Here is a 140631-nt window from a genome sequence, read left to right as displayed (position 1 = left end):
GTCAGTTTGCTTTCGGTTCCTGGTTAACCCCTGCCGTCATCTAATAAAGGATCACTTTTCTGTTTAAACTTACAACTCCTCGTCTTCATCTGCTTTTGGGTCCTGTTTCCATACACATCGGCGCACCCCGCCGTGACAGTGGGGGTGCACAAAGACAACTAAGCAAATTCTTCTGGCTTATACCAAGCAATACAGATTCTCAAAAAGAGTTCCCCATAAATAACACATGTTAACATCAAAAACACTGATCCACACTGAAGTCCGTGAGTTTTATCTGAATGTCCATGAGAGATGTCCAAGCGCTGTTGTCCATAAACGGGGGGAATGGTGTGTATGATTGTGGAAATCAGTGCATTTGGTGTATTCCTACCCAACCAGTGCCGATCCTATCAGCTGTTGGCAACACTTCCTAGGTTGGAATAGACGTCAGCGTGAACTATCGTATGTCCGCTATTACCTGGCCGAAACCGGAAGTGATGTCATTTTCGCAGAAAAAATGGACAGACTCGAGCCGTGGAGACCTGGCTTGTATGTTCTCACTCTGCTAGCAACAAGTAAAGGTCTGTTCTGTTTAACTGACTGGGCTCTGAGTTGTCCGGCTAACCTCCACACCACATGCCTGCTAGACATGCTAGCTGCTCCTTCCTCGCCAGACCGCCGTTACAAGTTGTTAATCTGCTGTCATCTAAAGTGGAGCAGTGTTTGCTGCAGAACTCTGAAAACACACAAGTACACACGAACTTATTATAAACAGTAAGTAAACCAAATTTTGATTGAAGTTTATAACTCTTTTAAAGGCCCACTGCCATATAGGAAACCTGTCACGACACATCTTTGTCCTGCAGGTCCTTTCAGGTTTCCTCTGACTCAGGCAGCCAATCAGGAGTTCTCATAATGAGATCAGTCTGCTGCTGTGACGTCTGCTGAGCTGAATGGTTTAAAAGAAGCAGGGCTTCAGTCTGAGGGTGTGTGTATGAGTGTGTATGATTTACATGCTGTTAGCCTGAGTTTCACACAGGAAGGATTTTATATGTTGAATATAATGTTTTTGATGTCAGTGACTGAATATGATTCATCTGCATTTAATGTGTTGTCTTGATGCTTGTGAATTGTGTTAATTAACATTCATATATGTAACAAAATTAGTGTTAAGACTGTTTGATGAACAATTAGAGCATCATGATAAACTTCACAGAGGGCTCATACTTCATCCTTGGTGCCTACTTTGATGCCGGGCCTACAAAATACTTGTTTTTCTTGCTTCTCTTGTCTTTATATTCTTTAATCATTTGTGCGAACCTCCTGCTGATTGTGGTTATCTGTGTGAACAGAAGCTTACATGAACCTATGTACATGTTTCTGTGCAGCCTGTTTGTGAATGAGCTGTATGGTAGCACAGGGCTGTTTCCGCTCCTCCTGCTTCAGATCCTCTCTGATGTTCACACTGTTTCTGCTCCTCTCTGCTTCCTGCAGATCTTCTCTTTGTACTCGTATGTCGTTGTGGAATTTTTGACCTTAGCCGTCATGTCTTATGACAGATATCTTGCCATCTGCTGTCCTCTGCAGTATAACATGCGAATGACATCCAGCACGGTTTCTGTGCTCATCGCTGTGTCGTGGATCTATGCTTTGTTGCTGGTTGCTGTGACAGTTTCTCTGAGCTCACCTCTGCAGCTGTGTGGGAACATCATCAACAAAGTGTACTGTGATAACTATGCCATTGTTAAACTGGCCTGTTCTGACACCACACTCAATAACATCTATGGACTGATCAGCACAGCATTCACAGCGTTCGTTCCTGTCACGTTAATCTTTTTCACCTACATGAGGATCCTGAAAGTCTGTTTTTCTGGATCCAAACAGACCCGACAGAAAGCCGTCAGCACCTGCACGCCTCACCTCGCTTCTCTGCTCAACTTCTCTTGCAGCGGCTGCTTTGAAATAGTACAGAGCAGATTTAATATGAACACTGTACCAAATGTACTGCGTATTTTGATATCACTGTACTGGCTTATGTGTCAGCCGCTCTTTAATCCTGTGCTGTACGGGCTGAAAATGTCCAAAATTCGTGACATTTGTAAAAGTTTGCTTTATTCAAAAGTTAACACAATATTGAGTTAGATTGAAAAAGAATGAAAACAATAAATGTGTCTGGCTTTATTTATTTTATTTCTTTGTGTACTTCATTACTGCCATAAATAGGGCTCGTTCATTTTTCTGTAAAGTCTGAAGTCTATATCATATAATGTTATTTCTAACTACTACATCGTTTCTCTTAGACAGCAACAAGACCTGCAAAACACTGAAAATGCTCTGCTTTTTGGACTGAGGTTGAAGCGTCTAATCGGGAGAGGGAGATAAGGTGGCAGACAGTCAGTTGTGGGTTCTGTGCTCCTTCCTCACAGAACTGAAAGCATCCTCAGCTAAAACAAAGCACAGACACTCATAGAGGCTTTAACGCCTGGCCCATCATGGCAGCACATGCTCAGGATCAGCTGCAAACTGCAGCAGCGCCACAACTCCCCTCACAACATTTCAATACCATTACAAATTCTTAGCATTATTGCGGTTCACCTTTTTTTCTTTTGTTTGTTTGTTTGATAATTTTTTATTTCAACATTTGTTGCCTCTTTGTCTCAGGGCAAAATTAAGAATGCAAAGGTATGAAAGGTAAATTAAACAACCCATAAAACTAAACAACAAAAAAAACAACAGTCTGCTCAGGTTGTGAATGCACATACTTCATATCATGAAAGAGGAGGTGGGCGGAGCTTATAAGTGCTGACGGACATCACAGAGTCAGAGGCTCAGACACAGCTGGCTGTCACAGCTGATCTAAGGTCAGATGTAAGACATCTTTATAGGTGAAATGCACAAATTGTTGCAGCCAGCACACCTCACTTTAGAGAACAACCTTTGTGGTTCAATGACCTTTGACCCTTATTTCACTGAGTGTAGAAATGTCTTATCTTCTGCAAAATGACAGTCAAATTGTAAATTTCAAAAACAATCTTAAAAACAATTTCTCCAGAGGAACCGGTTTACCTTCATCCAGGAGAAAGAGATGAAATGTTCAGGAATCAAACACCAGGATGATTTCATGGCTGAAAAAAACAACTTTCTCCTCAGAGCTTCTTTTGCATAAACACCCAGCAGGCCTACTGATCATTTCTATTAATATGTTTTAGCAATAACTACATTTAACTAATATACAGCTCTTCAATGCTTATTCAAGGTTTTACTTTTACTGCTGTTCATGTTATCTTAAGAGTTCAGACTGTCAGGAGCTTTTACCTGGCGTTGGCTCTCTCTGCGGAAGAGCATCACTTCCTGTTCCAACACAGTGGGGTTTTTGTGTAGTTTATCTGCGGAGCAATTTAATAAAAAAAACTTCTTATTTCATAGTAGAATCTTCACGTGCTTCATCCGAAGCACTCTCTGTGTACTCACTCGCTAATTTGTATTCGCTCTCTGTGTCTTTAGATTTTGCTAGCTTAGCTTAGCTCATAACCGACTCACTAGCAGCATGGCCTCTAAAAATTCCCCGAAAAGCCTTCAGTTAATCCAAAATGCTGCAGCAAGAGTCCTGAGGGCTCCAGTATTCCTTGGAATGCTGCTGAAGATCTGCCAGAGGTGGAAGATTTTGCGGACCGGGCCCTGTGCTAGGTGTTCCCAGCTGATTCTCACTATACATGTGGGTGCTCCAAGTCTGTCCAGCGTCCTCCCTGACCACCTGATCCAATTCATCACCAGGTGGCGATCACCTCAGCCTCTCTCTTCACCCGAGTGACCAGAACATCTGACCACAGATCTGATGATATGATCATAACATCAATCATCAACCTTTGGCCTAGGATTTCCTGGTGCCACATGCACTTATCGATGCCCTTAAGTTTAAACATGGTGTTCATTATGGACTAAAACTTTGAGTTTTTGATGCCACTGAGGATGGAAAGGTAGCTGACAGAATAGAAATGCATAAGTGATGTCAGACACCAGAGACTTGGTGGAAAAACCCCCAAAACCAAACTAAACTAAATGTTAGCTTAGAACGAACCTTTTTAAGCTTCAAATCATACCAATCAATTGATGAATAACTAAATAAATAGGCTTAATCATTTCCAACACCCTGGAGGACAGCAGGGAGAATTGAGACGCTGAATGGTGCTTTGATGCGATCGTCATGAAGCATTTAAATCACCACCAATATCAATTAAACTGCTGATCAAAAGTTTAGGACCACACCTCCAAAAAAAACTGTAAACCCCCAAAAACAGAAATCAAAGATCCAAACATGAGCTCAGTGATGAGCTCCATCGTTATAGAAACCACCTCAGGTGGGATCTGCTTGTCATGCCAGTAGCGTTGGAAACCATCAGGACCATCAAGGTTACATTTGTTCTCATCAGAGAATAAAACTCTCTTCCACCTTTCAACGTCCCATGTTTGGTCCAAACGGTCAGTTCTGTGGCGTTCAGGGAGACGAGGCCTTTGAAGAAGTTCTTTGTTTTTGAAGCCCTACAGCCTCAGATGCCATCTGATGGTTATGGGGCTGCAGTCTGCAGCTGTAACGGCCTAAATTTGGGTCGACATATAGGGCCTTGGGGGTTGGCTCACTTACCGGTATCCAGAGAACAGTCTGTTTATTCAACCTCACTTCTGGCCCCGGTGCCCACCTCTTAATTTTAAATACATGTAGACATTGAGGGTTCCCGGGAGGGGCCATGCTGCTACCAGATGCTATTTGGCAGAGGATTGTTAGCACCACCATTTAAATGCATTTTAGAAAAGCATGCATCAACACCACATATGAGCGGGTGGAGTGAGGTATGGGGTCTTCTCACATCCCCGTTCCCTGTTCCCTGTTGGGGGCGGGGAGCCGGGGGAAGGAGTTGGCCATCTGGTTGGGGTCTGGGATGGTGGGCCTCCTTGCTGCTGCAGGACCAGGGGGCGGTCTCAACCCCAGATTAAAGAGAAACATCTCCTGGGTCTCGGGGGTGATGGTACCTGTTATAGAGTATGTACTGGGAGTGTGAGTGCGTGTACAGTGTTCATTTCTGTGTGTCTCCATGTTGGGTGAGAGCTGAGTATTTGTAGATGTGTGCATGAGAGTGGGTGTGGTGGAGGTGTGGTCCCGGGCGCGGCTGCAGGGGAGGAGTGGTGCAGTGAGCTCAACGGGGCGGTGCTGGAGACGCAGGTGAGAACAGCTGATGGCGTTTGGACTGATGATGGTTTCCTTCCCCTTTTATAGTGAGACGGGAGAGGAGCGGAGGGGAAATCAGCTGAGACTGGAGCTGTCAGACTGTGGACTATCTTAATAAATGAAAACTAGAAATAAACGTGGCATCTGGCGACAAACAAACGTGCATGTGTGTGCGTGTGTGAAGTGCATTTCACAGTGGGAATGCATGTTTATGTTTGTGTGTGTCTGTGTCAGGGTTCCTGGGTCATTGACTCAGCATTTTAGTTCATGTTCCGTTTATTTTCCACATTCATGTTTCCCGCTTCACCGTGCCAGCCCTCTGTCTCAGAGTCAGTAATTCTGGTTCTACTTCCTATGTGTCAGCTTATGTTCAGCTGTGTACTCACCGGTCATCATCCTCATCAGTCAGAGTATTTAAGTCCTTCACCGTCTTGTCATTGATGTGATGTTGTCACTGCCATCGTTCCCGTGTGTGTTTCCAATTCAGCCAGCCATTCAATCATCCAGCCAGTCAGCGTTTGTTCATGTTCTGTTCATCCGCTCACTATAATAAACTTCTGTATCCTGCGCCGTGAGTCCTGCTTTTGGGTCATCTCCTCCTTGCATCCACACACGACCCCTGACAGCCTGTTAGTCTGTGTCTATATGTCAGGTTGGGTCTCAGACTCCACCTCTCTTAGAACATCTCAAACTAGATTTCATTAAATGTAACATTTAAACGTTCCATCTTACTTTAGTAAATAACTTTGATGTAAAAAGTTAAACCCAGCATTCTTGGCAGACTTTTTCTTTCAGTGTTGGAGAATCTAATTTTAAAAAATTGCTGAAATCTGCTTTTTTGAGTGTCTCAAAGAATTCAGTGACAAAAGGTCCACCATGTTGGTGTCGCTTTTACCAATTTTATCTGGACATCCTACATCAGGGGTGTCAAACTCCAGGCCTCAAGGGCCGGTGTCCTGCAGGTTTTAGATGTGTCCTTGATCCAACACGGCTGATTTAAATGGATAAATGACCTCCTCAACATGTCCTGAAGTTCTCCAGAGGCCTGGTAATGAACTAATCATTTGATTCAGGTGTGTTGACCCAAGGTGAGATCTAAAACCTGCAGGACCCCGGCCCTCGAGGCCTGGAGTTCGACACCTGTGTCCTACATGAACACATGTGGAAGGTACCGTGTGGCTGCTTATGTGTTGCTGAATGATTAAAGGCTTTGCTGTCTCTTACAGTGTTTAAGTGGCTGAAGACTGAATGCAGCCTAACGGGAAACAACAGCCAGTGAAGAAATGTCTTTAAATATTCTCATTTGTTTAATTACATCTGCTACATGATCCAAACTTTCCAGTAGAGCAAACTTTTACAAATGTCATAAATTTTGGACATTTTCAGCCCGTACAGCACAGGATTAAAGAGCGGCTGACATATAAGCCAGTACAGTGATATCAAAATACGTAAAATGTTTGGTACATTGTTCATATTAAATCTGCTCTGTACTATTTCAAAGCAAGCCCCAAAAGAGAAGTTGAGCAGAGAAGCGAGGTGAGGCGTGCAGGTGCTGACGGCTTTCTGTCGGGTCTGTTTGGATCCAGAAAAACAGACTTTCAGGATCCTCATGTAGGTGAAAAAGATTAACGTGAGAGGCAGAAAAATGGTGAATGCTGTGCTGATCAGTCCATAGATGTTATTGAGTGTGGTGTCAGAACAGGCCAGTTTAACAATGGCATAGTTATCACAGTACACTTTGTTGATGATGTTCCCACACAGCTGCAGAGGTGAGCTCAGAGAAACTGTCACAGCAACCAGCAACAAAGCAGAGATCCACGACACAGCGATGAGCACAGAAACTGTGCTGGATGTCATTCGCATGTTATACTGCAGAGGACAGCAGATGGCAAGATATCTGTCATAAGACATGACGGCTAAGTTATAAAACTCCACACTTCCATAAGTGTACAGACAGAAGATCTGCAGGAAGCAGAGAGGAGCAGAAACAGTGTGAACATCAGAGAGGATCTGAACCAGGAGGAGCGGAAACAGCCCTGTGCTACCATACAGCTCATTCACAAACAGGCTGCACAGAAACATGTACATAGGTTCATGTAAGCTTCTGTTCACACAGATAACCACAATCAGCAGGAGGTTGGCAGTAATGATTAAAAAATATAAAGACAAGAGAAGCAAGAAAAACAAGTATTTTGTAGGCCCGGCATCAAAGTAGGCACCAAGGATGAAGTATGAGCCCTCTGTGAAGTTTATCATGATGCAAAGGTCCGTCACAATCAGCTTAATGAACAATACTTACACCAAATATTTTCATATAAAAACACACATGAACTGATGAGAAATGTGTAACTGCATAACAATATTTCACAGAGCAAATTAAAGGAACCTGTCAGAGTTTTTAACTGAAAACCTTCCGAAAAGTCAAAAAGCAGTGAGTGCATCAGACCAGCTTCTTTTAAAGCCTTCAGCTCAGCAGACGCCCCCAGCAGCAGAATGACATCATCCTCTGAACCTTCCACTGGCTGCTGACTGCTATGAAATGTTAACATCAGCTTTCAAACTGGCAACATAACACGGTGTGTTTCCAATGGCATTTACAATGATCCACAGGGATGGGTGCTGTTTGTGTGTGAAGTTTTCCTATTTTAGTTAGAAGACCCAAATGCCATGCTGCAATACTACACTGCTGTGGTAGCCAACATTTCAAATGCAGGTTGTGTGGTTTGTTACTGTTACTGAAGGATACTCGCTGTAAGTGTCACAGAAATGGCTTATGTATAAAGAAGTTTAATAGATGGTTCCAGCAGTTAAAATGTTCTTGCTTGTACATTTCTGTGGACAATATTGTAAAGGTGTGTTTATCTTGTACAAGAGACATGTTTATCTTGTCACAAAGAACCAGTTTTGTTACACCGCTATTATCGCGAGGTTTGGGCGTGATAATATAGGCTGTGAGCCCACTTTTAATAATCACGCTAAGGAGTTCAGCGAGCTATCTGCAAAAGCCTGGTTAGTCTACCAGCTGTTCAAGAATGCACAGGACTGTAAAGTTATTGTTCTAGGACCTCCGAAGTGGCAGGTGGCCACGAGCCTTTGTGTTTTATGTTTGTAGTTTTCACGGCGTTCAATAAATGCAGCAAAGCGCCCGTCTTGAAGAAGCCGTGCCTGTGTTGTCATTTCGGAGTTATACTCGCCACACCAACACCAACCAGATGTTTAAATCTTCATATAAATGAGTAACAGTAGGTGGACATTAGGTAAGGCTGCACTTTTTGCAGCGATCTCGTATAGAAAACTATTCCTCGCGTATATAAAACAGGTCCGCGGCTCCGAACCGTAGTAAAGGGACCTCTGGCTGATACGTCAGGTTTGTGTCGGGCTCGTAGCTGAAAACTAGCTTTACTTTGTTGTGTGGGTCAACTTTGCTAGAGACAGAGAGGCGTTGAAAGGCTGCTTATTGTTTCAGAGGAAACACGAACACAGTGTACAGTCGAGTCTTAATAGCTTACTTACAGCTGGGCTCGTCAGGCACTCTTCTTGGCTGCAGTGGTTATTATTATATTTACATGCTTCCAGCTCCCGTTTCTGCTCGATAACAGCTCGTACACAGACACTCGCTCACAGACACTTAACGGGTATGGCAGTCCATTCTCCCTGCAGCACGGACTACACTGCCCATGAGGCTACATGCTTTCGGGCTATGCCTGTAACACTCTGCTATTACCTTCATATTAAATAACATTAACTAGTAATGACTTCATCAGCTACTCTTAGTACCATTGATGTTAAGTTAGACTCTTTTTCTCTAATTGATCTTTCTGAGTTAACTTCAATAATTACTTCCTCCAAACCATCAACGTGTCTTTTAGACCCCATTCCTACAAAACTGCTCAAAGAAGTCCTGCCATTAATTAATGCTTCGATCTTAAATATGATCAACCTATCTCTAATAATCAGCTATGTACCACAGGCCTTCAAGCTGGCTGTAGTTAAACCTTTACTCAAAAAGCATCTCTAGACCCAGCAGTCTTAGCTAATTATAGGCCAACCTCCAACCTTCCTTTCATATCAAACATCCTTGAAAGAGTAGTTGTCAAACAGCTAACAGATCATCTGCAGAGGTTTATTTGAAGAGTTTCAGTCAGGTTTCAGAGCTCATCACAGCACAGAAACAGCTTTAGTGAAGGTTACAAATGATCTTCTTATGGCCTCTGACAGTGGACTCATCTCTGTGCTTGTCCTGCTAGACCTCAGTGCAGCGTTCGATACTGTCGACCATAATATCCTATTAGAGCGATTAGAACATGCTGTAGGTATTACAGGTACTGTGCTGCAGTGGTTTGTATCATATCTATCTAATAGACTCCAGTTTGTGCATGTAAATGGAGAGTCCTCTTCACACACTGAGGTTAATTATGGAGTTCCACAGGGTTCAGTGCTAGGACCAATTCTGTTTACATTATACATGCTTCCCTTAGGCAGCATCATTAGAAGACATAGCATACATTTACACTGCTATGCAGATGACACCCAGCTCTATCTATCCATGAAGCCAGATAACACACACCAATGAGTTAAACTGCAGGAATGTCTTAAAGACATAAAGACCTGGATGGCCGCTAACTTTCTGCTTCTTAATTCAGATAAAACTGAGGTTATTGTACTCGGCCCTGAAAATCTTAGAAATATGGTATCTAACCAGATTCTTACTCTGGATGGCATTACCTTGGCCTCCAGTAACACTGTGAGGAACCTTGGAGTCATGTTTGACCAGGACATGTCCTTCAACGCACATATTAAACAAATATGTAAGACTGCTTTCTTCCATTTGTGCAACATCTCTAAAGTTAGAAATATCCTGTCTCAGAGTGACGCTGAAAAACTAGTTCATGCATTTATTACTTCCAGGCTGGACGACTGTAATTCATTATTATCAGGAAGTCCTAAAAACTCACTGAAAAGCCTTCAGCTGATCCAAAATGCTGCAGCAAGAGTCCTGACAGGGACTAGAAAGAGAGAGCAGATTTCTCCTGTTTTGGCTTCCTGTTAAATCCAGAATTCAAAATCCTGCTCCTCACATACAAGGTCTTAAATAATCAGGCCCCATCTTATCTTAATGACCTTGTAGTAACATATCACCCTATTAGAGCGCTTCGCTCTCGCTCTGCAGGCCTACTTGTGTTAGGATGCCTGGGTTGTTGACCCAGGGTTTTGAGTTTATTATATTATTTGTCATTTCTAGTCTTCGGTTTCTTTGTTAGAGTTCTGTCTTATGGTTCACGTCTCTGTTCCCTCTGTTGCAGTGCCTGTGAGTCTGTGTCTTTAAGTTCAGTCTGTGTTATGTTTCCTGTTTTACTTTGGAGGTGCATGTCTTATATTAATGTATCTTCCCCTGTTTCGTTAGGCCTGATTTGCCCCAGCTGTGTTTCCCTCCTGTTGCCCGTTCCCTGATTGCTCCTCTGTGTATTTAAGCCCTGTGTTTCAGTTTGTCTATGTTGTGATCTACCCTTATCTTGCTGTGTGTTTTGTTTGCGTAGGTTTACCTTGGAGTCTTAGTCTTGCTGCCCTCATGCTGTGTGGATCTCACTGTGAGTTTAGTTTAGTTTAGTTTGCTTTTGTATAACTTTCCCCTGCCAGTAAATAAAGCTGAGTTCTTTGTGTTTAAACGTGCCTAATTTTGGGTTCAACTCCTGTCTGCCACACAGCGATTCATGACAGAACGATGCGACCAGAACATGGACCCTGCAGACTCTTCAGCCTTTGAGTTTAACGCTGAGATGGATCAGATGATTAAGCTTCTTGACCGCATTGCCCAGGCCAAGGATTTGAGAACAATGGCGGTTGGGCTAAGCGCAGTAGACGCTGTCATTCGGAGCAACCCTCGGCTAAATCTGTTTTCTACGGCCACTGTGCTGGGCAGCTCCATAGCTGCCTGGAGGGAGCAAGTCAGGGCTGGCGAGCTTGCTCTCTCTATTTCCACCTCCACTTCTTTACCGCTGCCCCAGGACAACACACACTCTCCACCTGCCTCAACGCTGTCACAGACTTCGTCTCCTTCCTCCCGTCAGTCGGGACCTTGTTCGCCTGTCCGTTCACCTGCCTTTTTCCTGGCGGCTATGTGGTCGGAGGAGGAGGTGGTCTCCATTTCTCCACCGGTTCCCTCTTCCAGAAGGAAATGTCGCCCTTGCCATCGCCACTCCTCTCCCCAGTCCTCTGTTCTGCAACCTGGTCCTGCTGGAGGGTCCGAGGGGCCCGTCCGGCCTTCATCTGTTGTTCCCGCTGGGGGTTCTGGAGAACCGCACCAGCCTTTGTTTGCCTTCCGAGGGGCCCGTCCAGCAACCTGCCTCCGCTGCAGAATCCGGGTTCCTTCCATATCCATCATTCGTAGATAAGGACTAGCATTATCTAGTATCCACCCTCGACACAATTATTCGAGACCACTCTCTAAGTCGACTCACGGTTCTGACTGCTTCTAAATGGCTTATCATCTCCGATGAAGTTCAGTGGCCTCGCACTCTGCTCTCGGACGATTTGTGGGGTTATTATTATAGAAGATTATTTTCCCCTAATCAGTCTTTTAATTCATCAACTCCCCCCAAGCTGCTGCTGTCACTTCTGTTCATTCAGAAATCAGCTCAGTTTTTATCGGTACCTTATCTGAAGTAATTAATAAGCTAAGCACCCCCTCTCCATCTTCTACTCAAAGACAAGCTCACGCAAGCTTTACGAGCCGTCAAGCGTTACCTGAAATCCAGTGTAGAATGGGAATATGTTTCAGTAAACAGGTAAATAAACAAAACTTCTGTCAGTGTCCAAATACATATGGACCTAACTGTATATGTCAAATCACAGCAGTATTCAAAGTGGCCTAAATGTGTATTGAAAGTGTTTTTCCATTCACTTTCTCTAAACTTTGCTAAGTGAAGCAGAGAGGAGCGGAAACAGCCCTGTACTACCATACAGCTCATTCACAAACAGGCTGCACAGAAACATGTACATAGGTTCATGTAAGCTTCTGTTCTGATCGACTTGTATAAAGATCGAAGTATCTGATAGGGCTGTTTCTGAGTGAGCACCGAGTGTGAGATATAAAACCTGGGAAAAGTTTGTTTTGGTTCTCACATAACATAACTCTGGATAAACGAACAGGCAGAAAATGTTCACCTCTGACAGAACTGTAGCATGTAAGGGTCACGGCAGGGTGGACCGGTGTGTTTGCGGAGCAGACCCAAAAGCAGACACGGTAAACAGAGAAAGCTTAGGTACAACAAAAGCAGGCTGTTTATTTGGCTGACAGGAAAAAACAAAGGCAAGACAAACTGGGACAAAACTAAACTGTGAACACTAAGACTAACTATGAAAACTATGACAGGAAAAACCCAGAGACATGCCATGACACAAAGGAAAACAGACGACCCGACCCTGAACAGAGGGAGACAGAGGACTTAAATACACAGGATGGTAATGAGGGAAGTGGAAACACCTGGGGAAAAACAGCTGACACAAATAATCATAATGCCACAGGGGAAGCAAAACTAAACACAATGAACATGGAAACAAGACTTTCAAAGTAAAACAGGAAAAATGGAGAGACATGAACTGGGAAACGCAAGCTTGACACAAGAGACAGCGAGAGGGAGTGAGAGATTCATTCATTTTTCACAATAAAACAACAAACCAAAGGAACAATAAACAAGTAGTGGGTAGGAGTGTGTTTGCCATCAAATACCCAGAACAATTCAAAACAGTTACTTGATAATACGACAGAGTGCAAGCACATAAAAATGATACCAATAGATTCAAGATGAATTTTAAAACAGATGAAGAGAAGTATTTCTTACAGATTCTTAACAAGTTGATTCTTACACTCATGCGCCTTAACGGTAATATTATTAATATAATTACAGTTCCATACTTAGATTGCCATAGATTAGATATAACAGACACACAAACAAATGTGAATATTGCATCATCATTATCATCACAGTCATGGAGTTGTTTGCTGGTAAAATCCTCAGGTCTTCATTACACCTCGTATTAAAGTATACAATAGGTACATGTGTTTTAGTATCAGTTTTCAGGCCCCTCTTCTGTGGAACCAGCTTCCAGTTTGGATTCAGGAGACAGACACTATCTCTACTTTCAAGATTAGGCTTCAAACTTTCCTTTTTGCTAAAGCATATAGTTAGGGCTGGACCAGGTGACCCTGAATCCTCCCTTAGTTATGCTGCAATAGACGTAGGCTGCTGGGGGATTCCCATGATGCACTGGGTGTTTCTTCTTCACTCACTATGTGTTAACAGACCTCTCTGCATTGAATCATATCTGTTATTAACCTCTGTCTCTCTTCCACAGCATGTCTTTATCCCGTCTTCCTTCTCTCACCCCAACCAATCACAGCAGATGGCCCCGCCCCTCCCTGAGCCTGGTTCTGCCGGAGGTTTCTTCCTGTTAAAAGGGAGTTTTTCCTTCCCACTGTCGCATACACACACACAGACAAACAAATTGAGTTCATGCCTCAATGTGTATATTATTTTCTGTTTCTTAGCATGTGGCTAAAGTGCAACACTAAATGGATCAGCAGTGAGCTGGTGGATGTTCAGAGTTGGTGTCCACATAAATATGGACAACACATTCTACAACATCAGGAAAAAGCTGGAGCAGTGTTTCAGAAAGTCTGTATGAAGTTTGCAGGGTGTGTCTTCATGGGTGGGTCCTCTGAGGGGGGTCATTACCGTCCTCAGCCCTCTGAGACCAGAGCTGAGGTCCGCTCCGGCTGATTGGTCTCTCTGGTCAAAAGCACTCACAGATAGTTGCATCAGAGGGAGTTGGAGGAAACTGTGGCTAATGAGGAGACACCTCAGGGACAGAAATGTTTACATGCACAGGTGACCTTTAATCTACCTGTTACAGTGATGATGTAACTCTTACAGCATCAGCAGGTTTACTTCAACAGAAAAGTTCTCTCACTTTGTTCAAAGTCTTAAATTCATCTTTTGTGGAAATAACTAAAAGTCAACTCTCGGTCCAAGACGGCACTGATCCCAGCGCCACGTTAGCTTCCTGTAACATGTTTCACGTTAGTGTCAGAGAAGTGTTAGCCAGAAAAACCTAAAGCTGACGCAGCAGGCAGTGTTTGTGTTCATATATCAGATGTTTTATTCATGTGGAATCAGAGTGACTCTTCAAAGTTCTTGTAGCCATGGAGACCGTGGTTTCTGCTGGTCACTGAGTAATTCGGTGTGACAGCAGCTTGCTGCACAATGCTTTCAGGCCACACCACCATCGCTTCCTTTCTTCTGGCTGTGGTCACGGTGCGTCAGCTGATGCTGCAGCGAGCATTAATGCAGTAACTTTACTGAAAGTTCAGCTTTTCACTGATAGGTGGAAGAAGATGTAAGAAAGAGTGGAGGTTAAGGTTTTCTGAGGTTAAGGCTATTAAAATGTAATATTCTGATTCATTTTAAAGATTTTCTTTTTTGGATCCAAACTTTATCCACGTTCTGTTTGACGCTGGTGCGTTTAACATTTTTTTCTTATTATGCCTTCCCTGTCCAGCACTGTAGCAATCAAAACTGTTGTCTGAAGGCCAAGAAAAATGCCCAACAGGTTTACTTTCCCAAGTGGACCTTTTCCTATACTTGATTGTCATAGTTGATTCACTCTTTATTATTTATTTTTATTTTATTATTACAATCAGAAAGAATAAACTAGAGGAGAAGAGGGACAAAGAGAAAAGACACTGAAAATCTTATTCACCACCTGCTGAGAAAAAAACACAAGCAAAAAGCAGAGTAGGGAAACTACAACAACTAGCATAAGCACAGGTAACAGCAAATAATAAATACTGAATCGTACTGAGCAGCACACAAGACTGACAATGCATGATATGTTTGGAGGCAGCAGCCAGCCAAGAGAGTGTGTGTCTGTGAATACCTTTTTGTCCACCTGTGTGTGTGAGAGCGCTTGTATCCATAAGGTTTCTCCATGTAAATGTCTAATAGTAGATCGGTAGGTGTGGGGAGTCATAGCCCTGCCCCCAGGGACATGAAGCAGGCATGGAAGAGATCCAGGCCCCAGACATCTAGAGGCCGTCCAGAGTGCGGGAGCCCACGGAGGACCACCAGAGCGCCAGCAAAGCCACCCTCCTTGAAAGAGCTGTGAACAGTTCCAGATGAGGGGTCACCCAGCAGCCACGGTGCAGAAGCCACGGGGGGCTGCTGGGTGAAATGCCCGCAGGCTCTGCCTGCAGCCAGCTGTGCCAGAGAGGACTGAGCCCCAGGCCCTGAAGGGGCCCGACCGAGTCACAGGCGCCAGGCCCCTCCAAGCAGCCACCAGGAATGAGCTGTTACATACCTGAGGGCCCAGCACCGGACACCAAAAACCACCAACGCACCGATGCCTGAGGACATCAGCCACTGGCAGGGAGTGTGATGGGGGGAGATAGGCTTCCACACTTTGGAGGGCCGGAGATGTTCACAGAGAGGTGGAGTCTAAGAGAAAAACATAACATATAAACACAGACAAACAGGCACACACAGACACAAACGCGCATTCCCACCCTCATGCACACATATACAAGCAAAGAAGCCAGCATCCCGGATCCAGACCAGATGGCCAACTACTCCTCCCAGCCCCCTGCCCCCGATGGCGAACAGAGAACGGAGTTATGAAGACCCCATACCTCTCTCTGCCTGTTCATATGTGGTCTTGCTGCGTGCTGCATTTAAAACAGGTGGCCTCTCCTGCACCTCAGTGACATGCCTGCACTCCAAGGTCCTGCATGCCTGGGGGGTTTGATGGAGTGGGAAGAGGGAGGCAGTTGGGGGCAGTTTAATAACACACTTTAATAAATGACAGTTTTAACCTAATTAAAAAACAAATACGTTGATTTATTGAAATAAGTAAACCAGTTAAAGAAAACCAGGAAAATGTAAGATAATAACAAAAAAAATCACATGTAGTGAATAAATCTACAGGCTAACACGTGATAAATCAAGTTTGTTTATAAATAATCTGTATTTACAACAACAACGTGGATTTTTAAAATAAAAAATGTTTTAATCATGTAAATTTCCTGCACCTGTCACAGACGTCCACATGACGATCCAGTCAAAGCTGCCCAAGATGTTGAACTTCATGTTGTGTCACGGTTGGACATCTAAAATTTGGATGGATAGTGTTTGGTGGGGGGAGGAACTTCTCTGTGGACGGCGCCGTCTTCAGTTCTTCTTTCTCTGCTTTTCTGCTTCTTGGACTACCTGCCTCCTTCAGGGTTTCACTCATTGCTCCACAATTCGTGGCAGCAGTTCCTAAAGTTGCTCTAGCTGATTATACCTCTGATACCTGAAAACTAAAACTTCTAACAGTCATGTTTCTGTATTGTATAATGTGCCTTTCATGGCATCAAGGAGGTTTGTAACGTATAGATCTTGTATGTTGTTATCTCCTTCGTATAAAACGTCTTATTGCCCATAAAAGAGGAAGTTCACTCAGGCCCTAAAACTTCTCCTTTTTCTGAGGTCATATTATAATGATTGACAGTGTTATGTTATAAGGCCTGTGCCAGTAAAACAGCAGGAAGCACAGATACAGGCCTTTGCCATCGGGAGGGATCGATTTCCACCCATGTAGCCTTTTTTTCTTTGTCCTTGCATGTGAAGCTGGGAGTTTTGGGGAGTCCAGTCCTGAAACTGAGCCATCACGTCGTGGGTGTATCACCCGCTCTGCTGTATAGTTGACCCACATCCTGATTCCCAGGGTGCGGCTTTAATGAGGTCCCACCTATGGAGCGTTTGTTTGTGCGGGATCCGATGACGACCTTCAGTCAACCTGCTGGATCGTACATCAGAGGATTATAGTTACACCTGGGCCTATCAGGGCCTCCTCCACTCACCTGAGCAGCTTTCTTTTTTGGCTTTAACTGACTTATTCTGATTTTGTTCTCATGTTGTGTTTTATTTAAATGATATTTCTCCTTCGTGTTGTTGGTTTGATGTTTCAGTAACAACCTGTAAAAACTGTACTTGTAACCGCACACGCTGCGGAGACCGTCGTGCACCACTGAGGAAGAGGAGGAGGAGGAGATGAGGGTCTGACATCATTCTGCTGATCACAAACAGCTGCAAACTGTAAGTGTGTGTGTGTGTGTGTGTGTGTGTGTCTGCCCTGTCATCTGACACCTGTGAGGCTGCAATGAGGTCACATTTTCAGTACAGTCAAAAACATGAAATGCAGACTAACACACACACACACGTGGGTGGGGCACCGGGTGGGCGTGGTCCAGGTGTTTTATTAGCTGCTGTGAGAGGTGAACTCAGAGAAAAGGCAGAAGGCGAGAAACACGACAAGGTGAGTTTCTTTAAAACCTTTAAACCAGGAAAAAACGAGTGACTATTTTTACTAATTTGTATAAAATGCATTTTCAAACACTAGACGACAAACACAGGACACCAAAGCATGTTTGTAACATTTCAAAACGAATTAATGACACAAAACCAGACTTAACTAAATAATATTTAACACAAAAACAGTTTACTGTACTTAAATATAGACATAATATAATTTGATAACACGGACAGATTTTAGGCAGATCGTACTGAATAAAACCCTCTTTGAACAGATTTGAAAAGACAGAAAGTTTCCGGAAGATAAAATCTTATTTTAAAAGTGACCCGAGGACTCCAGGGCACTGTTTTTTCAAATAAAAATGAAGATGTATTCTTTATTTTCGTGGCAAATGTACAAGCCCTCATCGGTGAGTTAACCAGAGTTCATGGAAGCTCCTGACCTCCGTCGCTGGCTGACCGTCCTTTAACTCCCCGATGAAATGCTCACATCCTTCCAGGAAACTCTAACACAGCTTCAGAGCCCTGCACAAACTGACATCAGCAGCAGGAGGAAGTTCAAGCATCTCCTTTTTCTCTGCAGACCATGGTGACCTTTCTTCTTCATGCCCTGCTGGCGGTGATGTTCCTTCCGGTTGTCATGTTAACAAATGGGACCCAGTCCCCTGTCCTCACCTTTGACCCAGCAGCTGTCAGTGACCAGGATGCTTATTGCCAGATGCTCCTTCAGTCCAGCGTCCCCGAGCAGCAGATCCCCTGGTTTTGTGTCTGCACTCGGTGCCAGAACACCAGAGGGCCCAAAGGAAACCGCGGAGACGAAGGGCTGCCAGGTAACCTGGATCTATATCATGACATTACAGACCACACAGAACATTTTTACATTATTTTATTTCCATCAGACCGAAAATAAATAAAGAAAAACATGATGAATATGAGAAGCTTACAGATTGTGTATCAGTCTGCACACATGCTTAAATTAACATGATTTACCTCGGCCTCTGTTGGACAGTGAATGAACTGCAGCTATTGTTGCTTTGTCGGTTAATCAGTCTGTTGCTCTCCCCGTCAGGTATTCCTGGTAGTGCTGGGGAAAGAGGCATGTCTGGTTTCAGAGGTCCTCCAGGTTTCGTGGGCAGCCAAGGAGCCAAAGGTTACTGATGGGGAATGCTGTGAAGCAGGCTCAGTAGTCCCAATATTTCCATTTTTCCTTCTTTAAGAGTCTCTGTCAGGTAGAAAAAAACTAATTTTGCAAGATGTGGCTCACTGATTGGACACTGATTCTTTTCACCAAAGCAATCTTTGTACCTGGCCAAGCATCTCATTCCTATGATTGGAAATCTAAATAGGATTTAAAAAAACATTTTATGTGAAGGAATGTCAAACTACTTTACACTGTGAGCCACAAACAGGACGATTTGAATTTCAGAGTCAGAATCCCTCACGAAATTATGTTTCAGTGCTCCCGAGAAGAGAAGCTTTCCTTTGTCTCAGTTTAGAGAAGTTTAACTCCACATTTAATCTGTAATTTATGTTAATTTTCTTAATATGGGAACAATAAGTTTAATTTAAACTGTATGTGTCCGTTTTTCTACAGGACAAAGACGTGGCCATAGTAAATGACTGTTAGCACGACTGCTTGGGCTTAAACTATAATAAATAAATGTTCCAGAAAGAGTTCTGATAGCTCATTCTCCACACTGTCCTGTTATTTTATAAATAATAATTTCTCTAGTAGATCATGAAAAATCAGGAACTCTTCTGTCATTTAATTGTTTATCTATTACGTTGTATCACCTGAACAGCCATTATTATTATTATTATTTACTTTATTTTAATCTATTTGAACAGTTTTTCCCAAAATACCTACAGCCAATCAAAAACACCACTTCAAATTTGAATCTTTTATAGCATTTACCACGAGAGCAAAAAGAAACACAAATTCCTGGTTTAGCTCTTAAATATTCCTGCATGCTGACTGTGTTAGTCGCCCCGAAAGCTGCTGTGAGAGGCTGAAGTTAAATTATTGGATGATAGATGATCAGTTCCTGTTACGAGCAGTGGAAACTATAAAAGGTTTGAAGCTGCTCCTGTTTCTGCATCATTGACTGTCTTCTCTTTATGAACTTGTCTGAAAAATACTTCATTTAACCACTAGGGGCCGCTGTAGTAAAAAGAAACGTGTGTTATCTTCTTAGTGCCCTAAACTGCTTGGACTCTACTTGTGATTTTCTGTTTTGCTATAACTAAATGTTTACCATGGTGTGAGTCACCTGACTTCATCTGTTTTGTGTTCAAACTTTAGGACAAAAAGGCCATGATGGGGATAAGGGCGACTGGGGACCTCAGGGGCCTGCAGGACTCAGAGGACTGCAGGGCTTCAAAGGTGAGTGATGAGGCAGTCATCGGGTGCTTCACCCATCGAGCCTCAGAACACCTCCTTATCCTATTTTTCTTGGTCTGCAGGTGAAAAAGGGGAGCAAGGTTTTGTGGGTCTTCAGGGGGATCCGGGTCCTAGAGGAGATGATGGTGTCTGTCCTGATAATTGCAAGTCCATCCCTGGAACTCAGGGACCAACTGGTTTGATAGGCCCTGCAGGATCCAGAGGTCTACCTGGCACCCCGGGGATGCCGGGTCCCAAAGGTGTCATGGGTGAGATGGGAGAGTTTGGGCCCCCTGGTGTTCCTGGCTCTGTGGGTGAGAAAGGAGAGCTGGGGCCACAGGGGGAGTGCAGATGTATAGATGGAGCCAATGGACATAAAGGCGAAAAAGGAGATACAGGAGTCAAAGGTGATGTGGGACCAATGGGCACCGTGGGCCAAAGAGGGCCCCAGGGGATAAAGGGAGACATGGGGCACATAGGGATGATGGGTCCTCCAGGTCCCTGCATGCCCGCCATCCAGTCGGCCTTTGCTGCAGGCCTGACGACCAGCTTTCCCTCACCTAACACCCCCGTGGTTTTCTCCTATGTTTTCTACAATATCCAGCAGAATTACAACCCCAGCACCGGCATCTACATCGCCCCCATCAATGGCACCTATGTCTTCAGCTATCACGTCACCGTCTTTGACAAAGTCCTGAAAATCGGCCTCTTTCGTAACTTCATGCCAGTTATTAAAACCACAGAGGCCAGCCAGTTAGCGACCACCTCACAGTCAGTTGTCCTTCACCTGCTGAGGGGAGATTGGGTGTGGATTCAGGTGAAGGATATGGTAACCAACGGCATGTATGTCAGCAATGAGGCCAGCAGTGTTTTCTCTGGCTTCTTGCTGCACCCAGATTCATGTGATTTGGCTTTACTCAGATCCCCCATGCCCCCCAAGAAGGTTCCCGATGATGGATACACCTGGGGCGGCACCCCCCAACCCTGATCAAGTTACACTCATGTTACACAAGGCAAAAATATTTCCCACCAATCAGACCGACACAAACATAGTGTAACCACAGACATCAAATGCTCCGTCAGGTTTTTGCACTTTGTGAACCATCCTTTAGCAACCTTATGTTTTAGACCAATAGGGTGACTTGTGGTGTTGTGGTCTCATTAATTTTGGAGCTTTTCTGTTTTCTTTGTATTTCTAGAAATTACAGATGGTATCTGATGGTGAAGCTTCTCTCCGAGCCTCTGCTGTAATAACATCCTGTATTGTTGGCGTGTCCTCGTTTCCTCCATGGTTTCAGTAGCGCTGGAGTATTTATCTCCCCTCTTATCTCTCGGTCTTTGTCTGTAAACTGGTGTGAGCTCCAAACTCTGAGATTTACAGGCAACGAGTTACCTGATGATCCCCTGACACCGACCCAACTGGGCAGGGTCTCCCAAAACAGCTCCGCTCTGCTCCAGACAATAAAACCGAGACAACACGAATCTCTGTCGCGCCCTGATGACTCAGCCAGAGCTGTTCTCGGTTTTCCAACAGGTCATGCATCAGAAACATCAGCTCTGAAGCATCTTCACATGCAAAGATTTCTGTGAGACGCACTGCTCATTAACAGCTCAGGATCTTAAAATTCCCAGAGGAAAAAACTTGTATTTTAATATTGGAACACTTGCATTGCAGGATGATTGACTTAAAACTTGAAGATGTTAAAGTGAAAGCTAAGGGGATTTGGGAGCTCATGTTGCTGTCTTCAGATAACATTACACAGTTTCTCTCTCAGAGTTTATTGATCAGTGCTAACTGGCGTTGAGTCTTTTAAAAGAAAAGCTTGTATCGCTGTGTGTTATTAGGTCCAGGTGTTGGTGTCATCAGGTTCCTCACACAAAGCTAAGAATAAATAAACTGGGAGCTCAATATATAAAACACAGTTTATTTAATAAATACGTTAATTTCAGAACATACATGTAAAAAAGCCTCCCGCATCCAAACCCAACAGGAAATCAGCCATTTTGAATTCCATTTTGGCATCTTTGCTAATAAAGTTTTCTTAATTGAACTTTTATTTAACAGGAAGTCAATTAAAATTTAAATATTTCTCTGCATATTTCTGTCCATCAAGATACATTTTAACAAACTCCTGCTTGAGTTGTAACAGATCAGTTTTCAGAAGACTATGAAGAGTCTGATGTGCCGACCTCTTCATGCTGTGATGGAGGTGTGTCATGGGAACTGTGGCAAATTTTGATATTTAGATATGAAATTTTAAGTTGCTGTGTATAATAAATTGTTCAGTTGACCCCATTGCATGCGAGTCCCAGCCTGAGCACAGCTACCCGCCAGTATTCAGTTACAGTCACAGTGCCACCTAGTGGCAACAGGGTCATTGCCATATCATCCAGTGTATGTAGCAGCCAATGAGCCCCAACCCTGCCTACAGGAAGTGCCTGAAACACATGCAGCATGCTGACGGTCACTGCAGCTGTAACGTTTCGCTGTTCTTTTCATCTCTATTCAAACAAAACAGTTTCAAGAGCTTCATTCTTGTGGTCCACATTAGAAAATAAATCATTAGCAGGTGGGGTGATTCTAGTTCACGCTGAAATAAAAATCAAATATTAGAGATGTTGTGGGTTTTGGTTTGTGATTGTCCTCTGTATGAATACTTGTGTGTTGTTAAATTTAAAAATCCTCTATTAAAATAAGAAAGAAAGGAATCTGTCATTTCATGTCTGAATGAAAACTAACTGCACATTCAACAAGAACAATGTCAGATGTCAGAGCTGGACTCCAGATGAGTCCACCCGAGCTGTCTGTTGTGTCTCTACAAAGTAAACCTCGACTAAAATTAATTCACATTCACGAAGAAACAGTGTCTGAAGGCTGAGCACATGTTAAGCATGTGTGATGCTTCAGCTGGCTGCCTGCCTCAGTAAGAAAGTTGCTTGTATTTTTCCACCAAGACGTTGGTTCAGGCTTCATTCATTTCTGTTCAACATCGACTGCCAGGGTTGGCATTGTTGGCTGCACAGCAGTGTTTAATTTTCAACAGATTATGTTCGTCTGTGATGATGCGACTCTGACACAGTGACAATCAGTGATGGGAATAACAGCGTTACTAACGGCGTTGCTTTTTTCAGTAACGAGTAATCTAACTAATTTCTATTTCTATCATTACAACCCCGTTACCGTTACTAACAAGAAAATGCGGTCGCGTTACTATTTTTCAACAAACAGGCGGTTGAAGCTGTCTTCAGCTTACCGCAGGTTATATTAGTTGCACGGAAGTAGCTGTAAGTAATCTGGGCGCTACAGCGGCAATCACTTTCTGGCTGACAATCACTTTTTGGCACAACACCTGGAGCTCAGGGGGCAAAACAATCGCACCAGTGCTGCTGTTTGACTGAGGAAGAATAAAGTAGCCGTGGTAAGGCAAGGCAAATTTATTTGTACAGCACAATTCAACAACAAGGTGATTCAAAGTGCTTTACAGAGACATTAGAAACAAAAACAATTAAAAAGCAGGATTTAAAATTGATTAAAACAAGCAAACAAACAAACAAACAAATTAACAAATAAACAAACAAACAAACAAACAAAACAGTATATAAAATCAAAACAGATAAAATCAGAACAGTAGATAAAATCAGTAGTTAATGTAAGTTTTGAAATTTAAGCTTAAAAGTGTGGATTTGGGGGGGCGCTAGCGAGCCGGCAATGGAGTAGGACGTGTTTCTGAAGGCTCCCGCTGACCGAATTTCAGAAATAGTTTTTTTTTTTCAACCTACGAAGCCTCATTTTATAACACAGGGGAAGCTAACAGTTTTATACACTGTATTAAAGCTTCATTCGAGACAAAATGGCATCTAACCTAAGGAAATACAAGTACACCGGAGGAACAGCGGCTAGGCCCGGCACATCCTCGGGCGAGGATACCAATGGTAGCCCAAGGGCGGCGCCCGGCTCAGCGACCATTGAGGAACGGGCTCAGCGGAGCGATAGGCGCCTTGTGGACACTGATGCCCTGAAATTGGAGCTTCTTCAATCCATCAAAGACGATATCAGCGTGGCATTAAAAGAAGAACTCAGGAATGCACTGAAAGAAGATTTTGATAACATTAGGGCTGACGTGCAAGAAGTGAGAAATGAGATTGCTAACAATATGGCGGCAGCGCGCGCTGAAATGGATGGAGTTAAGGCCACGGTGAAAGAAGTGGAGGACGGGCTGTCAATGTGGAGCGATGAGGTGGTCACCTTGCAATCTACAGTGAAGACTTTGAGGAAGGAGCTATCTGACCTGAAGGATAAATGCGATGACATGGAAGGCAGGATGCGGAGATCTAATATCCGTATCATAGGGGTCCCGGAGGGCCCGGATTCGAGCTCCACCACGGCCGTATCCGCGCTACTCCGTGAAGCACTGGGTATGGAAAAAGATGTTATTGTCGACCGCTCACACAGGAGTCTGGCCCCAAGAAGGCCGGGTGGTAACCCGCGGGCCATCATAGCCAAGCTTCATTACTACCAGGATTGTGTGGAGATCCTACGCCGTGCCAGGAAGAATTTCTTTGTTTCCGATGTCATTGCTGTGTATCCTGGTGGTGTGGATCAGTGAATTGATGTCTTGTTCACTCTTGGCATACAACAGGGTTCAGGTGATGCAACTTGTGGGCTGTCCTCTTCCTTAGAGACAGGGTAAGGTGTTCCTTCATTTGAGAGGGAATCAGAGTACTTGTCCACATTTAATGAAGCCAGTTGTGGTGGTTGCTAGTAATCTTATACTGATTCCTTCCTGGAATCTGCAAGAATAAACTCTAAATACTTCATTTTTACTATAAAAGTTTTTGGGCCCCAGTTGAACAGTTGGCTGCCCAGAATTTAACAATACTGTTTTTCTATTATTGGGCATGTTCATGAGGGGAGGGCGTGGCGTCAGCAGATTTCTCTCTCCACCTGTCCGTCCTTTTGTCAGGTGTAGAAGAGCAGCTTCCCGTGTGGATCACAGACACCTTCACACTGCTCTGTGAAGCTGATGTTTGTTGTCCCTCTTACAGGATGACTGCTGCTGTCATTTGACTTGCTCTTGTTGATGAGGAATCTGTGCTGATGACCTGGAGTTGTTTTTCTCACTCACTCTCACTCTCTGTTTGACTGTTTCACAGTTAAGGGTGTAACAGAGTCTGCCTCAGTGAGAGCAGACTGACAGAGCCTCAGACGGTTTCTGCTGTTTATTAAATGAGTTGCTGAGTCCAGCTTCATTGCACAGATGTAAAGTGCTTCTTTTCCTCATGCTGCAAGCTTATGATGTTTAAAGAAACTCATCTGTATACTGTTGATTGTCTTAATTAATGACTTTTTATGTTGAGAGGTAAAGACAGAAATGCTGTGTGCAGTTTTAATTGCTGATTCCCTGTTTTGCAACCCGACAGTTGAAATAGAAAGAACTTTGTATATAAATTACTCATAGGATTAAAAGTAGTTTTTTTCCCTTTGAAATCACAGCAATTAAATAAGTTTTTTCTGCAGATGTTAAAATGATAATTGTGTATTCCACCTCAGCTGGATCTTTTTGTTTGTTTGTTTGATTAGAAAAAGAAAACATTAAAAACTGAGATTAGGTCCTCATGTGCTTTAAGTTTCTATGCCTGATGGTAAGGTGGCACCTGAGATCATGTCTTCTCTTTGTCGAGCCTTTTTTCTTTATGTAAGAGCTTCTTTAAGCGTCTAAAGCAGATCTGAATGAAAATGTCAGAAAACATGAAGAACGGAGGTTAAATGTTGATCTCTTTTATGTCACTGTGGTTCACTTTTGTACAGGATGAGCTCCTCAATGTGAACTCTGTTTAGTCTTTCTGAAGTGAAACAAGTACAAGTTCCCATCCTTCACTGTGCGATTCATTGAGTTTTGTTTTCCTTGCCTCCCTTAAGATTGAATTTATGTTTTTCTATGGTTACTCTGTTTAAAGAATAGTTTTGAACTGAATACAGACTCGGTGCAGCTTGTGTTTAAACTCTGACATGATGAAGAGTTGATGATCCTTTAGCAGCTCGTTACAGGATGGAGAATAACTTTGAAATTGTGTTTGTGCTTCAGGGTCTGAACGACTCGCTGACAAACCGTCAGATCTACTTTGCCTTCGCTCTGATGTCGTACCTCTTCACCGTGTCTGTAAACCTGACCCTCATCATCACCATCAGCCTGGATAAAACGCTCCACGAGCCGATCTACATCTTCTTGTGCAGCCTTTGTTTTAATGAGATCTGTGGAGCTTCGAGTTTCTACCCAAAGCTGCTTCATGACCTTCTGACCAACTCTTATGTCATCACGTACACGGCCTGTTTGGGGCAGATGTTTGTCACTTATAGTTATATTTTCTCTGAGTTTACCAGTCTCACTGTCATGGCGTATGACCGCTACATCGCCATCTGCAAACCACTGCAGTACCGGATGCTGATGACAGCTCAGAAGGTAGCCCAGCTTCTGATGCTCACCTGGTGCTTCTCAGTTTTTGAAACGGCCGTGGGCACCGTCCTGACCGCCAGGCTGCCGCTCTGCGGACGCCACATCCCCAAGATATTCTGCACTAACTGGGAGGTGGTCAAACTGTCGTGCTCTGACTCGACCCTCAACAATATCTATGCGTTCATGTTGATATTTTCACACCTGTCACAGACTGCACTAATCATGGTGTCGTACGTCCACCTGATACGAGCTGCCATCAGATCTCAAGCCGACCGCAGGAAATTCATGCAGACGTGTCTGCCACACCTCATTACACTGCTGGTCTTCACCACCTCACTGATGTTTGATACCATGTACTCTCGTTACAGCGGCGGCAGTACAATGAAGGCCCTGCAGAATGCATTAGCTGCTCAGTTCCTGGTGGTCCCACCCCTCGTCAATCCCATCATCTATGGCTTGAACCTGCAGCAGATCAGGTCCAGGATGGTCCACAGGTTCACCCACCGGACTGGGACATTCAGGAAAAACTAAGCCATGTTAATGAAATCAAACATGAAGAAAACATAGGAAGATGAAGTTATTTTCTAATCTTCTGTTCAAGTCAACCAAAATATGTGGATAGAATTCAGTTAAAACTAATAAAGTCCAATCCTAAAATGTCACTTTTGGTTCTTAGTACTTTAAGTTAAAGTTTATGTTTCATTGTTTTAGTGTCCTGTGCTCGAAGGGTCAAAGAATTATCACTCTGTTCCTTTCATTTGTTTAAAGGAATCTGTGTAAAGATTGGTTAGATTCTAGTAAATGCTAAAACTCCTTGTTACTTCCCACCTTTAAACCGTTGTACTCACACCGGCTGCAATGAAACTGGATGAAAAAATGTTATGAAATCCACATGAAAAGCACCATCCCAGCCACGTTGGGCACCCTGCAGCACACACACTTTTAGTGTCACTGCTGCCCTTCATACTGCCGTCACTAGAGGGCAGCGACACTTATGTATGAACGCTGCTCATCAACTTCTCTTCAGTATCCAGTACTGTGATACCACACAGACTAACTCTGGATACTGTAGCTCCTATGAAAACCTCAAATCAGAAGTACCTGACTCCGTGGTATAATTCTCAGACACGTAGCCTAAAGCAGATGACTCGTAAGCTGGAGAGTCACAAATTTAGAGGATCATCATTTAGCCTGGAGAAATAGTTTGCTGCTTTATAAGAAAGCAACAAGGTGATATATACCAGTTTATAAACTGTGTTGATAGGCCACATAAAACCAGTCATGATAAACAATATATACGTGGCGTTTTTTCCTCAATAGTTTCACGTTTACTGTCTAAGGACAGCGCAGCGAGACCTCTCTGCTTATGAGCAAAAAATAAAAAAACGAAACAAAAAACAGCCCGTTCGTGTTGGTGGAAAAATGCACCATGTCGACCAATCAAAAAATGTTATGGCAACATGACATTTGGTTGTTTAGTAAGAGGGGGAAGTTTTAGGAGTGACGGAGAGAGAGAGAGAGAGAGTTTTGAGATGTGAGAGATTTGTGACGTTTAGCATGTTTGGAGTGTGTAGTTAATTGTGTTGTCTTGTGTAGTTAGTAGAGATGGACCGATCCGATATTACGTATCGGTATCGGTCCGATACTGACCTAAATTACTGGATCGGATATCGGAGAAAAATAAAAAATGTAATCCGATCCATTAAATATCACGAAAGCACCTCACAAAACTTGCAACACGCCGTAACTCACCTCAGAACGTTAGCACGTCGGAGCAGTATGCATCACGTGATAGAGCAGCTGTGGCATGCGGGACCTGTCGGTGGTCTGGATAGCATGTGGAGCTTCGCTAGCAACCCGGCATTTCATCTCCGACAAAGTTATCCCGAGAGAAGTAAAGCAAGTGTGTAAGTCCATCTCTGAATGTTTGTAAAGCATTCCTGCGTTAAGCTTAACAAACGACTGCCTCTTCTTGCTGCTACTTCAATCATGAAACTGCTTAACGATCAGCTGATCGGCTTTTCTGTCGCGAGTCCGTGTCTCTAGTTTGCTTTTGGCCCACTTTGCACCAGAAAGAGGAAACCAGCGGCTGAACAACAGCAGCACGTTTAAGCTTGATAAGCTGTTGTTAGAATGTATTTAATATTACTTTCTACTCGAGGATCTTTTTCTACGTAGCTGACGCTGGTAACTGTGCAGGGGCGGATCTAGCAAAGTTTAGCCAGGGGGGCCGATAGGGCATTAACAGGGAAAAGGGGGCACAAAGACATACTTTTCTTTCTTATTCTCATTTAAAATGTCAAGCTTTTAATAAATAATTATCTGACACCCAAAGTTTTAATTTGATGCAAAATGAATAGAAGTCCATTATTGTATATAGTAACTATTAAGTCTAATATATATACCCTAGTAAGCTATAGTACTTTTTCCTTTGGGAAGGTACCATCTGTGCAGTCTGCAATTTTGTTGAAGAAAGATGTTGAATCTATTTAATATTTCTTGAAAAATAATTGATTTCTGTGCATTTTTTTTTTCCACACTGCATCAAATTAAGGTTGATTACGTCGATTAAGCATCATGAGGTGGAGCGTGAGGGGTGGTTCCCTATTTTTTATTTATTTATTTTTGTTGTTACTGGGAGTTGGAACCCTATTAGTTAGGTTGCTTAATATTTATGCTAAGTACTCTTTAAAATACCAGAATAGGGAGGATGGTGTAGGTTTAAGTTTATTAGATTGATCAGTATTGCTGAACTATGAAATATTTTTTTTGGATACAGGTATAACAGAATAGCTTTAGTGTAGTTGTTGTTTTGAACTTGAGTATGAACTTATACAAAATGCAGCAAGATATTTAAAAAACAGTTTTGTTGATTAAAAAACACTATATCGGATTCATATCGGTATCGGCAGATATCCAAATTTATGATATCGGTATCGGTATCGGACATAAAAAAGTGGCATCGTGCCATCTCTAGTAGTTAGTGTGTAGTGTTGTGGATAGTTCTGTGTTGTGTGTCAGAACAATGAGGCGACTGCTGTCTCCAGGTAGAAACAGGAGTGACACACCTGCTGCTGTTAGACCTGCAGGTATCAGGCTGTGATCTTTCCTTTATAGTCGACGGAAATATTTGCAGTGGCACAATTAATTTGTGGCACCTTATTGAAGAACAGCTGATGGTTCTGTAAACTGTTTGAAATGGTTATTTAAAAAAAGGGTAAAATGTAAACTTGTGCATAGGATTTTAAAATTGACAATTTAGATTTGCATTTAAAGTTATTAAATATGATTCAATAAATGTTTGTGGTTGTTACAGTAAAATTGTTACTTTTTGTACTTGGATTGTATGTTTTTTGTCCAATTTTAGATCAATTGTGTTAACACAGTATGTCAAACTGAAAACATAACTGTAAATTCAGACATGTGAGGTTGTGCTGAAAACAATGATACCAAACAAGGCAAAGTAAACAGTTTTTAAAGGTGAGATGTAGAGGAAACATCAAAAGTGGTTAAAAATGGCCAATTATACCCTGGACCCCCAGACGGTTACATATAAGTCAATAGTTACTTTAAAGTAATTAAATACTTTTAGAATCTTATAACTCAGTTACTAACTCAGTTACATTTTTGAAGAAGTAACTATAACTATAATTAATTACTTTTTCAAAGTAACTTGCTTCTAACAAACAGTGTTGGTCAAGTTACTTAAAAAAAGTAACCAGTAATTAATTACTGATTACTTCCTGTTGAGGTTTAAATTTTTATCTTAAATGTTTATATGCTGATTATATTGCTTAATATGAGAAAGGCCTAACTCTGAGTACACTGTGCCAAAAAGTGCTGTCAGGAAACTGCATGCTTTTGCAGCTAGAATGAAGTGAAAGTGCTACCTGAAAAAAGTAATCGGATTACAGTAACGCGTTACAAGTAATTTTTGTAACTTTCAAGGTTTCCACAGCTGATATTGTCTTAAAATGCCTTCTTCCACTTCCACAAGTGTAACTGTTAGTCCATCAGCCGAACACATGATAGTGGCTCCTACTTTAATGAGCAGGTCCCTGCCCATCAGATTCACAGGCACGTGAGGAGACACCACATATCTGTGTTTCAAAGTCTGTTTTCCCAGCTCTGCCAGGGCTGGGTCGGTTACTGGCAGAGTCATTGGAACCCCAGAGAAACCCACCACACTCACCATGTGATTGGAAAGTATTGCGCTGCTTGGTCTTTGTCTCAGCGTTGAGTAAGACGCTCTAGTGTCCTCCAGAAAGGTCATTTCTGTGCCTTCCACGGTCATCGACAACATAGGATCTGCCATTCCCATGCTGTCAGGTCTCTGTGGGTCCCGTCAGTACTGCTCCTCCCCCCAGCCCCAGTCGGCCACTGGATACTGAGCCACCGGCGCCATGCCTGGGTTTGGAGCTTGATATCCCATTCTTTGGGCTCCACGTGCCTGGGTTGGATAATATTGCTCTTGTTGTATCACTTTACGACACTGTCGAGCCCAGTGTCCTTGTTCTCCACACCTGTAACACATGTTTGGGTCCAGCATAGGTCCTCCCCAGACCACGACCCCTTGATTCTCCCCTTCCGTATCCACCACGCTCTCTCTGCAATATTCCGGCCCCCCAATTCCCCACGGGTCGTCCTTGCCTTGGTCCATTGGCGGGCCATCGGTCATCGGGATACAGATTTGGGTTCAGATCTGGCCAGTCAGGCCCAGGATCGCCCTGAGGCTTTGCCACCAGCATTTTCTTAGCTCCCTCCTTACTTTCTTTTTTCTTTTCGTTTACTTTGTTTTTGGCCTCCACCAGTTGCAGTTTCAGCAGCTGCCCCTGCGCCTCCTCTAACTCCTTTTTCTTGTTCATCAAGTGGAGGTGGAATTTGAAGAAGGTCCTCCTCCAGAAGCTCCCAGGCCTCGCCCATAATACCATTGGCTTACCTAGGGCTTGGTAGGTTGGGTGATCACACGTCATAATACAGCCTAGCGATGTTTCCCCTAGAATCAAATCCTTCCCTTGGCTCTTGTCTGAAATGACGATTTAATAATATCTAACTGCAAATCCTCACCAGTACTTACAGTAAAATGAGAGTACAAGAGATCACGTTTTTACAGAAAAGAAAGACAATATGTGGCCCAGAGGACAAAGACGTGAGTCTTGTTGCCTGGGTAGCTCAGATGGAAAAGCATCAGACTTTTAATCTGAGGGTCCAGGGTTCAAGTCCCTGTCCAGGTGTCTCCTTTGGATCATTCGCCTCGTCCTGCTCCAGCTGAAGTCTGTGTATCACATGTCTCTCCCATTTTGTGGAATTTGCGACCGCAAAGTCTGGGTTCTTTTCAAAGATCGACTGTCTCTCCTCTCTTCCTCCCACAAAAATCCTTCCAGAGCGATGCTTCCTGGGGGCCAGGTAAACATCAGACTTTGCTGAGGTGCCTTCAGCCCCCAGGGTTAACGCTACTCGTGGTTTCCGTCGCTTCGCTGCTGACATCTTAATCTCTTCCTCCAACCTCTCTATCCCTTCTTCTACTATCCTCTCCTCTAGTTCCTTCACCTTCTCCTTTAGCTTTGTCATGGCTTCCCGGTTGGTGTGCACTTTTCCTACAACCGCCCCCTGCCACTGGTTTTCCTTAAGGTCAACGATGTTTGGCCTCTGACAGGCCTTTTGCCTCACCTTGACTGTCAAGCTCCAGTCCAGGCGTATCCTCCTCTATGGTCCATGAATCCTGGGCTGCCACTTTCTGGCTGACACGTTCTGCTGTTGCCTGGTCTGCACTCTTAGAAGCCTCAGGTTGAGCTTCGTTCAGAGCTCCTTCTGGGCTGAAGTGTAAAAGAGGAAGCAAGGTCACACTCTGTGTTGTGATGCTGCCTTTTGATGTCCCAGCTACTAGTTGGGACGTGGACACCCCTGAAGTCCCTGCTGCTGGTTGGGACTGGGTCACCTGTGGTGTAGCTGCCACTGATTGAGGCTGAGTCACCCCTGGTGTAACTGCCATTGGTTGTGGATGAGTCCCCCCTGCGGTGGCTCCCTCTGCTTGCCGGGTGGGAGTCGGTTGCCTGCTGTCATCCTAAAAATCCACAATTCCTCCCTTCACTGTTCCTGTTCTTCCTTCCGGTCCCCACAGAGTGCCACTCTCCAGAGTCAAAATTGGAAAAGCGTATATATATGAAAAACAAATAAAAAAAACACCCAGCACGCCCCTGCGGGCGGTTTATCCTTCAAGCTCGGGTCCTCTACCAGAGGCCTGGGAGCTTGAGGGTCCTGTGCAGTATCTTAGCTGTTCCCAGGACTGCGCTCTTCTGGACAGAGATCTCCGATGTTGTTCCCGGGATCTGCTGGAGCCACTCGCCTAGCTTGGGAGTCACCGCACCTAGTGCACTGAACGGTCAGGCTCCAGAATACCTGTCTGATTGACTGCAGCCGTATATACCTACTGGTGGTGGTCAGAGGGCCCGGTGGCGCCAGTGTCCGGCAGCCTCGCCTCTGTCAGTGCGCCCCAGGGTGGCTGTGGCTACAATGTAGCTTGCCATCACCAGTGTGTGAATGTGTGCGTGAATGGGTGGATGACTGGATATGTAAAGCGCTTTGGGGTCCTTAGGGACTAGTAAAGCGCTATATAAATACAGGCCATTTACCATTTACCATAGAGCTCTAAGATCAAATGTTCTCTCGCTCCTGGTCACTTCTAAGTCGAGGCTGGTTCACAGAGGAGATCAGGCATTTGCAGTTGTGGCGCCGAAAATGTGGAATGATTTACGATCGTGGCTCAAGAGTTAGCAGTTTGTCTTGTAATTGGAAGGTTGCCGGTTCGAAACCCGGGTCGGACAGTCTCAGTCGTTGTGTCCTTGGGGAAGACATTTCACCTGTTGCCTACTGGTGGTGGTCAGAGGGTCCGGTGGCGCCAGTGTCCGGCAGCCTCGCCTCTGTCAGTGCGCCCCAGGGTGGCTGTGGCTATGATGTAGCTGCCATCACCAGTGTGTGAATGTGTGTGTGAATGTGTGGATGACTTGATGTGTAAAGCACTTAGGCACTAAGTAAAGCGCTATACAAATACAGGCCATTTACCTCTCCACATTAGAAAGGCCCCGAGCGTCAGTCTTTTCAAACCCCATCTTAAGACAAATTTACTCTCACTGGCTTTCAACACCGCATGAGAGTTACCTATCTATCCAACTAGTCATCACTTACCAGGTATTTTTGATTGATGTTAGTTGTTATTTGTTACTGTGTAATTATTATTATTTTTTAATCTTTGTACAGCACTTTGGTCAACATTTCGTTGTTATTAAATGTGCTGTATAAATAAAGTAAAGTAGTGCTCCGATTCTTGGTATTTCTCCAGCTTCTCGTGTTCCTTCTTTCTGATGTTGCTGTCATTGGGAACCGCTACCTCTATCACTATGGCCATCTTCTTCTGTTTCTCTACCACCACGATGTCTCACACTATTTGTATTCCGTACTCGGCACAGATGTTTCTGTATACTATGCCGGCCACTTGGTTATGGTAGCTAGCAGGCAATGTATTATGTATGCATTGCCTGCAGGGTACCTAATCACGGGCAGGGCGTAGGTGTTGCTAGTCCTCATGACTTGCCTGACCCTCTGCAGGTACTTGGTGGTTGCAGCTTTTCTAGCAGCTTCTTCATGGTTCCCATTTGCCTGTGGGAGCCCCAGCTACTTGTAGCTGTCCTCTATGTCTGCAATGTTGCCTTCTAAGTGTTTCTAGTAGTTTGATTCCCTCAGTTCTGACTACCTTCCCTCACTTTTTTATCATTTCCGATGTCATTGCTGTGTATCCTGGTGGTGTGGATCAGTGAATTGATGTCTTGTTCACTCTTGGCATACAACAGGGTTCAGGTGATGCAACTTGTGGGCTGTCCTCTTCCTTAGAGACAGGGTAAGGTGTTCCTTCATTTGAGAGGGAATCAGAGTACTTGTCCACATTTAATGAAGCCAGTTGTGGTGGTTGCTAGTAATCTTATACTGATTCCTTCCTGGAATCTGCAAGAATAAACTCTAAATACTTCATTTTTACTATAAAAGTTTTTGGGCCCCAGTTGAACAGTTGGCTGCCCAGAATTTAACAATACTGTTTTTCTATTATTGGGCATGTTCATGAGGGGAGGGCGTGGCGTCAGCAGATTTCTCTCTCCACCTGTCCGTCCTTTTGTCAGGTGTAGAAGAGCAGCTTCCCGTGTGGATCACAGACACCTTCACACTGCTCTGTGAAGCTGATGTTTGTTGTCCCTCTTACAGGATGACTGCTGCTGTCATTTGACTTGCTCTTGTTGATGAGGAATCTGTGCTGATGACCTGGAGTTGTTTTTCTCACTCACTCTCACTCTCTGTTTGACTGTTTCACAGTTAAGGGTGTAACAGAGTCTGCCTCAGTGAGAGCAGACTGACAGAGCCTCAGACGGTTTCTGCTGTTTATTAAATGAGTTGCTGAGTCCAGCTTCATTGCACAGATGTAAAGTGCTTCTTTTCCTCATGCTGCAAGCTTATGATGTTTAAAGAAACTCATCTGTATACTGTTGATTGTCTTAATTAATGACTTTTTATGTTGAGAGGTAAAGACAGAAATGCTGTGTGCAGTTTTAATTGCTGATTCCCTGTTTTGCAACCCGACAGTTGAAATAGAAAGAACTTTGTATATAAATTACTCATAGGATTAAAAGTAGTTTTTTTCCCTTTGAAATCACAGCAATTAAATAAGTTTTTTCTGCAGATGTTAAAATGATAATTGTGTATTCCACCTCAGCTGGATCTTTTTGTTTGTTTGTTTGATTAGAAAAAGAAAACATTAAAAACTGAGATTAGGTCCTCATGTGCTTTAAGTTTCTATGCCTGATGGTAAGGTGGCACCTGAGATCATGTCTTCTCTTTGTCGAGCCTTTTTTCTTTATGTAAGAGCTTCTTTAAGCGTCTAAAGCAGATCTGAATGAAAATGTCAGAAAACATGAAGAACGGAGGTTAAATGTTGATCTCTTTTATGTCACTGTGGTTCACTTTTGTACAGGATGAGCTCCTCAATGTGAACTCTGTTTAGTCTTTCTGAAGTGAAACAAGTACAAGTTCCCATCCTTCACTGTGCGATTCATTGAGTTTTGTTTTCCTTGCCTCCCTTAAGATTGAATTTATGTTTTTCTATGGTTACTCTGTTTAAAGAATAGTTTTGAACTGAATACAGACTCGGTGCAGCTTGTGTTTAAACTCTGACATGATGAAGAGTTGATGATCCTTTAGCAGCTCGTTACAGGATGGAGAATAACTTTGAAATTGTGTTTGTGCTTCAGGGTCTGAACGACTCGCTGACAAACCGTCAGATCTACTTTGCCTTCGCTCTGATGTCGTACCTCTTCACCGTGTCTGTAAACCTGACCCTCATCATCACCATCAGCCTGGATAAAACGCTCCACGAGCCGATCTACATCTTCTTGTGCAGCCTTTGTTTTAATGAGATCTGTGGAGCTTCGAGTTTCTACCCAAAGCTGCTTCATGACCTTCTGACCAACTCTTATGTCATCACGTACACGGCCTGTTTGGGGCAGATGTTTGTCACTTATAGTTATATTTTCTCTGAGTGTACCAGTCTCACTGTCATGGCGTATGACCGCTACATCGCCATCTGCAAACCACTGCAGTACCGGATGCTGATGACAGCTCAGAAGGTAGCCCAGCTTCTGATGCTCACCTGGTGCTTCTCAGTTTTTGAAACGGCCGTGGGCACCGTCCTGACCGCCAGGCTGCCGCTCTGCGGACGCCACATCCCCAAGATATTCTGCACTAACTGGGAGGTGGTCAAACTGTCATGCTCTGACTCGACCCTCAACAATATCTATGCGTTCATGTTGATATTTTCACACCTGTCACAGACTGCACTAATCATGGTGTCGTACGTCCACCTGATACGAGCTGCCATCAGATCTCAAGCCGACCGCAGGAAATTCATGCAGACGTGTCTGCCACACCTCATTACACTGCTGGTCTTCACCACCTCACTGATGTTTGATACCATGTACTCTCGTTACAGCGGCGGCAGTACAATGAAGGCCCTGCAGAATGCATTAGCTGCTCAGTTCCTGGTGGTCCCACCCCTCGTCAATCCCATCATCTATGGCTTGAACCTGCAGCAGATCAGGTCCAGGATGGTCCACAGGTTCACCCACCGGACTGGGACATTCAGGAAAAACTAAGCCATGTTAATGAAATCAAACATGAAGAAAACATAGGAAGATGAAGTTATTTTCTAATCTTCGGTTCAAGTCAACCAAAATATGTGGATAGAATTCAGTTAAAACTAATAAAGTCCAGTCCTAAAATGTCACTTTTGGTTCTTAGTACTTTAAGTTAAAGTTTATGTTTCATTGTTTTAGTGTCCTGTGCTCGAAGGGTCAAAGAATTATCACTCTGTTCCTTTCATTTGTTTAAAGGAATCTGTGTAAAGATTGGTTAGATTCTAGTAAATGCTAAAACTCCTTGTTACTTCCCACCTTTAAACCGTTGTACTCACACCAGCTGCAATGAAACTGGATGAAAAAATGTTATGAAATCCACATGAAAAGCACCATCCCAGCCACGTTGGGCACCCTGCAGCACACACACTTTTAGTGTCACTGCTGCCCTTCATACTGCCGTCACTAGAGGGCAGCGACACTTATGTATGAACGCTGCTCATCAACTTCTCTTCAGTATCCAGTACTGTGATACCACACAGACTAACTCTGGATACTGTAGCTCCTATGAAAACCTCAAATCAGAAGTACCTGACTCCGTGGTATAATTCTCAGACACGTAGCCTAAAGCAGACGACTCGTAAGCTGGAGAGTCACAAATTTAGAGGATCATCATTTAGCCTGGAGAAATAGTTTGCTGCTTTATAAGAAAGCCCTCCACAAAGCCAGAACATCTTACTATTCATCACTGATTGAAGTAAATAAGAACAACCCCAGGTTTCTCTTCAGCTCTGTAGCCAGGCTGACAAACAGCCAGAGCTCTGTTGAGCCAACCATCCCTTTAACATTAACTAGTAATGACTTCATGAACTTCTTCACAAATAACATTTTTATCATTAGAGGAAAAATTACCAGTAATCATCCCACAGATGTAATATTATCTACAGCTACTCTTAGTACCATTGATGTTAAGTTAGACTCTTTTTCTCCAATTGATCTTTCTGAGTTAGCTTCAATAATTACTTCCTCCAAACCATCAACGTGTCTTTTAGACCCCATTCCTACAAAACTGCTCAAAGAAGTCCTGCCATTAATTAATGCTTCGATCTTAAATATGATCAACCTATCTCTAATGATTGGCTATATATATAAAGTGGAACCCTGACTTACGAACACCCCATTTAACAAAAAATTCATGTCCAAAAGTCTCCTTCTATTTCAGTCACATAGTTATAAGTGCACTCACTGGAAATATCTGCCGATAAGTTCCACTTTGTTCTTACTGTTTGCTGCGGTGATGACCTCACATGCTTTTATGACGGTCCTGCCGTATCACGAGTCCTGGGAGCACTAGGCATGTTTTTCTCCATGGTCGTGTCCAAATTCCTGGGCTGCTTCCTCCTGAGGCCGCATTTGTAGACCGATTACGTCACAGCGACGCGCCGAAGGCTGTCCAAATTCGTAGACTCCTCCGAATGCAGCCGACAAATGCGTCCTCATTTTCCCCGAATTTGAAGGATGGGTCGGGTGTGTCCTTCGTGGCCCACCATATCCCAGAATTCATAGCGCGGCCCAGCCAAACTCCAGTTTCCAGCAATGGCGGCCGCTACTAAGTTTTAAAATTACTCTTACTAATCTTTCTGGGTCACAAAATAAACTTTTAACATATTTTCAGAGAAAGTAGCTGTGTAAACATCAAATATCTGCTCGGTTTATCAAGATATCGCATATTTGCAAAAGTGCTTCGACGTTTTCGGAGACGTCTGTTACCCACCAGCTTGATAGCTAGCCGGGAGCTCGAGGGTCACTGGAGCCGCCGAGAACGGCACAACTCCCGGCACATCATGTTCAGATCATCGCGGACTTTCACTACTCAGGTTAAACGTGATGTATAACTCACTTAGACAACCTAAAAATGTTATTGTTGGGCTTTTTTCAGTGTTTTATTTGTTCGTGAGTAAATCGGTTTGGCTGAGATTAAAGTTATTAGATTCGATAAAATAAAACTTTATTAATCCCCCGGGTGGGTTCTTCCTTGGTGTTTACACAGCTGAATAAAAGTCAAACAGAAAACTGATTGAACAGAAGTGTGAGACGGTCGAGAATTTACTCCAGTGTCCTGTTATATTTTAGATAGCAAGGAGCAGACGGCTGAGTTTATTAAACTCCACCCAGACAGCGGTGACGCAAATCAGAAGGCTGGACCGTCCAATTTCCCCAGCCGTTTACTTCCGGCCTACCCGACCTTCTGAGGACCCGGCCCACGTTGACCGCGAAGGCCGGGTCCTCAAGAGGATGCAGCCCATGAATTTGGACACGACCCATGAGTGCGGGGGAATAGCGATCTCCAGCCGTGTGCGTTCCTGCACAAATGTGAGACAAAATCCCTCCAGTTCTACGAATCCATTTCTACTTATAGCACGGGTTGTACTTTGACAATAATTACAGGGGGTTTATGCTAGGAGATTTGTCGAGATTGGTAGAGGCATGTGACTTACCACGGTAGCCTTTGTTGCGGGTTGGATCTGTCCACCGCAGTTGGGTTATTTAGCCACTAGAGGGCACTGAAGACCATGTAATTGTCAACTTTTCCTAACTTTGGGGCATTAGGTCCTTTCTGTTGCCTCACATATGCAGGTATTCTTGTTTCCTGCCTGTTCAAATGGGATTGTGGGACTTTCTTGTGTCAGAGCCTTCACCTCTGAGCATTATTTGTGTTACAGTTCATTATATTGGTGTGATGTTGGGAAGTGATGATTGTTATATTTACATGTGATAATTGTGTAGAGGTGTAGATACTGTAGGTTCAGTGAATGCTTAAATTGTACTGATTAGAATATACTGGACATTCAAGAGATTCAGTGCATTGTGTTTGTCAGGTCTGGACGCTGATCAGCGGTTTCTATCTTTCTCTCTCACTTCCATTCTCTTTCTGTTGGTGGGACAGATTCATGCCCTCGGCCCACGCCCTCAGAGAAAGGAGACACCTGAGCCTAATCAAGGTTATGAGCATTTAAGCCAGGAGGTGACTGCTGTTCTTCGCTGGATCGTTGTCTGCCACGCGTTAGTGAAAGTCAAGCCACAGCAAGTTCAGTTAAGTGTTTCTTTGTACTTTGTATTTAACCACATCTCGCTGTCTACAGACTTCCTGGATTCTTCCCCGTGTGATTCTCGAGTGGCGAGTGTTGGAGTGAGATCCTGCTGTGTGTGGATTGTTTGGAGAACGCGTGCCTTCCCCTTGGATTTCCCTGGAGCCCCGTCCCTCACTCTGTTGTACAAAGCACTCCCCTGCACCTTTTTGTATATACACTTGGTGGACTTGTAAATACAACTCTCTCGTGTGAATCTGATCCTGGAGTCCTGCAAGTGAGTCCTCTACATACAACCGTAACAATAACGATCCAGCCAGCATGGACTCAGCGGACTCAACCCCAGAAGCAATCTTGGAACGCCACGAATAAATGCTGCGGCACATTAACCAGCAACTGGCTACGCTCACCAAATACCTTTGGTGAGCCCATCCACTCCTCCTCTGTCTGCTTCTCCACATTTACCGGCTTCCGAACCTCCGGCGCCTGCACCAGCTATCTCCTCCGCGGACCGATCATTACCCGCGGCAGAGTCTTTCTCGGGTGAGTTTCACAGGTGTGCGGGATTTTTGACCCAGGTGACAATGGAATCCAGACAGTTACGGAGGACCTATGAAACTGATGGAGCCAAAATTGCCTGTTCAGCTGCTACGTGGGCAGGCATTAAACTGGGTGCAAGCCGTTTTAAGAACTTACCCTGAGATCACGTACCAAGACTTCCTTGTTAAATTTAAAAGTGTTTTTGAAAAAGGCACCAGGGCGGAGACAGCCGCTCACCGATTGTTGAACATAAAGCAGGGGAAGTCGAGTATGGCGGAGTACTCGGTCGAGTTTTGGACGTTGGCTGAAGAAACCGGGTGGGGGCAGTCGGCACTGATGATTACCCTGTTGAATAATGTTTGCGATGAACTGAAAAATGAACTAATGATGAGGGATGTACTTAAGACTCTCTCTGATGTGATTACACTGTGTGAAGGTAGACGAGCGCCTACGAGCACATCAGGGAACTGGAAACTACATTACCCAGAGGCCTCTGGGACGCACGGAGATGGCTCCTGTTCACGGTCTCCTCCACAGCTCATGATTGCAGCAAAATTAACTGTGCAACTCAAGACTCATTCTCTTAGGGCTCTGATTGACTCTGGGGCAGAACAGAACTTTATTGACGCCTTGCTGGTGCTTAAGTTAAATTTTAGCATGGAGCCTCTGCCGCATTCACTTCAAGTTACAGAGCTTAGTGGTTAGCGTCTCCCAGACATCACTCATATCACAGAACCTGTTTCCCTGACTCTCTCTGGTAAGAACTCTGAAGCCATACAGTTGTATGTGTTCAAAGCTCCTCTCACGCCGCTAGTCTTTGGTTATCCCTGGCTACATCAACATAACCCTGTGATTGACTGGAAGAAGGAGAGTATCCTGAGGTGGGGAGAAGAATGTCACATGTCCTGCTTAAAGGCCGCCACACCTTCCGTGGACCCGCTAACCAATTTCCCGTTCTCCGAGCCGCCAGACCTCTCCTCCGTACCGCCTATTTACCATGACCTTAAGCAAGTGTGTAAGGATAGGGCACGTTCGCTTCCCCCTCACCGGCCATATGATTGCAGGATTGACCTTCTACCGGCCGCACCACTCACGACCAGTCACTTATCCAGCCTGTCTCAGCCTGAGCGTGAGAGCATGGACAAGTACATCAACGAGTCACATACAGCAGCTCCGCGTTCGAGCTTCTCCAGGGGGTCACCATCTTCATTAAGTTGGACCTGTGCAACGCCCACCATCTGGTAAGAATAAGAGAAGGGGACGAGTGGAAAACAGCCTTTAACACTCACCTCAGCCATTTTGAATATCTTGTTATGCCGTTTGGTCTCACCAATGCTCCAGCTGTTTTTCAGGCCCTTGTGAACGACGTGCTCCGAGACTTCATCAACCTCTTTGTCTACCTGGATGACATCCTCATCTTCTCCCGCTCTGTCACCGAACACCACCGCCATGTCAGGCAAGTTCTTCAACCCCTCTTGAGAACCATCTCTTCGTAAAAGGGGAGAAGTGTGAGTTCCATGTCACTACTGTTTCCTTCCTGGGCTACGTCATCGAACAAGGTAATCTCAAAGCTGACCCTGTTCAAGCAGTTGTTAACTGGCTGACCCCGTCTAACCGTAAGCAACTTCAAAGTTTTCTGGGATTTGCAAACTTCTACCAACGTTTCATCTGCGACTACAGTAAACTTGCCTTGCCACTGAATCGTCTCATTTTACCCAAGGTTCCTTTCTGCTGGGATGAACCGACTCAACAGGCCTTCACTCACCTGAAAGAACGCTTTGCCTCGGCACCCATCCTCGTCCAACACAACCTCAGCCAACAGTTCATCGTGTAGGTGGACGCCTCAGATGCGGGAGTGGGGCGGTGCTCTCCCAGCAACAAGGCGGTAAGCTTCATCCATGTACTTACTTGTCTCACTGCCTCTCCCCCGCAGAGAGAAACTATGACGTGGGAGATCGAGAACTACTGGCCATCAAGCTCGCCCTGGAAGAGTGGCATCACTGGCTGGAGGGCGCTGCCCAGCTATTTGTGACGTGGACTGACCACAAGAACTTGGAGTACATTCGGTCGGCTAAACAACTCAACGCCAGGCAAGCCAGGTGGGCCCCGTTCTTTACCAGATTTACCAGGTTCCAGTAATGTCAAGCCCAACGCTCTCTCATGCCAATTCACCGCCTCCGAAGACACAGCTCAGGACTCCCCCATTCTTCCTCCCACGTGTGTTATTGGGGCCCTGACCTGGGAGATCGAGTTGGCGATTAGAGAGGCTCAACAGACTGAACCAGATCTCGGAACGGGCCCTCCAGGGCTACTCTTCATCCCCTCGTCAGTAAGGTCACGAGTGCTACATTGGGCTCACACTGCCAAGTTCACCTGTCACCCTGGGGTCCACCCTCCCGGATGGCCGAACTTCTCACCCTATCTCTAAGGGAGAGGCAAGCCACCCTTCGGAGGAAGCTCATTTCTGCCGCTTGTATCCGCGATCTCGTTCTTTCGGTCACTACCCACAGCTCGTGGCCATAGGTGAGGGTAGGGACATAGATCGACCGGTAAATTGAGAGCTTCGCTTTTACACTCAGCTCCCTCTTCACCACGACGGACCGGTGCAGCGTCCGCATTACTGCAGCCCCAATCCGTCTGTCGATCTCCGGCTCCCTCCTCCCATCACTCGGGAACAAGACCCCGAGATACTTGAACTCCTCCACTTGGGGCAGGAACTCATCCCCGACCCGGAGTGGGCACTCCACCCTTTTCCGGCTGAGAACCATGGCCTCAGATTTGGAGGTGCTGATCCTCATTCCCGCTGCTTCACACTCGGCTGCGAACCGTTCCAGTGCGAGCTGGAGGCCCTCACCCGATGAAGCCAACAGAACCACATCATCTGCAAAAATCAGAGATGAGATTCTGAGGCCACCAAAGCGAAAGCCCTCCGCCACTTGGCTGCGCCTAGAAATCCTGTCCATAAAAATTATGAACAGAACCGGAGACAAAGGGCAGCCCTGGCGAAGCCCATCACCCACCGGGAACGAGTCCGACTTATTGCCGGCAATGCGAACCAAGCTCTTGCAACGGTTGTATAGGGATCGAATGGCCCGTAGCAATGGGCCAGACACCCCATATTCCCGCAACACCTCCCACAGGACACCCCGAGGGACACGGTCGAATGCCTTCTCCAAGTCCACAAAACACATGTAGACTGGTTTGGCAAACTCCCATGCACCCTCAAGTATCCTGGAGAGGATAAAGAGCTGGTCCAGTGTTCCGCGACCAGGACGAAAACCGCATTGTTCCTCCTGTATCCGAGGTTCGACTAACGGACGAACTCTCCTTTCCAGCACCCTGGCATAGACTTTCCCAGGGAGGCTGAGGAGTGTGATCCCCCTGTAGCTGGAACACACCCTCCGGTCCCCTTTCTTAAAGATGGGGACCACCACCCCGGTCTGCCAGTCCACAGGTACTGCCCCTGATCTCCACGCAACATTGCCGAGGCGTGTCAACCAGGACAGCCCTACAACGTCCAGAGCCTTCAGGAACTCGGGGCGGACCTCATCAACACCAGGGGCTCTGCCACCAAGGAGTTGTTTAACTGCCTCAGTGACCTCGCCCCCGGAAATTGGCGGGTCATTCCCCTCATCCCCAGACTCTGCTTCCTCCTCGGAAGACGTGTCAGTGGGATTAAGGAGGTCCTCGAAGTATTCCTTCCACCGCCTGACAATTTTCTCAGTCGACGTCAGCAGCGCTCCGCCAGCACTATACACAGTGCAGGTAGAGCACCGCTTTCCCCTCCTGAGACGTCTGACGGTTTGCCAGAATCTCTTCGAGGCAGTCCGAAAGTCTTTTTCCATGGCCTCTCCGAACTCCTCCCACACCCGAGTTTTTGCTTCAGCCACTGCCCGAGCCGCATTCCGCTTGGCCTGTCGATACCTGTCGGCTGCCTCCGGAGTCCCACAGGCTAACCAAGCCCGATAGGACTCCTTCTTCAGCCTGGTGGCTCCCTTCACCTCTGGTGTCCACCATTTGGTTCGGGGATTACCACCACGGCAGGCACCCACCACCTTGCGGCCGCAGCTCAATGCAGCAGCTTCGGCAATGGAGACGCTGAACATGGTCCATTCGGACTCAATGTCCCCAGTCTCCCTCGGAATGCTGTTGAAGCTCTGCCGGAGGTGTGCGTTGAAGATCTCGCGGACTGGGGCCTCTGCTAGACGTTCCCAGCACACCCTCACTACGTGTTTAGGTGCACCAGGTCTGTCCAGCGTCCTCCCCCGCCACCTGATCCAACTCACCACCAGGTGGTGATCAGTTGACAGCCCAGCCCCTCTCTTTACCCGAGTGTCCAGAACATATGGTCGCAGGTCTGCTGATACGATTACAAAATCGATCATCGACCTACGGCCTAGAGCGTCCTGGTGCCACGTGCACTTATGGACACTCTTATGTTCGAACAGGGTGTTCGTTATGGCCAAACTGTGGTTAGCACAGAAGTCCAATAACAGAGCACCGCTCGGGTCCAGATCAGGGAGGCCGTTCCTCCCAATCACGCCCCTCCAGGTCTCGCTGTCGTTACCCACGTGAGCATTGAAGTCTCCCAGCAGGACAACAGAGTCTCCAGGTGGAGCACCCTCCAGCACCCCACCCAGGGACTCTAAGAAGGCTGGGTACTCTGAACTGCCACTCGGCGCATAAGCGCAGATGACAGTCAGGACCCGTTCCCCGACCCTAAGGCGCAGGGAACAAACCCTCTCGTCCACCGGGAAAAACCCCAACGTACCGCAAACTAGTTCATGCATTTATTACTTTTTTTTTTTTTTTTTTTTTTTTTTTTTGGCCTGTCCCGTTTGGCTCTTTTGCCATCAGAATTGTTGTCTAAAGGCAAAGAAAGATGCCCAACGGATTTACTTTACCAAACTGACCATCCCAGCCTTGCCGTAATGGTCCATTTGATTCACCTTTTATTGTTTATTTTATTTTCACTTACTGAATACGGGACAGACTTGACTGGGGGAAAGAAGGGGAGAAAGAAAGAGGGAAAGAGAAACAGCTGAGAAGAGGGACGGGGGAGAAGGGCAAAAGACAAAAACCAACAGAACGGGCAGAGAAAAAAAATGCATATATCAATCACCTGGATCACCTGCTGAGAAAGAAAAAAGAAAGCAAGCAGAAGAGAACAAGAGTAATAGAATAAACAACATCACAATGATATATGGGAATATGACAGTAAATACTAAATATTAAACATTATTGTGCAGCACATAAGATCAACAGAACACAGTGTGCTTTGAGGTAGGAGCCAAAAAGGGTGTAGTTTGTGGGTGTGATCACCTGTGTGTACACCTGTGAGCATGGACGCGCTTGTTTTTTGTTTTTTTAAAAGGTTCCTTCATGTAATAATCTGCTAGAGGGTGTGGGGGGGCCACAGCCCCGTCCTCCAGGGCGTGAAGCAGGTGTGGAGGAGATCAAAACTCCAGACATCCAGAGGCCCCCAGAACACAAGAGACCAAGGAAGACCAACAGAGGGGCAGCTGCGCCACTGTCCCGGAAAGAGCTGAGGAGAGTCCCAGATGAGGGCTCACTCAGCAGCCGCGGAGCAGAAGCCAGGGGGAGTTGCAGTGACGCGCCCGTGAGCTCCGCCGGCAGCCAGCTGCGCCTGAGTGACCGAGCCCCAGGCCGAGAGGCCGGGGGCACCCCACCTCCGAAGTGGCCCGAGCGAGCCCCAGGCTCCAGGCCCCGATAAGCGGCCGCCAAGGAGTGAGCCGGTGTGTACCTGGACGCCCATCCCCGGACACAAAGAACCACCAACGCACCGATGTCTGAGGGGGTCCGCCACTGGCAGGGGAAGTGGTGGTAGGGGGAGATAGGCCTCCAAACCTTGGAGGGCCTGAGATGTCCCCAGAGAGGTGGCGCCTGACACCCAACCTGACATATAGACACAGACATACAGGCACACACAGATACAAACATCCATTCCCACCCTCATGCTCTCATATGCACTCACTCCACACTCAACCAACGTGGAGACAGACATAAAGAGACGTTGTACACACGATCACACTCCCCAAGCATACTCTACAAACCGGGTCTAGGTGCATTTATTACTTCTAAGCTGGACTACTGTAATTCAGTATTATCAGGATGTCCATGTGCTCTTCACTTCTCCTTACCAACCAAATCTCACAAACATGGATCCTGTTTAATCCTTCACGGCTCAAATTCAACAAAGAGCTGGAGAGAGAAGGTAATCAGAGAACTAGGAATATTTTTATTTCATTTTCAGTTCGAGTGAAGCTGCGACAGTAATACACAGATGAGGCATCACGCTGTCGTCAACCATTTCTTTAACAAAATAAAAGCATCTGCATGGAGCCGAATGCACAACAGCAGAAACAGCAGCTCCTCCTCGCACATAAACATCTTTAATCTCCTTGAGTAAAAAAATAAATTACCTCAGGCCAACGAACAGTCAATGTGACATCAGAACAAACTCAGCTGTTTTATTTCTCACCAATATTTACAATAAATATCAGCAACAGCTGCTTCTACAATCTGTTTAACATAAAACATCAAGAACTGGATAAAAATAAAAAACAGCAGATTTTACTGTAACAAATAATTAAAGATACAACAAATATTTGGCATTTTTACACAAAAATAAATAAAATAATTTAATTGTCCTGCCTGCCGATTTTATTCATTTAAATTTGGTTGAAAAGAACAGATGGCTGAACAACAACAACAACAACAACAAAATATGCACACGAAAAGAATATTCAGAGCCAACTCCCAGAATGCACTGCTGCTGAATTAAGCGAAATAAAGAGCTCTGCTCACGCGTGTCCTGTTTCGATATTAAGTTTTGATCTTCTGTTTCATTTTGTCTTTTGGTCAGACGTTTTGTTTTAAAGAAAATTAAAACACCACGTCAGGTTTGTCATGAGGAGCTCCTATCACAGCCAATCACACGAAAGAATCTGAAGACTCGCTCTCTGAATCTCTTCAGGGTTCATAGTTCACCAACACCAGAGTGAGGCAGCTGCTGCTCTGATTCACACATGACAGGATGTGATGTCATCAACAGTAAGCAGGTACGAGCAGGCGGTGCTACACCAGGCGGCGAATCAGGTTGTTCTTCTCGGGCTCCAGGAACTCATCCACCAGGGCAGCGGTGACCTTCCTGAGCTCCTCCTCCAGGGTGGACACCTCGCTGCAACACAGAGAGGGTGATGATGTCACAGAGGCCCCGCCCACACATGAGGTCACACATGAAGTTTGTTAGAGTGACATTAGGACCTGACGTAATTATTCTTGGACTTTATCCTGTATGCTCTAAATAAATTTGGTGCTTTTTTTTTAACAAACGTCGCAGTTCCATCAAACTTTCTTGTGGTACACGTTTCTCTGAAACGTCGGTCTTTTCCTGTTAGCAGCACAGTTATTGAGCTCACAGATCAGAGCCAGTTCAGCACTGCAGGGAAAGAAAGCTCCATCAGTCAGCTGGCAGACCACAATTCAGATCAGTGTTATTTATTCACACCTCTGATGAAGTCTCACATGTATCAGTGCTGATAAATGATCAGAATTATAATATTTCTGACTGTTTGAGGCAAAATTGAATCGAGTCGAATGGATTATAGAAATCAGTGATGATACTCAGCCCTCGTGAGCAGCCCAGGCCCGACAGAAGTGCCAAAGAGTGTCAAAGCACTTTAGGCACAAACACTTTTTCAGTCACGAGTGTTTCTTGTAGAACTGAGCTCCAAATAAAGAACTTTGTGTTGACAAGATTGTTAGTTGATCATTTACAAATCAACAGCAAAAAAAGTACACATGTAAAACTGTGGTGTTCAGCGATGCGGGTGAAAAATTTGGGTGCGCCGACCTTTTTTGCACTGCGCACCAGTGCAACCGCGGCAAAAAGTTAGTCTAGAGCCTGCGCTAACATTTCATCTCCATCACAGACAAACAGAAACGAGGAGCCGACCTCTGCCCCGGCACCGCGCAGAACTCTGTGTAGTACTTGATCTTCGGTTCGGTGCCGCTTGTCCTCAGCGTGGCCACGATGCCGTTCTGCAGCGTGAAGGTGATCATGTGACTGCTCCTGGACACAGGAAGAACCTGTACGGGAGAACACACCTGAACACACCTGAACTGAACAGGAGGAACTCGAGGAAGAACAAAACGGCATCTCACAGATCTGAGGTCTGGCTGACTGCTGTCGTATCCCGTGGTAACGTCTCTGACATGAACGATCTGGACGCCGCCGCACGTCTTCGGGTACGAGCCGCTGCCGTCAAAGTTTCTGATGCGGCTGAAGATCCTCTGGATGGTGGGAGGGTCGTTACAGACGACGTAGGAGGTTTTAGACACGTGATACCCGTACCTACAGACAGGAAGTCACACTGAGGATGACTGTCAAAATAAGAGCAGAGCACATTTTTCTGTCCAATGTAGTTTTAGTAGAAGTTTTGTCGAGATGTTTTTCAAAGGATTACAGTGGTCCCTCGCTATAACGCGGTTCACCTATCATGGGCTCGCTGTTGCAGATTTTTTTTTTCTTTTTGCAATTTTGCTTTCTTTGTTTTGTTTTTTACAGCACATTGTGTTCTGCATCCTGATTGGCTGTACACTTCCTGTTAAATCCAGAATTCAAAATCCTGCTCCTCACATACAAGGTCTTAAATAATCAGGCCCCATCTTATCTGAATGACCCTGTAGTACCATATCACCCGATGCATTGAGTTTTTCCTTTCCAGTCACCTTTCTCACTCACTATGTGTTAACAGACCTCTCTGCATTGAATCATATCTGTTATTAACCTCTGTCTCTCTTCCACAGCATGTCTTTATCCTGTCTTCCTTCTCTCACCCCAACCAATCACAGCAGATGGCCCCGCCCCTCCCTGAGCCTGGTTCTGCTGGAGGTTTCTTCCTGTTAAAAGGGAGTTTTTCCTTCCCACTGTTGCCAAAGTGCTGCTCATAGGGGTCATATGATTGTTGGGTTTTTCTCTGTATGTGTTATTGTAGGGTCGACCGTACAGTATAAAGCGCCTTGAGGCGACTGTTGTTGTGATTTGGCGCTGTGTAAATAAAATAGAATTGAATTGATTTGGTGTGTGAGGACCAAACTGTGCATGGGCATTAAGGGACACACAATAAAGTCCAGCATAGAATCTTTTTCACTTGAAGCGGGTCAGTAAACGTCACACAGCTCGACATTAAATGACAAGTTGTGATCGTGATGTTAGAGCGGTGCCCTGAAGTCTTACGTCTGGTAGATGTTGTGCAGCTGTTGGCTCAGACTTAGGTGCTTGTTGTGAAGGTAAGCGGCCATTTCAGCCACGACCGCCGCCGAGCTCACGCCGTCCTTATCCAGGACTGTGTCCCCACAGAGGAACCCTGAAGAGATGAAGGGACACCTGACAGTTTCCCTTCCAATAATCCTTTAAACACAGAATGAATTCAGTTCTCCAATAACCATCAAAGGGCCTTTATACTGTAGAGGACGGTGCAACAACACAGGTAGCTGCTCTGTGCTGGTGCAGGGCACTGAAGATGATCACAGTGGGTGTATTATCCTTGAACTGTGATGAAGTCTACTCCCCACTGCTGTGTAATCAGATACTTTAAATTTAAATCAGACAGGAGAGGGTTTCCAGGAAACACCGCTAACTGTTCAGTTTCTACGCCAAACGTCACAGCGAACTTAGTTACCGATGGACTCCTCGAAGGAGAAGATGACTCTGCTTCCTGTTTGGGACAGCTCGTGGATTCTATTCCCGACCCATTTAAAGCCTGGCAGAGTTTCCTGTTGAACACAGAGTAACCATCATCGTCTGACTTCCACACACTGGTGTGCTCACTAATGCCTGAGCGTCTGACCTCAAAGTGGAACCCCTCGATGCGAGCGAAGGCCTGCAGGATCTTCGAGGACACCGTGGTCGCCAACATGTAAATGCTCCGAGCGTCTGCTGGTTCAGAGTGGTTCTCCTTCCACGTGAAGAACATCCACCAGCCCAGCAGGGCTGCCAGCTCGTTACCTGTGAACACCTTCCAGCCACACCTGAAACACAGGGTGATACAGGTGAACCTGCAGCGCTGCCAAATACTTTCAGCTCTGAAGTGCCTTTGAGCAAACATACCCGTCAGACTTCTCTGCTACAGCCAGCCGGTCAGCATCAGGATCTGTCGCCAGGACGACGCGGGCGTTTTCCCGCTCTGCCAGAAGGAGAGAAAGTTCCTGGAAAACAAGACATCGGATAAGCGAACGACAGGATTCGGTCATTTGTGAGCAAACGAGACGGGAACCCGACCCACCAGCACGGACTCTCCCTCCTCGGGGTTGGGACAGCGCACCGAGGAGAAGTTGGGGTCGGGGTCTTTCTGCTCCGGGACGGCGATCGGTGGAGGGAAGCCGAACACCCGGAAGGCCTGCTGCACGAAGGCGTGGCCGACGCCGTGGAAGGAGGAGTGGACGAACTTCAGCGGGGAGCTGCTGTTCAGGTCCCTGAGACGCATCAGGAAACATGCTCTAACGTTGGTGCTCGGGGTCATTTTAAAGGTCAAAGTTCAACATTTTCTGACGTCCTTATACGTTCACATCCTGGCAGAACATCAGGGGAACGTGTCACTCTTACCGCAGGTTCACTAACGTTTCTTTTAACGACACAAACAATCACGCCGTGAAACAAAAAAAGATCAGGTCAGACCACCTCACTGTGACATCACCACATCCAAGCCAACAACGCCAACGATAGCGTCACTGATTTGTCACTTAAACCTGAGAAAGAAATGATTATTTCCGCTGTAAACGCTCAGCAGTTAGAAATAATGATCATCTGTGTTCAGCAGTGCAAACAGCAGGTGGTCTCATGAAACACGCTGCAGTCCTCCACGAAACACCTGAACTCATCACGCTGAGACCTCAGCCCGCGGTCACAAACATCGTCCTCAATCACTGCTGGCAAACAGCTTCTGACATCAGCAGAACAACACAGGCTGTGGAAATGAGGAAACTATAAATGACTGTTCACACCAGCAGGCATCTACTAATCAGAAGGTTGGAGGTACAATCCCTGCTGCCCAAACGCCCTTAGGCAACACACTAACCCCAGGTTTCTCTGTGATGCTATAAATCAGAGTATGAATGAGTTGGACAGAAATCACTGAGGCATCGAAAACGTGCTGTAGAAGAACCATCAGCGTCCCTGTGGAGGACACCGAGAGGAGGAACAGGTGGGCTTACCTGTGGAAGCAGAGGGAGGCGAGCTCATCCATGTAGCAGCTGTTGATCTGGGTCAGGGGGTCGGTCCTCAGGGAGCAGCGATCCACCAGCCCTACGTCCCAGCAGGAGGCGCTCCAGGGCTCCAGCTGCTCCTCTATACATCGCAGGATCTCTTTGTCGTGAGGCGAGGTGATCTGGGCGCCGTTACACCAGTACACCTGCAGGGGGACACACGCACCCAGCTCCTAACTTTTACTTCCCGTTTGAGGCACGGCTGCGAACGTGCCCTTACTGACCTTGTATCCGTTGTCTTCTTTGGGATTGTGTGACGCTGTGATCATCACTCCAGCTGCAGCCCCCAGCTTCTTCACAGCGTAAGGCTGCCAAAGGAGAACAGAGCGCGCTCAGTGTGAAACTCCTTCATCCTTCGGCGAACGTTCGGTTTTAATAAGTGTTTAAATATCTGTGTCTGTGACACCGTCAGCTATCAGGCTGCCGCTGGCGCCGATGTGAGGTCGGCTCATTCATTACAGCCCGGAAAATGTGACGGCACGAACATTAGTGAGGTCACAGCGAGCAGCCGGCTGCATGCAGGAAGTGATGCGTTAGTGTTTCCTCACCACGTACGGCGTGGGGATGAAGGAGGAGAAGAGATGCACGGGGACGTCTCTGCTCAGCAGCACAGCAGCCGTCAGCTTCGCCAGCCTGAGACACACACACACAGACACACACACACACAGACACACACACACACACACACACACACACACACACACACACACACAGACAGACACACACACACACACACACACAGACACACACACAGACACACACACACACATAGACAGACACACACACACATAGACAGACACACACACACACACAGACACACACACACACACACAGACACACACACACACACACACACACACACACACACACACACAGACACACACACACACACAGACAGACACACACACACACACACACACAGACACACACACAGACACACACACACACATAGACAGACACACACACACACACATAGACAGACACACACACACACACAGACACACACACACACAGACAGACACACACACACACACAGACACACACACACACACACACAGACAGACACACACACACAGACACACACACACACAGACACACACACACACACACAGACACACACACACACAGACACACACACACACACACAGACACACACACACACAGACACACACACACACACACACACAGACACACAGACACACACACACACACAGACACACAGACAGACACACACACACAGACACACACACACACAGACACACACACACACACACAGACACACACACACACACAGACAGACACACACACACAGACAGACACACACACACACACACACACACACACAGACACACAGACAGACACACACACACACACACAGACACATAGACAGACACACACAGACACACACACATAGACAGACACACACAGACACACACACACACACACACACAGACACACACAGACACACACACACACACACACACACACACACACACACAGGTTCAAAGTGAACTCTGCTTCATAAACTCAGATGTTTGTCCATAAAAAAACCCACTAAATCCTGATTCTTTAACATTTTTACAGTTTTTAAAATCAGGAAATTATGTCAGAAAATATCCAAAGAAAACAAAACATTAAAAACATTTATAAATATGTGATGTCCACATATGTGGACGCAGGTCCTAGGAGGTTAATCAGGTCCCAATCAGAGAAATTAAAAATGCTGCTGTGGCAGAGTTCAGGTCTTAGCAGGTTAAGTAAATAATGACGAATTTGAAAGAAAAATGCCTGAAAGATGGCACAGTGGTGATGGTCATCTGTGTGTCGAGGGACATCCTTGGACTGGTGGGACTGGGTCATCAGCGCATGTGTGTCTGTGTGTGAGACAGTGTGTGTGAGACAGTGTGTGTGCGACAGTGTGTGTGCGACAGTGTGTGTGTGTGTGCGACAGTGTGTGTGCGACAGTGTGTGTGACAGTGTGTGTGTGACAGTGTGTGTCAGTGTGTGTGCGACAGTGTGTGTGCGACTGTGTGTGACAGTGTGTGTGCGACAGTGTGTGTGCGACTGTGTGCGACAGTGTGTGTGCGACAGTGTGTGTGCGACTGTGTGTGACAGTGTGTGTGCGACAGTGTGTGTGCGACTGTGTGTGACAGTGTGTGTGCGACAGTGTGTGTGCGACAGTGTGTGTGCGACTGTGTGTGACAGTGTGTGTGTGACAGTGTGTGTGCGACAGTGTGTGACAGTGTGTGTGCGACAGTGTGTGTGCGACTGTGTGTGACAGTGTGTGTGCGACAGTGTGTGTGCGACTGTGTGTGACAGTGTGTGTGTGACAGTGTGTGTGTGACAGTGTGTGACAGTGTGTGTGCGACAGTGTGTGTGTGACAGTGTGTGTGCGACTGTGTGTGACAGTGTGTGTGTGACAGTGTGTGACAGTGTGTGTGCGACAGTGTGTGTGTGACAGTGTGTGTGCGACTGTGTGTGACAGTGTGTGTGTGACAGTGTGTGTGTGACAGTGTGTGACAGTGTGTGTGTGACAGTGTGTGTGTGTGTGTGTGTGCGACAGTGTGTGTGTGACAGTGTGTGACAGTGTGTGTGTGACAGTGTGTGTGTGTGTGTGTGTGCGACAGTGTGTGTGTGACAGTGTGTGACAGTGTGTGTGTGTGTGTGTGTGTGTGTGTGTGTGACAGTGTGTGTGCGACAGTGTGTGTGACAGTGTGTGTGTGTGTGTGTGTGTGCGACAGTGTGTGTGCGACAGTGTGTGTGCGACAGTGTGTGACAGTGTGTGTGCGACAGTGTGTGTGTGTGTGTGTGTGTGTGTGTGCCACCTGTGGCTGCTGCAGCCGCTCTCCTCCTGTCCTCTGGTGTCGAAGCCCACCACGACGCCTCTGCTGCTGAAGTCTGCAAAATACCTGCACAGGTAGGAGTAGAGGCCCTGCAAAGGAAACAGGAAGTGGCTCGGGTCAGACATCGGCCCACCTGAGCCGGCCATGTTTCCTCCCTCTCTCTCACCTGCGTGGACTGGATGACGGTGAGGTCATTGATCCGGCTGAATCCCGCTCCCATCGGCGCTCTAAGCCCGGCAGTGCCGAAACTCATCCTGCTGCAGAGTCTCCGCCTCAGGTCATCGACACGTCCCGCCCCCACCAGAGACTCCACCTGAGCCCGGGTCCACTGGTTCTGCAGCACAGCATGGAAAACCATCACACCTCTGACCACACCTGCATAGGTAAAACCACACCCTCAACTCACAGCAGCTCTCACACACACACACTTATCACTGAAGCTGATTCAGGGGCAGACGTCTCGTCCCCGTGGGGAGGACATGGATATCTGGGGATGACCTTCAAACTAAACTGCACGGCCGTCATAAACACCTGTGGAAGTCCGGGTGAATACGGTCACATCACCTGGCTCAGGTGAGCCGCCCAAGCGTCTTCAGCGTTCCAGCCCTTCTTCATAAACACACTTGTCCAAAGCCTCCGCCTGCTCGGCCTCACCTCACAGACTGAGCACGTGCGGTGCACTTACAGACACACAGGAGTGAGGACGTCTCGTGGGCCTCGTTAAGCCCACCGCTGACACCAGGACGGAAACGTTCTCGCGCTGCACTGTCTGCTGTTTTTCACCTTGCTCTTTAATCAGAGCTCTTAGAACAGTCTGACCTCGGCAGCCTGAAAACTCTGGACTCAACTTTTTAAACTACCCGCCCCCCCAACAGGGACGTGAGCGCCCTGTATTCACACACAGCCAAGGTCTCAGTGGAGGGACGGCTGCATGGAAGCCACTGATAAAGAAGGGAAACAGGGAGGTTCAGGCTGTGCTCACACCAAATATTCACTCTGAAGCGTGTTAGAAACGCATCTTTATTTGTAAAGAGCAGGAACTCCATGAGACGGTTAAACGCTCTAACAAGCTGATGAAGGCCGTACGCCAAATCATTCCTGACCCTCCACTGTGACACGTGGATCACAGATTATGATTATTGTATCTGTGGCCTGCTGGAAATGTGCCGAGAGGACGACGACTGCAGGCCTAATCTCCCGACAGGAGCAAACACAGGAAGCCGAACCTTCACAGAGGTTTCATTAAAAACATTAAATGAGATTATCACCTGAGGTCGCACTCTGTGGGTGATAAAATATCACACACATTTAGAAAAGGTGCCCGGTGCATGTTTGCTGTACTCCGTGGTGGGGTGCTCACTTCCTGTCTTCATTAGGACGCACTCTGAGTGAAGGAGTCCCTGCAGGCTCACGGGCCTCGGAGCATCGGCTGATGTGCAGCCGATGCTCCGAGAGGCCGAAGGATGGACCTCATTCATGTTTCTCTGCACACAGGATAAAGATAGAGTCCAAACAGCGAGTGGGAATCTTTTCCCGGCTGCTGACATTTAAAGCGCAGTTCAAGGCAGCCGTGACCTTTACAGACCACACAGCTCTGAACACTGGGAGGGCGACACTGGGGAGCGAGGGGGAGGGTTCAAACCCAGTCCAGTCTGAAACACTGTCACAGTGGACTTCCTCTGGTCTCCTGCCAAGCAGCGTAGCTCCGGGTTTCTTCTTGAACATGGCCAAAGCTTCAAACAGCAAGTATAAAACGGTGTGGCTGGGATTAACCTTTGACCTTTCTGACGCGAGACATTAGCAATAACGAGCGCAGGCAGGTCTCGCTCACAGTCAAACAGTTGTAGTTCTTGCACAAAGTTGCACCACGTCTTTGTTCTGCAACAGGATGAACCAGCGAGGTGCGGTGTTTTAGAGACGTCCTCGCTCTGCCTTCTTCTGCAGACGGGACTCTGCGACACCGGCCTGAACCAGTGACCCATGGTGACCTATTCCCAGATCCAAATCCTCTGCCAGCATCCAAAACCTAAACTTGTCTGACTGTTCACCACAGGAGATGGAGTTCCTCAGGGATCGATCCCAGGTCCTCTGATTGTATATTTTGCTGCTGACGCGTACACAAGATTGACCCACAACAACGAGTCTAAGATGAAAGAAAGCTGAAACAAACAGCTTCATGTAAAGAACCTACACGGATGGTCGTGGTGTCAGAGCTGAAGCTACAGCGCAGCCTTCACAGACGTCATCACACACCCGGGTTTTTCTCACTGTGCACATTACAACAATAATTTCCTGCTAGATGTCATAAATGGCTGGCTTTTCCAAAACTGTACAAAAAGGATGGACTTGGCCACCTGGGGTCACCTTCTGGTCCCACCATGCTGGTTTGGGGGCCACGTATGGATGAGGAGGTGGCACGAAGCTTATTTTTCATTTGCATTTAAAGTTAAAATGGTTGTAAAACATGTTGGCTTTAAAATGTGTTTGGATCTGAGCATCATCCAGCAGCTCACGGTGACCTGGTTCCTGAATAAAGACGAGTAAAGGATCAATATTCACCCATGGATGAATGTTTATTGACCGGAAAGGCCTTTCTGACTCAATCTGCTGAGTCACGCTGCCGGTTAATCTTCCGGTAACCCACAAAGGTAATCTCCATCACGCCCCGAGCAGCCGCGGTGCTCCTGCCACCACAACTCCCCTTTAAAAACTGATCATTTTACTTTATTGTTTCGGAAAACAATTCAAGTAGGAAATACGTCTTACTAGATTTTGGGGGCTAGCTCATTCGGCTCACAGTTTCAACCTAAAGTCTTAGAATGACTGTTATAGTTCAGACCTGCTGCAACACCGGCTTCCCGGCTTCAGGCTGTATGAAGTTTATGTTTAATGGCAAACAGCGCTGCTTCATGGATCAGTTTGTATGCCGATTTCTCCACACAACTACAATGATCTATCAAACATAACTCATAAACATGTTTCTGTGACATGTCCCTGCCCAAAAGTGGTGATATTTTAATCGACGGATTTGTCAGCGAAGTCTGGTGCAGCGCTCCCTGCTTACACCCGGCTTGGCTTTCTGACTAACGGGCACAGACTCACCCTGTCCCAGGCTAACCAGTGCTGCACCGCCTTGTCAAGCTTCGGGTCGCCAGTCCTCTGACACCTGACGTTGGCGTTCAGGTCTCCGTCGAGTCCGTTGTCGTCCTCCATGCTGACAGCTAACGCTCAAAGAGCCACACGGCCATCTGTCTGTCCGCTGTTGGAGGCTATTGGCTCCCCGGCGGCTAGCGCCTCCGACTCGGACTTCTCACACACACCGCCTGCCTGTTATGGCGGGTGCGGCTGAGCTCTCTCCGGAGTCGTGTATAATTTCCCACACCGAGGCCAAACGTTAGCGACAATGACGCCAGATCACCGCTGGAGGCCGACAGAAGCATTTTCTTTCTTACTTAAGTTACACGGAAGTTCACAGAGACCGGCAGAGGCAGGGCTCCTCATTTCCGGCTAGTTAATAAAATGAAAGCTTCACATGAAGCGGCACAAAAGAACAAAACCTTTGTTTTCATTTGTTGTTCTTTAAATATTTCACAGCATTCTCTGATATGATTAATATGCTCTGGGGTGTAGAAAAACTGTTTAAAATTCAAGGTAAAAAATTAATTTCCAATTAATTTCCGGTACATTTTTGCCCACCTGACGCCAGCTTTATGAGCAATAATTGTAGAACAAGTTCAAGTTTCATTGTCATGTTCAGATAAACAGTGTAGCCACATTTATCCATAATGAAATTCTTTGGCTTGTGCTCCTCAGCTTTACATGAGCATACAGAGAGTGTGCAGTTATATTAAGAAGAAAATAACAGGAATTAACAGGATTAATAATGATAACAATGCAAAGGAGAGAAAAAAGTATTAAATATTAGATAATTTAAGACAAGTTGGTATTTACAGGTTGTGCAAAAGTTGTGCAATGAGCATTTAAGTGGCATTTGTTGAAGTGACAGTGTGCAGAGTCCTGTGATGGTAGTGAGTGTGGAATGTCAGCAGTCTGATGGCTTTTGGGTGAAAACTGTCTCTGTCTGCTAGTGCGGGTCTGAATGCTCCTGAACTGCCTGCTGGACGGCAGCAGTGTGAAAAGTCTATGACTGGGGTGGCTGGGATCAGAGAGGACCCGCTGCGTCTTCCTCATGCAGCGCTGCCTATAAAGATCCTGCATGGCTGGCAGTTCAGTCCTGGTGATGTGCTGTGCAACAGAGTTCCTTTCCAATTTTACCAAATGAGGCACCATACTTTAGAAACCTGAACAGTACAAAAGTCAATTTGTTAAATGAAATGAAAACTGTATGTGAACGCAAAGTGTTTTGCAAAATGGACGTTTGCTTTTTTTAAATTTCCCATTACACATGTCATTTTCCTGAGGTGGATGTTCATATTAAACATGACAAAAGTTTCTAATAATTTCATTCAACTTAAGTCATATAGCACCAAACAGTCACCTCAGAGTCCTTTATAACATACAGTAAAGACCCTACAATAATACAGGCAAACAATCATATGACCCCCTATGAGCAGCACTTTGGTGACAGTGGGAAGGAAAAACTCCCTTTTAACAGGAAGAAACCTCCGGCAGAACCAGGCTCAGGGAGGGGCGGGGCCATCTGCTGTGACTGTTGGGGTGAGAGAAGGAAGACAGGATAAAGACATGCTGTGGAAGAGAGACAGAGGTTAATAACAGATATGATTCAATGCAGAGAGGTCTGTTAATACATAGTGAGTGAGAAAGGTGACTGGAAAGGAAAAACTCAATGCATCGGGTGATATGGTACTACAGGGTCATTCAGATAAGATGGGGCCTGATTATTTAAGACCTTGAGACGACCCCTCCTAACTACAGTTTTATCAGTGAGGTCAGGGTGAGCAGGAGAGGAGGGGGGGTTGCTGTCTTATTTAATGAATCATTTCAATGTAAGCAGCTATCTCCTGGAAGTTTTCAGTCTTTTGAATATGTGGCTTTACAGCTGAAGGCCCCATCCAAAGTTGTGTTTCTTAATGTTTACAGGCCTCCCAAATACTGCACAGACTTTTTTAATGACCTCAGTGAACTGCTGTCTGTGATCTGTGTTGATTTTGACTGTGTAATTATTGCTGGGGATTTTAACATTCATGTGGACAACCCTCAGGACAAAGGGACTAAAGACCTGAGTAACACTCTGGGCAACTTTGGGCTGACTCAGCATGTAACAGAGGCCACACATAATAGAGGACACACTCTTGACCTACTGATCTCCAAAGGCCTGAGCATTTCAAAGGTTACTGTGTCTGATGTGGGCCTGTCTGATCATTACTGTGTTTTCTTTGAAAGTAAAATCTCAGCCCACACAAATATATCAACAACAGTGATCACAAAACGGTGTATAACTGAACACAGTAGTGCAATTTTTAACCAGGTCTTCCCATTAACACCTGACCTGCCCAGAGGGTCAGTCAATGAGCTCGTCAATAGCTTCAATGCTAACATGTTAAATGTAATGGACACTATTGCTCCCATTAAGGTGAAGGTTATCTCTGGAAGGAAAAAGTCTCCATGGAGAAACTCCACACTGGTGAAAAATGAAAAAAGAGAGTGTAGGAAAGCTGAGCGCAGATGGAGAAAAACAAACCTCCAGGTTCATTATGACATTTATAAAGAGAAACTTCACAATTATAATTTACAACTGAGGAATGCAAGAAGGTCCTACTTCTCTGACATCATCACTAAAAACAGCCATAATGCTCGGGTCTTATTTTCTACAGTTGACAGGCTAACAAACCCTCCTGTGTCAGTGGCAGCTGAACTTCATTCGACCATGGCCTGCAATGACTTTGCCAAATTCTTCACTGAAAAAATCCAAAAAATTAGACAAGCAATTGGTACATCAACAGCAGATCCAGGATATGTACTGTGTCCACCAAAAAACTGTTTAAACACCATGAAACAGTTTCAACCTATTAACAGCAAAGACCTGGAGGACATCTTAGGTCAACTGAACTCCTCCTCCTGCTGTTTAGATGTCCTGCCAACACGTTTTTTCAAAAAGGTCTCAAAGACTTTAGAGTCAGACCTGTTACAGATCGTCAACTTTTCTTTATTATCAGGTGTGTTTCCAGAATCACTAAAAACTGCTGTAATCAAACCTATACTGAAAAAGGACAATCTTGACAAGACACAAATGAACAACTACAGGCCGATCTTATATCTCCCATTTTTAAGTAAGATCATTGAAAAAGCAGTTTCTCAACAGCTCAGTTACTTCTTAAAACAGAATAATTGCTACGATGCCTTCCAGTCAGGTTTTAGACAGAACCACAGCACTGAAACCGCTCTGACCAAAGTGTTTAATGACATATGTCTGAATACAGACAGTGGAAACATGTCAGTCCTAGTTTTACTGGATCTCAGTGCAGCATTTGATACAGTTGACCACAACATATTACTCAAACGACTGGAGAACTGGACAGGTCTTTCAGGAACTGTACTAAACTGGTTCAAAACATACGTAGAAAACAGGAAATACTTTGTATCAATAGGTAACTTCACATCTGAGCAGACAAGTATCACATGTGGAGTTCCCCAAGGTTCCATCTTGGGACCCCTTCTGTTTAACATTTACATGCTCCCACTGGCACAGATTATAAAGAACAACAAAATAAACTATCACAGCTATGCAGATGACACACAAATATATATCACAATGTCACCAGGAGACCGAGGCCCTGTACAGGCTCTTGGTAAATGCATTGAGGAAATTAATGACTGGTTGTGCCACAATTTTCTCCAGCTAAACAAAAACAAACTGAGGTAATAGTCTTTGGTCCCAAAGAAAAACGATTACAGGTCACCAGAGAACTTCAATCTATACATCTAAAAACCACAAACCAGGCGAGAAATTTGGGTGTAGTGATGGATGCAGACCTAAACTTAGAAAAACACATTAAGACAATAACAAAGTCAGCTTACTATCACCTCAAGAATATTTCAAGGATAAAAGATCTGATGTCTCAACAGGACCTGGAAAAACTAGTCCATGCATTCATTTTTAGTAGGCTTGATTACTGTAACAGCATCTTTACAGGTTTACCTAAAAAATCAGTCAGACAACTACAGCTCATTCAGAACTCTGCTGCTCGAGTCCTCACTAAGACCAAAAAAGTGGACCACATCAGTCCAGCTCTGAGGTCTTTACACTGGCTGCCTGTCCGTCAGAGGATAGACTTTAAAGTTCTGATGCTGGCCTATAAAGCTCTGAATGGTTTAGGACCAAAATACATCAGTGACCTCCTGACCCAGTATGAACCATCCAGATCCCTCAGGTCATCTGGATCCGGTCTTTTATCAGTTCCCAGAGTCAGAACCAGACACGGAGAAGCTGCATTCAGCTTTTATGCTCCTTATATCTGGAACAAACTCCCAGAAAGCCTCAGATCAGCTGAAACACTCAGTTTATTTAAATCCAGGTTGAAGACTCACCTGTTCTCAGCTGCATTTGAATAAAGCACCAAATCCACACTTTAAGCTTAAATTTCAAAACTTACATTTTAACTACTGATTTTATCTATTGTTATGATTTTATCTGTTTTGATTTTATATACTGTTGTTTGTTTGTTTGTTTGTTTGTTAATTAGTTAGTTAGTTTATTTGCTTGTTTTAATCAATTTTAAATCATGCTTTTTATTTGTTCTTGTTTCTAATGTCTCTGTAAAGCACTTTGAATCACCTTGTTGTTGAATTGTGCTGTACAAATAAACTTGCCTTGCCTTGCCTTGCCTTACAATAAACTTAGTGTACATGTACTCCTACATTTGATGAAAGTGATAAAAATAGAAGCTCTGTCTCTCTTTATTCTGACATTTAACTCATTCAAAAGATGTTTCAATATTTATCTAAAACAAAAGTTGACTCTAAATTGATGTTGTACAGTAAAAATGTTTTGTTTTCTCCCTAAAGTGTAAATATCTGGTTTAAACTGTGAATATCCTGCTGTGTATTGAAACCCCTCTTGTTTTGCATAGATATACTGAACAACATACAAAGCATAATATATAAAATAACATTTACCTGAGTTTTTTCTTTGAAAGAAGCCTCTAATGTCCATTCTTATATTTCAGTACATAACTGAATCATTTGAATCATTTCATTTCTTCACTACCAGACACACTGGACCCACTACAGTTCGCTTACCGTCCAAATCGTTCCACAGACGATGCCATCTCTCATCTCCTCCACACATCACTCACTCACTTGGACACTAGAAGGGGGAATTATGTTAAAATGCTCTTCATAGACTACAGCTCTGCATTTAACACCATAATTCCCTCCACACTCACCACCAAGCTGGAGCATCTGGGACTCAGCTCATCTATGTGTCAGTGGATCTCCAACTTCCTAACTGGCAGACCACAGGCAGTAAGGATGGGCGGACATGTCTCAGCCTCCACCACTCTCAGCACTGGAGCCCCCCAGGGGTGTGTTCTGAGCCCCCTGCTGTACTCTTTGTACACATATGACTGTGTGGCCACTACCAGCTCCACCACCATCATCAAGTTTGCTGACGACACCGTCGTGGTGGGCCTGATCTCTGATAACAACGAGACGGCCTACCTGAAGGAGATTAGGAATCTGGAGAACTGGTGCCAGAGGAACAACCTCCTTCTAAACGTCAGTAAGACAAAGGAGCTGATAGTGGACTTCAGCACTAAGCAGGAGAGGAACTACCAGACCCCCGTCATCAACGAGTGCCCAGTGGAGAGAGTGGACAGCTTCAAATACCTCAGAGTTCACATCACGCAGGACCTGTCATGGTCCTGTCACATCAACACCGTGGTGAAAAAGGCCCGACAGCGTCTCTACCACCTCAGACGCTTGAGAGACTTCCAACTGCCCTCCAAGGTGCTCAGGAACTTTTACTCGTGCACCATAGAGAGCATCCTGACGGGAAACATCTTAACCTGGTTCGGGAACAGCACCATGCAGGACAGACGAGCTCTACAGAGGGTTGTGCGGTCAGCTGAGCGCACCATCCGCTCCGAGCTCCCTGACCTGCACTCAATCTACAGCAGGCGGTGCTGGACCAAGGCCAGGAAGATCGTGAAGGACCTCAGCCATCCCAACAACAGACTGTTCTCTCTGCTGAGGTCAGGAAAGCGATTCCGCTCCCTGAAGACCAACACAGAGAGACTGAGGAGGAGCTTCTTCCCGCAGGCGATACGGTCTCTCAATCACACCACCACACAGTACTGACCCACACATATGGTTCTTACACACACACTGGACTTACTGGACATTGTTTCACTTCATTACTTAAATCACGCTGCTGTTATTGTGTATATATTTATTTATATTTAGATTTCTTCATACATTCTTATATAGTTCTATATTGTGTATTTTGTTGTACAATTATTTTATTTTCAACTTTAATTTATATATTTTATCTTATTCTTCCCAGTTAAATTTACCCTTCATTCTAATTTGTGTTGTACAGTTATTTCATTTTTAACCTTAATTTATATTTTATTCCTTCCTAGTTAAATTTACCCTTTTTAATTTTTCATATTTATTTCCTATCTTATTCATAGCCTTTTCCTTTTTTGTTTTCTTTAGGTCACGAGCAGTTGTCCAAGCATTTCACTACATATCGTACTGTGTATGACTGTGTACGTGACAAATAAAATTTGAATTTGAATTTGAAACCGATTTAGTCGGTGAGGGTAAGACCTGAAAATATGAAATAAACACACGTAAGCTAAGACTCTCTAAAGAAACAGCATTAATAAAAATAGCATTTGTTCGGCTTTTCATTTCGCCATTTGTTGATTCACTTGAAGAGCGAGTAACGTAATATTAGTCTAGTGATCAGTTTCATATCAATCTTTCGTGATTCACGTCATATTTACATTATTTGTACAGTACGAATGCTTTGCTTTGGTACCTGCTCAAACTTAAGCTGGCTCCTTTTCTCCAACAGCGCACTCACAGGCAGCAGCTGCCCCGCCCCCTCGCTCAGTCGCTTAGTGTCTGAGCTCGGATCATACCAATATCAGGGGGGGATTCACGCACAGTCGTAAATTCCCACAGTGTGCACTATGTGCTTCGAATATTGTGTGTACTTTTTGTTTTATACAGTTGTCAGCCAGACATCTAACTATGAAAAAATTATACTCCAAAAGACCCCGGGCTTCTGACAAAAAGACCCGGGCTTAAGCCCAGTAAGCCACCCCCACGCTCCGCCCCTGCTGGAGACACTCTGACACCTTTTTGTGTATTCATGTGTGAATATGCAAATGAGCTGTGAAGTCATTAAATAAACACAGATGAATGTGAACAGACCTTCATCCAGCATTATAAAAACAGCTGTTAGATCAAAGAAGTCAAAGCGAGCTTTGATCCAGACCAGAGCAGCACACCTGGTCCAGCTCAAACCTTTGTTTCAGTGGGGAGGGGCTCTGCCAGTCACTGGAAGGAAAATTTAATAAATGAAAACTCAGTTTTTTATTGCAGTGTAAACTGAGGGCACTGCAGTGAGTGTTCAGGGTGTTCGCCTGTCACCCTGTGAGCCTAATATTGAAAATATCAACACCAAGACCAGAAAAGAGCTCTGAGAAGCTCCGCCCACACGCTCTCCGTCAGTTACAGGTCAGGCACTGATGATGATGATACCAAAACTGCTCAGCACGTACATATCAGAAAGTGTGTGCTCAGTTATCCTTCAGGTTAGTGAGTGCTGAGGTTCCTGCTGATGTCACAGGCGTCGGTGACTCGCCGCCGTCCTGCGCTGCCTCAGTCAACTGACAGTTGAACTGCTGCGTGAAGGCGTGCAGCAGGTGAGGGACGACCTCCTCCACGCTAGCGTGTCTCCGCAGCTCGGCGCTCAGCGACGTCACGCCTTTCCCTTCGATCCCACACGGAACGATGTGGTCGAACCACGACAGGTCGGTGCAGCAGTTCAGCGCCAGACCGTGAGACGTGATGTAGCGGCCACAGTGTATTCCTGAAAACACGACAGCCGTCATTCAGGCAATTCTTACACAGGACGTGCTGAAGAGCAAGGAAGAGCAAGCAGCTGCGTTGGAGCCCTGCTGAATATGGTAGCGATCAAATGAAACACGCACACACTGACATAAACATGTTACCAACCTCACACCTGACCAACAGATATGAAGAGCATGTTTCACCTCTTTACCTCCGTGGGCCGGCGCACTGTTATACCACACCTGAGTCCAGCCAGTAAAACTGTTCCGTCTATGTGAGCGGCCTTTAGGTCACATGACCTCACCCTCACGCTCGCTGACAGCCTTTAACAGGTGAACAGCACCTGCAGAGATGGGTGGTCGGCCACCTGCTGCGACCCCTAACGGTCAGCAGATGGCGCTTTGTAAATAAAACTGAATTGAACTGAAAATTTTTAAACTGAGGATTTTTCACGGTGGTGGTTTCATTCTTGTCTCGATCTTTTTCCCGTCACGTGTAAGGTCCGCTCTCCTAATGACACAATAACTTAACCATAAACCACACTTGTGGCTAAGAGAAAGGACTCAGTGCGTCTGGACATTTGTGTGCCAATGAAAAGAAGGCAGTGTGACTTTGTCCATCGTCACTTAAAGACGAGGAAGTAAGAAAACAGGACAGAATCAGTGCTTTTGAATAGTGGTGCCGGAAATGGATTTCATCAGACTGAAGGACCTGCGACTCGCTTATTTCAGACACGTCACGTCTCTTCTGTTCTTCACATCAGCGTGCGAAGAACAGAAGGAAGACCGGCAGCGTTGGTTTGACACCATTATGACAACAACAGGAAGAGGCCAAGGATCAATCTTCCTACAGAATGTTTATCCACCCTTCTGTAACTGGGGCTTAAAATGAGTTTTTACTGGACTTTATGGTTTCAGCTCTATGACAGTCCTGGTTCTGGCCCAGCTGAGATCAAACTGGACCCTGATCCAAAGCGTCAGTGCTGTGTGACTGTAGGTCTATACCTCGCAGTATAAATAAAGCATCCTGAGGTGACTGTAGAGCTGGGCGATATGAGATTTTTTCATATCACGATATGTTTTTTTCATTTCAGGCGATAACGATATCTATCACGATATAAGCCAAATAACTATATTTGTAAGATTTAAATGTGCCGTTGCTCACAAGTAAAATGTGAAATAATCAGCAGCTTGTTTTTATTTAAATATTTATTTCCCATAATAAGTTCAACAGGGTAGATGTACTTAAGGAACATGAGACTTTTTCAGATAAATAAAGGCAAATATTGCAAACTACACAAAAGGCAGCCGCTAAAGCGTTTAAGTTTCAAAATAGAACAAACGAAACAGACTAAACTGTCAATTCCACTTAGAAACAAAATATTAATTCTAAAAATAAATCTTAGTTTGTTTTACAGAAGAACAGACAAAACTGACTAACTTTTGTCAATATCAAATAAACTGAGAACTAAAAGGAAATTCTCAATCTCTCCTTGTTGTATAGCTGAGCTTTTCAAACAGTTTTAACAGTTACTTCAGTCTGACAAAAGCCGAATGACGAATTAGCGCTTCCAGTCAGAGACTGAGGCTACGTCCACACGTACACGGGTATTTTTGAAAACGGAGATTTTCCGTTTTCGTTTTAAAAAATAATCCCGTCCACACATAAAGGCAGAAATGAAGGAAAACGCTGCTATGAACATGCCAAAGCAGCAGGTGGCGCTAGATTCCTAACCGTGCCGAAATGTTGGCCAATCAGAAGTCTAGAAGCCTCGGTGGGAAAAAGTAAACAAAGCTGGGGCATAGAAGCAGAACCGAGTCGTATGTGTGTAACTTTGTGTATATGTAAGCATTTAAACACTGCAGAGAGTAGAATTAACAGTAACAGTATTGTAGAAATTCATTTCACTGAAACAATAACGTGGCGCACAGTGTGACGCATGCACCAGTTTATTGTATTTCCAGACTTGCTTTCGGCACAATTTACAGTGCACGCTACTCTGTTTTTGTCAGACTTGAAATAGCCGAAATACCTTCACACTACGGAACTTCTATGGCTCTTCCGTTCGACAATCTCTCCGGCGTTGGAACCATCATCTGTTTTCTCTTCGGTCACGCTCGGTTGATTTTTCTAGTCGGCACACTCATTTCCTCCATTACCCGCTGGCTGCTTCCCAAACAAACACACGTGCGGCTTGGCACTTGTGCTGTACGTAACAAGTCACGCGGACGTGACGCTGCGGCTGTGATTGGTTCGGCTCTGCGCTACTTAATTTGGATTGGCTGACCTTTTTTTTTTTTTTTTGAGGACAAGAGCGGCGAAGTCTATCGCGATAGTTTAATTTCTCTATCGAGTAAAAGTTATATCGCGATACATATCGTTATCGTTCTATCGCCCAGCTCTAGGTGACTGCTGCTGATGCCAATAAACCTGGTGAACTCCACCTGTAGCCTGGATTAATCAGCTGCTCGTGTCTGATTATTGGTAATTATTGGTTTTAAAAAGCAGCCACACAGTCAGTGAACACATGGTTGGTGATTCAGGCTCAGAGCGACGCAGTCGTACCGATGGCGCAGATCTTATTGTCTCCGACCCAAACTCCCGTGTGAGGGGACGTCGTAGCTCGGATGGCGAACCTGCTGCAGAGTGCGATGACGGTCTGCTCCAGCTGATCGACGTACCACCGCACGCTCTGAGAGAACAGAAAACATTAAAATAAGTTCGGCTCTGATAAAAACACACCAATCTCATTCCCACGTCAGCTCAGACCTTCTTGAAGCTGCACAGGTTCAAGACTGGGTAGCAGACCAGTTGTCCCGGCCCGTGGAAGGTGATGAGTCCTCCCCGGTTCGCCCGGGCCACATCGGCCCCCTGCAGGCGCAGTTGGTCCAGCAGGGGCTCGGGGTAGGGTTTGTGGCGGATCCCGGTGGTGTAGACCGGCGGGTGCTCACACAGCAGCAGAGCGTGAGCAGGGCCAGACCGGTGCCGGTTCACGTAGACCTGCTGCAGTCGCAGAGCCTCCTGATAGGAGACCAGGCCCAGGCGGACCACCTCCACCAGCGGCTGGCCGCCCCGCATCTGGGACTGACACCAGACCAATCCAGACTGTTAGTTGCACAAATGTTTAGTTTTGTTACTTGTAACCTGTTTAAAATGTATCCAGCCTTAAAGGCTGCATGACTAGGGGCGTGGCCACTTTGATTGACAGGTGGATGGTGACACAGGTGTCTGCTGTGACTTATACAGTGGATGGGTTCCGTCAGGAGCAAAGATCCTCCATCTGGTTATCTGAAACCAGCAGCACATTAGCTTTAGTGTCACAGCACATGTACATGCATGCTCATGTTCCCAGGACCTGAACCGAGAGTTCACAAGCTGCCCTAGAATATCGCAGTTTTTAGATTCCCTTAGTTCAGCAGAGATCCTGGGACATTTCTCCGAACATAATCCAAACGACACAAACCTGAGCTACTCACAGACAAATCGGCTGCTTCAATTCACACATTATAAACTCACAAAGCAGAAAACTAAAAATAAAATCGAGGTGGAGCTTCTGCTCGCGGGCACTGAGCGCTCTGACCTCAGTGACACGGTCAAAGCAAACCGCAGTACATCTCTGAATGGGAAGCAAATCCCTCCGCCGTGTCTCTACGTGATTATTTCGTTAGTTTATTAATTTATCAAAATACTTTATCAAAACCATCACCTGTCTAACTTCTGTACGCTCCTCTACCACGACCCACTCTTCTTCTACAGCTGTGAGACTGATGACGTCTTCCGGTTGTACAGCGCCGTCTTGCCATTAACCGGAACCTAAAGTCTTTCATAATAAAACTGAATTATTATCGACTTATTTTTTAATCTCGCAGTTTTGTCAAATTAATAAATATCATTTCTTGAGTTGAAGAATTAGATTCATATTAAGGCAACAAAATCTAAATTGCCAAAGATCTGCTCTCTTTCATGAGAAAATAAATTCACAACAGGTAAATTACAATATGTTGGCCGTCTTGTTTTTAATTTTATTACTTCTCATCCCTCCGTCTTTATTTTGCCAATGTTTACTTTCTAAGTAGCGATTTCTTTGTCTTGCAATTTATGTTTATTGAAAAATAATGCTGTTAAACCACACACTAAAAACCACAAACTCAGCCCCAACAGAAAGAGACATATTTAGCAGCTTTGATTTTCAAAGCACATTTTGCTACATATTTTACATGTTTGTTTTTTTTACAGACTACCATCAAGTTATTTTTTATTTTCTAAATTTGGAAATGCACAATAAAATGCAACGACTTAGTTTTATTTTGAAGTCGACACCTGACGTCAGAGGAGGCTCGCGCCGCTGTGATTCAGCGGCTCCGGTTGGCGGGCTGCACGCGCGTCCACTCCTCTGCGCTCGCGCTGTTTCGGCGGCGGCAGGGCGGGGTTTGTTTTGAGAGCGGACCGGAGAGAGAAGACTCACCAGGGAAGATGGCGACCGCAGGGTCTGCCGAACGGCCTGGGAGACCGGCCAGCGCCACGGCCGCCGGCACGTCCCGGGCCGGGCTCGCAGCTCGGTGCCGGTCCGGGTCCAGCCCACCCGAGTACGAATCCAAGAAGTGCATGGCGTGCGCGGAGACCGGAGGCAGCCCGGCCGGCAGACACCTGGCCTGTCCGCTCTGCCTAGCCCCCAGACACTCCGGCAGCGAGGAGCGGCTCCGCGGGAGGAGCGACCACGAGAGTAGCAGCAGTAGGCCGGGCGGGAGGGACTGCGACAGCCGGAGAGGTCGGTGAGCTTCTCGGGGAATCGCCCGTGCAGATATCGCTGTATCACACCGCTGCAGGGTGTTTGTTTAACGGCAGAAAACAGCGGGAATTTAAATGAAATCAACTTTAATAAAGTTTAACGTGAGCAGCGCGCGGTTTTAAGAATGTTAAAGGTTAGTTTTATGTGAAAAACATTTATGAAGTGTGGTAGCTGCAGGCGTAAAAATCCCCGCTTTTCTTTATGGAGTTTTGTATGGAGCTACAGGCTCAATCACAGGTCAACGTGTGGACACAAATCAATGAGAAAACCATGGAAACAGCCCTCAGAGGACACGTGACTGCTCACAGTGACCTCACCTGATCACAGGTATAGGCAGCAGGGTCACATGTCATGTGGCACTGCTCAGGTCTGCAGATGGGGAATGTGTCCAGACATGTACAGCTGGAGGAGGAGTTGAGTTACTGCAGTACTAGTAGTACTGGAGGTATTACTGCGTGGACTCTGTTAGCAGTGACTGGCTGGAAAAGCCCAAGGGGGTTATTACTAGTACTTAGAGCAGGACACAGCAGGAGAACCATAAATACTGTAAGTACTCTTTGACTTGCACTGACCACTGTGAACAGCAGTTCTTACATAAGAAAGCTCGGGTGAGACTCAGTGGCTTTATGTGTGTTGGATGAAGTCAGAAGGTGCTGATGGTGATCATGTTTTATGTTTTATTCATTGACCCAATACTGACACCTTTAGCATTTTTCCTTTTAGGCTGTATCTGAGCAGCTTTGTGTGATTCACAGTTCACAATAATCCCTGTTTGTCTGATGCTGGGCATCTGTCGTGTCTCTCTGACATCACAGATAGCCAAGAGTGGAGCAAACCGTGCCCGAGCTGTGAGCTCACAGGTTTACTGCACGTGCACCGAGCTCGTTATTACAAAGTTTTAAGACAGGAAGTGAACAGTAGAATTTTAGTAGTCAAAGTCACCTGTTTAAATTGTATTAAGCCTTTAAATTATTAGGGGCGTGGCTTCTTTGACTGTTTTCTCTTTGGCTGTGTTCCTTTAGAGTTCTTCGTCTCTCCGGTGCTCATCCCGAAGTCTGCCGACGCTCCTTCAGGCCCGAGCGGGAAACACAAGGTGAGTCAGAGAGCTGCAGGTAAACCTGTGATCACCTGTGAGTGGTTAAGCTCGTCACAGCCGACCGAGCCTGCTGAGTGTTTTATTGCTGAGGAAGAAAAGCAGAGCTCTGCAGGCTGCCGATATCAAACTTGAGAACTTTGGCTTTAATTTGAGTTTACATTAAGTTTACATTAAGTTTTCTCTCTAAGCAGTCACCTCTCTCTCAAAGTTTCCACTGTGAGTCTCGATATACCCTCGTAGATGCTGCGTCGTCTCGTGGAGACAGGAGAATCTTTGTGTTTTAGCCCTTGAAATAAACTTTAACCCCTCCGTGTTTCAGCTGCTGCTGTGTGACGACAGAGAGGAGGTGAAGAGGAGGAGCTCTCTGAACTGTAAAGACGAGTCAGTCCGTCGTGATGAAGATCCGGTGAGTGATGACAGGCTGAATGTTTTCATCCTGCAGCAGCTGTCTTAACTAGCTGTTGTCCCTCCTCAGGGCGTCCTGTCTGACTCCGAGAACGAGGAGCCGATCAGCAGGAGGATCCGAAACATCTCAGCCTTTATCAGGAAAACCAAAAACTCATCCGCTGGGTGAGCACAACCACCCTGTCCTATTCCTTTTGCAGACAGTGAACGTACCACAGACTACAGGGGTGTGACCTCTGACCTCTGTGTTTATTCTTTAGGAGTTGTCAGAGGAGCAGGAGCTGCACTGATCCTGTGGAGGATGGAGGAGGAAAGATGAAACTTGTCACCCAGCCGGCAGCCGTGATGGACCGGGTACGTGAGACAGTCATGTCATGTGATCAAGACTCCCGTCTGTGGGAACTTCAGAAGAAATAGTGTTTTATCAGGCTGTGTTAGAGAGTGTAATCAGATTACTGTATGCTTCAGGAGCCATCCAGGTTCAGTCTGTGGGGAGAAGGATCGTTAAGCCCCTCTGCCATTAGAACCTGCTCGGCACGATTAGCCCCAGTTTTCAGGGTTACCTTTAGGTCATAGTACCTGGTCGGGTTCCAAGCGGTCCGAGCAGGTAATAAAATGTGACTTCATCAGACTACATTATTGGCTGGTCAGTAGCGTCACTGGATGAGTCGTGAGAGCTTCTCGTTCAGTAAAATCAAAACCGCCATTTTTGAAACGCTACATCAAAGGAGATGGCTACAAAAACAACGCTGCGTTCCCCGAGTGTGACGAAAAGCCACAGAGTGAGCTGCAGGCATATATTTGCTTCGACGTGCACCTTTGTCTTAGTGTTCGTGTCACATGTCAATAGACTCTGTGCACCGTGTGCTACTTCCGGTGGGGAAACTCCTGTAGGGCGCCTCGTTTCCGGTGTGATATTCACGTCTTGTTTACGGTCGGGTTTTCCAAAACAAGTCAACCAAATGGATGAATCAAGCGGCGATTTACATTTCTCAAGATGTCGTGGGAATTTACTGAATATATCTGTAGATGATGTTCGTCGACGTGTCGATATTTCCCCCACGCCTCAAAGCAAAAGAGAGAAAGGATTCAAATGTTTTATTTTGAGTGTTTGTATACAGCGGCCCCTCGTTTATCGCCGGTGTTCTAAAAATAACCAGCAACAGGTGAAATCCGTGAAGTGCCCAGCTTTATTTTTTACAATTATTTGAGATGTTTTAAGCCCCTCACTACACTTTATACACTTTTCTCTCTTGCTTAAACTCTCAAAGTTCAAACCTTCGTAGAAAAATAATTCCAGTATTATAGGTTTTTGGGTCCAGAACATGAGAATAGAGCAGCTGAGAGAGAATCCAACATCAATCAATCATTAATGAATCAATGAATCAGCGATCGATGTAGCGATTCTGTACTGTACAGGAGAGACGGCACGGAGGAGATCAACAATGGTCTGCAGCCGAACGCAATGTGCTGTAAAAATAAAAAAGCATGCAAAATTGCACACAAAAAATCTGCGAAAGGTGAACCGCGTTATAGCGAGTTAGGGAGTTATAGCGAGGGACCGCTGTAATTTTGAAGGCAAGTCACAACATACCCTTCGTGAATACTAACGTATAGAAACCCTTACCAGCAATCATTCATTTATTTTTTTTGTGGCTTTTTTTCATAGTTTGTTGACATGCTGTGTGGGTGTGTACTGGTATGGACATAACGGGGAAACATCTGGCTTTGACTGTTGTTCACCTGCAGTTTGAGTGCTGAACATTTGCCTGTTTAAATCATAAGAACTGTCTGTATACAGAGATGTGCTTCTGCTGCAGTGATGCAGTTCTGCTTGTGTTGAGTGACGTAAACAACCAATCGATCTGCACGCTTCAAACGTCAAAACTGATCATCTGATTTTTTTTTTTATGACACAGCAGTGGTGAGTGTTCCCACCTCTGCTCTTTGTAACTTAACGCCATCTTTCCGTTTTCGTGTTTTGGACATGATTTTTGAGTCCACCTTCGCAGTAGCGATTGACCGCAAAATAAAGCTACCGGAAACGTACAACCCCACTAGGGCTGCCACGATTAGTCGACTAGTCACGATTACATCGACCATCAAAATCGTCGACGACTGATTTAATAGTCGACGCGTCGTTTGAAGCTTTGTAAGATCACAAAAGACGCAGGAATGAGTAGCAGGATTTAAGAGTGTAATAACGGACTGAAACAGAAGATGGCAGCACTGCATGTACAAGGATGCCAGCTGCCATTAAACCCCGAAGAAGAAGAAGAAGCTGTGTCCCAGAATTCATAGCGCAGCTTCCAACAATGGTGGCAGCTGGTTAGTTTTAATATTACTCTTATTATTCTTTCTGGGTCACAAAATAAACGTTTAACATATTTTCAGGTGAGAATGTAGCTGTGTAAACCTCAAATATCTGCTCAGTTTATCAGGACACCGCATATTTTCAAAAGTGCTCCGACGTTTTCGGAGACGTCTGTTACCCACTAGCTCGATAGCTAGGCGGGGGCGAGGCTCACTAGAGCCGTGAGAACACGGACTCCCGGCAGATCGCGTCTTTCGCTACTCAGGTTAAACATGATATATGAGTCACTTAGATAACTTACAAATGTTATTGTTTGGCTTTTTTAGTATTTTATTTGTTCCTGAGTAAATCTGTTTGCCTGAGATCAAAGTTTTTACACAGCTGAATAAACGTCAAGCAGACAGCTGATTATCAGAAGTGTGAGATGCTCGAGAGTTTACTCCGGTGTCCTGTTATAGTTTAGATAGCAAGGAGTTTATTAAACTTCACCGGAACAATCTGCAAATTTCATTAAAAATTAATAAACTGTCATCTTGTCTTTATTTTTAGTTAGCACCTTAAACACTTAAAGCTGTAAGCTAATGATAGTTATATAAGAGCAGATGCTGCTGGTGCAATAAGCTGTACGTTGTACGTCCAATGGATGATGATCTGATTAGTCGACTAATCGCAAAAATAATCGGTGACTAGTCGACTATCAAAATAATCGTTTGTGGCAGCTCTAAACCCCACATCCGGTCTTAAAACAGGAAGTTAGCATTTTCTCATGCACAGGGTCTATTACGTTGTGAGACGCGCAGACAAATTGCCCTGATGACAATGCACTGGTCTGTAATGGAAAACCAGTCGATTCAAACAGGTATTAATGGAAAAGGCTCTATAGCAGGGGTGTCAAACTCCAGGCCTCGAGGGCCGGTGTCCTGCAGGTTTTAGATGTGTCCTTGGTTCATCACAGCTGACTCAAATGGTTAAAGGACCTCCTCAACATGTCCTGTAGTTCTCCAGAGGCCTGGTAAAGAACTAATCATGTGATTCAGGTGTGCTGACCCAGGGTGAGATCTAAACCCTGCAGGACACCGGCCCTCGAGGCCTGTAGTTCCCCACCCCTGGTCTATAGAGTGCTTTGGGGTCCACATCCTGAACTTTCACTGTGAGCTTGCACCATCAGGCAGGCATTAGAGTGACAAACCTCTGCCTCCTTGTCTGCCTGACACATCGTGTGGATACCACCCCACTACAGCTCAAATACCTGGTGAAACATCACAACTCTTAAAGGAGTCGCCTTCTACTCAAACATGCTGTGTAGAGTCCAGTCTCTGCATGGAAACAGCACAGCATCCATCAGAAGGAAGTGTCGGGTTTTACAGAAAAAATCCATACAAGTGTATAAAACGGGGCCTGGTGATGGCGTTTATTCTTATATTTCACCTGTGTTAAACAGCTGTGTGGTTGCTGACTTGTGTTCTTGTGTCCTCCGCCAGGTTGGCATCAGCCACAGCTATGCGGCAGGAATCCTCCTCTCCTCTGAGAACAGCCGCTCTATCTCCGCCCCCATCACCGCTCCCGATCGGAGGCTCACCTGGCGAGCTGTGCTGACATCATCTTCCTCGGCTCTCCTGTGCATGCCTCCTCCCCGACCGGAGCGCTCCATCAGCCCCGAGAGCAACGACAGCATCTCCGAGGAGCTCAACCACTTCAAGCCCATCGTCTGCTCGCCATGCACGCCACCCAAGCGCCTCCCGGACGGCCGCCTGATGGAGCCCACCATCGTGAAGTCCACGCCCCGGAACCTGACCCGCGGTCTGCAGAAGGCCACCAGCTACGAGGCCAGCCCTGCCGTCCTGCAGAAGTGGAGGCAGATCGAGCTGGACCGCCAGAGCCTCAAGGTGAACTCCAAGGCCACGCTGACGAGCCCCGTCTCCGAGGTAAACCATAACAAGCTCGGCATGGGTGGCGAGGGTGCAAAGACGCGCCAGTCCCCGGCAGGAGACGCAGTGACGTCAGCAAACAAGAGGAGGCTGCTGTTCGACTCTCCAGCCGGCGACACGGACAGCTTCCAGAAGCAGTCGGTGAAGATCCGCGTCCCCGCGGTCCGCTACAGCAGCGAGTCGACCTTCAAGGGAGGCTTTGAGCCGCCGGCCGGCACTCCTGAGTCCTGCAGCACGGGGGCGCTGTTCAGTCGGAAACAGTCGTTCTCGCCCTACACCAAGAACTCTGGGGTGCAGTCCTGTAAGTTAGTACCAAAGGACTCTCAGAGTCCCAGGAAGGAGTCCGACAGTAGCATCCACAACCAGACTACCTCACGGAGGGGCAAGAAGAGGAAGCAGAAGACCAAACATCTGGACTCGAGCCGCGACTTGGATCTGAAGAGGGGCCGGCCCGTCAACCAGGAAGCGCTGGACGAACGGTACATCTGCCAGATTCAGCAGGAGCGGCAGGATCGAGCGCTCGCCCTGAAGCTGCAGAGACAGTTCGACCGCGAGAACCAGAACCGTAGAAGGAGCCCCGACAAGTATTTCCTGCGGTCCTGGATGTCCACTCAGAGCCGCAGGAGGCGTGGTCTGAGGAGGTCCAGACGAATCAACAAGAAGCACTAGACAGACGGGAAGGATCTCATATATGCAAAGACACGAAAGGCGAAGGTTTAATGAACGTATGAATGTTTTCACTCGTCTGACAAACGGGTTTGTAACCTGGAGACGTTTCTTCCAAACACCAGCAGATCACCAAAAACTGAACCTTCAGCTGCAGGACGGCGCGACAGTCGTCACCACAGGAAACGTCCTGGAAGTGTTTGAACTCAGAGGCTTAATCTGAGCTTTTTTACAGATCGCATGGCCGAGTCGTTTCTCTGCAGCTGGAACAAAGAAAGCTTTCACAGGTTCAACCATAGTCACGTGGCCCGGGGCAAAGGATGTTTATGTTGAGCTTCCAGTTACAGATCCAGGGTGGATGTGAGGCCCTGAAGGTCACAATGTCTGAGCTGAACATCGCCTCGCATCCCGACACCGCTGAAGGCGACGGCGGTGTTTAATCCGTATTTGTGCGCTGCGTTCCAAACACAGCGGCCTGCGCATCATCTGAACTGTTGCAAAGGTTCAGATGAAGGCAGGCTGCACGCTGCCGGGCCGAACACGACTCTGTCGGTTCAGTCCGGTGCGCTCCACGCGATGATGATGATGTTTATTAATATAGTTCATTTAAATCTCACCGGCCTCACAGTGATCTCCCAGAGGCCGAGGAAAATCTAAAAGGAGCTTTATGGAAAGAAATGAGATGAGGGACTTTTCCTTTGCTGCTAGCGTGAGTGTCGGCCTGAGCTGCTGTTTGACAGAAATCTGTCTTTGTATTTGTGACCGTTTATGAAGCCCAGTTTGAATAAAATAGTTAAAAGTGATTTTTTATTGGCTCCAAAACTCCAGACTGTCAGAACTTTCCAAAAGTCCAAAATCATGATTCGTATGTATTTCGGTAGCTCAGAGCGTGACACGCGTCTCTTCATTCATATCTGAAGTGAACACATATCTGAACACATCACTTCCTACCTGACGGTCCCTCTGGGTGTGCAGGTATCCCTCCACCCCTGAAAGCGTGACATGTACCTGGTATTACCCTCTGAGGTGATACTGAGGAGCACCGACGGTCGCTGTGACGCAGGTTTCTGTCAGCAGCACGTCTTTGCCCCGGGCAGGTGGAAGTTACCCCTGGTTTATCCTCGTGAGAACTTTCCACAGGTTAATCAAAGTCCAGCCGACCTGCATGTGTTGGGAATGCAGGAGAAACCAGAACCCGCTCAAATATAAGGAGGTGTTGAGTCAGACTTCTCCCAGCAGCTGAGGATCATGGGACATAAACTTCCTCTAGTATAGCTGCTGGTGTCATCCTGGTCTTCCAGTCTGAAAGTCGGAGCTGCCGAGGCTCGTGGGGACTGCAGTCTTTAGAACCCGATTGGTCAGGAAGGATTTCTACCTGAATTCGGATCAGGAGACTCACCTGGTCACTCTCAAGGAGCGAGGAGCCGTGTGATTGGACGAGCTTTATGGCCTGTGATGTCAGATGCTGGTGCATTCAGACCAAATGTGAATTTACTGTGGTCACAGAGCTCTGACTGTGGTACTTTTAATAATTATTGATTTATAAAAATCACGCTGGAGTCAGAGTTAGAACGTCACCTGTGGTCCACAGGAAGCAGGTGAGGCAGGTGGCTGTAGAGCCGACAGCCATTTAGCAGCGAGGTTAGAGCCCCATCTCTATGTAGAGAAACTTCCACGATTGGGCCAAGCTGAACCAATCAGTGAGCGAGTTCAAGCTTTCGGGGACAAAATCCACCCTGACCCTTCACCCCTCACAGTCAGCTGTTTTCTGTCTGCAACGTAAACATATTTAATGCAGAAACTGCCTTCATGCTGCGAATACTGTCAGAGTTACAGGAAATGCGTGAGGTGGTTTCCAAATCTGGATCTTTTTAATGTTTTGATCGCTCCGTCAGTGCAGCAGAGGTCCACACGAAGCCTTCAGGCTGAAACCATCAGAAACTGCAGCTCGCTGCCACGCCCCTGCAGGAGCCTGAGCCTGAAGCTGAGACTGAAGGTGGGCGTGCACGTGCTTGGTCTGAGCTCACCTTCACACTCTGCTTCAGCGTTCCAAAGGAGCTGCACGGCTTCTGTTTGCAGGTCATCTGTGTTGGATCGGTGATGCTGTAGCTCCTGCAGGCCGTCCAGATGTCTGGTTCCTCAACACACGTGTTTTTTCTCCATGCTAAGCTCTGTCAGTGGTTAGCCTGAGTGCAGCGGCACGCTGTGTTCACACTGTGCTCAGATCAGAGGCAGTCTGAACGACGCTGACCGCTGGTGGGTCGCTGTTAGAAAAGCCGTACTCGCACTGAGCCTCAGTAATGTCATGATTCACTCTGGGGGTCGTATGTATGATAGACGCTGAAGAAGATGTGAGGGCGGGGACAAACTGAGGACACGCCCACAAACATCCAACGTGTTGGTGTAGTTACTCTGCAGTTCCTCTACCTGAACACCTGCAAAGAAACAATGAGGTTGGGTGGCGTTAGAACCAGACTGCAGCTCACAGGCTGGATGTAAAATAAAGGTGTAGCTCCTTAAACCTGCATTCTGTCTAATGTCCAGCAGGGGGTGGCAACTCAAAAATCTGAGACACTCACCTGGTCTCTGTGCTCACTAACACTTTCCTGATTGGCTGATCATCATTTTGGAGATGATGGTGCCGTCAGAGTCACAGGAAGCAGGTTAGGGCGGGGCTACCTGTGATTGACAGATTGCAGTGCTCTCTCCCTGTCATGTCTGCCAGCAGCACAAACCCAGGTCCAGTTCAATGACTGGAGTTACCGGAGGTAAGAGGCCACGCCCCTAATAACTGTATTACTACCTTTAGCTTACAATATAAAGCGACTTGAGACGGCTGTTGTTGTGATTTGGTGCTAAATAAATAAAAGTGAATCGAATTCAAACCATGTGAGCGTAAAATGCAGGTGTCATGAAGGGAAATGATCCACAGAGACCAACAGTGTATCAGGCTGCAGACGTGTTCATTTTATCACGGGAGTCTGCTGCCTCTGCTGGACGGTGGAGGAACTGCAGCCTTTGGAGGTTTAGGTGATTGGTTTAGATCATAGGTGTCAAACTCTGGCCCGTGGGCCAAATTTGGCCCGCAGCCTAATTACATTTGGCCCGCAAAGCCATACCAAATTACTATCAGAGCTGGCCTACTGGTATTATACAGCTAATATATATATTGTTTAGTATTAAGCTCGGCTTGTTCCATATTCAGTTTTTCAGCAAAACGTGTCCATAAGAAAAGATTCATTCTCATATCTGGAGGAATAAATATGTTTCAATAAATATTAACGTTAGCCCGCGACTTTGTTCCTGTTTTGAATTTTGGCCCACTGTGTGTTTGAGTTTGACACCCCTGGTTTAGATAATAATAACATTCCTGCTGTTTCCTCTTTTTTTTTTTTTTTTTTTTTTTTTTTTACATTTCTGCGTCCTCAGTGATTCCTGGCCTTCATCATCATCATCATCATCAGCTGTTAAAGTTTAATTTGAAGTCTTGATGGAGCTGAAGGGCTTCTCTCTTTTTTTTTTTTTTAAACCATTAAAGATGAGCACGTTTCTGTTTTGTATTCTTTGGTGGGTGCAGAGAGTTCAGGTGGGGGTGGGTGGACGGGGTCAGGGGTCACGCTGAGTGCCAAATGAGCAGATGACATTGATCCTTTGTAACTGACTAGTTTTGTATGAGCGGCTGCTGGAAGAAAAAGTAAAAGAGTTGAAACGCTGGCTTGTGTCCTGTCTTCTCTTCACTCAGTGATCTGAAGCCCAGGGCTCACCTGAGACGCTCACCTGAGCGTCCCGCAGATTGCCGATGATTGGTAAGAAGAAGCAGGAAGTGCAACAGGACGTCCTCCATCAACTGCAAACAATATCGCCATCAAAAACTCAGCAGGTTGAAGGTGATGCTACAAACTCTGTTACTCCATGTTTCATTCCCCAGATCAAAATGAAGGATGCTGTAAAGCAGCTGCTGTGAAGTCTGATATTCACAGAGAGTTAAGGCAAGGCAAGTTTATTTGTACAGCACAATTCAACAACAAGGTGATTCAAAGTGCTTTACAGAGACATTAGAAACAAGAACAAATAAAAAGCATGATTTAAAATTGATTACAACAAGCAAATAAACTAACTAATTAACAAACAAACAAACAAAACAGGATATAAAATCAAAACAGATAAAATCAGTAGTTAAAATGTAAGTTTTGAAGTTTAAGCTTAAAAGTGTGTATTTGGTGCTTTATTCAAATGCAGCTGAGAACAGGTGAGTCTTCAACCTGGATTTAAATAAACTGAGTGTTTCAGCTGATCTGAGGCTTTCTGGGAGTTTGTTCCAGATATAAGGAGCATAAAAGCTGAATGCAGCTTCTCCGTGTCTGGTTCTGACTCTGGGAACTGATAAAAGACCGGATCCAGATGACCTGAGGGATCTGGAAGGTTCATACTGGGTCAGGAGGTCACTGATGTATTTTGGTCCTAAACCATTCAGAGCTTTATAGACCAGCATCAGAACTTTAAAGTCTTAGTGAAATAGAAACCAGCAAAGCCTGTAACATTAGAACATCATTGAAAACAGTGTTTCATTCTGGCTGAGCTCCACAGCGCTGTGGGACAGGAAGTATCAGAGTGAGATGTGGTTTGCAAAAGTTCTTCTTTTGTTTTCAAAATAAAGCCCTCCAGTTACTTTTTGGATGTTGCCAACATGTGTTAATGAGCATTTTCAAAGATAAAAGCCCCAAGTTAATTTAAAAAACATCCACCACGGTGCTCAGAAATGTTTCAGATCTTAACAATGACAGTCACGACAGCACAGTTCAACTCGACCAGCAAACGTGCTCATGCATGTGTAAAAGTTTTCCAGCCGACAATAGGTGATATTTTTGATGGGCGGAGCAATGTAATCATGCACGCACTGATTTGCGCCTTTAGAATTTATACGTTTTGTTTAGAGGGAATGTTTTACCTCCACTTCTCGTTTGTTTTGGTATTAATTAGGGCTGCCACGATTAGTCGACTAGTCACGATTACGTCGACCATCAAAATCGTCGACGACTGATTTAATAGTCGACGCGTCGTTTGAAGCTTTGTAAGATCACAAAAGACGCAGGAATGAGTAGCAGGATTTAAGAGTGTAATAACGGACTGAAACAGAAGATGGCAGCACTGCATGTACAAGGATGCCAACTGCCGTTAAACCCCGAAGAAGAAGAAGCTCTGTCCCAGAATTCATAGTGCAGCTTCCAACAATGGCGGCAGCTAGTTAGTTTTAATATTACTTTTATTATTCTTTCTGGGTCACAAAATAAACGTTTAACATATTTTCAAAAGCGCTCCGACGTTTTCGGAGATGTCTGTTACCCACTAGCTCGATAGTTAGCCGGGGGCTAGGCTAACTAGAGCCGTGAGAACACCGGACTCCCGGCAAATCGTTTTCAAACCCACCGCCGTCTTTCACTACTCAGGTTAAACATGATATATGAGTCACTTAGATAACTTAAAATGTTATTGTTTGGCTTTTTTCAGTATTTTATTTGTTCCTGAGTAAATCGGTTTGGCTGAGATTAAAGTTTTTACACAGCTGAATCAAGCAGACAGCTGATCATCAGAAGTGTGAGATGCTCCAGAGTTTACTCCGGTGTCCTGTTATATTTTAGATAGAAGGAGTTTATTAAACTTCACCGAAACAATCTGCAAATTTAATAAACTATCATTTTGTCTTTATTCTTAGTTAGCACCTTAAAGACTTAAAGCTGTAAGCTAATGATAGTTATATAAGAGCAGATGCTGCTGGTGCAATAAGCTGTACGTTTTACCTCCAATGGATGATGATCTGATTAGTGACTAATGCAAAAATAATCGGTGACTAGTCGACTATAATCGTTTGTGGCGGCCCAAGTATTAATGTATCTACTTTATTATTCATTTATTTATTTGAGATGCGCCAAATCACACAAAAGACTTAATTTTACATCTGAGTTTTTTTTTTAAATCTTCGCTGGAAGAGACATTTTGATTTTTAACTTACTTTGTGCTGAATTTTGTTGAGTGTGTAATATACAAATATATATATAACAAATTTCCCACGTGTGGGACTAATAAAGGTTATCTTATCTTATAGATAAAAACCGTTACAGTGGAAAAAAGAAGCCAGTTTCTTTGTTTCTTTCCATTGTGGTCTTTATCTAAATAAAAGCTTGTGTTTTTTCTGAACATCGGCTGCTGCCGTTCTTTCTTTCTGTTATGAGTTTGAGTAAATGAATTGCTGCATTTGGACGCAGTTGGAAGACAGTGCCGTTAAAACAGTGCTATTATTTTTCTGTTGACTGCTTCTCTTAGCTTCACTCCACGACAGGGGTGAAGCTAACCATCTGGCTGAGTGGTGCAGCAACAACAACCGGTCCCTGAATGTGGAGAAGACTAAGGAGATCAGCATAGACTTCAGGAGAACTCACACCCTGCACACCCCACTAACCATTAATGGTGCTGCTGTGGAGAGGGTAAGCAGCACCAAGTTCCTGGGTGTGCACATCTCAGAAGATCTCTCCTGGTGAGAAAACACAGCATCACTGGTCAGCAAAGCCCAACAGTGACTCTACTTCCTCCACAAACTGAGGGCAGCGAGAGCCTCAACCCCATTATGAGCACCTTCTACAGAGGCACTGTGGAGAGCATCCTCAGCAGCTGCATGTGTGGTATCCTGCACTGGTTCCTGCTGGAAACAGCTACAACAGGTAGTGAGAGCAGTGGAGAGGATCGTGGGTACTTCTCTTCCCTCCCTCCAGGACATCTGCTGCATCCGCCTCATCCAGAAAGCTCTCTGCATCACAGAGACTCCACCCATCTGTCCAACAGCTTCTTCAGTTTGAAGAGCCTCGGGCCCAGAACCAGCAGACTGAGAGACAGCTTCATCCATCAGGCTGTCAGGATGCTGAACTCTCACACACACCAACTCCAGACCTGCATCCACCTCTGACCCCCCACACACTGCACACAAACTCTTGGATTGTGTTGGACTCTGTTGTGTGTGTATAACACTGTAATCTGTTTTAGTGTAACACTGAGGGCTGTGGGAGCACTGCAATTTAAAATTCCCAAGTATGTTCTGCACATGTGGTTTTTGACAAAAAATGACTTTGAGATTTTCAAAATGGAGGCCTTCAGTAAGTTATAAGAGATACGATAAGACTTCATTGATTCCACGGCGGGTTTTTGTTTTGCGTTGCCTCAGCTCAGGTACAGATACCAGAAGGATAAAGATACAGATAAAACACAAACAAATATAACCTCAGTAAGATAATACACTATATACAGCGGTAGCATACGCGCTTTAAGGTGTCAGATAAATAAAGGCCTCCTGCTGTTCGCTAAAAACTGAACCTCGTACGTTTTTATTCATTTCATTTTTGAGTCGTTTGTATTTTCCACATGAGCGCGCACGCCGCAGCTGCCTCGGCCACGCTTGCAGACGTGGTGACGACATGCGCGTCGAGCGCTATAATTTCGGTGGACAGCCAATCGGCTGCATCCAGGTCACAGAGCCGTGTTTGTAGCGGAAGAGAAGATGGCGGCTGCAGCTGCGGGGAACAGAAAGAGCGGGCTGCTGGAGAAAGTGAGTAAAAGCGTGAACGGATTCTCCTGAGCAGGATGAACCCCTGCGGGGAGGGTCTGTGTCCCGGAGCTGGGAGGTCTATGTCCCCGCTGCAGCTGCTGTGCGGCTCGGTGTGTGTCTGTGTGAGCCGCCGCTAAGGGGCTAAGCTAATGCTAACGAGCTAAAGTGGATACATTCAGAATGAAAACAAAATAAAAACAAAGTTGAGCATGAAGCTGAGAGCCGAGTTTAACCTCTGCGTGGGAAATAAACCGTTATTAGAGGTCAAAGTTCAGCGGTTTGTTCTATTTCCTGCTTCCAGCTGTTAAACAGCTGCACCAAACCGGAAACAGACAGTTTAACTAAACTCACCCGTCTGTTAAACAGGTGATGTAGGAGTGCAGGAGGCGTGCTTCAGAATGAAGCTTTAAGTTTCCACACATGAAACAGGTAAAACATCTGCAGCAGGTGGCGCTGCACGTGGGCACAGGGGGGGCGGTTAATTCCTGGAGCACGTTTCTGGGTCACTTCCTGCATTAAAGCAAACATGGCTTTTAAACTGCTGGTGTCAGACACAGTGGGGGGCGTAGAGCAGGAAGTCACCAGCTGACCTGCGATCAGGCGCCCTTCACTGTAAGAGCATGTATCTTGTTTCCGGTCTGATGGTCTGTGTTTGATGGCGCCCTGGTCTTTGTCTTCTTTCAGTTTTTGGACTGCGACGGGCCTCCAAAACCTCTCCGTTGTTCTCGTCCCCTCCAGATTTTTAACATGCAAATATTCTTTAAGCCCATTTTTTAGAAACTCATTTTAAGGCTCAGATTTCTTTAGCTTCCATCATACGATGACAGGAAGATGATGTCTCCGCCCTCAACATGAACTCTCCCTGAGAAGAGTTGCAGTCGCCGCCTCCGTGCTTATGTTAGCCTGATCTTCAGATGGAAACTGTCGATTAAACTGCTGTGTTTGTGTTTCAGTGGAGGATCGACGAGAAGCCGGTGAAGATTGATAAATGGGATGGAGCAGCGGTGAAGAACTCCTTGGATGACGCTGCGAAGAAGGTTTAATTGATTATTTTTATCCACATGTTAACAGCAAATATTCAAACATGAGCCGCATGTGTTACTTGTTCTTATTGAAACGTTCCAGCAGTTTACGTCCATGTTTCGGAGACATGAATGACTCTGGTTTAGAGCAAGATGTTTTAAGTAAAAGTAAAACAGGAAAGGTTCACTCAGATGAGAGGAGGGTGGAGAACTGCAGCTGTGTGAAGGTGGGAGGAGGGAACTCCTACGTTTGAAGCGACCTGAGCAGTGTTTCTTCAAGGAGCTAATTTCATTGGTCGGATTTTAGCTGATGACGTCAGATTCACACAGGGGGCGTGTCCAAATTCATGGGCTGCTTTCTCCTGAGGACGTATTTGTAGACCGATTACGTCACAGCGACGCGCCGAAGGCTGTTCAAATTCGTAGACTCCTCCGAATGCAGCCGACAAATGCGTCCTCCTTTTCCCCGAATTTGAAGGATGGGTCGGGTGTGTCCTTCGTGGCCCACCATATCCCAGAATTCATAGCGCGGCCCAGCCAAACTCCAGTTTCCAACAATGGCGGCCGCTACTAAGTTTGAATATTACTCTTATTAATCTTTCTGGGTCACAAAATAAACTTTTAACATATTTTCAGAGAAAGCAGCTGTGAAAACTTCAAATATCTGCTCGGTTTATGAAGACGCCACATATTTGTAAAAGTGCTTCGACGTTTTCAGAGACGTCTGCTACCCACCAGCTCGACAGCGAGCCGGGAGCTCGCGGGTCACTGGAGCCGCCGAGAACGGCACAACTCCCGGAGGATCACTTTCAGATCACCGCGGACTTTTGCTACTCAGGTTAAACGTGATATATGAGTCACTTAGACAACCTAAAGATGTTATTGTTTGGCTTCTTTCAGCGTTTTATTTGTTCCTGAGTGAATCTGTGTGGCTGAGATTAAAGTTAGTTTTCACACAGCTGAATAAACGTCAAACAGAAAACTGATTAAACAGAAGTGTGAGACGGTCGAGAGTTTACTCCAGTGTCCTGTTATATTTTAGACAGCAAGGAGCAGACGGCGAGTTCATTAAACTCCACCGAGACCGCGGTGACACAAAACTGAAGGCTCGACCGTCACATTTCACAGCCTCGCTCTTTGGTCTTCTCGGTCTTCGGAGGACGCAGTCTATGGACACAGCTACAGTCGAAACTTCGTCACTTGTTTAAGCTTTGAATGATGTTTGCAGCATAAAGCCAGCATGCGTGTGAGAGCTTCACTGTCGGCTGGGATTTTTCACTCATCGCGATGAGTCATGAACGCATGTGAAGGAAAGCTGCTGTTCACCTTGTTTGGCTAAACTTCATATCGATATGACCTATCTATGACCAGGTGCTGCTGGAGAAGTACGGTTACCTGGAGAACTTCCAGTTGGTCGACGGGCGCCTGCTGATCTGCACTGTGTCCTGTCTGTTTGCCATGCTGGCTCTGGTCTGGGACTATCTGCACCCCTTCCCCGAGTCCAGACCCGTCCTCGCCTGCTGCGTCATCTCATATCCTTCAGACGGACACCTCTGCTTTTAAAAAATAAGATGATGAACTCACAGTGTGTCATATGTGAAACATGTGAGGGGAAAAATGTTGAAATAAGATTCAAAATTCAGAAACGACAGATGAAAGAGAAAAATGTAAAAATGTTTTTGCATATTAAAAACACCGAAAGTCTCATGAATGTCACTGAAACACAAAAACAAATGTTTGTAGAAATGATTCCGTCTAATATGATGATGATGATGATGAGCGTGTTGGCTTTCCCTAACTCCTCTTCCTCACGTACTTCATCATGATGGGCATCCTCACGCTGTACACCTCCTACAAAGAGAAGAACATCTTCCTGGTGGCCATGCAGAAGGATCCAGCTGGGATGGATCCAGACCACATCTGGCAGCTCTCCTCCTCCCTCAAACGGTCAGTGAGTATGGGAATCAAACCAGCAACCCCCAGCAGTCTGCACATTTCCTCATCTGCGAAGGACTCAGAGTGGATCAGTTTGCGTCTGTGTTTTCCAGGTTTGACGACCAGTACACGCTCCGGGTGTCCTTCTCCGACGGGAAGTCCAAGAAGTCGAGAGAGGCGGACTTCACCAAGTCGGTGTCGGCGTTCTTCGACGAACACGGGACGCTGGTGATGGACCAGTTTGAGAAGAGCGTTTCTAAACTGCACGACACGCTCGCCGCCGACAAGAAGACCAAATAAAAGACGGGAAGCAAACGTGGTGTGAGTCTGCCTCCTCTGTTCCTCCTCAGAGTTCACTGGTTTCAGCGCCGGCTCCATCAGGAGCTGCCAGAGGAAACTTATTCATGCATTCATATTAAAAATCTGAAATCTGCAGTCTGTCTGTTTTTACCACCACACTCTGAACAACCCCGGAGGTCAGCACGCTCAGCCGCAAACCGGCGGCCGCTCCTTTATTAGACAGACTCGGCAGCAGGCGGAGTCACAGGTCCGTGTTGCCCACTCATGCTCCGAGAGTGGGAATGATCAGAAACCAGTGAACTTCAGGAGGGACAGAGACCAGAGTCAGAGGCTCAGCTCCACTCTGAAGGGTTTATTTTCCTGTCACAGCTAACTGTCACTCAGAGGTCAAAGGTCAGGTGTTCTGTCAGCAGGTTAGGAACATTTCAGCTATTTAAAAACAACCTGAGACTCAATGCGTCTTCACCGGGTCTCCAAGTATTAAAGGTTTAAGGACCGCTGTGTGACATGGCTGTGGTGGGCGGAGCCTTACGTAAGGGTCACGGAGGTGGGGAATAAGCAGCTAATGATGGCCAACGGTTTAAAAATAAAATGTGATTTTTTCAGTGTTTAAAAAAGTAAAGTTTTCGTCATTTTTTTCTCTGTGATGTGAGAATCAGTTTGAACTGCAGCAGCAGGTGAACTAACCGGCGTGTTGGTGCCGTACAACAGGAAGTGGACATTGATCAGACCTTTATTTTGAAAGTTTTTTATTCTCAGATGCTTTCTCTGTGTTAAAAAAAACATTAAACTTGGATCTTGTTAGAGAAACATCTGGATGTGTGTCTCACTTTGAGTTCAGCTCTCAGCCCCCACAGGGTCACCTGCACAGGTGAACCTGGTCAGCAACCTCTGGGTGTGGCTTTGGTTTGTGTGGAGGTGTTTGTGGTGCAGCACCGCTGTCCGACCAGCAGGTGGAGAACTCAGGCTGACGTTCGCGTCCACAGGCAGCAGCCGGCGTGCAGCTCCAACACTGTTCACACGGTTTCTTTTAAAGAGTCAGTGATTGGACACGTGGAGGGTCTGAGCACTTCCTGTCTGTGCCTCTGAGCACCGTCAGGCGTTGATGAGGTTCAGTTTTCCAGCAGCGACGTCTGAACTGACAGCAAAACGATGCTGATTTCAATTTAAAGAAGGTCCTGAGTTTGATTCGCCCGCCTGGCCGGTCCATTCACAAGTATGAATGGTTGTCTGTCTCTCTGTGTTAGCGACCTGTCCAGGGTGTGCCCCGCCTCCTGCACTGTGGTAGCTGGGATAGGCTCCACCCCCACCATGACCCTGTCAAGGATAAGAGGATGGATGGATGCAGTTACATTTAAACCTGACTCAGTCTGCAGCACAGAGATTGAAACTAAAGTCGCTCTTTGAACTGTAAAACATTTCAGAGCTCACGACGTGAAACAATGAAATCAAAGCTTTTAAAGATTTCCTGATAAAAACATGTCAAACTCCAATCCTCATATTTGGCTTCAGTCTGCAGAAACCAAACTGAACAAAGTTACGTCAAATAAAATCCTATGCAACATTCGTGCTGATGATGTAGAGACCGTCTGATACTCACACGTCTTCAAATGGCCTCTGAGACTCCACCCCAAAACCAAGATGGTGGCAGCTAAAATGCTCAGGGTCCAAGAGGCTGAAGCTGCTCAAACACAAATTTATGTGAAACACAGGAGTTTTTAACCATAATGAGGTCAAACTGGTTCAAATGTAAACTGTTGGAGTCAGCCCGGCACACGGCTGCTGGGTTAGCATTAAGCTAAATAACACAGAAACAACAACAATCAGACAACCACGTGTAAGCACTTTGGCGACAGGAAGAAGCCCCCAGCAGACTCAGAGGGAGCTCTGCGGTGAGTGTTTGGGATCATCGGTCTAAAGACCTTCATCATAAATGAGCGTGTTTAAATTTGGTCTGTTTTCCCGTTAATCTGACATTATCCAGGTGGCAGTGTCCATCTGTTATTTACAGGCTGTGGGTAGAGCACCTGTGGAAATTTGTTTGTTTGTTTGTTTTTAGGTGACAAACACAAATAATAAAAAAAAACGCTGGCAGATTATTGTACATGTTTTTAAATTGTTCTCTTTAAGGCAGCACCACTGATGTTATTCACTGCTCACAGAGAGGGGTGTGGCCACCAGACAGGGGTGGGGTTAGTGGTGAGGGGGCAGGGCCATGAGTGCAGGCTGCTGCCTGTCAGTGAGGCACTGATCAGATGTGTGTGTGTGTCAGAGTGCTGCTGTCTCTCGGCCATGGCCTGTCTGATGGCTGCCTGGTCCGTCCACAACCCCACTGTCACCAACTCCATCATCATGGTGAGTATGAGGACTCCAGAGGTATGATGAGGGGTGACCCTCTGTGTCTCCTGCTGGTTTAAGGAAAGGAAACAGCTTTCTAAGCAACGAGATCTGTGTGGGAATCAGCCTGAATGTGACGGTCAGCTGTGTGAGGCTCAGCAAATCTCACATGTTTGGGTTTTAAAGAAGTTAACAGTCCTGCAGCTCCACTGCACCAAGGTCAGCTCCTCAGGGAGGAAGAGGAGAGTCCTGATGGTATGAGCAGAGCTCTTCTCATGATGATAATATGATTTTAACTTGAATGATACTGCGGGGTTATCCTCATCGTTTCTGTGTTCACGCACTGAAGGGGCAGTTCTGTAGTGCCGGGGTGTTAGTGCCTCTGTTGGGATTGTTTCTCTAAGACAGTGACTGCCAAGACTGGAAACCTACTGCATGAAATGTTGGGCTATAGTGAAAATGGAGTCAGGGTGGACACACGGGGTGATTACAGGATTTTTTAAATGAGGGGAAAATATATGTACTAAGCTTTGAACATTGCTAAATAATGCTCAGACCTCCGGCTTAAATCGTAAATCTGCAGGGACAAAGACTGTATATAATAGATGGCAGTAAGCACACTGAAATCACTCATTCGTTTCAGGATTCACATTTTAGCGTTTAACCACCACAGCGTTGTTTTTTACCCAGACGTAAACGAGAGGGTGGCGTGCTAATGCTAGCCAGCTTGGTGAGACTGTATGGAGCATCACGCAGATACAGATGATGCTAATTCAGTAACATCAGCCTTCGTCGACTGTCTGTGAGTACAGTACCCTCACAGCAGCGATATTATTGGTCAGATAGTATCATTAAAAATGCTCCAAAAGGTTCAAGTGAAACTCGCAGCTACAGCCGCCTGTGTCACCATCCACCTGTCAGTCAAAAGGCCACGCCTCTGACAATGCAAACTTTAAGACTTCCTACAATTTAAACACCCTCGCAGCGTACCGTTGTTATGATGGCTGAGATTATCCACAGAGACCAAACATCATGACTCACTGCTGCCTCTGCTGGAGGAGGTGCAGTTATAATCGAGACCTCCTTGTGGCCCCTCCTAATGTCTGCCCGGGCTGTGGTGATGTCACAGCACTGTTTCGGGGTGTGACAATCAAATTCCACGCAGGGGCGGGGCTCCAGTAGCCACGCCCACGATTGGAAGTTTTGAAAGTTTAGTAGCTCTCACAGAGCGGACTCGTGCTGGGAGGATAGAAGCCTTTCTCCTTTCTTAACACGTGTAAGTACATTTACTTAATACTTGAGTATAAATGTGTGGTACTTGTTCCTCCATTGAGTCTTTTACTAAGACTTTTACACAAACCATGGAGAACTTGTAAAAATCGGATGATGTTAAAATCGTACAGTTTATGGGCTGAAACGATGAGTCACAACAAAGGTTTCTCACTACTTTAAGAACTTTTACAAACCAAATGGAGGAACACATTCATCTGTTGCTGCAGGTGTCTCGATGCTCCAGCAGTACAATTGTCCGGAGGAATAAAATACAGTAATTTAAGTACAGTTTTCAGATTATACTTATGTTGCAGTCAATTTATGAGGTGATCCACAGGTACAGTACTTGTACTTCCTTTACTGCTGCACACACAAAGTTTCCTCGTAAACATCCTGAAATCTTCTGATTTCCTGAAAAGCTCTTTGTTTAGTCACATGTTTATATGTTTCTGAGCTCAGGATTATCTCTGCTCCTGTCTGTGTGGTCACAAATTATTAGTTATGTGTATGTATTCCTATTCTGCTCGAGTTTTACAAAAAGCATCACTTCCACATAGAGAAATATTCTCAACATGAGTCAGTGATGTAAAGCTGTTCATGCTGCAGTGATGAGTAATGACAGGAAAGTTATTTGGTAGTTTTTTTTAAGCAGACAAATGGAGACGTCTGAAAAATGTTAGATGAGCCAAAAAAACAAAGATGGAAAAACTCCCAGGCAAGAAATCATTTTTGTTTTTAAATTGTTTTCTCAAATTTTGGCTGACAGGTGACATCAAACACCTGTGACCAATAATATGTCTGCTGTGAGGTTGCCGTAGTAACAAACTGAGCTCCAGGGTTAATGAGGGAAACTGTTGTTATTGATTAGCAGGTATCTGTGTCTGTAGACTGATAACTAGCTCTTAACTTAGTGCTCCTTCCTCTCATCCAAATATGGTCACTTCCTGAAAACAAGAACCAACATGGCGCAAGAGACATCTCAGGCACTGATGCTTCATCACGCGGAGTGGAGAAACCTCTGATACTGACCTTTATATTCAGTTTGTGAAGACCCGCAGATAATCCTCAATTGTAATTTAGATCTCAGTACTGAGAGTGAAGAAATCAATGATAAGGGTTACCATGGTGACCATGGCAATAGTTTTGCTGAATCACAGCAGCCGGGTGCTCAGTTAAAATCCTGCACTCAGCCTGTTCTTTAGCTTGGTGACTAAGCTCTGCCCGACAGTTACCTCCTGCTCGAAGGCAGATTAGTGCCTCGTTTGGGTCAGGTCAGTCACACATGGCCGTCCTACAGGAACAACACCGGACTAGCTGACGGCTAATAGTATTTAGTATTTATTTATTTATTGTCATTGTCAAGAACAATGAAATTGCGTTTGGGGCTTCCATACAACCCCAAAAAAAGAAGAAAATAATAAATACCCCTTAAAACCCAAGTGTACATATTTAACCCAGTGTGACTCCAATGCAATAAGACAATCCTTAGCAATAATGTTCGTAGAAATTCAGACAAAGACCTGAGAAACATGACAAAATACAACAATGCAACCCATTCAATATTATTGTACTGTGAGATATGATATCAGATATGATAGTTATCTATTTAAGAAAGAGGGGGGGGGGGGGGCAGGAGGGGGAAGAGAATAAAGATATGATGCACCAATGCAGACCAGTTCATTGCTATTAAGAAGTTGGATATGGTTATTGTCCGTGAGAGGGGGGCAGAGAGTTCAGGAGCCTCACAGCCTGTGGATACAGGCTGTTGGCCAGTCTGGATGTTCTGGCCTGTATAGACCTGTACCTAATCTGACTACATCCACGTCTGCGTCCAGGCCTGCTGGAAAACATGTAGAGAATCAACAAACCCAGACAACAAACATTCGGCTCTGCAGGATGAGAGCTGACAATCACAACCAGCAGGCTCCTCAGTCAGCTTTTTAAGGAGGGATAAAGGTTCGAAACTCTATTATCGGCGCGCTCTCACTGTACTGCACAAGGAGTTAGAAAAACAGGTTTTCATTTATTTAACCCAAAAAGTTATATTTACAAAACAAAAATGTTGAGCTCATAAAAAAAACTAAACTCAGCCAAAGAAATGTGAAACGACTGCCCAAACAAACATAACTGACCCAAACAGGAAATGACACACAAAGGTATATATAATGGGCAGCACGGTGGTTAGCACTGTTGCCGCACAGCAAGAAGGTCCTGAGTTCAATTCCACCATCAGGTCTTTCTGTGTGGAGTTTGCATGTTCTCCCCGTGTTTGCGTGGGTTCCCTCCGGGTACTCCGGCTTCCTCCCACCGTCCAAAGACATGCAGCTTGTGGGGATAGGTTAATTGGATAATCCAAATTGCCACTAGGTGTGAATGTGAGTGTGAATGGTTGTCTGTCCCTGTGTGTTGGCCCTGCGACGGACTGGCGACCTGTCCAGGGTGTACCCCGCCTCTCGCCCCATAACAGCTCCAGCGCCCCCACGACCCTGAAAAGGATAAGCAGAAGTGGATGGATGGTATATATAATGGCTGATCAGACCACTATGACAAAACAGCGACAACTAAACACAATCACATACCACAAAAACGATGCAGTTCAGTTTGTTAATAAACTAAACAGCAAAGAAGGAAATCAAAAACATTAAACTCAGATATCTAGTTAACTACAAAAACATGTTTAGCCTCCTAAGACCCGAACTCTTCCACGGCAGCATTTTTAATTTCTCTTTGATATCTGGGCTGATTGGGACCTAATGAATGTAAAAATTACCAGATTTTTTTTACCTGATTTTTATCCATCCATTAGCTTCCGCTTATCCTTTTCAGGGTCGCCGGGGGCGCTGGAGCCTATCCCAGCTGTCTTATTTTTCTAAGAAAAATGAGAGCCACATATGAGGATATTCATTTAAAATTTTGATAGAACAGTATCAGTATAATGCCCTCATAAGTGGATATCAGGCCCTTGTAGAGCAAAATTGAGTATTTTAGTCTAACCCAAAATGCGATGTCCACATATGTGGACGCCAGGTCCTAGGAGGTTAACTAAAGAAAATACACATTCTGCCCCCTTCAACAGGAAGTGGTGGTGTGGTCCAGTCAGCCCATCTATGTATTTAAGTTTTTTAAACACTGGCCAATATCTTTTGTCTGGCAACAAAAGATGCCAGGGATGATGGCAGGTAAGAAACCAGTAAAGGAGACAAAGATTAGTCACAATCAAACCAAAAATCAGAAATGAATTGGTATTAATATATAAGTAAACTAAATGTACGCGCTTGCGAATAGAACAAATGTGTTCAAACCAGTCAATAAACTTATTGCAAACCAAAGTGTGTGTGAATGTGTTTAGATGAAGGAATGAATTAAAATATGTAAGAGTTGCCCACTTTTAGTGCGGCCGTGGTTTTGGCCATCACAAGAGGCTAAGCCTACGCTTGAAGCTACCGAGGTGTTCGTTGGCAGAGGTGACGCAATGCCACTATTATGAATGAAACTTGGTTCAATAACTCCAGCCATACTTATCTTGCCTGTTTAACACATTTATTGCTTTCCATCAGTTGCATTTGTTGTTCAGCAGACTCTTATCAGCGGCCACAAACCGTTTGCTCCTTCTGACCAACAACACCTGACTCTAATTACATGTGTCTACCATAAAAACATGCCATACTGTTAAAACACAAAAAGTGACCACATAAGGTAACAACAACAAACAATGGCTCCTAGAGCACTTTTTTGACCACCGACCCCTCAAAGGCTCATTGATCTCACCGCTGCACCTACAATCAGGTTACAGTCGCGAGCTAACCATTCATGCAGGAAACCCGCCTGCCCTGATGAGTGAATTCATTCAGCTTCTCTTCACACCAACACACGCTTCAATGGTTTAAACTGTAAACGCTATACACAGTCATATTTTTTTCATTCACCTTTGTGGCTCTCCAGCTGTCAGTGGTCTTCTCTGTCCTGTGCTGTTATCAGTTGCTTTACCATGAGTCTGAAAAAACAAAGATTCAGCGGAGTGAACATTGTTTAGTTCTAGTGTGACTGAGGCTGAGATTAGAGCAAGGACTACAGAAATATGTGAGTGCATCATCCAGGCGAGAGTCTGTGATACTGTGTGTACAGGACCAGCTTTACCAAAATCTGTAAGCTTTTACCAAGTCTCTGTGGTACAGCTTAGGTTCAGCTTTTATTTTAGCAAAACACTGAAAAAAACATGTACACGGATAATGGATGGATGATGGATGACATGGATGGATGATGATGTGGGTGGATGGATGGATGATGGATGACGTGGATGGATGATGGATGATGGATGGATGATGATGGATGATGGATTGATGGATGATGTGGGTGGATGGATGGATGATGGATGACGTGGATGGATGATGGATGATGGATGGATGATGATGTCTTAAAAAAAAAAGCAATTCGAATCATCCACAATGCAGGTTATAGGGAACATACAAACTCACTATTTTTGCAGTCTGAAATATTGAAAATTGACGATATAGTGAAATTCCAAACAGCACAAATTCTATTCAAAGCAAAAAATAAAGAACTGCCAGGTAATATTCAGAGTATGTTTTTTTTGAAAGAAGGAAGTTATAATTTAAGGGGTTTTTGTAACTTCAAAACAATGAAGCTACGTACTACAAGAAAAGGCTTTTGTGTTTCTGTTCATGGAGTGAAACTATGGAACAAACTGAATATGGAATTAAAGCAATGTCCAAACATAAAACTGTTCAAAAAGAGTTATAAAAATATGATCTTCTCGATCTATAAAGAAAAGGAAAATATTTAAATTAAGTGAATGTCTCTATTTAAAAACAAACAAACAAAAAATTCATGATGTGATATTATAGTATATAGTATATCAGAAATCTGTTCACTATTTTTATTACAAATTATATCAGTAAGGAAGCTGACTAAATATTCACTGATAATTTATGGCAAAGGGGTGGGATTAAATAAGTGTATACTTCTTCCCACTCCCTTTCAACATGTAAATTAATCAGAATGTTTTTTTGTATGTAATTTGTATAGTATATTTTTTCTCTCTTATTTCTTTTCTAAATGTACTTGTATATTGTTCACATGTTGAAATAAATTACCAATCAATCAATCAATGATGTGGGTGGATGATAATGTTTGGATGGATGATGAAGGATGGATGGATGATGATTTTGGGTGGATGATGATGGTTGGATGGATGATGAAGGATGGATGGATGGATGATGATGTGGGAGGATGATAATGTTTGGATGGATGATGAAGGATGGATGGATGATGATTTTGGGTGGATGATGATGGTTGGATGGATGATGAAGGATGGATGGATGGATGGATGGATGGATGATAATGTGGACGGATGACGGTGGATGATGATGGTTGGATGGATGGATGGATGGATGGATTGATGGATGGATGGATGGATGGATGGATGGATGATAATGTGGACGGATGACGGTGGATGATGATGGTTGGATGGATGGATGGATGGATGGATGGATGGATGGATGGATGGATGGATGGATGGTGGATGGATGGATGGATTGATGGATTGATGGATGGATGGATTGATGGATGGATGGTGGATGGATGGATTGATGGACCTTTTTGCTTACATTCTCAGATGGTCAGCTATGGTTGTCTTAAGCCGGATTCCTTTTATTCACCTTCAGAATACCAACGGGCCCCCTGACCTTATGTTGGATCCCCGGACAGTTTGTCTTTGTATGGATGAGGTGGTCAACAAGCGGCTGGCTGGCAGCCAGCAGACGCCACTGCTGCAGGGACACCTGAAGAAGGTGGACAACAACCTGATGGAGGCCCAGAGGTTCTCCTCATTACCTCGCAGACCCGCGGTCAACATTGAGTTCAAAGACGTCTCCTTCGTGGTCAGAGAGGGACCCTGGTGGAGGAAGAAAGGTAGAGTCATACACAAAACAAAGATGGCAGAGGTTCAGAAAATAAACACACTGTCACTGTAAATTCAATGCCAGCTAATGCCTGAAGGGTGGAAAATAATCCAGAGCACGATTCAGCCTTGTGTTGTAGCTGGTTTATTCATTACAGATCCTGAGTCACGCTCCTATAACAGCAAAAAGTATCAGGACAGCAGGAGGAGCTGGTCTGAATGCTTCTATTTTAAAAGGCTTCCACAGAGATGTGGATCAGGCCAACCTAAGACTGACTAAAGACAGTCACAGTGACCATTGACCTTTGAACACCAACATCAGAGCCACCCTGAACCTCACAGAGATGCTGAGTCTGCAGAACGCAAGAGAAGATCTGACATAAACGCTTCTGACCGACTCATAAACCCACAAATTTAATCTCAGACGGCTTCACATTTTATAGCCCTGAACAGAAAAAGTATATTCACATATATATGTGTGTGTGTGCATAGATCTATCCATCTAGGGGCTTTATTTGTCCAGTTGGAGAGGTCAAAGGTGATGGCCGACCTCACAGGGTTCATGTCATTCTTTTGACTTTTTATTGTTAATGATGGGCTGTGCGTCAGCAGGCAGCCGTTGGGTGCTCTCGGTTTGGCTGCTGTGTGTTTGTGCGCTCGCTGGATTAGCGGCTGTAATCTGTTAATCTCAGCTGGGTCTTCTGCTGTAAATAGCTGCAGGTCAGATTGGAGGACGCGCCGTCGCTCGCTGCCTGAAAATAAAGACGCAAGAACAAGAAAACAAGCGACGATGTCACCGCTCGTGAACCCGCCCACATCTGAGCTCTGCTCAGGCTTGAGAATGGGTCGGATTGTTATTTTAGGGAATCCCTTCCCATGATGCACAGGGTGTTTCTTCTTCACTCACTATGTGTTAATATTCAATTTTCAATTCAATTCTATTCTATTTACACAGCTCCAAATCACAACAACCGTTGCCTAAATCCACTTTAACTTTAAATCCTACTGTAAGGTCGACCCTACAATAACACATACAGAGAAAAACCCAACAATCATATGACCAATGTGAGCAAGCACTTTGGCGACAGTGGGAAGGAAAAACTCCCTTTTAACAGGAAGAAACCTCCGACAGAACCAGGCTCAGGGAGGGGCGGGGCCATATGCTGTGATTGGTTGGGGCGAGAGAAGGAAGACAGGATGCCAGAGGTTTCTTCCTGTTAAAAGGGAGTTTTTCCTTCCCACTGTCACATAGTACTTGCTCATAGAGGGTCATTTGATTGTTGGGGTTTTCTGTTTTCCTTCTATCATTGTACGGTCTTTACCTCATCTTACCTCTGATTGGTCCTGAGCAAGAAAATGAACATAGTGCTTGTGTAAAGCTGTGCCGGGAACCTCTAGCTGAAACTAGATCTGTTAGAGACTCTGATAGCCTCAGGTTACAGACCATTATTATGGAGCTCAGCCAAACTCTTTGTTCATATTAGAAAAGATGAGTTTCACTGAGAACATTTCACACCTGCTCAGGTGCACAAAAACAGCGTGCAGGTGTGAGTTTGAAAACATTTACAGGTTTTCTATTGTAATTTTCACACAAAACCTTTGATTGGTTCTTTGATGCTTTTCAGGCCAACAGAATCTGTTAACATGCGATCACATGTTATTAAAAGGCCAGAAAGATAGATCCATGAAGCAGAGTAGCAGATGAAGACGTGAGGGTTGATGTAATGGGGCATGTACGAGGCGCTAACAGGCTAGAATAGTTGTAATAGCTGTCTTTCTGCTCTCGGTCGTGGCCCCCGAGTACCACCCGTTCTCCATCATGGACTTCAGGGAGAAGTCCATGTGTTCTCTGGTTTGAAGGATGTTCAGCTTCAGGTTATTTTCTGAGCACCAGCAGGACAAGTTCTCTACCTCCACCCTGTACGCCGTCTCATCTCCATCAGAGATGAGCCCAACCACAGCAGTGTCATCAGCATACATGACGATGATGTTGGCTGGTGGGTTGGTGTACAGTCATGGGTGTACAGTGTGCGGAGGGTACTGTTGGTCAGATTAAATCTAATAATCTCATTAAAGCGCGTTTAGTGTGTAACGTGTAACACACTCCTCAGTTATAACGACAACCTCAGAAACCTGGTCTCTGAGACAGGATTTCAGGTGTCAGCACATTCTTCATGGTTTCTCAGCCCGGCACACACGTTCTTACATGTGTGCTTCACTGTGTTTCAGTCATGAGTGACTGTTTGCTTTGAGACTGTGAAACTTGTGGATAAGTCTGATGCTGAGCTCACTGTGAGGACAAAACACTAACAGCAGATTACTGAAGATGTTTTCATGATTGCTGCAGGGTTTTTGGACTCACGCTGATGTAAATGTTCTGGTTGGTCACACTATGATCAGGGTAGCTGCTCGGAGTAAGTGAGGGACAGCTGAAGGGTTGGGAGGGTCTCTGATGGACCTGTAGATGTCTGAAGCACATCTGCAGGTCCAGGAGAAACGTGGTCTGTTTCGGGACGATGCACGAGCCTCACCGAGTTCTGTAACTGACCTGAGTCCAGACCGTCAGCACTGAAACATCAGCAGTGAGCCTTTAGGATGAGCGGGAGTGTTTGTTTTTCGCACAGAAGCCGAGCGGAGCGGCTAAAGTGTGAGAGCAGCTGCTGGTCTGCATGAATGAGAGAAAAACTCCAAACTGATGGGAAACCTGAGCCGAGAGTTCGAGCACAAAGAGCGGCTCTGTGAGCTGCTGGGAAACCTGCACATTGATTGTTTCTGTTCGCCTCAGGTTACAAAACTCTGCTCAAAGCCATCTCTGGGAAATTCACCAGTGGGGACCTGGTGGCTATCATGGGGCCCTCAGGAGCCGGAAAGTCCACGCTCATGAATATCCTGGCCGGGTACAGGTGGGTGCATCCATCAGGGCGGAGATGATGACTGAGTGTGAGGTTGAGGTCATAGCGCTCTCAGCTGCAGATGTTTTAAAAATGTTTTCAGATTATGTTACATCTCAGTCTGAGAGCTTTACCGCATCCTCACATCGGCCTGCTGTACCTCTGTGTGTGTCAGTAAATGCTAGTGAAGAATCTGATTACTGATTGCAGGTCAGTGGATCTGTCCAGAGCGCGCTCAGTGCACGTCTGTCTTTGCGTACAGGGAGACGGGGATGAAGGGCGAGATCTTGATCAACGGGCAGCCCAGAGACCTGCGCTCTTTCCGGAAGGTTTCCTGTTACATCATGCAGGACGACATGCTGCTGCCTCACCTCAGTGTCCAGGAGGCCATGATGGTAGGTGCTGCTGAGCCTCAGCGTTCAGCCTACTGCAGACCGCAGTAATCGCAGACCCTGCTCTCTGTTTCTGCAGGTGTCGGCCAGCCTGAAGCTGCAGGAGAAGGAGGAGGCGCGCAGAGACATGGTGAGCCGATCGCTCCTGGCCTCCCTGATCTCAGACTCTACCCTCAGGCTGAACTCGGATCTCTGCTCCTTCAGGTCCGGGACATCCTGATGGCTCTGGGTCTGCTGGAATGTGCTCAAACCAGGACGTCTCACCTGTCGGGGGGGCAGAGGAAGCGGCTGGCCATCGCTCTGGAGCTTGTCAACAATCCGCCGGTCATGTTCTTTGATGAACCCACGAGGTAAGAAATCAGGTTGACCTCCAGGTCCTCTCCGTGGTTCATCCCAAGCTGGCAGAAGGTCACAGAAGGTCGGATATCAGTCCTGACCACGGTGCTCTGTCCTCAGCCAATGAAAAGCAGCTGAACCATTCCACTCAGTCAGCTCAGTCTTCCTAACCAACTTTAAATCTTTGCACTAAAGCAATTTTTGAATCGCGCAGGCTGAACGCTTTTAGAGCCTTTCAGACTGTGCAGACTCATTTTAAACGTTATGCCTGACACATAGGATCATGCAGGGAGATCTGTGGTTCGACTCCTGGTCCCGCCACTCACCTGTGTGAAATGGTTTCGCTGCCTCAGAGATCAGTCGTGCCAAAGCACAGCTGTTTTATTTTTACTTGACTTATTTCAGACGTTTGATCAGAACAAGCTGTACTTCAAATTCTACATGTGAGTGATGTTTGGTCATGTTTCTGCTTCATGCTGAGCTTCTATGAAGGTGTGTGTGTGTGTGTGTGTGTGTGTGTGTGTGTGTGTGTGTGTGTGTGTGTGTGTGTGTGTGTGTCAGTGGCCTGGACAGCTCGTCATGTTTCCAAGTGGTGTCTCTGCTCAAAGCTCTGGCTCGAGGAGGACGGACGGTTATCTGCACCATCCACCAGCCGAGCGCAAAACTGTTCGAGCTCTTCGACAAGGTGACCCTCCTCCACGTTACACTGACTCACTGCACCATCTAGTGGTGTAAACCGGTATCACATGAACGTGTGGCTGGACAATGCACAGAAGTGTTAGCAGCGGTTCTTTTTCTGAAGATCTGAAACAGTTTGAAACATTTATAGAAGCAGCTCTAATGTCAGAAGCAATAAATAAATGATTACATTTCCTTCAGTGGGTTAGAGGGTCATCTGCTAATCAGAGTGTGAGGGGGGCAAAGAGCTTTTAAAGGGGATAAAATCAAGTTTGTGTAGAGGAGTAAATGTGGTGTAAAGAAGCTTCGAGTGAGCACTTGTAACAGTTTGTATGATGGGGTGAAATCCGTTTCCTCCTGCTCAGGTTTTAAGGATGAGAGAAGAACAGGAAGTGCTCTACAAAGGTGTTTGGAGCTGAAAACCTTGGTGTGGGTCCACAGAATGATAAGAAACATGATTCAGTGCGGGTTTCACTTGTGTCTGTCTCTCTGTGCGTGTTTCAGCTGTACGTGCTGAGTCAGGGTCAGTGTATCTACAGGGGACAGGTGTCCAGTCTGGTCCCGTACCTGAGAGACCTCGGGCTGAACTGCCCCACGTACCACAACCCCGCTGACTTCGGTAAGGCTCGCCCGGCGAGCTGTTCCCACTCGGCCGTCGCGGCGTCAGACTCACTGATGGGTTCTGTGCGCAGTGATGGAGGTGGCGTCCGGAGAGTACGGGGACCAGATGATCAGGCTGGTGATGGCAGCTCAGGAGAGGAAGTGTGAGAAAGACCACCAGCCCGAGCTCAACGGAGACAGCACCCTCCACCCCTTCCTGTGGCAGCGCACCGAGGAGGTAAAAAAACAGCACGCCCTCTGCTGTGATTGGTTGATGAGAGGGAGGTTTTCGCTTTACCTCCTTTGAATGTTTCATGACGAATGAGTCCTTTGAAAATCAACATGTACCTGTGATGATCTCCCGTCAGGAGAGCTCATCGTCTGAAGGCTGTCACAGCTTCTCTGCTAGCTGCATGATGCAGTTCTCCATCCTGTTCAGGAGGACCTTTCTCAGCATCCTCAGAGACTCGGTGACAAACACCTCCGTACACGTCACCTCAGATTCACACAGATGACACCATTTTCCATCACTCTGACATAACAATTATCATTACCATTTATACTGGTGTGATAAAGTGTTTGCCTCCTTCCCAATTTTCTATTTTTTGTATTTTTGTTATGTTTTAGATCAAACAAATTTAAATGTTAGACAAAGATAACACAAGTAAACACAAAATGCAGTTACTAAATGAAGGTGTTTATTTTTAGGGGAAAAATATCCAAACCAAGTGATGGCCCCCTAAACTTAAAAACTGGTTTGGGCCACCCTCAGCAGCAACAACTTCAGTTCAATTCAGTTTTATTTATACAGCTCCAAATCACAACAACAGTTGCCTAAATCCGCTTTATACTGTAAGGTCGACCCTACAATAATACATGCAGAGAAAAACCCAACAATCATATGACCCCCTATGAGCAGCACTTTGGCGACAGTGGGAAGGAAAAACTCCCTTTTTCCAGACTGAGAGATCTCAACTACTTTGTTTCCTCATTTGTTCCTGAACATCATTGGATTACTCTCAAAGAGTGACCTTTGACCTTTAGATGCATGTGAACAACTGAGTGTTGTCCTGTCAAGGTGGCTGTTTGGTGTCTCCAGTGGGGCGATCGTGGCTCAAGAGTGGGTGTTCGTCTTGTAATCGGAAGGTTGTGTCCTTGGGCAAGACACTTCACCTACCACCTACTGGTGTTGGCCAGAAGGGCCGATGGCGCGAAATGGCAGCCTCGCTTCTGTCAGTCTGGCCCAGCTGTGGCTACAACCGTAGCTGCCTCCATCCTGATACAGGGCGCTGGGCGTAAAAATCTGTGACTCTTCACCAGCTGCTCATAGAATTTAAGAAGCTTCTCAGATGAAATGTCTTCAAGAAACTTAAAGAAGTCCAGATGCTTTTCTTTCTAAGCTCCTTAGACGGGTTTACAAATAATTTCTTGCCAATTTTCTTCCTAATTTCCTAAAACTCTGGTCTGAGTCTGGTCATATATAATGACATCATTTTACTGATTACTTTTCAATCACAAAAACATTGTTTTCACTGTAACTTAAACACGTGGTGACGGTTTCCAGCACAGATTTGTGAAATAAAACATTGTCAGTGTGGTAATATTACTGTGCAGTATTGCAGTTTGAAGTAAGGCATTGTCATTGGCAGGTGCTGACTCACCTGAGGATCTCGTCTCACATTGGGATCGGCGTTCTTATTGGTCTGTTGTATCTGGGTATCGGGAACGAAGCCAAGAAGGTTCTGAGTAACTCGGGGTTCCTCTTCTTCTCCATGCTGTTCCTCATGTTCGCCGCTCTGATGCCCACGGTGCTCACCTGTGAGTCCGCCTCAAGCTGCTGTGTCACGTTACCTGCACACAGGTGACGTTTGAGTAAGATCAGGGTGTCATCTGCGTAACAAATACATCACAGAGTCGAGCTGGAGAGCAGCTGTTCTCTGTCCTTCATCGGCTTGTGTAACACGAGGTCTGCTGTTACAAAGGTGGACAGAACAACAGACCTCCATTTATCCTACCTGCAATACAACCTGTTTTAGCCCCTCCCCCTTAAAGACAACTTTGTTCTGATTGGCTTCCTCTTGTAAACAGAGGTTCTGAAGTGTTAGCCTCTCTGACATCACAGAGGTTCAAGCATAGAGCTGAGTGTTCAGAGGTGAGCTCAGCAACAGGTGCGTCACTTTTACCTGAACAGCACCAAAGGTGCCGGCTCTGACTCAGGAACTCTCTGTCTCATACACAATAAAAGCTTTATTGATGTTCTCAGGGCCAAACCCATCCAGGCTGCAGTGGGAAAATCCTTAAACTGACACCCACAATTGCCAGGATTAATGACGGTAAAATTGTGTCTTTAAATTTGAGCTTTTCTGGGCTTTTATGAGCGAGCAGTCGCTCTGGGAGCTGCTGTCAGAGAACATCAGACTAAGTCTCTGTAATAAGGACGAGTTTTATTCGTCGCAACCTTTGAAAACCTGCTGCCATGTTTTTGTGCTTCAGTTCCTCTGGAGATGGGCGTCTTTCTGAGAGAACACCTCAACTACTGGTACAGCCTGAAAGCGTACTACCTGGCCAAAACCATGGCTGATGTCCCCTTCCAGGTAACAAAGACACAGCTTTATCGATCTCTAAGCTGCACTTAGAGTGGCAGCTCCTGGTTCCAGCTCCTGAATCTCTTTCTTTAATGACACATTTGAAGATGAAAGATGATGAAAGATCTTGTTTTATTGTCATTTTTCTGACGGCACAGTTTATCATTTTGTTAGAAACTTTGGGGGCTCACCCTTGATGGATAGTCAGTTAATACAGTAACTTCACCCCGGCCATATTTCTGGTAACTGCTAATGATATTGATAATGTCATTAGAAATGTTCTAAAAAAAACCAGCAATGGTCCAGTTCAGGGATGCCTCACCTCAGGCTAGCAGACAGCGAACACCCACAGCTGTCTGTATCACTATCCACTGGTCAGTCTAAGAGGCCACACCCCTAATAATGAAAGCCTTAAACCTTATTAGATTTAAGTAGGGGTGGGTTTAAAAAATAGTTTTTGATTTTAATAATCCCATATCGACTCACGAAATCCTGAATTTGATGTATTTTGCCAGAAATGTCAGAATCTCAGCTACAGCCTCACAAAACCATTTCAACAATAACCAAACATTGAAAACAGCTTGAACAGATTCTGCAAAAGGATGTAAGCCCGACAGCACGCACACGGACATGCTGTACATATCCAAGATAATTGATCAAAATTATAATATTTCTGAGTCAAAATCCAACCTTGTGAATCAGAATTGAATCGTTGTAGAAATCAGTGGCAATACGCACACCTAGATTTAAGAGCTTCAGCTTAACGTTGCACACGGAGACCTGGCAGTATCAACCCGCTGACCTGCAGTGTCGCTGTTGTACAGGTAGTGTTCCCGGTGGTGTACTGCAGTATCGTGTACTGGATGACGGCTCAGCCTCCGGACGCTGGCCGGTTCTTCCTCTTCCTGTCTCTGGGGATTCTGACATCTCTGGTGGCTCAGAGTCTGGGTCTGCTTATCGGAGCCGCCTCCACCTCTCTGCAGGTCCGCTCGCTGTTTCCTCCATCACCTCTTGTCCGCTCACAGGTGTGCTCCTGTGCTGACATCACTCGTGTGTGTTTGCTTCCTGTAGGTGGCCACGTTTGTGGGTCCGGTCACGGCGATCCCGGTTCTGCTGTTCTCCGGGTTCTTCGTCAGCTTCGATACCATCCCCTGGTACCTGCAGTGGATGTCCTACATCTCTTACGTCAGGTGGGGGCGCTGTTAGCTGGCGGACCTGCGGCTGTATCCACACAGCAGGGGGCGCTGCTGCACTCTCTGAACGTGTTTGTGTGTTTCAGGTACGGGTTTGAAGGCGTCATCCTGTCCATCTACAGCCTGGGTCGTGATGATCTTCACTGCGGTGAAGGTGAGGCGTGTCACTTCCAGAAGTCTGAGGCAATCCTCAAGGAGCTGGACATGCTGGACGCCAAACTCTACCTGGACTTCATTGTCCTCACCATCTTCTTTTTGTCTCTGAGACTCATTGCTTATTTTGTCCTCCGGTACAAAATCAGCTCTGAGAGGTAGAGCGAGGCCGGGAGGAAGAGGAGGAGTCGCAGAGCAAGAGCCCGGAGGCCGAAGAGCAGCTGTCCAGTTTGTCTCCACTTTGACTCACTCTTAAACAACACATGAAGAAGAGATGGTATGTGAGGACACCGCAGGCCTACAGGGGGAGATCTCATGGTCTCATGGAGGTCCTGTGGGACCAGGAGCTGGTCTTCTGGATCCTGGAGGTTTCACCATGCCACATCCTGACTGATTTCTACTTTTTAGAATAAAAGCCTCTGCAGTTGCAGGATGATGACATCTCTGCCTCTTTAGTTTATTGCTGAGGTCAAAGGTGAGAGCAGCACAGAGGCCCTGATTTCCTGAGTTCTGTCCTTCATGTTTAAGCATCCTGCCTCTGCAGATCCACTGAAGGCAGTGATGCAGGAATGTTTCAGATTTTGCAAATCCTGGAAAACTGTTGGATGAAGTTTTCGGCAGTGCATTTAAAAGTGTTTTTAATCTTCCATCCACCCGACCGACATTCACACACAAAGACACATGATTTCAAACAAAAATCTTCTAGATCCTGGAAGCTTTTCTTTTGAGGCTAAAACAAAACTCAGTGGGCTGCTGGTGAAAACTAACTGGGGATAAAAATGATGAAAAATCAAACTTTTGAGCGGAAAGTGTTTGGGAGTAAATCCACATGATTCAGATATAAAAGTTTTACAATAAATATGAATAAAAATCATTGGCTGGAACCTGTTTAAGCACAAATATTACATCTGTTTACTTTGATAAAATTCACATTAAATAAATTTTAGAAAACTTTCCTGTGAAAAAACAGAAAAACTGATATTTCAATAAAACAATAAAACAATAAAACAATAATTACCCACACCGTGTTCTGAAAGGTAGGATGAACAAAACAATGAAAATATCAAAAGTATTTGTCATGTTGAGATGCTGTTTATTCCTGATCATTTCACTGGCTGTGACAGAACTAATTAAACTGAATTATGGGAACATTACACTGTCTGTTTTTAATATTCAGGTTAACTGTGTATGTACCTGCGACAGCAGGCAAACAGCTTTGTCTGAAAAACTCAGCAGATGTTTTTCCTCACATAAAGCAACTGAGCAGCTCGCTTAGCTGCACTGTGCAACCAGCAGGTGGAGCTGTTTACTGGGAAATGACGTTCATCCTACTGGACGTCTGCTCTAATCACTGTGTCACATCTGATTTCACAGCAGAAATTTAAAACACAAAAGTGGAAATGTTCATCTTTGAAACGTGGTTAAATAAAAATCAGATTTAAACTCAGAGAGTGAGAAAAGGAAAATAAAATCAGAGTTTAGATGTGAATCAGAGACGCAGAGCACACAGAGGGATTCAGACACGATTAAACAGGGGCCCTTCCATACGAGCGAGGCGACACCCATGTATCACAAGCCATTTTTGGAATCCGGGGATCAGAATACCAAGACCTCTGCCCCTGACTGCCACCCAATCCACCAAGCACTCAACCTCTAGTGCCTCCTGCGTCCTCCCCACCACCCACAAGAGGACAACACCACAAACGTTGTAATGAGATGTTCTTAATTTGCCAGCTGATAAGTGCTGGCAAACCTAGGCTCAGCTCGTTTGTCCACAACAGCAGCTGCATTTTGAGAGAAGACACACATGTACATCACCTTCACAGTGTCAAGTTCAGTTTTATCATCATTACCACAGCCGAGGAAGGTTTTGCCCGTCTTAATTCAAGACGGGCAAAAACATTTAAAGCAGAGTTTATAAGACCTGAGCGGTCATTCTGTACTCAGACACATCCTAACCATGACCACAGTCAGGGAGACGCATCCATCAACCATAATCACAGTCAGGGAGGGGCATCCATCAGCCATAATCACAGTCAGGGAGACGCATCCATCCACCATGACTGTGATGAGGGAGGGGCATCCATCCACCATGACCAGGATGAGGGAGGGGCATCTGTCCACCATGACCAGGATGAGGGAGGGGCATCCATCCACCATGACTGTGATGAGGGAGGGGCATCCATCCACCATGACCAGGATGAGGGAGGGGCATCTGTCCACCATGACCAGGATGAGGGAGGGGCATTACAAGTAATGAGTAAAATAAGGGATTACTATTACAAAAATTAATCAAATTAAAGTTACTTTCCAGTAAGCACGCTGCGTTACTGCGTTATTAAACCATGATTTTATGTGTGAGAGTGTCTCATGACAATGACATGAGTGCGTGTGACTTTAGTGGTAACAGATGGGTGTACCTCAACAATGGATAATATGGAGAGAGTACAACTGTGCAGCATTTAAAGCTTGTAAGTACTCACATTACTTTGAGTTTGATTCTGTAAAAAGTGAGACAAACATAAGCGTCTGCTGTACACTCTGCATGGGAAGAAAACTTCTAATCTGAGTGAGCAGCGAGCACGCTGCCACGGGAATGCGACATTCACAGAGAAACACTGGTCAGAGTGATGCCTGGGTGGTAGCGTTGTTTACCTCATTGTATTTGTGGAGTACTGCTCTCACTGGATAGAGGGATGAGGTTCTGACCCAGCTCTCAGAACAAACACAGTAGTGGGACCAACATCTTCTTGACTTTTGTGTTGTGCTGAATTCTTCCCTGTAGGAGCCCACAGGTGGGCCACCAGCAAAACCAAGTCCGGGCCTCTGCGATCAGTCTTAGTCTAAGTTGCTCTGTTCAGGTTCCAGTCTCCCCTGGAGGTGTGGGTTTAAATCCCACTTCTGACAGGAAGTGTTTTGTAGCACAGAGGGATTGTGGGAACTTGTCTCTCAGGTCTGGGCTCAGTAAATGCTGGACGTGGCCAGGAAAAGGCCAGCTGCAGCGTTGTGTGCTCCACCAGTGATAAACAGTTTGTCCCTCCAGCTGAAAGCCGGTACAGCACCACAAACACCAGCTCCTCCCCTATAATGCCCGCCTTACATCACATAAACCTGCCTGTTGTGTATATTTATGTGTTGTGTGTCCATGTTGAAAGCTCATAACGATCACACAGTTTCATTGTGTAACTGTAAATTACGATGTAAGAGACGATAGTGACTGCAAACATCTTTGGCTTTGCTCTGAGTGCAGGATAAAGTCTCGCTCTGGATTCACAGTGTTCTGGGATCCCTGGAAAGGATGAGGCTTTTCTTTTGGTGTACTTTTTATCTTTCAGGTGTCAGGCCTCCACCTATTGGCCAGTTCAAAGTTGATTGGCATGTGTCTATTGGCTGGTCTGGGCACAGGTGGCCAATCACTCTCCGAGGATCACTACAAATGAGCAGCTCCCTGGCCAGCTGGTGGCTGCTGGCTTCTGCTTTATGACAAACACATGAACAGGCTTCTTTGTATTGTGTGTGGTGGGAGGCTGGACAGGTAAGCTGGGGTACCCTGTACACTGATTGCAGGTTTTAAACTGTTCGTCACACTAGGTTATGCGGTTGATGCCACTCTTGTTTTCACTGACCTTTTGTAGTAGCTAGGTAGGCCTTTTGTTTTGCATTTTTTGTTTCAGTTAGGCCCTGGAAGCTATTGACCTCTGTTTGTTTTATTAATTTCTTTGATTTGGATCAACCGCCCAGTCCTCCTCCCCCACCTCCTTTCTTTTGTTAAGTTTGACTATCGAGGCAAGCAACCAATAAATCCTGCCTGTTGTCTTCCTCCTTCATTGATTGTGGTTGTCCAGTGTTGCTGTCTCCTTCGGACCTTTGCCTCCACCATGGTGGGGGGGACGTAACACCCCCTCTGTTCCTCTCTCTCTCTCTCTAACCCTAACTTTAAGAGTAAAGAGAGAAACTGTCTGTATTTCTTGTAAATGGCACCAAATTGTATTCAAACTGAGCCACACTTATGGAGCTCCACAGTTCTGTTCCTGGTGTTTTGTTGACATCTCCTGATGTTCCCATGTCACAGAAACAGGCTCTGTGTTTTGCCTTATATGCATCCACAGCTGTGCCACCAGTTTACTCACATGGACTCTACGAACCAATCAGAAGCTTCTTCAGCTCAGGATGGAATCGTCTGGAGTTTCTTATTAATTAACAATAAACTTAGTGTACATGTACTCCTACATTTGATGAAAGTGATAAAAATAGAAGCTCTGTCTCTCTTTATTCTGACATTTAACTCATTCAAAAGACATTTCAATATTTATTTATCCAAAACAAAACAAGTTGACTCTAAATTGATGTTGTGCAGTAAAACAATGTTCTTGAGTTTTCCATAAAGTGTAAATATCTGGTTCAACTGTGAATATCCTGCTGTGTGTTGAAGTTCCTCTTGTTTTCATAGAAATATACTGAACAACATACAAAGCTTAATATATAAAATAACATCTGAGTTTTTTCTGTGAAAGAAGCTCCTTATGTCCATTGTTGTGTTCATCAATGGACATGAGGTGTTCATCATTCCTGACGTTTCTGAACAGGCAGAAACTGAGATTCTGGTTCATCCGATTCTCAGGAGCAGCAGCAGCAGGGAGGGTTTCCTGGTTTGATGGCCGAAGCTTTGGTCCATGTTTCAGGATGTCAGTGGGCTCGAGTTCTGTGTGCAGAGTTGGGACCACATCTGAGGAGGCAGAAGGATGATTTCAGACAGTCAACCGACCCGGAGCAGTAGCCAGCTGTGAGTCTGAGGGAAACAGGAGTATTTCAATGTTTCCATCTCACTAAATATTCAGTACATGTGCATGTTAACAGACTTGTACCAAATGCAGAGTTCTGATTGGTCAGATCTTTTTATTCGCATGTAAAAATGCAGAAATATTGAGCTAGTTTTGAAAACAAATGTCACAAATTCGTCCAAGGACGCCGTCAATGTGAACGTTTTAAAGTGGACTACAGTGGTTTAAAAAGTGAGTTTTCGAACCCCCAGACAGCCTGAAAGTGGTCTTCACACTCAGATTGTTCACACGATGAAACGTGGTCCATTCATGCTCTGATCAGCTTTAATGGAACTGAAAACTCAGGGTTAGTCAAAGATGCAGGAGGCCTTCAAACTATCTTTGGTTGATCTTTTAACTTCATTTAATCAGGTGTGTGGCTTAAATCCTACAGTTGTGTATTAAAGTATTTGGGTTCCTGGAGGAGTGAAAATCCGAATCCATTTTCTATCAGAGGGACTGATCCGGAAAAGCTAGTTTAACTTCAGTCCGATTTCCCTCGAGACTAACTGGAAAACTCTGAACCTGTATAATTGTCTTTAGATGTGAGGGTGCGTGACTTCAGCAGGCGTTAGATGAATGTGAAGTCTTAGTTTAATACATTTATTACTGATGGTTAAAAAGTTCTAATTCAAACTGGTTTCACTGACAATCAGGAACCTGAGAAATTTGTGATTAATGTAAACCCCTCAGAGACTAAACTGTTTCTCTATCACTGTGGCTCGTTAATGAAGTCCCTGAGGTCAAAGGTCATTTCAGTGTGTCATCATGTTTGTCCCTGAGGCATTTTCACATTAGCTACAGTTTCCTCTAATTCCCTCTGGAGCAAATCAGAGCTGGAAACCTGAGAGACCAGAGAGGTCCCGAGCCGACCAATCAGAGTGAGCGGACCTGAGCGCTGGCCTCAGTGGTCCGCTGAGGGCTCAGGATGATAACGACATCCCCTCAGACCGCTCTGTAATGACCCCCCCAGGATGGATTTTAGTTGCTTTGGTCAATAAACTAATATGAACTTTAACTCTGAGGTTCAATCTTTTGTAAAACTTCTGAAAATCAAAGTGGAGCGCATGAACAGTCCAGGAAAAACGTAACACAAGAATAGTTTGGTCCTTACCCTCTTCCTCTCTGTACTGTTACCATCCACTGCATTCTACAACATATAAATATATAAAACTATAAAAACTGCTTTCTACTTTTGTTCCGTTTTTAAAAAATGTAATCTATACTCATATCACTTTCTATCGTGAGCTGACATGTAGCAGGTGGTCTCTGTCACATTTTAAGATTATAATACTTTAGGAAATACAAAAAACACAATATGTGGCGCAGTCAGACACCTCAGGTAGATAAAGGTGTGCTGTACTGGTGACTCATAAATCTAAAACAATTTTTAATGATTAGTTTCAGTTTAATTTCAGCTCAGCGGAACAATAAGATCGAAAGCTTCTGAGTTTATTCTTGGTTAAAAACAGGGAGCGTTCACGTGCACCAGACTGGGGCGTTCATCAGTCTGGTAACCACCTGACATGTTTTCAGAAGCGCCGCCATGAAGACTGTGAGCATGACTGTCAGCAGGCTTGGGATGACCGACCTTTTCACAAGTGCTTCATATTGCAAGGTAGAGACCCTACCGCAATAATAAAATCAAACGACCCACTTTGATCAAAGTCAGGCCAAACTGTGGTACCAAACACACTGCTAAAAAAGTACAAGAACACTTTAATCAGACTACAGCGTTGAGTCTGAACTATTCAGGTAAGTATTGGAAGGAGATGTTAGTCAGTTTCAGGCCATACCTGGACCCTGCAGAGCTAGGTAGCCCAACTACCTGATGACAGGGATGGCATCTACGTACCGTTGCTAGAAGGTTTGATGTGTCTCCCAGCACGGTCTCAGGACCATGCAGAGAGATGGGCAGTTATGGGTGGACAGGGCCGTAGAAGGCCCTTAACCCATCAGCAGGACCGGTAAATGCTCCTCTTTGTAAGGAGGAACAGCGTCCTCAGAGCTACAGACCTCCAGCAGGACACTGGTGTGAATGTCTCTGACCAAACAATCAGAAACAGACTAACGAGGGGGGTCTGAGGCCCCGACGTCCTCTAGTGGACCCTGTGCTCACTGCCCGGCACCGTGGAGCCCGACAGGCATTAGCCATAGAATACCATAATTGGCAGGTCCACCAATGGTGCCCAAACTTTCCACAGACGAGAGCAGGTTCACTCTGAGCACATGTGACAGATGTGAAGGTGAAGTTGTGGAGAACGTAGTAACATCGTTTGTGGGGGGTCACTGATGGTCTGGGGAGGCATATCCACAGAGGGCTGCACAGACCTTTACAGGCAGCGGCACACTGACTGTCACTGGGTATCAGGATGAAATCTATTGACCAGGTCATAGGTGACCCATCTGAGGTTAGGGTTTGGGCTCAGCTAACCTACCACTCATTATTCACCTGCTTGAAACACCCAGATTTAGATCTATCAGACTAGATCAGGATGAGTCGTCCTTTGTCCACAGTAGGACACCCACAGCAGAATAAAAGTGGTTTTCTTCTTCTGAACCTCTGAACTGTGATGTTCTGCTCAAATTGCGCAGGAAGTGGTCGGTGTGAAGCCGGCTGAATTTGCCTGTGATAGCTTATTTAAAACAAGAAAACGTTCATGTGCAACTGAAAAGTGCAGAAATTTCGACTCATGCTGAGCCTGGCCTGTTGTTTTAGTGGGCCCATCTTCATCAGCACGTCAGTGACGTGTTGCCACAGCTGCATGTTTGCAAAATTAGTGGTGCAGTTTGAGCCAAGGCCAGAATCTGTAGGTCTGAGCAGGTTTAGCGTGAGACACATGACTGCTTACTGACAGCTCTTTGTTGACGTCACGTCAACTCCAAGCTGCCCAGCCGTGATGCAGCGAGGCAACAACTAACCAGGCTTCACATGAGGACTGCTGCGTCTGTGAGGTTGTCCTCTGAAGCTGGACAGATACACAAAGGGCCTCGGGTAGAGTCAAACCCGGGGCTTCTGGTCACCTGCTCACCCTGTGCTATTAAAGCAACGAGATGGCTCACTCTGAAAACTGAAACAATTCCAGACGGTAAGTGCTCAGGAGACAGAGGCTGTTACACTGAACCACACAGACGCAAAACAAAACAAATCCGAACCTTCCCGTCAATCACTGAACTCGTTAGTCCGTCACATGGAGCGACGAAGGCGGATTTGTGCTGAGAAGGTATAAAAAGGCTGCAGAGGTGACTGTGTTGTCACAGGTGAACAGGTGAGCTGCAGTGTTTGTTAGATCAGACACAACAACTGTGCACATGACATATTTGGGACATTTGTACTTTGTGAGCTATGTTAAATGTAACCACGCCTCCTCTGTCTTATTTCATTCTTGGAGGTTTTATGAATGTTGGAAGTTTAAAATTCTTCTATTTCTCATTAACTGTAATATTATACATCCTGATCATTGCTGCCAACACGTCTCTGATTGTGGTTATCTGTGTGAACAGAAGCTTACATGAACCTATGTACATGTTTCTGTGCAGCCTGTTTGTGAATGAGCTGTATGGTAGTACAGGGCTGTTTCCATTCCTCCTGCTTCAGATCCTCTCTGATGTTCACACTGTTTCTGCTCCTCTCTGCTTCCTGCAGATCTTCTGCATTCACACTTATGGAAGCATTGAAGTTTCAAACTTAGCCGTCATGTCTTATGACAGATACCTCGCTATTTGTTGTCCTCTACAATATAACACCCAAATGACATCTAACAATACAGCTGTTCTGATTATGGTGATGTGGGCGTACTCTTTAGCGAAATTTCTTATTGCTTTGTCCTTAAACCTGCGTCTCAGGCTGTGTGGAAACGTCTTAAACAGTTTGTATTGTCAGAATTACCTGGTGGTTAGGCTGGCTTGTTCTAGCACAAAGGTGAATAATGTTTATGGGATTTTTGACATTATTATGACCATCATAGTCCCCACACTTATCATCTTGTTTTCTTACATGAAAATCCTCAAAGTGTGTTTTTATGGATCCAAACAGACGAGACAAAAAAGCCTGACCACCTGCACGCCTCAGCTGGTGTCTCTCTTGAATTTTTCTTGTGGTTGTTGCTTTGAAATATTTCAGAGTAGGTTCGATACGACGGGTTTACCTGCCGCTCTGAGAATCTTCCTGTCTCTGTATTTTCTCATGATGCAGCCGCTCATGAATCCGATCTTGTATGGAACGCAGATGTCAAAGATCAGAGGCGTTTATGAACATGTGCTGTCCTCTATAATGTCATGTGGGTGTAGTAAAGTTTCACAGAGTGATTGACAGCAGCTGACCTTGAAATGTGTTTGTTAAATTATGAGAAAGTGTCTTCCTGTGGAGATGAATTAATGTTTAGCTGATTTGTATTTAACAAAACAGAAGAGAAGCACCAGAGAGAACCTGTGTGCCACAGATATATACGCTGTAATATAATATAGCTTTCAGGCAACACACACACACACACACACACACACACACACACACACACACACACACACACACACACACACACACACACACGGGCGGATCTAGAAGGGTGGCATGGGGTGGCAAGTGCCACCCCAGTTTTGCATATGACAGTGTTGTTTATTAAAATAAGATTAACAGTTTGAGCGTAGTTACAGTCAACAGTGAACATAAATGCTAAAACTGAATATATTGCATAGTGTCCCCCCCCTGCAACATTAACAAATGGTTCAGCCCATAGCAGGACCGCTTTTTTATTGTTTTCAGTAGCCAGCGATGTTTATGTTCGTGCCAGAGCACATTTTGAACACCATGGGAATTACGGATTTTACACAGGTGGGTGGATGTTACACTCTGGAAATGGAAGGAAGGTGAGTGTTACTAACCCTCTGTGGTCCACGGACACGCTGCACCTCCAGATCACATGACTGATGTGAGCTGACACAGCAACAAGCTGCAGCCACGCTGAGTCTCTGTTTCAGCCACATTGAAAGTTCGGACTTCAAAGTTTTTAAATTTTAATTACAGGCCAGTAAATCCAGAGTTATGATCACACACACACACACACACACACACACACACACACACACACACACACACACACACAGAGATTATATAGTATAATAGGGATAAGTTTGGTTACTCTACGTGACTTCAGACCGTCTCAGATTCCCCTGGAAATGTGGCGGGGAGAGGTCGATCGGGTGGGTTTTCCAGCTTTGTGTTCTGGCTGTTTGCTTTTGTTTTGTGCGTGTTTATTTGATCTGACAACGGGAAAAACATAAATGTCAAAAATCTGCTTTTCATAATATAAATATCATTAAATAACTTTAGAAAAACTTCCATTTGACTCTTTACACTTAATGTTATAAAAAGATACATTTTATGTTTTAAATAATCTTAAAATGTTAGTCTGCAAAATGTGCAGAAATTTAATGTATTTATTCTCTTTAGCTGATAGTTTGTGTGGTAGACTGTATAACTGCATCTCTACCAGTTTCTCTGCACTCCAGCCTCCTCTGTGCCATGTGAAGGGATTTTCCTTAATGCAGGAGAAATTATCTAAATATAAAAGGAACAGGTTCGGCCATCGCACAATACAAATGGAAAAGGGCTACCTTTTAAATGCATCATGTTTTTAATTCGCAAGTTCATAAGCATTTTCCATTTCACAATCAGTTCTACCCCCAGGTCAGAAATATGTCTGGGAAAATTTCCCTAATATAATATTATTGATAAATACACCCATCTTGCGATTAATTTCATAAGTGCATGGAGGCAGGACCTCACAGCAGAAGCATACTCCATAATGTGTTGTACATTATTACATGTATATTATATGTAACGTGGTATTTTTCAATTATCGTATTTACCAACATCAAGAAGTGAAAAGCAAAGAAAGACCACGCCATGGTGCATGTTTAAACAAGGAGAGTTTACTGGTCATAATTATTTATTAAACAAATAAACCACATTTTTTAACCCCCCAAAATAGACGTTCAAAGCAACACAGCGGCGGCCCAATATCAGACAGAACTCCACTCTGTCGAGTGAGCAATCATAATGAAGCAGTTGGTTTTATTTTGTGGATTCAAGCTGCGCTTCATATTTTTGGCCACCAGATGTCACCAGAGAGGACTGTGTTGAAAAGCTTCGTTTTTCAATCTCATCTCGGAAAACTCAGTCACATGGTACGAAGGGGCCCAAATGCACAGCTCACTGGAAACAGGAAGTAGGAGGGGGCTGCCGGCCCAGTTAGGTCCCAATTTGTAGCCGGCCTCATTCCATCTTCCACCAATGGTCAGCCTCCACCTGGAAACTTACATAACACAAACATCACAGAGTACAAACAATGCCCCCGCCTGGTGTGGCGAGTAACAGCACCACACGGCAACAGGCAGTCTGCAGAGAAGGGTAGATTGGAGGCCAATATAGAGGGAGTTACAGTAGTCTAATCTAAAGGCAATAAAGGCATGGATAAGTTTCTCAAGGTCCTTACAGGGTATGTAAGGCTTGGCCTTGGCAATTTGGTGTAATTGGTAAAAGCTAGATTTAACTACAGTGGAGACTTGTTTGTCAAGTTTAAAAAAAAATGTCCAAGAGAACATCCAGGTCGCTTACAGTGTCAGAAAGAAAGGTGCAAACTGCCCAAGGGAACCTGTCAGTTGGTCCCTAGGAATATGGCTGTCGAAAACAAGAATTTCTGTTTTCTTTTCATTTAAAATGAGTGAGTTACTCAATAACCAATCCTTAACTTCTCTCTTACAATCAAAAAGGCAGCGTCCCACACGCCATCAGACTGTTTAACTCCTCTCTGGAGGGGAGAGGGAGGGGAAACAGGAAACAGGAGGACAAAGGAGGGGGGAACAACTAAGCTGTAGTGCCTCTGCACCTCACTGTACAATACCTTGTGCAATACTTTTGTAAATAGTCAACAGTGCAATAGACTCAATACTTGAAATGTGCAATTCACTTGTATTTTTATTTTTTATTCCTGTTTATTCTATTTATCCCCTTCGTATATTTTATTTATATTGTCTCTGTATTTATATATATGTGTGTGTGTGTGTGTGTGTGTGTGTGTGTGTGTGTGTGTGTGTGTGTGTGTGTGTATATATATATATATACACACACACACACACACACCCAGCACACCCCTGCGGGCGGTTTATCCTTCAAGCTCGGGTCCTCTACCAGAGGCCTGGGAGCTTGAGGGTCCTGTGCAGTATCTTAGCTGTTCCCAGGACTGCGCTCTTCTGGACAGAGATCTCCGATGTTGTTCCCGGGATCTGCTGGAGCCACTCGCCTAGCTTGGGAGTCACCGCACCTAGTGCTCCGATTACCACGGGGACTATATATATATATATATATATATATAATATATAACAATTCTGTAACTGTAACTTCGGTCGTTGCTGTGCTTTTTTTTTTGGAAGTCGAATTTCCCAGAGGAACCCACCCGAGGGATTAATAAAGTTCTATCTTATCTTATCTTATCTTATCTTATCTTATCTTATCTTATCTTATCTTAGCGACAGTAAGACATCCTCAGTCAGATGAAAGTAAATTTGAATATCATCTGCGTAACAATGGAAGGAAATTTTATATTTTTCAAAGATGCGACCTAGAGGTAACAAATAAAAGAAAACAACATAGGGCCCAACACAGCCCCTTGGGGCACACCACAGGAAAAGGGGGCAACAGAGGAAGAGTAATTTCCCATCGTAACAGCGAAGGACCTTTCAGAAAGGTACGATTTAGACCAACTAAGAGCAGTACCCTTAATGCCTACCATGTGTTCTAGCCTCGTTAAAAGGATATTGGAGTCCACTAAATCAAACGCTGAGGACAAATCCAATAAAACTAAAACCGCTGAGTGCCCTGAATCAGTGATTAAAAGGAGATCACTGAAAACTCTCAACAATGCCGTTTCTGTACTATGACATGTTTGAACCCAGACTGGAATTTATCAGTGATGCTATTTGCATCTAGATGGGCCCGTAGTTGCAAAAGGACTGTTTTCTTGTTTTACCCAAGAAAGGAAGTTGGGTAGGAAGGAAATCGGCCTATAGTTTGCAGGGTCATTTTGGTCAGTGCTACTTTTTTTAAGAACAGGTTGTGAGCAAACACATGGCAACAGTTGGAAGGAAAAACAGCAAGAAACCTTTGGATGGGCGCTGATGTTCACTGCTGAATGGCACATCGGGTCCTGTTATTTGTGGCTGCTTGCATCAATGTGTCCAGAAATGAAGACGGCTTTTCAGCAGCAAAGAGACAATATATGCAAATGTGACTGGTTCCAGTGCTGTGTTGCTGAAAAACAGTAGTCTCTTCGCAACACACGATTACTGACATTATCAAGATAACAAAAAACAAACGAACCCCAAAACAAAGCACCAAATGGGAGGAGCTGTGAGCCGCTGCCATCTTGGATCATCTTGGTTTTCTTTTTTTTTTTTTGCCTGTCCCATTTGGTTCTTTAGCCGTCAGAATTGTTGTCTGAAGACCAACAAGGATACCCAATGGATTTACTTTGCCAAATGGATCATCGTGGCATTGCCGTATTGGTCCATTTGGTCGATCTTTGTTTTTATTATTTATTATATTTTATTTTCAGATGTTACAGACGGGACAGACATGAGTGAGGGATAGGAAAGGGAGAAAGAAAGAGGAAGGAAAGGAAAAGCAGAAGGGGAGAGGGACAGTGAGAAAGGGGGGGAGAAAAAAAATAAGAATCTCCTGGATCACCTGTTGAGAGAGGAATAGAAAACAAGCAAAAAAGACAAAAAACAAAACAAAGCAACATACTAAACACAACACCATCGCATTAATCTAGCTAAGTGTAAACAGCAGTAAATACTAAATATTCAATGTTGTTGTGCAGCACGCAGGACAGATGTGCTTCGAAGTAGCAGCCAAGAAAGGTGTAATTTGGGTCTACGAGCAGTGAACACCCGTGTGCATACCTGTGTGGATCAGCGCGCTTGTATTCCAAAGGTTTCTCCATGTAACGATCTGCTAGGGAGTGTGGGGGGGCCACATCTAGGTTTTCATCAGGGTTAAACTAGAATTTGGTGAGTGGGAACCTTAAAATCAGGTGTGACAGTGAAGTGTGAAGAAAAGCATCACTTAGTTATGCGATGATGATTATGTCATCAAATCAGGGGAAATTAATCAACTTTGTCTGATGGCAGCTGTATGATTGCTTCTCGATTTAGCTGATTTTTAACAGAGCGGAGAACAAAAAAGGTTCATGAGCAAATAAGCAGTTCAGTCTTTATTTTTAAAAAGTGCCAAATATGATGGCTCCAGTTTGGCCTTATTTCATGGACGCAGAAAAATTTTTTAACATCTTTTTGTTAAATTATCAGATACAACAAGGTATCAAAGCTGCAAAAACCAAATACATGACTTATTAATCACAAAGTGTTGTTTGTGTGCACCTTTGCATATATTTCTTTTTTTTTTTTTGTATACATGTCGGAAAACTTCTGTTGCAGTAAATTACTCATCATAGCATCCATAAGATAGATAAGATAAGTTTAGATAACCTCTATTAGTTCCACGTGTGGGAAATTTCTTTTGTTACAGCAGTGGACAGTGCAAAGTTGCATAGAAAAATTAGAGAAAAAACACTGGAATAATATATCTATGAGATACTGTACACAATAGAATAAAATAAAATAAAAATAAAATACTATAGACAAATACAATTGAGTATAATACAACGATGCCAGAAAGAGTATTGCACTTAGTGTTATTGTACATGTGTGGATGTGTTTGATCAGCTGGAGTCTTTGTTGTGGAGTCTGACAGCAGTGGGGAGGCCTGTGAAATCTCTCCGTCCCACACCGTGGGTGCTGCAGCCACTGAAGGAGCTGCTCAGTGCTGTCAGAGTCTCCTGCATGGGGTGGGACATGTTGTCCAACAGGGGTGACAGCTTAGCCACCGTTCTGCTGTCACTCACCACCTCCACTGGGTCCAGAGGGCATCCTAGCTCAGTCTATAGAAGATGACTGAGACCACTGGCTTTCGTAAAGTTCATTCCACTGAAACAGCCCTTCTTAGAGTTTCTAATGACATTTTGTTACAAAGCGATGCAGGTAAATGTTCTGTTCTCTTAATGTTGGATCTTACGTCGGCCTTTGACACTGTTGACCACCATATTTCACTTAACAGGCTGAAACACTGGGTCGGTGTCTCTGGGACTGCATTGAAATGGTTCTCCTCGTATCTCTCTGAATGATATTCTTCTGTGGCAGTTTCTAAGTATAGATCATCTTCTGCATCTCTGTCTTTTGGTGTGCCACAAGGCTCTGTGCTGGGGCCATTACTGTTTCTAGTTTATTTACTCCCTCTTCAGCACATTTTGAGCCCTTTTGAGGATATTTGTTACCATTGTTATGCAGACGATATCCAACTCTATATATCTTTTAAACCGGAAGAGGCCTCGAAGCTGCAGCTTTTAAATGTGTGCTTGGAAACCATTAAAGGCTGGATGGCTGAAAACTTCCTCCAACTAAATGAAAGTAAAACCGAAGTCCTCTTATGTGCCCCAGATAGACATAGACCCAGTATAATAAATGCTCTTGGTCCTCTTTCAACGTTTGTAAAACCATCTGTCAGGAACTTAGGAATTATCCTTGATCCTGCTCTTACGTTAGATAGTCATGTTAAATCTCTTGTTCGGTCTTGCTTTTATCATTTAAGAAATATTTCTAAATTGAGCTCCATAATATCCTATACCGAACTGGAGATTGTTATTCATGCTTTTATCTCATCACGACTGGACTATTGCAATTCCCTGTTTACTTGTCTAAACAAAGGTTCCTTGGAGCGTCTGCAGATCGTTCAGAATGCTGCAGCAAGACTTTTGACGAAAGTTTCTAAATTTTCACATATAACACCGTTGCTTATGCAGTTACATTGGCTTCCTGTCGAATTTAGAGTCCATTTTAAGATTTTGGTTTTAACTTTTAAGGCTCTTCGACAACAAGCACCACCATATATCATTGAACTTTTACAGCCCTATGCCCCTAGTAGGTCTCTGAGGTCGAGTAGTCAGGGCCTACTTGTCACTCAGTATACGAGACTGAAAACTAGGGGTGATAGAGCTTTTGCTACTGTGGCCGCCAGACTGTGGAATTCCCTTCCTCAGGACTTACGATCCGCTGATTCATTGATTACTTTTAAAAAACAGCTAAAAACACATCTTTTTAAAACTGCTTTTTGCTAACTTTGTTTGTTTTTTGTCTTTTTAATCTGTTATATCTTGTAAAGCACTTTGTGATCTCTATCTAGAAATGTGCTATATAAATAAAATTTTACTTTACTTACTTTACTTACTTACCACAGAGTCATAGAAGGTCTTCAGGAGTGGGCCCTTCACTCCGAAAGACCTGAGTCTCCGCAGCAGGTACAGCCTGCTCTGCCCTTTCCTGTAGAGGGCGTCTGAGTTATGAGTCCAGTCCAGTCTGTTGTTCAGATGAACACCAAGCTACCTGTAGCTGTCCACAGCCTCAATGTCCATACCCTGGATGTTCAGTGGTTGCAGTGGAGAATGCTTGTGCCTGCGGAAGTCTACCACCAGCTCCTTGGTTTTACTGGCGTTGATCTGGAGGTAGTTCAGCTGGCACCAGTCCACAAAGTCTTGGGTCAGACCTCTGTACTCCTTGTCGTCCCCATCAGTGATGAGGCCGACTATTGCAGAGTCATCAGAGAACTTCTGCAGGAAGCACTGGGTGGAGCTGTGGGAGAAGTCTGCAGTGTAGATGATGAAGAGGAACGGAGCCAGAACCGTTCCCTGTGGGCCCCCGTACTGCAGACGACCCTGACAGGCTACAACAATTAAGGGCATAAAATGTAAGAACATAGAACATAAAATCAGTCTCTATGTGGATGATGTGTTGCTTTTTCTGCAAAACACACAAACCAACCTCTCTGAGGTAATTACTTTAATAAACTGGTTTTCAAGAGTTTCAGATTATTCAATTAACTGGCCAAAATCTACAGTTCTCCCCATTAACTGCTCCTTCCATAATTCTTCCTCTGCCCCACTGCAATCCGGAAATATTAAATATTTAGGTATTAATATCTCTCCTAAGCTTTCAGACTTAACTAAATTAAACCATATCCCACTTCTAAAGAAAGTAGAAGGCGATCTGACTAGATGGAAATCTTTACCCATATCACTCATGGGAAGGGTCGCCACTATAAAAATGATGATCTTGCCAAAAATAAATTACTTATTTTTGATGATCCCTAACAAACCATCACAAGATTGGTTCAGATCTCTGGATTCATATATTTCCAAATTCCTTTGGAAAGAGAAACCCCCGCGTATTAGCTTAAAAACGCTACAAAGAACCAAGGATAGAGGAGGATTAGATCTGCCTAATTTTCACCAATACTTCTTAGCCAACAGGCTTCAGTTCATCTCAGAATGGTTAAAACATACCTTCTTAGTTGAGCCCTGGCTAGATGTTGAACAGGCACTATGCAAGGATCTAGAGATTTCAGACCTACCATTTATTAGCTCAAACATCAAAAGACATGAATGCTTTAAAAGTATCAACATCAGCTTTTCTCTAACAGCATGGTGGGAGTTTCTAAAAATAACGGAGTCTTCATTAATCCCATGCAAACGTACACCTATCTGGAATAACCCTGACATATTACAAAACAATAATATGATTAATTTCCCAGAATGGAGTTGTAAAGGAATTAAATACTTAGAACATATATTAGAGGGAACAGAATTTATTCCATTTGACAGACTAGTTGCACAATATGGGATCAACAAGACAAGGTTTTTAGAATATCAACAAATTAAATCCATAGTAAAAAAGAAATTTAACCTCAGTCAAGTTGAATTACAAACACCACCAAGTGCGGCACATTTTCTTACTCTTAAATCCCCCAAATTATTATCTAAAATATACAGAACACTTTCTAAATTAGATGAATCAATATCCCTTCCTACTGCAAAGTGGGAAGCAGATTTATCAGTCAACCTAGACCAAAACTTCTGGTCTCAGATTTGCTTAAAAACTTTTAAATTAATTAAAAATCCCAGTCTGCAATTAATACAATACAAAATATTACATAGAGTGCACTATACAGGTCATCGGATGTTCAAGATGGGCTTTACATCTTCCAACAACTGCTCACACTGTCAAGGCAATTCACCGGACAATTACATCCACGCTCTTTGGTTCTGTCCACCAGTGCAAAAGTTTTGGCGCGAGATATGTGAAGACTTATCAAAGTGTCTGAAATGTAATATTCCAACCTCCCCCTTAGTGTGTTTGTTGGGCAGCTTAGATAATGTCACTTCAGAAAAGAATATCGCCCATATGGTTTTCACTGCCCTATGCATAGCCAAGAAAACAGTCCTCATGAACTGGAAAAATAAAAATAATCTTAATTCTAACCAATATAGAAATTATCTATTAGATTACATTAGTCTTGACACAGCCTCTGCCACCACATCAGATCAATTGCTCTGGGCCCCTTTTATCAGCTCCATCACCTAGTGGGGGTGGGGGGTCATAGTTTGGTCCCGCCTTCACTGTTGTGATTGGTGAGGGGGTAGGGACAGGCTTAGGGCGTCGGGGGGTTCCCCGGAGGCATCTTCCTTGGGGGGCTCAACCCGGGGTAGCGGTCACGTCCGGTTGAGGGCTCTGTTGGCTCTCAGGTGACTGTTTCCTCGCGGCTGCGTGCAGCGGGGCTAGGGGAGGGTCTGTGCTGACGGACGCGGGTTACTGACCTGGCAACCTGGCTGCCCCTGGGTGGGTCCGGGATGGGCGTGAGGTTCTGGGGGCGCTCCGTCTCTGGGCTGGGGCCCGGGCCGGGCCTCGGGGGCTCGGGTCCTGGTTGGTGTGTTGCCGGGGTTGTGGGCGGGTGGGTGCATGGGGGCCCGGCCCTGGAGCAGGGTGCCGCCGGTGCATCGAGCCGCCTGGGGGGCTCTTCAACTGGTGGGGGGGATGGTCACATCTTGCAGGAGCTTTCTTCTCTCAGGAACTCTCTGCAGGAGGGGGAGATACAGGAGAGGTGGAGGAAGATCTCAGCCTGGGCGTTTACCGTCTTATGTAGTCTGGAAGATGTGTGGATGGTGGGGTGGGTGCAGTTTTCTCTGTGGTGGGGTTGGGTGGACTGTCCAGGGCTCTGTGGAGCCGGGGGGGCGCTACTGCACTGGGCCCCGGTCTGATGGGCCTGGGCCCCCCTTCCCTGGCGGGTCGCGGAGGGTGGGAGTGCCTACTGGGGTCAGCGGGGGAGCTGGCCCCAGGGAGGGGTTACCTGCCCCTCCCTTCCTTCCCTCCCCATCTCCAGCTGCCTCCCTCTTCCCGCTCCTCCACAACCACCCACACATGCAGGGCCTTGGAGTAGGGGTATGTCACCAGGGTGCAGAGGAGGCTACCCCCCCCCCCCCCCTCTGTCCCCTTCTGGCTGCCTCTGCCTCAATTTTATCCCACAACTTAGACATTCACATTATTCACACTCTCATTACACATACATATAGGATCTTGGGGGTGGGCACAATCACGGAGTCCAAATCACCATCAGGGTGTATACCTCACCCCTGACGTCGTTGCCCACCTCTCAATTTTAAATACACTTAGTCATTGAGGGTTAGCAGGAGGGACTATGCGCTTACCTGCTGCTCCTTGGCAGGTAGCTCCATGCCCTCCTGGGTTTTAATTGCACCTTAGAACACATATGCATCAACACTACAATGAGCGGGTGGAGGGAGGTTTGGAGTCTTCTCCCACCCCCATTCTCTGCGGCCTGCTGGAGCGGGAGGGCTAGTAGGAGGAGTTGGCCGTCCGACTGCGGTCTGGGGTGTGGGGCCTCCCTGCTGCTGCGGAGTCGGGGTGGTCTGCCTCTCCCCACCGCAGGGAAAAGGGTAACACCACCTGGGTCTGGGTGCAATTCCCCCCTCCAGGGGCAAGGGTACCTAGACCCGGTTTGTAGAGTACGCTTGGGGAGTGTGATTGTGTGTACAGCGTCTCTTTATGTCTGTCTCCACGTTGGTTGAGTGTGGAGTAAGTGCATATGAGAGCATGAGGGTGGGAATGGATGTTTGTGTCTGTGTGTGCCTGTATGTCTGTGTCTATATGTCAGGTTGGGTATCAGACGCCACCTCTCTGGGGACACCTCAGGCCCTCCAAGGTTTGGAGGCCTATCTCCACCCACCACCACTTCCCCTGCCGGTGGCGGACTCCCTCAGGTGTCGGTGTGTTGGTGGTTCTTTGTGTCTGGGGGTGGGCGTCCGGGTACACACCGGCTCACTCCTTGGCGGCCGCTTGTCGGGGCCTGGGGCCTGGGGCTCGCTCGGGCCCCTTTGGAGGTGGGGTGCCCCCGGCCTCTCGGCCTAGGGCTCGGTCACTCAAGCGCAGCTGGGGGCCGGCGGAGCTCACGGGCGCGTCACTGCAACTCCCCCTGACTTCTGCTCCGCGGCTGCTGGGCGAGCCCTCATCTGGGACTCTCCTCAGCTCTTACTGGGACAGTGGCGCGGCTGCCCCTCTGTTGGTCTTCCTTGGTCTCTTGTGTTCTGGGGGCCTCTGGATGTCTGGAGTTTTGATCTCCTCCATACCTGCTTCATACCCTGGAGGACGGGGCTGTGGCCCCCCCACACTCCCTAGCAGATCATTACATGGAGAAACCTTTGGAATGCAAGCATGCTGATCCACACAGGTATGCACACATGGGTGTTCACAGACGCGGACTAAAGCTTTCTTGGCTGCTGCCTCAAAGCACACTGTGCGCTGTCTATCTTGCGTGCTGCACAATATCGTTTATTACTTAGTAAATACTGATATCTATGACTAGCTAGTTTATTGTGATGGTGCTTTGTTTTCTCTATTATTATGTTGCTCTTTGTTGTTTGCTGTCTCCTCTGTTTGTTTTTGTTTGTTTGTTTGTTTGTTTGTTTTTTTTCTCCATACAGGTGACCCAGGAGTTCTTTTTTTTTTTTTTTTTTTTGTCTCTCTTCCCCCCCCTTCTCACCGTCTCTTCTCCCCTTTGGTTTTCTTTCTTTCTCTCCCCCTCTCTCTCTCATTCATCCCCCCTGTCCTATTTATTAAAAAAAAAAAAAAAATGACAAAGGATGAACTGAAGCTCTGCCATCACGTAATGTCGCATACTGCTGTTTCTGATGTCATTTAGAAAAAAATAAAAAATAAAAAATAAAAAGACGACCCTGTCCGACACACAGCCCTGAGTCCTCACATACTGTGGTCGGTCAGTGAGGTAGTCCAGGATCCAGGTAGTGAGGTGATGGTCCACTCCAGAGTTCACCAGCTTGTCCTTCAAGACCGTGGGAAGAATGGTGTTGAAGGCACTGGAGAAATCAAAGAACATGATTGTCACAGTGCTCCCAGCGGTCTCCAGGTGAGCGAGGGAACGATGTAGGAGGTGAATGAACTGAAATGATTCAGTTCATTTGCCCACCTCACATCCCCCCCAGGCAGAGAGTTCTGATGTTTGTGGCCCGAGATGCGCCAACGTTTTTTGTTGAAGCTGGTTCTCCATCTTCTGCCTGTAGCTCTCCTTCCCATTCCTTATCAGTCCCCTCAGCAGGTCACATTTATAAAATCATTTGCTGCAGACTTACACCACAGCAGGTAACAAGTACACAGCTGGACGTTTAATGTTCCTTCCTGCTGCTTGTCCCTACTTTTACCTGAGAGTCCAAAACCAGCGTGAAGTTTAGGAAATAATGACACTTTTAAAAGAATATTTTTAATCATTATTGTCTCTTTTATGAAATGATGTTGAATTCTAGTTTATCAGTTTTCACGTATTTCATTCTTGAAGCCTATATGAAGGTAGGAGCTCTGAAATATTTGTATTTTATGATAACAGTGACGTTCTACATCACAGTCATTGCTACCAACACGTCTCTGATTGTGGTTATCTGTGTGAACAGAAGCTTACATGAACCTATGTACATGTTTCTGTGCAGCCTGTTTGTGTATTTTCAGATATATATAATTGTTTATAGAAATTTTCCATTAATTTAACCAGTTTATTATTTTCATATTGATTCTGACCTCTTTCATCTTTTAGTGACGTGAGATTCTAGTTTCCCAGCAGCCAAACGTGCCGATAACCGTCCAGGTTTATCTGCCAGCTCAAACAGCCTTAGCATAGAATATACTGGCCTCTGCTTTTTCAGTCACAAATTGATTCAGAGCTGATCTAGTGGCTTCTATTTTTTTCAGTACGTCAGGTGAAAAATGTATTTTGAGGGAGTGCTCTAGATCTGCTCATTTTTTTTCCAGGTCCATTTGATGTTTTAAAGATTCTTTCTTTTTCGCTATACTGTATGAAATTATAACGCCACGTAAGTATGCCTTCATTGTCTCCCAAAGGACAAAAGGATTTGTGTTTATTATCATTTGTCCGTAAAAAAAGATCCACTTGTTCTTTTATATAACTCCGAAACATAGAATTATTTAAAAGTGATGGATTTAATCGCCAACTACGTAGAGTTGGGTGAGCTTCAGGAGGTGAAATATTTAAATGAACATCTGCAGAGAGTATACGCGTACCAGTATCACAAATACTAACTCTGTTGACCTCCCTCGAGACAAGGAAATAATCAATACGGGAAAAACTCTTATGTGGATTAGAATAAAAAGTATAATCTTTTTCACCTGGATGAAGAGTTCTCCAAACGTCTATCAGCTGCAAGTCAGAACACAGTCCCTTGATAGCTTCTTGCTTTTTGGATACTGAGCTGTTGGGTGGTGGATTTTGATCCATTTCTGGGTCTATGCTACAATTAAAATCTTCTGCCAGAACAGTAAATGTTGTCAAATTGACAGATATTTCTTTTATAAGTTCTGAGTAAAAATTTTCCAGATATACATTCGGAGCATAAATACAGCCTATCAGAACAGATTCCCCATATAAACGTCCTCTTCAACCTGAGCCTGAGGTTGGGAAGAGTCCCACAGCTCTGGAAAACCTCCTGTGTTGTACCAGTGCCAAAGACTTCACGCCCCAAGGACCTCAACAGCTACAGGCCGGTGGCTCTGACATCCCACCTGATGAAGACCCTGGAGCGGTTGGTCCTGGCTCAGCTTCGGCGCCTAATAAGCTCATCACTGGACCCACTTCAGTTTGCCTACCAGCCTGGCATTGGAGCGGATGATGCCGTCATTCACCTCCTACATCGTTCCCTCGCTCACCTGGAGACCGCTGGAAGCACTGTGAGAATCATGTTCTTTGATTTCTCCAGTGCCTTCAACACTATTCTTCCCTCGGTTCTGAAGGACAAGCTGGAGAACTCTGGAGTGGAGCATCACCTCACTACCTGGATCCTGGACTACCTCACCGACCGACCACAGTATGTGAGGACTCAGGGCTGTGTGTCGGACAGGGTCGTCTGCAGTACGGGGGCCCCACAGGGAACGGTTCTGGCTCCGTTCCTCTTCACCATCTACACTGCAGACTTCTCCCACAATTCCACCCAGTGCTTCCTGCAGAAGTTCTCTGATGACTCTGCAATAGTCGGCCTCATCACTGATGGGGACGACAAGGAGTACAGAGGACTGACTCAAGACTTTGTGGACTGGTGCCAGCTGAACTACCTCCAGATCAACGCCAGTAAAACCAAGGAACTGGTGGTAGACTTCCGCAGGCACAAGCATTCTCCACTGCAACCACTGAACATCCAGGGTATGGACATTGAGGCTGTGGACAGCTACAGGTACCTTGGTGTTCATCTGAACAATAGACTGGACTGGACTCATAACTCAGACGCCCTCTACAGGAAAGGGCAGAGCAGGCTGTACCTGCTGTGGAGACTCAGGTCGTTTGGAGTGGAGGGCCCACTCCTGAAGACCTTCTATGACTCTGTTGTGGCTTCTGCTATCTTTTATGGTGTGGTCTGCTGGGGCGGCAGCATCTCTGCTGGGGACAGGAAGAGACTGAACAGGGTGATCCGCAGGGCCAGCTCTGTTCTAGGATGCCCTCTGGACCCAGTGGAGGTGGTGAGTGACAGGAGAACGGCGGCTAAGCTGTCATCCCTGATGGACAACATCTCCCACCCCATGCAGCAGACTGTGACAGCACTGAGCAGCTCCTTCAGTGGGAGACTGCGGCACCCACGGTGTGGGACGGAGAGATTTCGCAGGTCTTTCCTCCCCACTGTTGTCAGACTCCATAATAAAGACTTTAACTGATCAAACACACACATCCACACATGTGCAATAATCTTTTCTGGCATCGTTGTATTTTTACTCAGTTGTATATAGTATTTGTATTTGTATTCTATTTTTATCTTATTGTATATTTTTATTCTATTTTATTCTACTGTATATAGTATATTATTTTATTCTATTCTGTACAGTTGTGTACTGTATTTATTCTTATTGTATTCTAATTTTTGCCTCATAACTTTTGCACTGTCCACTTCCTGCTGTGACAAAACAAATTTCCCACGTGTGGGACTAATAAAGGTTATCTTATCTTATCTTATCTTATCTTATCTTATGACAAATCTACCCTGATCAACTTTAATACACTTTGTAAGAACAAATGGGGTATTTTTATGAATTAAAATTGCAACCCCTCTCTTACTTGATGAAAAAGAAGAAAAGCACACCTGCCCCACCCATTCTCTCTTTAGTTTTAGGTGTTCCACATCTGAGAGGTGAGTTTCTTGCAGGAGAGCAATGTTAGTTTTCTCCTTCTTAAACCAGGTCAAAATCTTCTTACGTTTAATAACATTGTTTATCCCTTTAACATTCAGGGAAACATACTTTAGATCACTCATTGCAGGATCAGTTTACTTAGATTATGTATTGTGGTAGCGACAACAGAAGTATCAACCTTGTAGTTCAACTTATGAAACAGATTATGCTCAGATCTGCTCAAACACCAACAAATTATAGACAAAAATCTGGGTACTGAAAAATAATATTCCTGCAATAAACATTTATATCCCACATAACATTTCAAAAGGTGATTGTCTTTATTGTTATGATATGGTTGTACTCATCTACTATTACTATATGTTTAAGCCTCCATCTGACTCTGTGGGAGCATCATAAACAGTTTGTACTGTGATAACTACCCTACTGTACAGGTAGCTTGTTCTGGCACTGAAGTCATCTATCTATCTACCTACCTACATACACACATACATACATGTACACATCGCATGATTTTGTGTCTTTATGTCTTTAAGACATTCCTGCAGTTTAACTCATTGGTGTGTGTTATCTGGCTTCATGGACAGATAGAGCTGGGTGTCATCTGCATAGCAGTGTAAATGTATGCTATGTCTTCTAATGATACTGCCTAAGGGAAGCATGTATAATGTAAACAGAATTGGTCCTAGCACTGAACCCTGTGGAACTCCATAATTAACCTCAGTGTGTGAAGAGGACTCTCCATTTACATGCACAAACTGGAGTCTATTAGATAGATATGATACAAACCACTGCAGTGCAGTACCTGTAATACCTACAGCATGTTCTAATCGCTCTAATAGGATATTATGGTCGACAGTATCGAACGCTGCACTGAGGTCTAGCAGGACAAGCACAGAGATGAGTCCACTGTCAGAGGCCATAAGAAGATCATTTGTAACCTTCACTAAAGCTGTTTCTGTGCTGTGATGAGCTCTGAAACCTGACTGAAACTCTTCAAATAAACCTCTGCAGATGATCTGTTAGCTGTTTGACAACTACTCTTTCAAGGATGTTTGATATAAAGGAAGGTTGGAGATTGGCCTATAATTAGCTAAGACTGCTGGGTCTAGAGATGCTTTTTGAGTGTAGGAGCCATAATTGAATGTATTGAATTTTGATGATCACTGGGCTTTTATTTGTTTGGTTGTTATGGGAGTCACGTGGGTGCTAGCGGTGACATAAATGGGCGTTGTCAGTCTGTCATTCACGAAATGTCTGAATCGGGATCCGATGACATTACTCTGTAAACTCTCAAAGCACTTTAATTAAACGAGCAAACAATTCCATCTCTCGCATTATTGCGTAACTTTGACAGTGCGTCAGGCAAATAGGCAGGCTTCATCCCCGGCCTCTAGCGACTGTGGAAGTCGCTACATTGAGTAAAGGTTTAACTACAGCCAGCTTGAAGGCCTGTGGTACATAGCCGATCATTAGAGATAGGTTGATCATATTTAAGATCGAAGAATTAATTAATGGCAGGACTTCTTTGAGCAGTTTTGTAGGAATGGGGTCTAAAAGACACGTTGATGGTTTGGAGGAAGTAATTATTGAAGTTAACTCAGAAAGATCAATTGGAGAAAAAGAGTCTAAATGAACATCAATGGTACTAAGAGTAGCTTTTTTCTCTAATGGTTTGCACTTCTTACACTGTACGGTAATACTTTTAATAACGATGCTTTTTTTAATCCTTGAAGAAATCCTATATTTGTATGTGTGTTTTTTTTCTGACAGAAAATTTTAATGTAGAAACAAATAGGCACACACGGTCCTTTTATTTTATCATTTAAATATCAAAATTCATCTTTTGGTTCAAACACTGTATTTTTAAAACTCCACACAGGATTATCGCAGTTTTCTAGTTTACCTTCACATCATATTTTAATATCAGAATAGTAACAGACATCTATTACAGTAAAGTGTGTGCTGTACTGATGGCTTGGCCTGACATGCGTTAATGATGCTCTTATGGGAACTATTATGGGAAATATAAAGCAGCAGATGTTGCTGAAGCCTCAGTGCAGAAATCGGCTGCAGAAACAAGTTCAGAGTACTGGAGGCAGAAATGAGAGTAAATGTTGGACTATTTCTGCTCGTGAGTGTTTCACTTTAACCTGAACATTTTAAACCCAGCAAAGCAGCATTTGTCAGAAGAATGAGTGTGTGATGAGACATGAGAAGCAAACCTGTTTCTAGTTTTCAAACATTTGCTTTTTCACTTAAAGCAAGAACAATGGTGAACTCAACTGTGCCTTACTTTATCCTCAGCACATATATAAATGTAGGAAGTTTGAAATACTTGTTCTTTGTGTTAATTGCGCTGTTATACTTTAGTATAGTTTTTGTGAACACGTCTCTGATTGTGGTTATCTGTGTGAACAGAAGCTTACATGAACCTATGTACATGTTTCTGTGCAGCCTGTTTGTGAATGAGCTGTATGGTAGCACAGGGCTGTTTCCGTCCCTCCTGGTTCAGATCCTCTCTGATGTTCACACTGTTTCTGCTCCTCTCTGCTTCCTGCAGATCTTCTGTCTCTACACGTATGGACACGTAGAGTTTTGTAATTTAGCCGTCATGTCTTATGACCGATATCTCGCTGTCTGTTATCCCCTGCACTACAAATCACATATGACGGATAACAAAGTAGTTATCTTCATTGTTGTCATATGGTTGTACTCTTTTGTGAAATTCACGATCACGTTGTGTTTAACCCTCCGTCTGACGTGGTGTGGGAAAATCATAAATGGGCTGTATTGCCATAACTACCTAGTTGTAAAGTTGGCATGTTCAGACACCAACCTGAATAATCTTTTTGGGCTTTTTGGTATTGTCATCACTGTTTTAGTTCCTCTGCTTCCAATCTTCTACTCCTACATGAAAATACTCAAAGTGTGTTTTTCTGGGTCCAGACAGATGAGACGTAAAGCCGTCAGTACCTGTGCGCCTCACCTGGCCTCCCTCCTAAACTTTTCTTTTGGGTGTTTATTTGAAATACTCCAGAGCAGGTTTGATACGACCAGTGTACCCAGTGCTCTGCGAATCTTTCTGTCTCTGTATTTCCTCATCATTCAACCGCTTTTAAATCCGATCATGTATGGGACACAAATGTCTAAAATAAGACATGTGCTGTGCTATAAAATGTCGCTGTGATTCTTACACATGTAGGATGTTTAAATTCAAGTTTGAAGTCCTAAACTTTTCTTTTGGATGTTTGGAAAAACTTCTGAGCAGACTTCACACGACAAGTGCATCCAGTGTGTTTTGAATCACTCTGTACTTCTGATCATGTATACAAATGCCCAGCATCTAAAAACAATATGATCAAGTCTCCTTCCTCTAAAATATAAGCCATCCGTCTAGCTGTGATTTTTCATATATGTGTAAGATGTTCAGTATAATACATAACCACGCCACTGTCATATCAGTTTCATGTTAATAAAGTTTTTTTTATCTTGATGTTAAAGAGTTGTTTTTATGAAGTGAACTGATATAAACCTCACAAAAAGACAAGCATTAGGTAAAAACGTAAGCCAGAGAGAAATCCTTTCTGTTGTAGTTGCTGTCACTGAATTATGGTAAAACAAAAATAGATAAATCAGAACAACAGAAATAAACACTGTTTGAAAAAGATTACTTTGCTGTGGTTATCTTAATTAAACACTTTGCTAAAATATCACACGTGGCTTCCTTTTTTGTCCTTCCCACGAGCTGGGACTTTGTTGAAGTGGTCATTTCTGGTTTCATTTGTTAGGCTATCCCCTCTCTGTGCCTTCTCCAATTTTGGTGATTAAACACTGTCAGGTGCAGGTGTAGCTCAGTTGGATGAGCTTGTAGTCATAAATCACATGACTGGCAGCGGCTGTTCGGGGTTTGAGTACGACCCATGGCTCGTTTTTAGAAAAAGATTTTTGAACTCAATTTCCATCTGGGATTAATAAAGTTTCTCTGATTCTGATTGCTGGACACCCAAACAAAACATGCAATAAGAGGCTCTAATGTCAGCGTCCTGTTAATGTTGGTGGCGTCAGTTACACAATGGACCCAGAGCCAGCAGTGCACGGGCAGGAATGCATTTCTTACTTGGAAAATCCGACAACAATTCATAATAAAAATGGGAAACTTCATTATCTTCAATGTACTATTGCTGTGTCATCTTTATTACTATTAATGAAGGATATTCAGCACCGAGCTAACAATGTTAGCTGGCGTTAGCTGAGGTTAGTTCATTCAATTCAATTCAATTTTATTAATACAGCGCCAAATCCCAAACACCGCCGCCTCAAGGTCCTTTATATTGGTAAAAGGTAAATGGCCTGTATTTGTATAGTGCTTTACACTACATCCAGTCACACACACATTCACACACTGGTGATGGCAGCTACATTGTAGCCACAGCCACCCTGGGGCGCACTGACAGAGGCGAGGCTGCCGGACACTGGCGCCACCGGGCCCTCTGACCACCACCAGTACACTGTAAAAAAAAATCTGTCAAATTTACGGTAAAATACCGGCAGCTGTGGTTGCCAGGAATATACCGTGTAAAAAATGTGGAATCTGTAAAAGACAATACGGTATACTGGTTTTGTAACCCTAATTTTTAAGGTAGACAACGTATTATTTTACCAAAATCATGATAGAAAAAACCAAATATATTTGTCAATTATACAGCAATTTAATGTAAAAAAATGCAACTTTCCATAGCTTTTTACGGATATTTGCAGTAAAAAAAAAAGTAATAATATAATAATATTTACAGTAATTTGTTGTTAATTTAACAGTAATAGGATAGACCCTATTATTGTAAATAACTGTAAAAATAACAGAAATATGTTAAACCTTATTAAAACCTTTGACAGTAAAAAACACAGTGAAATTGTATAACAAATTACAGCATTTTATTTTGACCAGATACATTTTACGGTAAATTCCTGGCAACCACAGCTGCCGGTATTTTACCGCTAAAAATACAGTACAATATGAGGAACATAAATGGTTTACCGTACATTTTACATTTGCAACCGCTAAATATAGAAAAATCTAAAGATGCTCATATACAACCAAGGTAGAGAATATTACTGATAAACAATGAGAAAATTTGACATACCATTTGAAAACAGACTAAACATATTATTTTCTCTATTCCTACAAAACAGCATAGATCTTGAGAATACAGCATGTGTCCATATATATGGCTGGTAATCCATGGAGGAATGAATAAACATGAAACAAAATATTACCTGCCCCTGACCTATCAACAGTAATGAGTCACTGGGTCCTGCCTTGGTGAAGGAAAGGACTCGGTGGAGTTTCTAATGCGCATGGTGTTGAAGATACAAGCTCTGCAGGAGTACTTCAATGTCCATCAGGAGTTCACTTTGGACTGGCAGGATCCCCTCTGCAGCAAAAAAAATGGACAAAGTTTGATCAGTGCTTGAGCAAAATGCACAGAAATGAACAAAACGTGCTGCCAAAACCAGATCTAATGATAAATGATTTCTTAAGTGTAAAATATACAGTTCTTAAAGGATAGCTATTGTCAAAATGCAACCTGGGCTGTTTTTTTCAGTTTTTTTTTTTTTTACTGTAAACGAGACAAACATATATCTAAAAGCATAATTACGACAAACAAGCCGTTTTTGAGATTGACCGTGATTTTGTTTTGTGGTCAATAGCCAGTGAATGGGAATACTAGGGGGCCGGGGCATAAATTTGAGCACATCAAAATCAATACAGTAAAAAAAACAAAAAACAAAAAAAACAGCCCAGGTTGCGTTTTGGCAATAGTTATACTTTAAATCTACTTATGTAAAAGTTATACATAGACAACGCAGCCCTAATCACAATCATAATTTGTTGGAAAACGTATTTAAGTTTCGTATTGATTTATCATAGAACTTGAAGTTAATGGCTGAATGCATGGTGATGAGACCTATCATTCAATCTACATTTTATAGCGTATGAAACTGCTCACCTGGACATGAACCTGAGCTCGGCTGATTAAGATTAGTGTCTCCTGTCCATCTTTCTTTAGCAAAACTTGAATAATACCACTGCTTACCTCTTATTGAATCTTTGGGTGCAGACTTAATTGAAGAGCCTCGTATAAACAGGCAGGGTGTGATGTTTAGGGAAACCAAAGAATACAGCCGCCATCATTTCTGCCAGAAGACTCATTGGGTGCAACGAAGCTTTCATTGTGGACTGGCTAGATACCTTCTGCATTCAGAAGGAAAACAAGAAGGGCATACACCATAAACAATAATAACTGACAAAAATAATGAGACAAGAAATTAAAGTAACAAAATAAGTGCAAATCAAGTTTCCCTGTGTTACAGTGTAGCTGAATGTTTTTCAACAATTTGATTTACGATAAAACACATACCAAATATTTCCAGCCAAGGTTTGTTTCAATCTTCAGCATTTTTTTCCTGCCATTGTCTTGAAACTGTTTCATCTGTCTCTCTCATTTGATGCTGTTTACAAAAACAAAACAGCAATATTGTAAAGGGAAAAAGGAAAATTAATTTAATGGAAAAAAAAAAGATTATGACCTGAAATCTCACCATTTCCTGAGAGTCACAGGTCCTTTGAGTATCCTTATGGTTTCTGCTCAAATTCAGTGTCTGAAAAGGGCAGGAACAAAACAAACCTTTTTAATCATAATAAAGACAAAATAAGATTTAGAGACAGACGACAAAGAAATGTGTAAAATATCTTCTTGAATCTGTTTACTTTACTAACCTTGAAAGAGACTCTTGGGTCTTAGCTGTGCCACCACCCTTAAACCTTAAAACAGATGGAGACGATATGCTGGCCTGGCTCGAAATTTCCATATTTGGTGCTGTAAAACAATATCACAAACAATAGCTTAATTGTACTTTTTGGACCTTGGCCAAAGCATAATAGAAAAAACAGAAAGTCCTTCATGGCTATTGTGCAATGAAATCATAATACTTACTGGTTTGTTTCTCAGATGTCTCCACTCCTAATGATTGTAGTGCCTCCAGTACAATTTCAAGGATTGAGGCAGACAGGTCCGGCAGCACCTTAGTAATGGAACTCCTTATGCTGCCCCCCATTTCCAAGATCTCTGATAAAAGAATGTGAATAAAGGTCAATTTACACCAAGTGGTACCTTTGGTCTTAAAATATGAAGCTGATCTTGCTTGATACTACACTTTTATACAGTGTTTCGTAAGTACCAAACTAACAGCACCATTATTGTGACAGCACACTGTGTTTCAATGGAACCATTTGGTACCCATACTTCATGTAAGATGTTAATGGATAGAAATCAATTAAGTCAATGGGTTTTGACCAAAAAAATCATTTTATTTAAAACAGCTTACTATCACTTATGTCACACAGAACATCAGCAGGAGGCTCAGTAGAGGGCTCTTCTGATTTCTGCCACAGATCAGACTCTAGCAGACATCTCAAAGTCTCTCTTAAAGGCACATAATAGGCAAACCTATCTTTTCTGTTTTCATCTCTCCCTAAAAATATTTTCTTTGGTTCCGCATAGTTGAAGGCTTTTTTAAAGATCTGAGCTCTGGAGTGCACTGTCCTCAATGGCCCGGTATGACATGCAGAAAAAAGATCATAGCTTTTGACAGACTCACAGACTTTGTTGATGTCCTCCTCTGATAATGATGTGTCATCTTTTAACAGTGATGCAAGTTTACCCAAACTGTATGTCTGTCCCAACTCATGCATGTTCTGCATTTCCTCTACAATGTTCTGTATGGTTGAAGCAGGCAGTAGAAACTGACCCTGCAATTTTAAGTAGAATAGTGAAACGTTTCTCAGAAAAAGATCACAGAATTCAGGGGGCATTTCCATGTTATCTTCATGTGTAATAGACTGTGCAGCAGGCTCGGAAATCAAGGGTACAAAGTCATCTGATGTGGTTGGAACAGATGATGATTGACATGCAGACTCTCTATATAAATCACCAATGCTGCTGTCTGAAAACTCTGTGTTTACGTGACATGTGAGCAGTAAAAGATGATTTAACTCTAAAGGTATTTGTGCATCCTCTTACTGGACAAGTGTCCTTCCACAATATGGCTCTTCAGATGAGCTATTAACTCTTTAGAGTTCTGACACTGACGTTCACACATCGCCATTGCACATGTAAACGAAGAAACCACCACCACACCAGTGACATGGGTGGGGGCAGTGTCTTCGGTAAAAATGAGCCTTAAACGCGCCATACCTGGTGTATGTCTGCTTGCAGCCTGCTTCAATACACCGAAAGAAACAACGTGGCTCATTCCGATGCAGTTTACAATGAAGCACGTAGCCCCTTGATGACTGAACTACCTTACCACAGAAATTACACGTTAACATAACTCCAAGTACTTTGGTAATTCCTCCCTAGCGAATTAAGCACGCCAAATACAGAAACTAATCCAGAGCAATGCTTCCCTCGTGACAGTAATGCTAACTCAACTCACAAATGCTAACTAAATTCACAACCTCACTCATAAAAAACGAACTGCTAAAATTATCTATAAACGCTGGGCTGGTGGATTTTTATAACAGAGATAACTTGAAGTTGCATGTACTCACCTCACCTCGAACTAATTGTAAGCTGCCAGGATGTCTACAAATTCCGAAGATGCTGTGGTCCAAGCAGCAATAAATGGCGCTAATATACGAGTTCAAAACTGTGTCCGTTAGCGAAGCCAACTTGAGTCTCCTGCATGAAAAAAAGAGCGGTTGGCACACAGCTCAGCAGCGCGCCGCGCTATTGGTCATTTTCAGGTGACGTCATCCCGCAATGTAACGTCGCTCTTTGTTTCTTTAGGAGGTTCGAATTTGATCAGAAGTCATGTCTGCAGACCGCTGCAGCCACATCTTACCTTGCTTCCCCTTTTTTTGGTGAAATGGTTCGCTCATACTGCACAATGTTGCTACCAGATTTTTTTTCTCTGCAATTCGAACGTAAAACGTCTGTACACACAGTTTACCAGCAGTTTAGCTACCAATCAACAGCGATCACACAAATTCAAAATGTAAGGCCGACCCACTTAAGGTGGTCTGATAATATGGCATGAAACACAACAACATAAAGTTGTTTTAAAATAATAATTAAAAAAGATTATTGAAATCAATTTTATTCACAACCATAAACTTTATTTTTAACATCTTCTTTTGCTGTTGATTTTTTTATCAGAAGGTTAACAATGATATACTGCAGGCCTAACTTTTAATCTGTATATCAGTATCTGAATTTTAAAATAAAAAAATACTATCAGTTTTATTGTCTTTCACTGCTGATATTTGCTTTTTTGTTAATGGTATGTACTGGTTGTATTATTACGGTGGACCCTATTTTTTTAACATCTTGTTTCTGTAAAAATGAATGTTTTTGTTTGCTTAAAAATCTACAGCTTTATACTGTGAATTCCAATGTGCACAACCCCAAAAGATGTAGTTTTACTCAAATAATACCGTAAAATCTAAGTTTTTCAGACATTTTCAACATTACAATATGTAATTGTAAAATGTATGCATATTTATTTGTTTTCACAGAAAATATTTATAATTTCAACATTTTATTACAGTAAAAAACAAAGTTTTATCCAGTCTCACAATTAACGGTTATTCAATCTATTTAATACAGTAAAAGGAAGTTTTTGATTTTACGCTCCATTACCGTTGGAATTTGACGGTGTTTTGCTGTATATTTTACTGACTTTTTTTACAGTGTAGGCAATGGGTGAAGTGTCTTGCCCAAGGACACAACGACCGCGACTTGCAGAACCAGGATTCAAACCAGCAACCTTCCGATTACAAGACAAACTGCCAACTCTTAAGCCACGATCACCAATATTGTACAATAATACATACAGAGAAAAACCCAAAATTCATATGACCCCCTATGAGCAAGCACTCTGGCTGGGTTCATCTGCATAGCAGTGAAAATGTATATTATGGCTTCTGATGATACTGCCTAAGGGACGCATCCATCCATCCATTTTCTTCCGCTTATCCGGGGCCGGGTCGTGGGGGCAGCAGCCCAAGCAGAGAAGCCCAGATCTCCACTCAGACACACTCAGCTCCCTCTTCACCACAGCAGACCAGTACAGCATCTGCATCACTGCAGCTGCAGCCCCAATCTGTCTGTCGATCTCCCGCTCCCTTCTCCCTTCACTCGTGAACAAGACCCCAAGATACTTAAACTCCTCCACTCCGGGGCAGGGTCTCGTCCCTGACCCGGAGTGGGCACTCCACCCTTTTTCCGGCTGAGGACCATGGCCTCAGATTTGGAGATGCTGATTCTCATTCCCACCATTTCACACTCGGCTGTGAACCGTCCCAAGACGAGCTGCAGGCCATCACCTGATGAAGCCAACAGAACCACATCATCTGT

At 44.8% G+C, this 140631-nt stretch overlaps 12 protein-coding genes, 2 long non-coding RNA genes and 1 other non-coding gene across 20 annotated transcripts; 10 read left to right on the top strand and 5 right to left on the bottom strand.

Moving 5' to 3' along the window:
• The first annotated feature begins 1179 nt into the window (after window positions 1-1179).
• LOC147315312 (olfactory receptor 10J5-like) lies at window positions 1180-2121 on the top strand. The gene has a single exon (XM_086260451.1). The coding sequence runs from the start codon at window positions 1180-1182 to the stop codon at window positions 2119-2121; it is 942 nt and encodes a 313-aa protein (XP_086116577.1).
• A 2719-nt stretch (window positions 2122-4840) lies between these two features.
• Window positions 4841-10229, bottom strand: LOC147315311 (olfactory receptor 2K2-like). Its single transcript, XM_086260450.1, has 3 exons — window positions 10211-10229; window positions 6539-7443; window positions 4841-5242 (listed from the first exon to the last, which is right to left on the bottom strand). The coding sequence occupies exons 2-3, from the start codon at window positions 7289-7291 to the stop codon at window positions 4841-4843; spliced, it is 1155 nt and encodes a 384-aa protein (XP_086116576.1). The 5' UTR covers window positions 7292-7443; window positions 10211-10229.
• A 7307-nt stretch (window positions 10230-17536) lies between these two features.
• On the top strand, window positions 17537-22619 carry LOC147315310 (uncharacterized). The gene is made up of 5 exons (XM_086260363.1): window positions 17537-17554; window positions 18134-18380; window positions 18620-18700; window positions 19853-19933; window positions 20014-22619. The coding sequence occupies exons 2-5, from the start codon at window positions 18137-18139 to the stop codon at window positions 20916-20918; spliced, it is 1311 nt and encodes a 436-aa protein (XP_086116489.1). The 5' UTR covers window positions 17537-17554; window positions 18134-18136; the 3' UTR covers window positions 20919-22619.
• A 3361-nt stretch (window positions 22620-25980) lies between these two features.
• Window positions 25981-26916, top strand: LOC147315309 (olfactory receptor 4S1-like). Its single transcript, XM_086260603.1, has one exon. It carries the CDS (start codon window positions 25981-25983, stop codon window positions 26914-26916), a length of 936 nt encoding a protein of 311 aa, XP_086116729.1.
• A 4630-nt stretch (window positions 26917-31546) lies between these two features.
• trnak-uuu (transfer RNA lysine (anticodon UUU)) lies at window positions 31547-31619 on the top strand. The gene has a single exon. It is a non-coding gene; the product is annotated as a tRNA-Lys (tRNA).
• A 4023-nt stretch (window positions 31620-35642) lies between these two features.
• On the top strand, window positions 35643-36578 carry LOC147315307 (olfactory receptor 4S1-like). The gene has a single exon (XM_086260704.1). It carries the CDS (start codon window positions 35643-35645, stop codon window positions 36576-36578), a length of 936 nt encoding a protein of 311 aa, XP_086116830.1.
• Window positions 36579-46657: 10079 nt separating this feature from the next.
• pgm2l1 (phosphoglucomutase 2-like 1) lies at window positions 46658-57866 on the bottom strand. Of its 3 annotated transcripts, none has more exons than XM_086262577.1 (14): window positions 57421-57866; window positions 54485-54652; window positions 54301-54407; window positions 52024-52108; window positions 51700-51783; window positions 51425-51621; window positions 50497-50686; window positions 50322-50419; window positions 50062-50242; window positions 49894-49987; window positions 49449-49578; window positions 48374-48563; window positions 48124-48298; window positions 46658-47387 (listed from the first exon to the last, which is right to left on the bottom strand). In XM_086262577.1, exons 1-14 carry the CDS (start codon window positions 57529-57531, stop codon window positions 47302-47304), a joined length of 1896 nt encoding a protein of 631 aa, XP_086118703.1. In that variant the 5' UTR covers window positions 57532-57866; the 3' UTR covers window positions 46658-47301. The 3 variants fall into 3 exon arrangements, with proteins under 3 accessions (XP_086118703.1, XP_086118702.1, XP_086118701.1); XM_086262576.1 differs by having other exon boundaries at window positions 48165-48298; window positions 54485-54693; window positions 57421-57849; XM_086262575.1 differs by having other exon boundaries at window positions 48165-48298; window positions 57421-57847.
• A 1872-nt stretch (window positions 57867-59738) lies between these two features.
• lipt2 (lipoyl(octanoyl) transferase 2) lies at window positions 59739-69133 on the bottom strand. The gene is made up of 4 exons (XM_086262574.1): window positions 69032-69133; window positions 68095-68613; window positions 67891-68017; window positions 59739-65344 (listed from the first exon to the last, which is right to left on the bottom strand). Exons 2-4 carry the CDS (start codon window positions 68401-68403, stop codon window positions 65052-65054), a joined length of 729 nt encoding a protein of 242 aa, XP_086118700.1. The 5' UTR covers window positions 68404-68613; window positions 69032-69133; the 3' UTR covers window positions 59739-65051.
• A 598-nt stretch (window positions 69134-69731) lies between these two features.
• On the top strand, window positions 69732-80110 carry rnf169 (ring finger protein 169). The gene is made up of 6 exons (XM_086262573.1): window positions 69732-70093; window positions 71137-71207; window positions 71530-71616; window positions 71686-71780; window positions 71876-71969; window positions 75411-80110. Exons 1-6 carry the CDS (start codon window positions 69799-69801, stop codon window positions 76524-76526), a joined length of 1758 nt encoding a protein of 585 aa, XP_086118699.1. The 5' UTR covers window positions 69732-69798; the 3' UTR covers window positions 76527-80110.
• A 3862-nt stretch (window positions 80111-83972) lies between these two features.
• Window positions 83973-88186, top strand: spcs2 (signal peptidase complex subunit 2). The gene is made up of 5 exons (XM_086262572.1): window positions 83973-84117; window positions 85071-85154; window positions 86511-86671; window positions 86952-87086; window positions 87188-88186. Exons 1-5 carry the CDS (start codon window positions 84070-84072, stop codon window positions 87372-87374), a joined length of 615 nt encoding a protein of 204 aa, XP_086118698.1. The 5' UTR covers window positions 83973-84069; the 3' UTR covers window positions 87375-88186.
• LOC147315302 (uncharacterized) lies at window positions 88122-92226 on the bottom strand. Its single transcript, XR_015124785.1, has 3 exons — window positions 92013-92226; window positions 88975-89055; window positions 88122-88691 (listed from the first exon to the last, which is right to left on the bottom strand). It is a non-coding gene; the product is annotated as an uncharacterized LOC147315302 (long non-coding RNA).
• Window positions 89595-106885, top strand: abcg1 (ATP-binding cassette, sub-family G (WHITE), member 1). 3 transcript variants are annotated; one of them, XM_086262570.1, is made up of 15 exons: window positions 89595-89729; window positions 96668-96914; window positions 99689-99806; window positions 100057-100189; window positions 100266-100316; window positions 100391-100536; window positions 101084-101207; window positions 101705-101819; window positions 101893-102038; window positions 102169-102270; window positions 103450-103618; window positions 104294-104394; window positions 105210-105368; window positions 105457-105575; window positions 105665-106885. In XM_086262570.1, exons 1-15 carry the CDS (start codon window positions 89667-89669, stop codon window positions 105891-105893), a joined length of 2022 nt encoding a protein of 673 aa, XP_086118696.1. In that variant the 5' UTR covers window positions 89595-89666; the 3' UTR covers window positions 105894-106885. The 3 variants fall into 3 exon arrangements, with proteins under 3 accessions (XP_086118696.1, XP_086118695.1, XP_086118697.1); XM_086262569.1 differs by having other exon boundaries at window positions 100005-100189; window positions 100266-100536; XM_086262571.1 differs by lacking the exon at window positions 105210-105368 and having other exon boundaries at window positions 100005-100189; window positions 100266-100536.
• Window positions 106886-113897: 7012 nt separating this feature from the next.
• LOC147315300 (olfactory receptor 52E4-like) lies at window positions 113898-114863 on the top strand. The gene has a single exon (XM_086260362.1). The coding sequence runs from the start codon at window positions 113898-113900 to the stop codon at window positions 114861-114863; it is 966 nt and encodes a 321-aa protein (XP_086116488.1).
• A 17482-nt stretch (window positions 114864-132345) lies between these two features.
• Window positions 132346-133400, top strand: LOC147315299 (olfactory receptor 4B13-like). The gene has a single exon (XM_086260449.1). It carries the CDS (start codon window positions 132423-132425, stop codon window positions 133398-133400), a length of 978 nt encoding a protein of 325 aa, XP_086116575.1. The 5' UTR covers window positions 132346-132422.
• Window positions 133401-135060: 1660 nt separating this feature from the next.
• Window positions 135061-137070, bottom strand: LOC147315298 (uncharacterized). Of its 2 annotated transcripts, none has more exons than XR_015124784.1 (5): window positions 136992-137048; window positions 136814-136899; window positions 136633-136723; window positions 136309-136466; window positions 135061-135645 (listed from the first exon to the last, which is right to left on the bottom strand). It is a non-coding gene; the product is annotated as an uncharacterized LOC147315298 (long non-coding RNA). The 2 variants fall into 2 exon arrangements; XR_015124783.1 differs by having other exon boundaries at window positions 135063-135645; window positions 136814-136873; window positions 136992-137070.
• Between the last annotated feature and the right edge of the window lie 3561 nt (window positions 137071-140631).

This window comes from Aulonocara sp. 'chitande type north' Nkhata Bay, linkage group LG14 (assembly GCF_057382095.1).
Source record: "Aulonocara sp. 'chitande type north' Nkhata Bay isolate Kocher_YH1m ecotype deep benthic linkage group LG14, A_spYH_male_GT1.1, whole genome shotgun sequence".
Taxonomy (NCBI): domain Eukaryota; kingdom Metazoa; phylum Chordata; class Actinopteri; order Cichliformes; family Cichlidae; genus Aulonocara; species Aulonocara sp. 'chitande type north' Nkhata Bay.
This window is presented reverse-complemented; position numbering and strand designations above follow the sequence as displayed.

Bases quoted from the DNA above. Each gene is read 5' to 3' on its own strand.
- LOC147315312 (XM_086260451.1), top strand. From the start codon at position 1,180: ATGATAAACTTCACAGAGGGCTCATACTTCATCCTTGGTGCCTACTTT.
- LOC147315311 (XM_086260450.1), bottom strand. From the start codon at position 7,291: ATGTACATGTTTCTGTGCAGCCTGTTTGTGAATGAGCTGTATGGTAGC. The intron at 5,243-6,538 runs GTTTGGATCATG...TCACTATAAAAG, and splicing joins AAAGTTTGCTCTACTGGAAA to GGGAAGGAAACCATCATCAG.
- LOC147315310 (XM_086260363.1), top strand. From the start codon at position 18,137: ATGGTGACCTTTCTTCTTCATGCCCTGCTGGCGGTGATGTTCCTTCCG. The intron at 18,701-19,852 runs GTTACTGATGGG...TTCAAACTTTAG, and splicing joins GGGCAGCCAAGGAGCCAAAG to GACAAAAAGGCCATGATGGG. The intron at 19,934-20,013 runs GTGAGTGATGAG...CTTGGTCTGCAG, and splicing joins AGGACTGCAGGGCTTCAAAG to GTGAAAAAGGGGAGCAAGGT.
- LOC147315309 (XM_086260603.1), top strand. From the start codon at position 25,981: ATGGAGAATAACTTTGAAATTGTGTTTGTGCTTCAGGGTCTGAACGAC.
- LOC147315307 (XM_086260704.1), top strand. From the start codon at position 35,643: ATGGAGAATAACTTTGAAATTGTGTTTGTGCTTCAGGGTCTGAACGAC.
- pgm2l1 (XM_086262577.1), bottom strand. From the start codon at position 57,531: ATGGAGGACGACAACGGACTCGACGGAGACCTGAACGCCAACGTCAGG. The intron at 49,579-49,893 runs GTAACTAAGTTC...TCATCTCTTCAG, and splicing joins CTCCTTCGAGGAGTCCATCG to GGTTCCTCTGTGGGGACACA. The intron at 47,388-48,123 runs GTTAGCGCAGGC...TCTGTGTTGCAG, and splicing joins GTCTGTGATGGAGATGAAAT to CGAGGTGTCCACCCTGGAGG.
- lipt2 (XM_086262574.1), bottom strand. From the start codon at position 68,403: ATGCGGGGCGGCCAGCCGCTGGTGGAGGTGGTCCGCCTGGGCCTGGTC. The intron at 68,018-68,094 runs GTCTGAGCTGAC...CTGTTCTCTCAG, and splicing joins ACCTGTGCAGCTTCAAGAAG to AGCGTGCGGTGGTACGTCGA. The intron at 65,345-67,890 runs GTACGACTGCGT...TCGTGTTTTCAG, and splicing joins CAATAAGATCTGCGCCATCG to GAATACACTGTGGCCGCTAC.
- rnf169 (XM_086262573.1), top strand. From the start codon at position 69,799: ATGGCGACCGCAGGGTCTGCCGAACGGCCTGGGAGACCGGCCAGCGCC. The intron at 71,208-71,529 runs GTGAGTCAGAGA...TCCGTGTTTCAG, and splicing joins GCCCGAGCGGGAAACACAAG to CTGCTGCTGTGTGACGACAG. The intron at 71,781-71,875 runs GTGAGCACAACC...TTTATTCTTTAG, and splicing joins ACCAAAAACTCATCCGCTGG to GAGTTGTCAGAGGAGCAGGA.
- spcs2 (XM_086262572.1), top strand. From the start codon at position 84,070: ATGGCGGCTGCAGCTGCGGGGAACAGAAAGAGCGGGCTGCTGGAGAAA. The intron at 85,155-86,510 runs GTTTAATTGATT...ATCTATGACCAG, and splicing joins TGGATGACGCTGCGAAGAAG to GTGCTGCTGGAGAAGTACGG. The intron at 86,672-86,951 runs ATATCCTTCAGA...CCTCTTCCTCAC, and splicing joins CTCGCCTGCTGCGTCATCTC to GTACTTCATCATGATGGGCA.
- abcg1 (XM_086262569.1), top strand. From the start codon at position 89,667: ATGGCCTGTCTGATGGCTGCCTGGTCCGTCCACAACCCCACTGTCACC. The intron at 100,537-101,083 runs GTAAGAAATCAG...TGTGTGTGTCAG, and splicing joins TTCTTTGATGAACCCACGAG to TGGCCTGGACAGCTCGTCAT. The intron at 105,576-105,664 runs GTGGGGGCGCTG...TGTGTGTTTCAG, and splicing joins TCCTACATCTCTTACGTCAG to GTACGGGTTTGAAGGCGTCA.
- LOC147315300 (XM_086260362.1), top strand. From the start codon at position 113,898: ATGTTAAATGTAACCACGCCTCCTCTGTCTTATTTCATTCTTGGAGGT.
- LOC147315299 (XM_086260449.1), top strand. From the start codon at position 132,423: ATGAGAAGCAAACCTGTTTCTAGTTTTCAAACATTTGCTTTTTCACTT.